The following is a 121,896-nucleotide window of genomic DNA, read 5'->3' as shown; positions in this document are numbered from 1 at the left end:
AGATCTTACACCATAACACACCACGCAAAGATGTCAACCCAGCGTTACGGTTTGAATTTCATAGTATAGATCTTGCAGGATGCATTTAAGTTGTAGAAAATTATGAATTAATCCTCGCAGAGCAAGGAAACCAAATTGCAATGAGAATTCGCACTTGTACAAATTAAATTCCGTTTTTCATAACAAATGCACGTACCAAATGGAGTCCAACAACCCATATGTATTCTACAAGACCCTTTCTATGAAATTTAAATTTTATTCTCAAAGTGAAAAGATGACATTCAGCTTTTCAAAGCAGAGTAACCAAATTTGAATAAAAATACGTACTTTTGTGAATTTAATTCTGTTTTTCAGAACAAATAAACGTGTTAAATAGAGTCCAACAACTTTTGTGAATCATGCAAGATTCATTATATGTAATTCAATTCTCAAAGTTAGAAGCGAAAAAAACTTTACAGGGATACCAAATCTTCATGAAAGTACGTAGTTTTGTTAATACAGTCGCCTCTCCACATCTCGATATTGAAGGGACCATCGAGATAGGGAGAGATCGAGGAATGGGAGGGAAACTTAAATGGATACTAGATCCAAAAAAGCTCGTTGCTATGAAAAACGACAACAAAACAAATGCCATTTCTTGCTGTTGATCTGTTTGTTATTATCCAAAGGTGGTCTAGTAGCTTAAAAATTTGAGCATATCGACATAAGGAGAGTGATTCCAGAACAAAATATGATCAGAACACATCGAGATAGAGAGATATCGAGATAGGGAGGTTATCGAGATGTTGAATACCCAAATGTATGTAGATTGAAGGGACCAACGAAACCATCGACATAGGGAAAGATATCGAGATGTAGAATATCGAGATGTAGAGAGTCGACTGTAAAAACCCGTTTTTCTCAAAAGTGGACGTGTTACAAAAATTCTGTATACATTTCTCTTCAACTTAGTATTCTATTAGCATTTCCTTAGTTTTCAATTGAAAGGTTTTCTATGCCTGTCATTGCATGAATATGTATCTTGCGTGGCAAGTACAATGGATGCACTCCGCCCAGGAAGTCGTGAATGTTTCCCACTTGAAAATATTCTACAACTGACCAAGAATGAAACACGCCATCAGGGTATTGACAATCCTACTCCTTTATTCGCAAGGCTAACTGGAGACCCGTATTAGCTTCCAATGTTTGTTGAGTTATTGATCGTAGAAGCTTGCGAAAAACCTATCTCACGGTATGCCACATATGGAGAGGATAAGCCGGGACCGATTTGCGATTTGGGTTTAACTTATTTTGTAAACAAACATTGGAAGACGAATTCCTGCTAAAATAAGCATTTCCTGAGAAAACCACAGTATGTATCCGACAGAATAAGCTTTCCATTTTCAGATAAGATAATTAGTTTCGGTGAACATGCTTGCATTGTACGGAATCTATAAGACAACGTTTGTTTGCAAAATAAGTTACGCCCAATTGCCAATTCAGGTAGCATGTCTGCTTCCGATTTTGATTTTTTAACTGAACAATTGCATCACATGATTGATGCAATGTTAAAAGCAAATACCATACCTGAAGCTGTTCAGGTTGATATAAAGTACACACAAAAAATTGTTATCGGACCCCGTTTTTAATGGATCCAAATAATTGTGTGAAAGTTCTAAATTGGAATGCCCGCTCTCTAAAAGGTAAGGAAGATGAAATATTCAACTTCCTTTCAGTTCATAATGTGCATATTTTCCATTATAACTGAAACGTATTTAAAACCAGGACTCTCCATTAAAAGAGATCCAAATTATTTTATAAGTTTTATAAAAATTCTTAAAAAACTTTAAAAGCCAATTCCAGCGCTTAAAGAGGGAAATAAAATTTTATTAACAAATGGCGAAAAGGCTCAAAAACTTGCTCAGCAGTTCGAGAGTGCCCAAAATTTTAGTCTAGGTCTCACTAGTCCAATTGAGGATCAGGTTACATGGAGGTTCGAAGACATTCTCAATCAAGATAATGTTTTTGACCCTTCGTTGGGAACTAATTTGGATGAAGAGAGAACTAATTTGGATGAAGTGAGATCTATTCGCCACCGCACCAAATGTGCCATGTACAAGACGCTAATGAAACATGGACAATGCTCGAGAAGGACTTGCAAGCACTCGGAGTATTCGAGAGACGGGTGCTTAGGACCATCTTTGGCGGAGTGCAAGAAGACGGTGTGTGGCGGCGAAGAATGAACCATGAGCTCGCCCAACTCTACGGCGAACCCAGTATCCAGAAGGTAGCAAAAGCCGGAAGGGTACGATGGGCAGGACATGTTGAAAGAATGCCGGACAGCAACCATGCAAAGATGGTATTCGCTTCCGATCCGGCAGGTACGAGACGGCGTGGAGCGCAGCGAGCGAGATGGACAGACCAGGTGCAAAACGACTTGGCGAGTGTGGGGCGTATCCGAGGATGGAGAGATGCGGCCTCGAATCGTGTAGCGTGTGGCGTCAAATTGTTGATTCAGTGTTATCTGTTTAGATGTAAACTAAATAAATGAATGAGATCTATTACTAGAAAATTTAAAAATATGAAAGCCCCGGGTGATGATGGTATTTTCTACATACTTATCAAAAAACTTCCTGAGAGCTCTTTATCCTTTTTGGTTAATTTATTTAACAAAGGTTTTCAATTGGCATACTTCCCAGATAAATGGAAAAACGCCAAAGTTGTTCCAATTTTGAAGCCGGACAAAAATCCAGCTGAGGGTTCTAGTTATCGCCCAATCAGTTTGCTTTCTTCAATAAGCAAACTGTTTGAAAAGATTATTTTAAATAGAATGATGGTTCATATTAATGACAATTCTATTTTTGCTGATGAGCAATTTGGTTTTCGCCATGGGCATTCAACCACTCATCAGTTATTAAGAGTTAAGAACTTAATTCGGCTCAACAAATCTGAAGTATATTCTACTGGAGTAGCTTTTCTTGATATAGAGAAAGCATTTGACATTGTTTGGCATGAAGGTTTGATTGTAAAATTGATGAATATTAATTTTCCTCTGTACATTATTAAACTGATCCAAAATTGTTTATCAAATCGCTCACTGCAGGTAAACTATTAGAATTCTAAATCTGATAGATTACATGTAAGAACTGGTATTCCCCAAGGCAGCATACTGGGGCCCATATTGTATAACATTTTTACTTCTGACTTACCTGATTACCTGTTTGGATATTTTTTCCACTTACTTGCGAAAATGGAAAATTTCCCCAAATGCTTCCAAAACTCAGCTTATAATTTTCCCACATAAGCCAAGAGCTTTTTATTTGAAACCTTCTAGCAGACATATTGTCACTATGAATGGAGTTCCAATTAATTGGTCTAGCGAAGCTAAATATTTAGGACTTCTGCTAGAATAAAAATTAACTTTTTAAAAACCACATTGAAGGCCTTCAAGCCAAATGTAACAAATATATTAAGTGTCTATATCCACTTATAAACAGAAAATCAAAACTTTGTCTTAAGAACAAACTTTTGATTTACAAACAAATTTTTAGACCTGTCATGTTGTATGCTGTGCCAATATGGACTAGTTGCTGCAATACCAGAAAGAAGGCACTTCAGAGGATTCAAAATAAAATTTTGAAAATGATTCTGAAGTTGCCTCCGTGGTATAGTACCAATGAACTTCATAGAATTTCTAATATTGAGACATTGTAACAAATGTCCAACAAAATAATTTCCAATTTTAGACAATAATCGTTGCAATATCTTCTATTACAACGATTAACTCCTTGTACCTTTAGTATAAAATAGGTTAAGTTTATTTTAAGTTGAAAACATTATAATTCCTACATGGTTCAATTCAACCAGAGGAAAAATTCTAACTGCCAGAGGCAATTGAAATGTATAAATAATAACTAAAACTGTAACATAGCAAATAAGGATGATAGTGTTAAGAAAACACAGAACACCTAGTCTAAGAGATGAATGCATGTAATAGATAATTAGCAAATAAAATTAGTTAAAAAAAAGTTACGCCCAATTCACAAATCAGTTCCGAAGTGTGAGATTTTTTCATTTCGCTTTGGATTCAATCCCTGTGTATCACAATAAGGGCGAAGTGTAACGATTGTATCGAGAAAAACATCATCACTGCTAGGTAGATCAATATTGGTTTTTTGATATTTTTGCCGTTAACTTAGAAGCAATTACTGAATTCTATTCCACGTTTGCTCTAGAATTGGAAGGAATAGAATGAACTCGTTTTTCACAACTGTAAAAACAATTAAAATAGAATTTTGCAAATTTGATCATACCATGTAGATTGATTGCATTGAATAATCCTGCCATAGAAACGGACAAATCTGGATGTAGAATATACTCACAAAATTTAGTTTTCAACCAGTTTCGTCTCCACGGTCGATACTGACTTTTTTGAGCCCGAACATGTGCCCAATCAAAATATGTGAACTACTTACATGTAAACCTGCAAAGATTCGTGATGAACCGGCTCAATCTAGCTGTTGATAGCGTGCTCAGTTGGCACCCAGTCAGTTGTTCTCCGATAGTCGAATCGACCGGTACACAAGCGAGGGCTAAAAAATGAGGAAAGCCAACCGCATGAGATCGCGAAATTGACGATATATCGGCGACAGCCTGCACTGACTGCCTCCATGTGATGCGAATCCTTTGGCGCGCGCGATTCTGATTTCGTCCTTGGCAGTTGTTCCTTTTCGGTTCTTCCTGGATTCGCGTCAAGTATATAGTCCTCGACGGGACACCAGAGGAAGCTGTGTGCATCATCATCATCAACATCATCGTCATTGAGTAGCACGACAACTATTGTGCTCGGTGTGTCGTAGATTCCTTGCGAGAAGGATCGACGAGAAAATCCAAGAACAGGAGATACATTCTGACCGTGCTAGTGGGAGGACGCGTTTTTCACGCTCTCTGCTGCGGAAAAGCAGAAAAGTTGCAACTTTGCAAAAGTGCTTTTGTGAAAAGTGCTAACAGTGTGACATGGTGTGTATTCCGTAAACCGATCAGTGCTCTACTGGAGTTTGCATAAATTCAAGGTGGAGAAGTGCTACAAATAGTGAAAAATGATGCTGAAGAAAAATATCCTCTGCTGGCTGCTACTGTCAGCCATATTGGTTAAAACGGGTGAGCCTTTTTTCGTCAATATCGGAAGAGGTGTTTTGGGGGTGGCGAAATCTTCTCGCTGGGTGGTGGGTGGATTGTGTGCCGTTCGTGTCGTTGGTGTGGGATGTTTATGTTCCGTTCGTGCCATCGTCGGTATTCAGGGCCCATGTGATGCGCGTCCGATCTGAACTTCCGTGCGTTTCTGGTTGAACAGAACAGCTGATTCCGAAATATGTTTGTTTTTGTGTGTGAGAGAACTTCTGAAGCATTGCAAACTGGAGCACGATATTACTGTTGAACTTTTATTTTTTGTGACGCTGGGGCAGCACTAGCTGAAAAGTGAGAAATTGAAAGCAACGAGATTTTCGCGAATGAATGTGTAGCTCAACTTGCAACTAACAGAAACCTTGACCTACAAGAATCTACTGGAATAGTTGGAGTAAATAATCTGCGTTAAATTCTCAAGTTGGACATTTTTACTTATTTTCTTTTGTCAATGGGATGCTTTTCAATCTAATTATATGCAAAATGTCAAAGTTTTATTTCATCTCCGGTGTCACACCTTATGAACTTCTCCTTGGGATAAAATTTGACTTGTGTTGACTTGATGAATTACGTAGATTTTTTATGCAACAAGAATAAATGCAGATAAGAAATGAATATCGTTAGGGTTGTTTGTAATAGACAGGCCGCCATTAAAAAATACAAGAAATAGAAAATTATCGTGTTCTTGCACACGTCATCGGCTGACCATTGCCTACAATGTTTTCCCGTAACTTGGTAAAAGCTCTAGCGAACCTTCAATCGGCAAAGACTCTAAAGAGAAAAAGTTATTTCAACTATCTGGATTGAACGCAGGATATGGATTTAGTAGTTTATAGTAGTTTTAGTAGTTTATAGTAAAGTATATGACAAAATGACAACGCAAATCGTAAAATGTTCGACTCGCGGCATCAACGTGATTTTTCACCATTAAAAGCAGACAAATGAAAAGTAGACGTGCATGTTTTATTATATTTTCAGCAGTGCTGGCGGAAAATAGCAAAATACGCACCTTTACTAAACTTTATATGACTTTTATTTTTCTACACGCTGGATATACCAGGCCTTACCCGGAATTGCCGTCTAGATTCGCAGTTTTTTTACAATCGGAAATTGATAAAACCAATTGATCAACAGGGTGATTGCATTTTGTTGTTGAAACTTTATCATTTGATTTAAATTTATTTTTTTGGAAACACTGAATCCGCTGCATAAATTCTTTTTATAATCTAATGATATTTCCGAGAAAAATTTGTTTTCTCTGATATGTTATTTTCGGAAAATACTATTCTCGAGAAAATGTGATCTTCGTGAAAACGTCATTTCAAGGGGTCTGGGTCATAAAGCCATTTGACATAAAGTCATTTGGCATAACGCCATTCGGCATAATTTAGAACCGTGAAAGAGAAAGGGTTATTTGATGTATTTTTTTCACATAGATTAAGTTCCTTTATTAATAACATGCTCCTATATGAAACAAAGCAATTTGCACTTAAAATATTTATTTTTAATTGTTACTTACTAATATGGGTACATGTTATGAATTCTAGGATTACTGCTCTTACTTACTATATTCTGATAAATATTAACTGATGGTAGGCATTTTTCGGAGATACGTACGAACGAAACGGCAGCACTTCTGCCGAGGAAGGGATCACATCCATCGTTAACTTATTCCAGGAAAACGTATACTTTCAAAGGAGACATCATAATTTCCAAAGTAGGAATCACATCAACCGATGTCTTATTCCGGGCAAACTTCTTATTTTAAATGGATTAAACCCACCTTTGCCTTATTCTTGACAAACGCCCACTTCTAAAGAAGGAATCACATCCATCGTTGCCTTATTCCGAGCAAATGTAAGTAGGAATTACATCCACCATCCACCAGAAGGAAACACATCAATCATTGCTTTTCACTGGGCAATCCGCGATTCCGATGAAGGGATAACAAATACCATTGCTTTATACATGCTTTTTACGGAAGGATTATGTCTTTTTAATATTGTGACCGACCGGAATGATTTTCATCGTTGCGGCTTTATTCCAGCAAATAACTATTTTAGTAAAACAAAAAAAAAATGTCAAATGACCATCACTTTTGAAGCAGTATTGTCGAGGATTAGCTATTTTTGAGGAATTCGTGGAATTGTACAATTTCAAAAAATTCCAGAGGTGAGCCAGCCTAGGGCTGCAAGCCTCTTTAATAAAGAAATAAAAAAAATCAAAGAACTTCAGATGAACTAAAGAATGTGGAATTCAAATTATGCCTAACGTGCATTATGCATAACATACGTTATATCTAACTTTATTATGCTTAACATACTCATGCATTACTTTATATTCTATACCACCCAGTTAACCCCCCTTCTAAGGGTGCTTGGTGGCCTTGTGCCACTGCTTCTGCCTCATAAGCAGGAGATTAAGGGTTTGATCCCTGGCCCTTTCCAATTTCCTATTAGATAATTTCATTAATCATATAACTCAATCTCTTTGCAAATCAAATTCTCATTGCTAGCAAGTATGATTCTAAATATAGAATTGTTATAAAAAGCTGCCTGTTACTTAGTAGCAGTAAATAAAACGTAAAAATAGATTGGTATTCATTTGTACCCGCATACGAATGCTATATACGGTCGCTATGCTCGTGCAGGCCTCATACAAGTAAGAATGTGTGAGGTTGATGTGCGGGTAGCGATGGTATGGTAGACGTGTGCGTGGTATTAGAATCCAATAGCATTCAAATTCTAATTGTAATAAATGAATCCCATTAGAATTCACTTTAATACTTTCTCATTACTCTAGTACTTCTAATTCTCATTCATATATTCCTATCCCATAGATCGCATCACTTACCAAAGTGAATCCAGATAATATATCCCTTCATACTAACACAATATCCTATCCTAAGACTATCGTGGAGATGCAGAGGTATACTCGGTCTCTAGTAGCAACGAGAGTTGAACTAATAATCATTCCTTCCCTTGATGACCGTAAGGACGTGGCCGGCGCCGTAATTGACTTAGTAAAATGCATTGAATTTCCGAAATTTGCACATTGAGAATGATAGCTAAAACCCAAGCTCCATTCAATTGGTTCCCTGTGCAATTTCGCAAGTTCTAGTCAATCACGGAGTAGCAACTACGAATTGTACGGTTATCCTGCTCATGCTCATGCTATACCACCCAGTTAACCCCCCTTCTTTTTCAATGACCGCCTCACCCCATCTATAATCGTCTGCTAAGGATAAAGAATATGTGTCCCAATATTGGTGGGAATCGGCTAAGGGGTTCAGAAGTTATACTGAATTGTTCGTTTTCTAAATAATACTCAACCGCAATAACCTCCCGCATTCCGAAAGACCCTCCCAACCACTCTGTACTCGTTTCCATAAGATAGATAATACATGTTCCAAATTTGTTTTAAATCGACCCTAGCATTAAAAACATATTCAAATCTGATCGTTCTGCTTTCTCTCTGTCTACCTATCGTCTCCCCCTATGTGTTCCAAATATGGTGAAAATCGGTCAAGGGACTCAAAAGTTACTTTGAATTGATCGAAGACTAAACAATGTTCATCTTTTACACCGTCCCCCTTTTCCAACGTATTTCTATATACACATTATCAGCAATAAACATGAGAACAATCATGCATTCTTGGAATACTTTATAAAGTTTGGTCAGTCACAAAGTCGACAACTTAAATTAACTGATTGGAACAGCAATTTTGAAGTGATGGAGACGCATGACCATTTCATGTGCAATTAAGCGGAAAAACTGTTTTTTTTTTAATGTTGCTCTAAAACAGGGGTTGCATTGCGCATCTCGATTCGGACGTAATTCTGTCGAGTCGATCATGTTTGGCATTACGACTTTCGATTCGATCTCGAAAACGACTCATCGTTCGAGTATGCTTGAGGAGGAATTATGGATACTCGTTAGCACCTTAGAAAACGACTCAAGTGGAATGAAAAACGCTCGTTACCTTTATAGCTTCCGATTGTTGTTCAAGAGTTATTTGTTGCTGAAAGTTTTTAATTATATTACTAATATTATTTCTTACGTGAAGAAAATAAATGTATTATTATTGTACACCCGCTTCTTTTTTTTACACGGGGGATGTGTTCTGGATATCCGGGGGATATCCGATGAAATAAATGAACTTACTGAAGAGGCGTCAGCAAACTGCTCATCATGGCCAGGCCTGGGAATTGTCGCGTTTGTCAGTGACACCTGACAAGATACATAAAAACATGGTCAGTCAAAAAAAAATTGTCAACTTTCAGTTTTCCGTCGCACGACTGGATCCCCACGACCAGATGACAACTTTTTCCAATCGCGACAATTTGCTTTTGTTGTATGTCGTGTACTGCACACATCTGCGACAAAAGTGTGACAAGGCATACACTTTCGGCTCTGTGCACGACACAACATTGGTCCCGAAAGTAAGTTATGTCGCATCTAGAAATACTAGAATAAGAGATCGGCAAAGACGCCATCTTGTTTCCAATCGAACCGTCAAAAGCGGTTCCAATTCGACTTGTTTACTTTTTGTTCCCATAAGAAGCAAGCAAAAAGTTCAAGTGCTCCCAGTATTATTTTCACGATTTCATGCGTTTTCATACGTTGCCATTTCGACAGTTTTTCACTCCGCCGGTCTCTGGTTATAGGGTTGCTAGTCGCATCTTCTAGTTGTCTTCTCGTGGAGCAGCAATAGCAGCGGACAGCAGGGATGCCAGACATACAGACATGTCTGTATTTATACAGACATTTGGTCTTGCATACAGACATCATACAGATCACAGACATTATACAGACTTTTACAGACATCCAATTTTCGAAAACTTTGAGCTGTCAAACAGAATCCTGTTTGGCTTTCCAATTAAAATATTTTGGGTTCTTAAACAAAACTGTTATGGGGATTTCGTATATAAGGATCTCTATAAGGTTTCCAAACGTTATCATTTTGAAATTCCGAGTGGAGCCTTTTAGGCTTCTGAAAGAAATTGGGTCCTAAAGCCCTACCCCGTTTATGGTTGCAAACGGTAGTGCATCGGTCAAGAATACTTGAACCGATGTTATAAAAAATCTGGTAAAAGTCTAAATCAGTAAAAATAATATTTTTATGTTTAATACATTTTGAGGCAAATATTGGCCTGTGCAACATTTCAGAACGAATCAACCATCAGCCCAAAAGCCCATATATAAACTGTCAAAGGTTGAGTCAAGTGCCCTGCGGTGTTTTGCTAGTGCGTTTGAATCCTTACGTCAAACAAGACCGAAAATGTCGAGGAAGCATTTTACATCTATTTTCAAATTTCAAATTAAACAATGTTCCTTTCAGTTTTTTAGTCAAAAGAAAAACTGACGCGTTCAGGATGAATAACTTCATCGGTCCCTGAAATAAAATCGAATATCGGTTCTTCATGTTAGGACCCAATTCCTTTGGGGTTCCAAAAAGAATCCTTTTAGGTTTCCAAACGGATAGATTCTTTGATTCCTTTCGAAAACCTAAAAAGATTCTATCCACAAATCCAAAATTAATCCTTTATGAAACCAAAAATGATTTCGTTCGAAAGCCCGAAAGGATCCCATTGGGGTTGCCAAAAGATATCCGTTCGTTCGGATTTCAGTACAGAATTATGTGAACTTCCGATCGTAATTCTACTGGGTTTACTAACGGAATCCCTTAGAGTTTCTGAACGAAATTCTTTTGGGCTTTCGAAAAGAATCACTCTAGGCTTCTCAAAGATATCCTTTTGGACTTCAAAAAACGTAATTCTGATGGGATACTGAATATAAACATTCTAAACGTTCTATCCCGAACGGAATATTTTTGGTCTTCCGAACGGAATCTTTTTGGACTTTCCAAAGAAATACTTCTAGACTTTCGAACGAAATTATTTGGGATCCTGGAAGGAATTCATTTATATTTCTGAACCAAATTTTTGTGGGCTTCCCAATCAGAATTCTTTTGGGTTTTCGATCGGAACCTTGTTGGGCTGCTGAACGAAATTATTTTGGACTTCTCTTTCAAACAGATTCCTTTTAGATTTTTGAAAGGAATACTTTTGGAGTTCCTAGTGGGAGGTTTGTTTTCTCATTCTGTACAAGGGATATCTTTTTGGGATTCCGAGGTCTTAAAAGATTCTGTTCCGCCAAAAGTTTTTTCTTCGAAAGCGCAAAAGAAGTTAAGCTCGGAAGCCCAAAAAAGTTTGAAAGACCCAAGGCTCTCCGTTTATAAACCCAAAAGATGTCCGTTCCGTTTTTTGGGTTTCCAAACGGGATAATTCCTTCTGTGCCTCTCCTTCGAACCAAACTCTATTGAACTTCACAACGGATTTTCAATAAGGAAATTGCGTAAATATTATCAATTTATGCTAATGTCACAATATACACATATTGATAAGATTATTATTCAAAGCTTTTTGGTGGGGTATCTTCACTTGTCATAAGATGAGATAGTATTATCTAGAGGCCTGAATAAGAGAAACGCGGATAGGTATGTGCCGCCAATCGAACCGTCAAAAACAGCAACCAATCGAGCAGGAGACCTGTCAAGCAGCCAAAATATTGGCTCAAATACTGAAAACGGCCAAATTCGATTTTATGCAATTTTTAAATAAACAAAATTGAATGTATTTTACATTAGTTTGCAATAATATATGCAAGTCATTTATAGATTATGAAATAAAATTCCATTGTTTATTGGATTCTATTGTTAGGTGGTGTGGACACATAAAATAGCGGATTGTGAGATTTTGTCTACATAAACCATTTCTTCCTTTTCATGTGTTGTTCTTTGATGAAGAAGATTGAATGCAGTGTTGGCAGAGTCATATTTTCTATCCGCGTTTCTCTTATTCAGGCCTCTAGTATTATCCCATTTTAATTCACCACTTGATAGTAAACAGTTGCTTCAAGAATACGTATTTTGACCTCAACAGCAACCTTACTTGTCTTCTGTATCTCGTACTTGACTCGACTTAAGTCTTACACCGACTTTTTGATTATTGAAACCTGGATATTTTACGTTGTCAAGTGTATGGTTTTTGAATAATTTTCTAATTCCTGTACCTTATAAACTCCATACAGACAAATACAGACATTTTGCTGATATTGATACAGACTTATAAAAATTGTATCTGGCATCCCTGGCGGACAGATTTAAAATATCATACCGAAAAGAGCACTTTTTAATTCTCGGGTACTTATTCAAAAGGACGTATGTGATTTTGTAAACAAAGATTCAAACGTCGATTTGTCCAATCTGATGACACTCCCACGCAAACCAATACCACCAACAGGTAGCTGAAGGCTTCCCCTATCTGTCTGTGGTGATAGTTTGCGTGGGAGTGCTACCAGATAGGACAAATCGACGTTTGAATCTTTGTTTACAAAATCACATACGTCCTTTTGAATAAGTACCCGAGAATTAATCATTTCTTTGTTCTCTTGACAGATTTTCTGTTGAGAAATAAGAAAATTTATTCAACTTTTTTTATTTTGCATAGAGAAAGATCCCCCAGTGTCGAATAGCTGAGCCATTTAACGCAACGCAAGTTTGCTCGCTTTTACCGCGGGTTGTGGAATTTTCGCGCTTTCCAAGTTGGTTTTGGATTTATTTGTTCACGCGGTTTTTAAAAGGATTGGAGGATACGTGTAAACGAAACAGGGATTTTGTCGTTTTTACGCGTTTTTTTGTGATTTGCGCGGTTTTGACTTGCACAGTACAATCGTTCGGGTAAATATCGACTTCAGTGGATTATGACTGGTACACCGTTTGTAGCAATTGCCTGGTGGACGTTTTTTTTAACTGCAATACTTTATTTATAAGAGAAATACGGAATTTTGTGTATGACTATGAAACGCTCATGTGGGCTCATTGTTCATGCTATGTATAGACGAATCCAAGTAAAAATAAGAAGAAGACACACGACGGTGTTAACTTTAACAGATCCTACAGCACAGCATAGGAAGATCATTTTAAAATGCTTATAATAAATTCTAGACAAATTGTAATTAAAATCTGATTGATGTACGATACGGAAAAAGTTCTGAATTACATATTCGGAAGCTTATCTCAATTTTTTGAATATTTTCCAAAAATGTATCTATCATACAGTTCGGAACTTTTTCCGTATCATACTTCAATCAGATTTTAATTACTTTTTGTCTAGAATTTATTATAAGCATTTTAAAATGATCTTCCTATGCTGTGCTGTAGGATCTGTCAAAGTTAACACCGTCGTGTGTCTTCTTCTTATTTTTACTTAGATTCGTCTATAGCGAGCTATGTTTTTTAGTTCATGTTGTTCAAAATACAACAGCTTGTGTGCTCGAGTGTCAATGGCCCACTTAGAAGATTTCCTGTTATAGATCATTACAAACCATTCGTGTTTTTTCACTCATGAATTTAAGATATGGTAATTTATTCAGTTACCAAAAAAGACAATTATCTTCAAAATAATTCTTTGCCTTTACAGCTTGATGGTCGCATTTTTTTATATATTCGTAGGCTGAACTACGAGGTTTGACTGCAGGGATGCCAGATACAATTTTTATAAGTCTGTATCAATCTCAGAAAAATGTCTGTATTTGTCTGTATAGAGTTTAGAATGTACAGGAATTAGAAAATTATTCAAAAACCATGCACTTTAAACAACGTACAATATCGAGGTTTCAAAAATTAAAATGTCGGTTTAAAGCTTATAAGCGACTATAGTCGTGTCAAGTACGTATTACTGAAGACAAGTAAGGCTGTTGAGGTCGAAATACGTTATCTTGAAGTTACTGTAAAGTTACAATCAAGTGGTGAAATTAAATGGGATATGACAAGTGAAGATATTCCACTGAAAAGCTTTAAATGATGTTCTTATCAATAGGTGTGTTGTTAATTTAACAAAAATTGATATTATTGCCGATTTCACCAATTTGAAGAGTTATGTGTAGATTGTGATTTGCCCGCTTCTTTTTCTCACACTCACTCTCATTTCGGGTTGATCGATTTTTGTTACTGAAATTTATCCAATTATAACCCATTACGCGTGAGTCTCATGTAAGCGTGTACACTAAATCGATTCCCGCCATGATTTGACGTATGTTTGTTTTCAAATTGAGCACTCACACACAAATATTATACACGGAAAATCAAACTTTTTTGAGTGTATTGAGTTTGAGAAAAAGATGACTGTGAGAAAAAAATCTCGCAAAACTCTTATAAAGTGCAAAAAGCGCAATATTTACGCAATTTTTTTTACTGACAATCCGTTGAAAAGCTTTTGTTCGGAGGAGATTCATAGAAGGAATTTGGAAACCCAAAGAACGTAACTGACGTCTTTTATGTTTACAAACGAAGAATCTTCAGCCCTTTTTCGAGCTTTTTGGGCTTTCGAATCAATACACCCAAAAAACAAATCTGACAATTATTGTATAAAATCTGAGCATATACAATTCTGTAAGCTTTTTATACAAATATTGTATTAAAATAATACACATCTGTATTATTTCAATACAATAATTGTATGAAAATCTTCCGAAATTGTATATGTCCAATTATTATTCAGTTTCTGTAAGGTTTTTATGCAGAAATGTATTAAAATCTGCCATCCGCTGATTGGGTGTACCTTTTGCGCTTTCGAACAAATTTGACTTCGGAATCCTAAAAGGATATAAATTTGGTATCCGTAGTAAAGAAAGAAAAAAAAACCTTTCAGAAGCCCAGATGGATCCATTCTTAATTCCAAAAATCTTTCCTCTGAGAGGCTAAAAGGACTCCGTTTGAAAGAAAAGTCCAAAATAATTTCGGTCAGAAGCCCAAAAGTTTTCTGATATGGAAAGAACGAAACGGACATCTTTTAGGTTTACCAATGAAGAACATTTGATGTTTCGAACTTTTTGGGCTGCGAAACGGAGCTGTTTTTGGGCTTTCGAACCAATACCTTTTGCGCTTTGAAAAAAAATCGGCTTAGGGATCCCAAAAGAATATAGATTTGGTACAAAAAAATCCTTTCAGAAACCCAGACTGATCCACTCTGAATTCCAAAAGTCTTTCCTTCGAGAGTCTAAAAAGATTCCGTTTGAAAGAAAAGTCCAGAATAATTCAGAAGCCCACAAGAATTCTGTTTTGGAAGCCCACAAGAATTTCATTCAGAATCCCAAATAATCTCGTTCAGAAACCCAGAGAAAGGACTTGTTATGGGTTAACGAACCGAGATTTTTTTATTTTCTGAACGTAGCTCTTTTTGGCTTTCGGATGGAACTCTTCTGGATTTTTGAATGGATTCCAAACAATATCATTTTGGGCCTTGCGTGGGAAATCCCATAAGTATTTTAATCGGAATTCCGTTCAGAAACCCAAAACGCTCCAATCGAAAGTCCAAAAGGTTTCCTTTCGAAAATCTAAAAGGATTCTTCTCGGAAGACCAAAAGTGTTCCGTTCGGAACTCTAGAATGATTTTGTTTAGAATCCCATCATAATTCCGTTTGTAAGACCAAAAAGATTTGTTTGGGAAGCCCAGAGTGATTCCTTTCGAAAGCCCAAAAGAATTTCGTTCAGAAGCTCGAAGGGTTTCCGTTAGTAAACCCAGAAGGATTACGTTCGGAAGTTCACATAATTCTGTGCGGAAATTCATACACCCTAATGAAATTCTGAAATTGGGCTTCTGAATGTAATCTTTTTAAGCTTCCGAAAGAAATTACACGGTTAGATGACTTTACCCATTAATGGGTACTATGTTATTGTTGATATTATTCCCACCGTGAAAAATTCACCCATTTTCTTTAAAAAGTGCCACTACCCATTAAAATGAGTAGTGGCACTTTTTCAAGAAAATGGGTGAATTTTTCACGGTGGAATAATATCAACAATAACATAGTACCCATTAATGGGTAAAGTCATCTAACCGTGTAAAGAATCTTAACGTTTGCAATTCCAAAATAATTCTGTTTGGAATTCCAAAATGATACCGTTTGGAGACCTTAACGATTTCGTTAGAAAACCCAAAGTGGTTCAATTGGAAAGCCCTACAATATTTTGTTTGAAAGCCCAAAGTTTTCGAAAACAATAAATGTCTGTAAAAGTCTGTAACTTCAATCAAAAGTCTGTATAATGTCTGTAATCTGTATGGTGTCTGTATGCAAGACCAAATGTCTGTATAAATACAGACATGTCTGTATGTCTGGCATCCCTGGGTTTGAGATAATGTTTATATATTTCAAATATAACAAACTAAATGTTCAAGAGCATTGAATAACGAGTAAAGAGCTGGACTAGGTAAAATCATCAAAATTGAAACATTATTTTTATGCCGTACATATTAGTCGTTTTTATAATGAGCTAGGCTTCCACTGCTGTAAAATCCAGAAACCCCACCATTTCAGCGGTTTCCCAGTATATTGTCGTCAATTCATAATAGTGTTGTCTAATGAGAGCTCGAAGTTTCTCCCTGTCTTGCTTATGCCCATTTATTGACAAAAAGAACGAGCAGGACGGGAACATCTTCGAGCTACTTGAGCTGCTCATTGGACAGCACTAATGACAACATTTTGCTGACAACGACAACAATTTTTGTCGCGACAGAATTCGAAGGTGACATGACGAACTTTTTGTCAATAACCATGGCAACTAGTTTTGTCCGTATGGTATGTGCAAAACTTTGTCGTGGTGCAAAGCGTCACGCGACAAATATATCGTAACAAAATAAGTATGTGACAAGTTTAAAAATGTCTTGTCGGAGAGGGAGACCAGTAGTGTGCTGTATCGCGTGTCGTTGGTTAGGTTGTGTTGTCAAGTTTGAGGTGACTGTTTTTCTTTGGTTTTGTCGCATGGTTTTTCTGTGTGAAGGTGACAAATCCCAGGCCTGATCATGGCTGCAGTTTATTGCAACATTCAAACGTCAAACACGTCTGAGCAATGTGGTGCTACATTTGGTTAGAATCCGTTACAACTTCACTCCAAAGTCTGGTGGATTTCTTATGCACGGCGGAAAATATAGTTGGTCACAAATTCAACAAATTCAACACAAATTCAATTGCATTAGGGTGTGCACGTAAAACAAATAATCATATTTTGATATCAGATAAAATTATTGTATAGGAACATTCGGTTAGAACGTGTGGATTATTTTCAGTGTAGTTTTTTTCACTGACCCCAGTGAAATAAGAAAAGTAGAAAATGAATGTTACCGTCTGTTGACATCAGTGGTGCGAATTCTCAGTCTCAGTGACTGAAATTTGTTGGATATTGATACCATTTCCTCTTCACACTCACTTCCTAGCAGTGAAAACTGAAAATGATTAGCAGCAACAATCAAAGATGAAGTAAACAAAAGACCTCTCTTCTCATTGCACACGCAGCCCGCAGTGACAGTCCATTCAGTTCACTCGCTGCTGCGTGAATGCGACGGTCCTATATAAATGCATGGGTGAATGTGAATACTAGAGGCCTGAATAAGAGAAACGCGGATAGAAAATATGACTCTGCCAACACTGCATTCAATCTTCTTCATCAAAGAACAACACATGAAAAGGAAGAAATGGTTTATGTAGACAAAATCTCACAATCCGCTATTTTATGTGTCCACACCACCTAACAATAGAATCCAATAAACAATGGAATTTTATTTCATAATCTATAAATGACTTGCATATATTATTGCAAACTAATGTAAAATACATTAAATTTTGTTTATTTAAAATTGCATAAAATCGAATTTGGCTGTTTTCAGTATTTGAGCCAATATTTTGGCTGCTTGACAGGTCTCCTGCTCGATTGGTTGCTGTTTTTGACGGTTCGATTGGCGGCACATACCTATCCGCGTTTCTCTTATTCAGGCCTCTAGTGAATACTATCACTTGAAAGACAATGACAGGAAATTTGTGCCGAATGATCATCAGCTTCAGCCCGTTTTTGGCAAACCAAGTTTGCTAAGCTACTCCTGCTTTGCCTTGCTGACTGAAAGGCACCGTCATAGGCAAAGAGGAGCAGAGAAAAATACAAAACAAAAGAATCACACTCAGCAGGCATTGTTGATAAATTGCACCACTGGTTGACATTGTCGTACTAAACAACATTTCGTGCAACATGCATGCGAGATGGTGATAACTGGGCGATGATTTTTCCAATAAATTGTTCTAGCTGTTACGTCTGTTTGTATATGGTTCAAATCTAAAGCAGCGGTTCTCAACCTTTTTCTGGATAGGTACCCCCTCGATCTTCTGCTTTTATTGAGGTACCCCTCATTTTCTCGCTGTAAATGAAAATAAGCGTAACGCATAAGATATATTAAAACGGACGTGAAAACAAATTTCCTGAAAAATAATGAGGTACATTACTCTCCAAAAAGCTGTCAGAAATGTTCGTTATTCCGTGGAACTTTCCTGTTCAAATTCATACAATTTTATACATTCAGCTTCCTGAAAGACTTTGAGGACTTTTGGTGGCTTCCGAGCCTCTTGAACGGAGGCTTCCAAGCCTCCTGAAAGTAGGGTTCTAAGCCTGTTAGTAGAAAGCTTCCGAGTTTCTGGAAAGGAGTCTACCGAGCATCTTAAGACGAGGCTTCTGAGTATATCGAATGGACGCTTCACAACATCTTAAAAGGAGGCATCCGAGCACATTGAAGAAATTCCGAGCTTCTTAAAATAAGACTTCGGATCCTTTTGAAAGGAGGCTTTCGAGCCTCTTGAAAGGTGGCTTATAAGCCTCTTGAAAGGTGACTTCCAAGCCTCTTGAAAGGAGGCTTCCGAGACTGCCGAACCTCTTGAAAGGAGGCTTCCGAGTCTCTTGAAAGGAGGCTTCCGAGCCTCTTGAAAGGAGGCTTCCGAGCCTCTTGATAGGAGGCTTCCGAGCCTCTTGAAAGAAGGCTTCCGAGCCTCTTGAAAGGAGGCTTCCGAACCTCTTGAAAGGAGCCTTCCGAGCCTCTTGAAAGGAGGCTTCCGAGCCTTTTGAAAGGAGGTTTCCGAGCCTTTTGAAAGGAGGCTTCCGAACCTCTTGAAAGGAGGCTTCCGAGCCTCTTGAAAAGAAGGCTTCTGAGCCTCTTGAAAAGAAGGCTTCCGAGCCTCTTGCAAGGAGGCTTCCGAGCCTCTTGAAAAGAAGGCTTCCGAGCCTCTTGCAAGGAGGCTTCCGAGTCTCTTGAAGAAAGGCTTCCGAGCCTCTTGGAAGATGACTTTCAAGCTTCTTGCAACGAAACTACTGAGCTTTTCGGAAAAGGGCCTTCATGTCTCTCAAATAGAGGCTTCCGAACCTTGAGGTTCTAGATTTCTGTACAGAAGAATATTATTTTTCAACATTTTATCTCGCACAAGTAGATGATACATTGATGATTTTTAAATTTTGTTCATTCGACGTTTTGTCCCACAGCCTCTCATACGCTGTACTGATCGTGGATTCGCTGTACTGACAGGATTCGAAGTCTATGATTTACTAATCACCATGCATATTATGTACAATACAAAGTAATAATACAAACAGGAATATCAAAACTTTATTCTTAATTAGTTTTTTTTTTAATTGCAATACATCCGCCATTACGCATTTTGTCCGAGGTACCGCCTGTGGGCAGCAAAGTTACCCCCAGGGGTACATATACCCCAGGTTGAGAACCGCTGATCTTCTGTTCAATCATTTCATTTAATTAACAGAATGGGTCTCCAAAACCCTCTTAACATAGTTAGGGGAGGGCCGTTTCGCCCTTCTCGTACACTAAGTGCACGTGAAGTCTATATGTTCGCCAAAAAAACAAACTTTCCACAGAAGGCCCGGAATCTACAATGTTTCAAACTAATCGACTCAGTTCAATAAATTAAGATGATGTTTGTGTGCGTGTTTGTATGTGCGCAAAACACATAAATACACAATAATTATTATTTATTTTTCAATCATTTATCCTCAATTGATGTGCTTGCAACAAATTGCATTCAACGGAGAAAAAAATTAATGAATTAAAAATTAAATGAATTTGAATAATTGAACCATTTCAGTATTTACCTATCAGAGCTATTTTTTACTTTTCTTATATGCTTTTGTGAATAACTAAAATACGAGACAGACACCAACATCAGTAGGTGAATTAATCAGGCGTTTTCTTATGTATATTAAGGTACCCCGGGGCAAGTGGGACCTAAAAAACGCTAGTTAAGCAAAATCGCCAAAGCATACTTAGAAAACAAGGTATTTCAGGACATTAACCACGGATACAATATTATATGCTTCCGTTGTTGAAGTGTAGACGTGTTGTGAGCAATTTATTCATTAACAAAAATATTGGTAGTGACTTAAATAAATTTACCTGTGGGACCCACTTACCCCTTCAAACGGGGCAAGTGGGACCTATTCTGCTCTACACTGTCGAACGAAACTAATTTGAAAAATGTAGATATAATGCTCATGTAATTTCTGAGTCGTAGTATTTCAGATCATGGATGGAGGTTTATTGCTTGTCAGACTTTTGTTTTTGGCAAAAGAAAGGGATTACAATGTTAGCAGATATAAAATCAAGGCAACAGCCGATTTACCGTTTAATTGTCTGTTGTCTGGCTTTACATTAGCTTACTTTCTTACCAAATGTGTTAGATGGAAGAGATGGACTGCAGAACAATCGCGCTTTGTTCTGCATTGCGCGGCCGGTAATAAAAATCAGTTCAGTGCGAGATTTCTCTTGTTTCGGACTGCAGAACGATAACGCGATCGGCCGAAATATTTGTTCTGCATTGCGCGGCCGGTAATAAGAGTAGCTATCGAACAAGTAAGTGCAGTGCGTGTTTTAGTCGTCGGGAAAGAAATAAAATATCTATCTTGTGTTCGGTGGCTCATGCGCATGTCGCGCGTGGTCGAAAAAAGCGAGTTCTTCAATAGTTTGCTGTAGCCATCGAGCAAGTGAGTACAGAGTGCTACGCTTCCCCGCGGTCGTCCAAAACGCGAATCTCCTTAGCTTTCATATGCTACCGGGCGTGCATGTTTTTTAACTTTTAACTCGTATTAGTGTTATTTCCCATCCCATAGATCGCATCGCTTACCAAAGTGAATCCAGATAAATTATCCTTTGTAACTAAGACGGGGGCCTTCCTTAGCCGTGCGGTAAGACGCGCGGCTACAAAGCAAGACCATGCTGAGGGTGGCTGGGTTCGATTCCCGGTGCCGGTCTAGGCAATTTTCGGATTGGAAATTGTCTCGACTTCCCTGGGCATAAAAGTATCATCGTGTTAGCCTCATGATATACGAATGCAAAAATGGTAACTTGGCTTAGAAACCTCGCAGTTAAAAACTGTGGAAGTGCTTAATGAACACTAAGCTGCGAGGCGGCTCTGTCCCAGTGTGGGGATGTAATGCCAATAAAGAAGAAGAAGAAGAACTAAGACGATATCCTATCCCAAGACAATCGTGGAGATGCAGAGGTATACTCGGTCTCTAGTAGCAACGAGAGTCGGACTAACAATCCTTCCATTCCTATATGACCGTAAGGACGTGGCCGGCGCCGTTATTGACTTTAAATATTTGAGCTCCCAAAACGTGTACATTGAGAATGGGTAGCTAATCCCAAGCCCCATTCATTGTGTTCTCTGTACAATTTCGCAAGTTCAGTCAATCACGGAGTAGCAACTACGAATTGTGCGGTCATAATGCTCATGCTCATTCTCGAATGTTTTAGATGGAAGAGATAAGCAAATCTTTGTTCACTTTTCGAATAAATGTTTCTCTGGTTAACACAAGTTATTACATAAAATAGAACCTCAAAAGGAACGTTTTTATTCAGGCGGTGTTGTAAATTTGTAATAGAACGAAATGGCCAATTCATGTCTTAAGCACTTTATTTATCTTAAAATCTGTTAATCTGATGCGAAGTTTTAAAATGACAAAACACAACAAGAACCTGTTGATCTATTGTATAATAAGTAGATTGTTTGCACTGTAAACGGAAAATTTTGCATAAATATAACCATTGTTCTTTTCCATGAGGGAGATAATTTTCAGAAAGTAAAATACACATTAGGTAAATCAACTGTACACTACTTCTTAACAACTAAACCAACGATATCAACTGCATATGATTCAGATCCATATGACATATGAGTGTCGAAGTTATTTTTCACTAGACAACAATCTAAAAACAGGTAAAATGGCCCTATCGAAAATGTTGTTCAAATATGTCCCACTTGCCCCATGTATGTTAAAAATCAAGGGAAAGTGAAAATTGCAGATTTTGGCTTTAATCAAAACTTTTAAATCGTTTTTGATGTCACACAATTATTTAATTGCTCAAAATATTCACTTTCTACATCAATGATGAATTTAGGAACGACTATTTTGTTAAAAATCCATTGAATTAAAATAAAAGTGATAGATTTTGCCGGTAGTTTAAAGTCATGATTAAACAATACCATTAGTATGGTGCCGCAAATGGTTTTGATTCCAATTTTTTTTTTGTGTCAGGCGAATTCGTTGATAATTCTGCTTCATCTTTCTAGAACATTGTTACCATTAAAAACGTTCACCGATTAATCGGCAGCCATAGTACCCACTTACCCCGTATTTTCACTTGCCCCAGGGTACCTTAGTCCAATTACCATTGGAACCACAATGATAGCAAAGGAGGAACATATTGAGATTCACCGCTTTTGAAACGAATTGTAGAGGAAAATTGCGCGACCAGAACATTATCCACTTCCCTGACAATGTTCGGTACTAGGGGAAAGTGTAAAATCTTTAAATTATTAAATTCTATGGTAAAACCACTATAAATTGAAGGTGACTAGTTTAATTGTTCCATACTGCTTAAATCCAGTTTCCAAAGAACGTTGTTTCTTGTCGAGAAAATTATCGTATTTTCCTAGATTTTCAATTTTCAGTTATAAGTTCGCTTTCATCACAATGATAATCTGTCATTAAACCCCTTTCATTTGTTGTGCTTTACAAGAGAGCGCGATTCAGTTTCACTCCAAATTTTCGACCACTATTCTAGTTTGAATCTGGAGCAAAATAGAACAAACTCGCTGGTTCCCCCAGCAGTGTTCTACTCATGTTTTTCAAATTTTCAATAAATTGAAATTATTATGTTACTGTCAAGAAAGGCGCCGTAATCGCAAAGTGGATTGATCTGTAGATAAAATGACGCTTCCATACACCAAAACAATTGAAAAATATTTGAATCTCGTGATTCAATTGTGGTGCAAATATGCAGAAAATAGAACGGAGCGTTATACCAGTTTTATTTTTTTGACAGTTGACTGGTATAAAAACTGAATCTAGAACAGCTGCTGGGAAAATTTATGTTTCAGATTCATATTTAAACTGACAGCCCTGAACGATTTGAATCACTGCTGATTTTACTCTAAGTAATCTCATATCAGTTATAATCATCCAATGAAAATAGGATATTCCAGAACTCTTTTGCTAGTATTATGAAATGCATGATAATGGTAAAAGGTACAATATCGTAGTCATGGACCAACCATGTTTGACAGCGTAATACAAGCGTAATACGAAATGGTGCAAGATTTAATTTTATTTATTTTCATTTCTATACCAAGTAACTACAGAGAAGATCGATTTACAGGTAGAAAAATTGTTATTCATTTAGATCCCGAGTAAATATAGAACGGAACTGGAATCGAGCACAACATTTTCTGAGGCATAAATAGTGGCCATTAGACAACCTGGTCCGTCCGATCTGGACTTGAATCAACTCTGAACCATGTGATGTAGACAGGTGAAAAAAGTTTCACATTTTCACTGCCATGCCATACCAAGCAAAGAAGAGTACGCCTGATATGCCGGCTACAAGCAGTAATGATGATGATGTCGATGAAAATGATGATGATGATTATGATACCCGGAGGAAGCATGAAACCAAGTACATGTGCGGACATAGTGAGAAAATCATTGCGCTTGTGCACAGTGTGAAAAGGAAAATATTGGGGGCAGCATCTGCAGGAAACAGGAAAGCTCTTTGCAACACTTCAATGTGCAGCTCCAAAAGCATTTGCTGGTTGTTGCTCTTGTTTGCCTGTGCCCTTGCACGTGATTCTCGAGAATGCAACGTGAAAGTGAAAATGTGGGAAATAGTGTTTCTAGTTCATGGATGACGTTGATGAATGATGAATGAGGATACCGGCGGAATGATGAGATACGATGAAATGAGTTTTTTTTGTGATGAATGATATACTTTAATCAAGAAGTGTAGAAACACCTACTGCTTTTCTTGTACATCAAGGTGTAAATAATAATTATGAAGCTTCCATCAGATTAATATTGTAAACGTTCATAAGCTTTTCAAGTTAAACCCTAGCTATACAAACAAAAGTTTATTGATTTCACTTCAAACACAAACTGCGGGAAAATCTATATTACGGAAGGTATATACCATGCGGCAGTTTAAGAATGAAATTTTTGCCGCAGAACACAATATCTCTTTTGTCTTCTACAGGTTATTATACAAATATTCACCATAAAAGATGTCGTTCGTAGCTTAGTAGGGAAAGCACCTGTCTAGCATATTGGGTTAAAACCTCACCGGAGGAAGTGGTAACCTCCAAAACATTCAATATAATTTAGGATCATTTGAAATTATTACACTTAAGCTACATTAAAATTCGTACCGACGTACGAATGTGTTATTTTTCTTGGTGACTGATTTGCTTTCGAAGCTCCCCGATCAGATGATCCTTATTCCGAAAAACCTTCTTCAAAAGTTCTGTATTCCAACTGATACATTGTCTGCTTTTCAATTTAGTATTCAACATATTAGTTATTAAGTGAAAGCTTTTTAATGCCCGTCAATTGCACGATTATGTTTACACAATTTTCATTATTTTCTCGGTAAACCTGAACTATATATATTATATAAACGACCCTCAAAATGCCATCGCCCACGAAGTTCTTGGCAGGAACATAGTTTTCCATCAACAGTCAAAGAGTTCATTAAAATTTTCTCATTCTTTACTGCCACCGCTTTTTATTATTCTTTATTAAGGTTTTCCACAGCGTTCCTGAAAATAGGACTGTTGTTCCCGAAACCGTGACTTGTTAGTTCACTAATTCGTGAACGCTTTTTTTGCGAGAAGGAAACATGCAGGATAAACACCACTTTCCGGATCGATATTGCATCATCATACAATCCATAATGAAGCTACACATCCGTAAACAAGTCGCAGAATGCACAGAATCGATCGTTCTCAGACGTTCCGGCTACTGCTCGTCTGACTGCCTGTCTGTCCTTAGAGGTTGTTCCCACACCATTTGTTAAATTTAAATTTACGGCTTTTCACCGTCTACCGTCTAGTCATCGTGTCTGGGACATTTTTGTTGATTTGCTGTCACGTTGAGCGAGACATCTTTCTAACCTGCGCTTCTCGCGCTACATTTACTCATGCTCGAAAAAGGGAGTACATACAGGAAGGGGTGTTAAAATAATGTGCATAAACCTTTCATATCTAAAAAGGTGGATCGTACACGAACGTAATGAGCAAATTCTATGTGTTAACTTTCGAGTGGTTCGAATAGAAGTTTTTTTTATTTATATACTATTTTTCACGCAGATAAAAACTTAAAAAATGATACCGTTTTCTTATTATTTCTGACCTGATGAAATGTGGTTTTTGAAAAAAATCTTTCAATATTTCTTGGTGTACGAAAAAGCCAGTTTGATACTTTCTAATTCATTTCGAACATATTTTTTAGTTCATCATGTACACGTCTTAAACATTCGTGACCGCAGAATCTAAGCCGAATACAGTGTGGTCTATTTTTGGCAACCGGTGACTGTCCGCCCGTCGCGTCGTTTTTACGGTTTTTGTGCCAAACTGACACGCTACATTCGGCGATCCGGAACCCGATCATCCGACCGACGCACGACGACGTGCATACCCAATCGCGGAGACAGTGCGGCGGTGCAATGCATTGGCTCCATCATGTCTCGTCAAGCCGAGACAGAGAGACTTTGCGTATGGCCGTAAACTGTTAGTAGGAGTAACATTAGACTGCACATACGCAATGTGGGGACTATCAAATCCCAGTTGAACACTAGGAAAAATGTTTACCTAGTGCATATAATTTTCAAGAATGGAATTTCGACAAAAGGCTCATAATTTATGCAGTTCTTAATCTATATACATCTATATACATAAAAATGAATTTCTGTCTGTCTGACCCTTACATACTCGAAAACTACTGAACCGATCGGCGTGAAAATTTGTATGCGTTACCCGGGCAGAACCCATGAACAGCCCTCTTTGGAAAGAGGGCTCCCATACAAATGATACATAAATTTCTGTGAAACTCAAGAACTAATCAGAGAATAAATTAATTATAGGCGAAACAAAGTTCGTCGGGTCTGCTAGTATTTTCATAAATATGATGATTTAGAAATTCGCTTTGGACCAGCAAATACAATCACACATGGCGTTTTTATATGAGTTTATGCTTTCTAAAATACAATGAGAGATTAAAAAGCGCATAAGGCAACATAAGACCAGTGGAAAGTTTTCAAAAAATCACACCAAAATATAAAACGCGGATTTTCCTCAGTGAATGGTTTCTAGCTGATAAACATAAGTGGTTACGAAATGAGGGGCATAGCACTGGCGAGGCAACCACGTGATAGTAACGTAATGTTTGTATCCGTTCGGCCGGGGAAGGCACGATGAAAATCTCGTCTCTCAAGATGCTGACGGTAGACTCGGTGTCTGGGCTCGAGACGACTTTCCGAGGAAACGCATGGACGAACGTATAAACGTTCAGTTACGCTTTTGAGTAGATGGCAGGCTAATGGACTGTGTATTTGTCAACCTTTGCTAGGACGTACGTCGGCAGAGATGATGAAGACAGAAGAGGAAAATATGTTACTCGGCTTCGTGTGGTGACAAGTATTTTTATACCTTCAATTTATTTTCTCGGGTAGTTTAAGTGAAACAAGCCTCATTATCTACCTTTTCGCATTCCGTGCAATCAGGCATGTGTGTAAATTATTTGCTATTTTTTCATCGTTTTAGCACTTCACCTTACTGATGTGGAAATGGTCTTTGAAAAATATAATGGAGTAATAAGGGGCGTGTAGCCGCAGAAGTTTAGTTAATTTTTGTATGTCTCAAGAAGTTAAACGATACCGAACGATAGAGTGTGGGGAAGGGTCGTTTGGCTGAAACCCATTCGACCGAAAGCTATTTGTCCGAATGCCACTAGGCCGAACAAACCGTTAGGCTCAAACCCAGAATTCGGTCATCTAGCCGAATAGGTCATTTGGCCGAAAAGGTCATTTAGCCGAATATGACATTTGACCGAATAGGATATCTAGCCGAATAGGACATTTGGCCGAATAGGACATTTGTACGAATAGGACATTTGGCCGAATAGGACTTTTGGCCGAATAGGACATTTGGCCGAATAGGACATTTGGCCGAATAGGACATTTGGTCGAAAAGGGCATTTGGTCGAACAGGACATTTGACCGAACATTGGCTGAACAGGTCATTTGGCCGTACAGATTGTTTGGCCGAATAGATCATTTGGCCGAATAGGACATTTGACCTATTATGACATTTGGTCTATTACGACATTTGGCCGAATAGGACATTTGGCCGATAAGGACATTTGGCCGAGTAGAACATTTGTCCGAATAGGACATTTGTCCGAATAGGACATTTGGCCGAATAGGACATTTGGCCGAATAGGACTTTTACCCGAATAGGACATTAGGCCAAATAGGACATTAGGTCGAATAGAACATTTGGCCGATAAGGACATTTGGCCGAATAGGACATTTGGTCGAAAAGGGCATTTGGTCGAACAGGACATTTGACCGAACATTGGCTGAACAGGTCATTTGGCCGTACAGATTGTTTGGCCGAATAGATCATTTGGCCGAATAGGACATTTGACCTATTATGGTCTATTACGACATTTGGCCGAATAGGACATTTGGCTAAATAGGACATTAGGTAGAATAGAACATTTGGCCGAATAGGACATTTGGCCGAATAGGACATTTGGCTGAATAGGACATTTGGCCGAATAGGACATTTGGCCGAATAGGACATTTGGGCGAATAGGACATTTGGCCGAATAGGACATTTGGCCGAATAGGACATTTGGCCGAATAGGACATTTGGCCGAATAGGACATTTGGCCGAATAGGACATTTGGCCGAATAGGACATTTGGCCCAATAGGACATTTGGCCGAATAGGACATTTGGCCGAATAGGACATTTGGCCAAATAGGACATTAGGGCGAATAGAACATTTGGACGAATAGGACATTTGGCAGATAAGGACATTTGGCCGAATAGGAAATTTTGTCGATAAGGCCATTTGGCCGAATAGGACATTTGTCCGAATAGGATATTTGACCGAATAGGACAATTGGCCACATAAAACATTTGGCCGAATAAAACATTTGGCTGAATAAGACATTTGGCTGAATAGGACATTTGGCCGAATAGGACATTTGGATGAATAGGACGTTTGGCCGAATAGTACATTTGGCCGAACAGGACATTTTATCGAATAGGACATGTGACCGACATTGGCTGAACAGGTTATATTGGCGAATAGGATATTTGGCCGAATATGACATTTGGCCGAACAGGACATTTGGCCGTCTCACTAATCACTTTTACAGTGAGAAGTCTCACTACCCACTTCGCGCTACTCACTTTTCACAGTGAGAAAATAGAAATGAGTAGTGATACGTCACTCTACTCACTTCTCACTCCTCATTTCTCACATCTCACTGTGAAAAGTGAGAAGTTTGACGTCTCACTTCCTACTTCGCGTTTTTCACTTTTTACAGCGAGGAATGGGAAATAAGGAGTGGGAAGTGAGACGACTCGGCCAAATGATCTATTCGGCCAAATAGCTATTCGGCCAAATAACCTGTAAGGCCAAATGTCCTATCGGTTTTGGATGCTTGTCAACCGCAATCAGAAGGATATCATTGGCGTAGACTTGAATGGATACCAGGAAGAGGGTGACGGCAATAACCGAATCCTGGGGAGCTCCGGTCTTGTCCTTCGCAATTTTGTATGTGTGTGATCTAAGCTGCATTCAGAAGGAGAGGTCGAATAAAAGGTTCTTGATTACTTGAGCTTCCCGGAAATACACAAAATTGTCAGTTTCTTCAGAATTCCTGGACCAACTGACCTTATAGTGGACTTAGTGAACTCTTAATACTAGAGGATATTTTCGGGAAGGGTGCCCGAGAATTACTCACCGTTAATGTTTTCAAGGAGGATGAGTTTTTCGCGCGTTGACAGACGGTTCAGCATAGGGTGGGTATCCGATTTCGACTGATCCCGCAGATTTACCCTTCAATTTACGCAAAGCGAAATCCAGGTAGAAATGCTGTTTTTAGTATTGGCCGGTATTTGGAGCAAGCCGAAAAGCAGTGGGTGGATGGATGGCGGTGTTTTTTTGCGGAAGGTATCAGGATATTTTCTGTATGAGGGCCGGATTACGCTGGACAACGCCATTGATCGACAGTGGGATACCGTTGGAGTGTTTTCTTCCCTACATACAGCCGGTACGCCTCCAGAGCTCTGTGATCGACTGCTAGTTAGAAAGGTCTTTTCCTTCGCCTTACGGATAGTTTGGCGGCAATCATTTCAGGCGATTTGGCACGCCGCCGAGGGAAGGTTAGGCAATTCGGAGATGTTTGGTGTGAGGCGTTTCATCGGTCTTTTCAGGGCGTGGAGCGCCTTGCGCCTACGCTTTATTTACGGTGTCCACCAATGAAGGGCTTCCCGTTCTTGGGATGGGCTGGTCTTAGGGATAGTACTACCCAAATCATAAGGTCCGAGAGCTTAATCACTGTGGCATATCGTCCTGTTTGCGCTCGATTTTGTCTTGAAAGTAACCCTAGTTGGCTTGCTCGTAGAGCCGGGTTCCCTCCGTGGGTTGACTGCCAAGCGCCAAGGATCAGCACGTGAATGATGGCTCTGGGGTCTCCATCCGTAGACCATAGCAGCCAGAACAAGATCGAACTATCAAAACGTCGATGGCTGATTCCACTAGTCCTCTTCGGAATGTGGTTGAGCCATTGTTCTACACGGTAAGGTCGGATTTGGCTGTGGTGAAAAAATGTTTTCTATGGCGTAGTTCGAACGACTTCCCTGGAGTGCTGGTATCCGTTCAACTCATCGAGAATTATCGTCGGTGACGGTAGCTCCGCTCGTTTTGTAGATCGGACAACTTTCCGTTTGCTATTCAAAAAGACACTACGGTAATAGCGAAAGTCCACTGTAGTCTCTCACTGTAGAAAGTCCACAGACTAGTACAGATTGGAGCAGAGTTCGTAGAATGATTTGTATTTCACACGAAGGCCCAATGGCGGAACCTCGGACAAAACCTCATTTTTTTTCGCTCGTTTCACGAAGCCCGTATTTTTTTAATTTCACACTTATATTATACGAGCTGATTCCATAATTTGATGATTGTAGCTTGTAATAAATTTGTATGGCAAAAGAAAATTTGACTACATTTTTTTCGGAAAAGATTCGGTACGATCTGGTATCGTGTATTCAAACCTATTTTTTGTCTACTTTCCGGTGGTTAGTGTGATGATTTGCTCCTAGTTGCTCCAAAGCTGGAAATTGACTGTTTCGATGTTAGAATGAGGACGCTGTTAATGTTTCAGACCTTAAGGCTTGCGCTTCCAGAAGTACTCTAGTAGCATAGTATATGTTAAATAACAATTCTAACCTCAAAAAGAACTTAGCGTCCCAAAATTACTCTTTGGTATAAGATTCGAGCAACATATTAGGTTTTGTCCGGCATTTGTATGGGTGCTCGCCACTGTGCAAGGTTCATGGTGACGATTGTGGTGCGGTGTATCAACGAGCAGCTTCAGGTCGTTGCCCTAGCAGCACACATGTTCTGCACAAATTACTGCAACTTATATGTTGCTGTAACCATCTTTGTCTGACTTGTGCTGCTCGGGTATAGTTATTGTGGAACCCGTCGGGAGTCGAAAAGTGTGCTGCTTGGGAGTATGAGTGGGGTAATATCCGAAGGGTCCGGGAAGAATATCGGTGTGATCACCAGGATTGAGCAAGTAGACTCGAAGTAAGGGGGTTCCGTTGGGGTGTAACTTTCTCATCGACGCCTACCCGGAGACTGCTTCTGTTTCTGATGCATCCCTAGAGATGTCGTCGATGCGTGTGCCCGCGTGCTACTTCACATTGCCAACTTTCTTGCTTGCCTGCTTCATGTTGTTCGGCTGTTTTCCGAACATCACATGCTCTGCCGACTCTAGCTCACCTGCACATTCTGGACACTCCGCAGAATCTACGAAGTCAAACCTGTGTAGGAATTTTTTAAAGCAACCATGTTCAGGCAACACCTGTGTTAGGTGGAAGTTGACCTGATCATGTTTTCTATCGACCCAGTTGGACTCATCCGGAATTAGTCTGTGGGTCCAAAGACCTTTGACTGCGGTGTCCCATGCTCTTTGCCATTTGAGCAGCGAGGCTGCTCTCTTGACACGTCGCACTTGCACCGAGTCCCTTTCGTTGTAGCACTCCACATCTTCCTCTTCCTGCTATAACGCACACCGCCTCTTATGATATGGTGCGATATGCACTCGCGACACGTAGGCACATCAGCCGGCGTACTCTGATCAGTTTCTTTACATTGTACTCGGGCTTTAGTGCTACGGTCCATGCCGGTACGCCATAGCGGATGATAGACAATGCTACGCCCGATATCAACCTACGCACTTGACCATGCACCGCCGATCTGTTTTTTTTTTGTTTTGTCTCTGCCTTTTTGTTCCGTAGAGCTCCATAGCTCTTGCCATCCGGAAGATGCTCCCAGTCGAACCATTCCTCGAGCACGACGACAAGCCACATCGTCCCTGACGCCAATTACCCGGATAAGCAGCTGAAATTCCTTGATCTCAAATTCCAAACCCCGTTCATCCTTAAACATTGCAAACCAACCTCGAGTCACCACGAGTTCGTTGGTTTCTACCCTTCTCTAACTAACTGTATAATAAAATGATATTGATTGTATATGTATATATCACATAGAATCATGGCTCCGTAAAGTGTTATACACGCCTGAGCCTGCCAAATAAACGAAATTGGAAAAAAAAACGGGACCACGTCAACCGACTTATACGGTGTATCAGGCCAGTCTGGTGAATCATGCTTCGGGAACAGCCCTTCAACGAACCTAGCTAACATCTCCTGAGATCTCTCAGGAGGTGTGCTATTTGTTTTAGCCATCACTATCATGTAAGCATCCATGGAGTGTTGTTTGCCATACTGCACAGCCTTTCAAAGCAGGCTCTTTTACTACACCGAGTATGTGTACTGAGTATTTACTACACCTACTGCTTTACCGATTATGATTATGACAGCAATCTGCTACTCGTGCAGATGGTTCCATGCTTTCGCACGGAGTAAAGCCTTTTGCCGATTCCAGAGGATTATTGGGAGTTTGCTTTCATTTCCCTTCGACGGATTTTATCCTCCAGCTTTGCGATGGTCTTCCTACGTTCCTCGATCTTCTGGTCCTTGTCAGTGAAGATTACCTTCGCTTAAGAACTTCTTTGGCCAGCAAAACACAAAATGACGCCAGTACATTATCAGGTTTTCACTTCAATGTCTGGTTGGAAATTAAAGCTTCTCCATTGCCAACAATTGATTTTGGATGGGAGCGGGCCATTTGGCATAAAGTCATTTGGCATAACGCCATTTGGCATAAGGTCATTTGGCATAAAGGCCATTTGGCATAACGGTCATTTGGCATAACGGACATTTGGTATACTTGTGACCAGCGTCAAAAGTAAGGGTCTTTTGGCATAACGGACACTTGGCATAACTTTTTTTTGCGTTAGCTGAATGGTGACTAAGTGGTGCAGGAAACACCCCACAATAGTAAATATATCAGCCGTCGATAACAATATTAAAAAGACATTTTCCTCTCGTGGAAAGAATGCATTTGCAATGCCATGCAAAAGTAGTCGCATGTCCGGATTAGAGCAATGGTGGATGTAATCCCTTCTTTAGAAGTAGGCGTGTGGCCGGATTATGGCAATGGAGGATATGATACCTTCTTTACAAGTAGGCGCTTGCCCGAATTAAGGTCATGGTGGATGCGATCCCTTCTTTAAAATAAGGCGCTTGCATGGATTGTGATTCCTTCTTTAAAAGAAGTCGCTTGCCCGGATTGCGACAATGGTGGATGTGATCCCTTCTTTAAAAGTAGGCGCATGCTCGGATTAAGGCCATGGTGGATGCGATCCCTTCTTTAAAAGTAAAAGCTTGCATGGATTATGGCAATGGAGGATGTGATCCCTTATTTAAAAGTAGGCGCTTGCCTGGATTATGACAATGGTGGATGTGATTCCTTCTTTAAAAGAAGGCGCATGCCCGGATTGAGGCAATGGTGGATGTGATCCCTTCTTTAAAAATAGGCGCTTGAACGGATTATGACGATGGAGGGTTTGATTCGTTCTTTAAAATTAGGCGCTTGCTCGGATTAAAGCAATGGTAGATGTGATCCCTTCTTTAAAAGTAGGCCCTGCCCGGATTATGGCAAATGGTGGATGTGACTCCTTCTTTATAAGTAGGCGCTAACTCGGAATAAATCAATGGTAGATGTGATCACTTCCCGAGTAGCACAATTCAGATTGATTTTGTTGCATTTACTCATTTTATTTTTATTCCTTCCTTTATTTGGTAGGCACTCTGTGTTACTTAGCCGCTACTGTGCCGAGATTTATTTTTTATTTTTTATTCTTTATTATAGTGATTTTTAAGTTTTTTTTTATTCCTTTATTTATTTGGTAGGCACTCTGTGTTAACCGATAGAGTAGAGTGGGGCAAGAGTGCGCGTGGGGTAAGAGTACGTTTTCGATTTTTTGAAGTAATAAAAAAAGATAAACTAGCAGCACTGCATCAGTTTGACAGGTATTCTGGCCAACTATTATTATGTGTAATTGTAAACGATTTGAATAAACGACAAGGAAGATATGGAGTAAGATAACTTTTTGGTCATTTTGCTAAAAATAATTTGATTTCCGCAACTGTTATTTCATTACCATATATACGTTCAATCAGGTGAACATTATACCATTTCAATAACCTATTGTATAGAGTACTTTATGGTACAGAACACCAATCCGATTGGTTTTTCAAGAAGTCAAAACCATTACTTGAATAATTTTTGGGACTGTGGGGTAAAAGTACGCAGGAACCGGTGGGGCAAGAGTACGCATATGAATCTTCAAGTTATGATGTCAAACCCGTATCTCTGGCCGAAATAAGACTTCTTCCAAAGCGTAAAGATCCATAACTAAGAAAAAAGGGACAGAATTCGAAATTATCACAAGTTTTTAGGATAAAATGAAGTAATTCGGTGTTAGAAAGCAAACAAAGCGAACAAAGCACTGAAGCGAAATAATGAATTATATTAGAATTTGTTGTACACCTAAACATAGTACGAAAACACAATTTCATCTAAATGATAATTTCATTTAATCAAAAGAAACATTCATAAATTACGCAACGTTTAGCTGGGAGGGGTTGCGAGATGTGTGACGATCCATATAATTTTTAGATGATTCATAAAAATAGTGTAAGATAGAGAGGGGGGGGGGGTTAGGAATGATGAAATAGCCAAATTTTACTTTACGTGATTGGTGGACTTTCTTTAAAGAAAATGCCTTTGTATACGCCACGTGAAACCTGATATATATTTTTACCTCTGTAGTTTTTTGTATATATAAAAAAACAATGGTTTTTCGTATGAAAGTGCACATTTTTAGGACCCCTCCCCCTTTAAGTGTTACGCAATCTTTAAACATTCCGTAATATATGCTCATTAAACATCAATTAAATGTTAGTAACTCTTATTTGTGTTAATATATACTTAAAACACATGATTGGATAAATGCGTACTCTTACCCCACCAGATGCGCACTTTTACCCCACCGGTGGGGTAAGAGTGCGTTTTTCACTTGTCTTGCAATAAGGGTTCTACTAAAAGGAATCTCAATAATTTCAATATTTTTTCCACTGGGTAACATAAAGGAAGAGTATATGAATCATCGACACTGATTTGATATGCAGAAGCTTGCTTCATAAGGGCCACATGATCGATTGAAAACTAAGTGCGTACTCTTGCCCCACTCTACTCTACTGTGATATTCTGCAGCCAGAATCCACACAGAATCTATTTTAGATTTTCCATTATTCATTGTTGTTGTCGTTGCTGGTCCATCTCGTCGTGAATCCATTGTGTTCGTTTTGTCCATGTCATGTATCCAATGATCGTTGCATTGTCCGGTTGCCATTTATCCGGGTAATGTTTGGAGGAATGCCTCCGAGAAAAACAAGTTGTCAGTCGTCATCAGGCAGCCGTGACGGTGAGGCGTGCACCCCAATACGCCACCGCATAGGCTGCGCATCCGGTGACTGACGAGGGTTTTGATGGATGGGCTGGGAATAGAACCAATGACCATTCGCTTGTAAGGCGAACGTGTAGCCAACTACGCTACGGGACCCCCTCAACAGTTACTCATATGTGACTTGATTGGTTTTAGTAACTCGTCTACGACAAGTGTATTGCTTCAGTTTTTAAAGTTAGGCGCTTGCCCGGATCAAGGCAATGGTGGATTTGATCCGGTCTTAAGGCGCATGCGTGGATTGAAGCAATGGTGGATGTAATCCCTACTTTAAAAATAGGCATGTGGCCGGAATAAGTCAATGATGGAAGCAATTCTGCCGTTTTGTTATTTCATTCTTCCGGAAAATGTCTACCATCATCATCAGTCTAAGATGCATCAGTCTAAATTTATCAGAAAACAGCCTCGACCTACTTCATCTACGCTAAATATTACATGAAATATCTTTTTCGCTTTCACAGTTCAAAATTATGCCAAATGTCCGTTATGCCAAATGACCCACTCTTTTCTTGCAGTTCTAAATTATGCCAAATGTTCGTTATGCCAAATGACCATTATGCCAAATGGTCTTTATGCCAAATGACCTTATGCCAAATGGCGTTATGCCAAATGACTTTATGCCAAATGACCCAGACCCATTTTGGATTACTAATAAAATAAAGATTAATTTGTTACTACTTGATACTTGATGGGCTATAGCTCTTCGATGAACCTACGCCGAATGGAGTATCCTTCTCCACTGGACTCGATCCTGGGCCAATCGCTTCCAGTCGCCCTGAACATTGAGCGCCCTCAGGTCCTCTTCAACTGCAAAAGCCATCGTGTACACGGCCTTCCACGAAGCCTTGTTAATTTTATATAAAAGTCATAAAGTTGGTGGTAATAGCTATTATTTTTAATTAACACCAATGATTAAATTCGGCTGAAAGTCTGTCTAGTATACACAATCAAACAAATCTATACACACAACAGTTGAGCTTTAACCGCGATTTGGGAGAAATGCTCATAATTTGATGCACGATGGCAGCATTCGAGGAACATTTACATTTAGTCAGCCTTTAGTAAATAATCCTGCGTAACTGCAATTATCATCATCTTAATCAATATTGCAGTTAACAAAAAGTGCATATATGTAATTACTACAAAGAATGTTGATCTTTGATAGAAGGTTCATTAATAATAATGCATCCATATTTAGAACCAATAATGGAAGAAGGTATACATATAATATTCTGCTGATTAGAACTAAAGTATTTAACTATAATGGGAGTGCAAATAGTAGTGATTAGCTTGATTGTAAATCTCAAAAATACCTCAACTGGATCTCTTGATTACAATTAAAAATCCTACCTCTCCTATTAACATACTGTACTCATTTCTGTTCTCCCTGGTTAGCCTTTTGTGTACCAACGGCAGCAGTAACCGAGGCGGACGACGATAACGACTCTGAGTGGGACGAGGATGACGAGTCGTCTGAGGCAGATGACGACGGACGGATCTACAAGAATCCGCGGAATTTACCCTCGACCGAGTGTCCACGAGACGAGGAGCAAGCGACGCTGCTGGTGAGTCCTAACCCGATTTTTAATCTGAGTCATGTTGAGCACACGAACTCTGTCAAACGCATTCCAATCTAATCGTGCGATGCTATTTTTTGCTAGGGACAAAAATGTCTGAGAAAATGCTCCTCGGATGAAGACTGCAAAAGTAAGAAGAAGAAATGCCTGTGCGACGGTGCTTGTGGAATGTCGTGCATAAAACCGGATCGAGAATGCCCGCCGGTCGACAAACCAGCTATGGGGGATGTCAATGTGTCGGGCAAGCATTTTGGATCACGTGCCGTGTACACATGTCCGCATGGTTACCACGTGGTGGGGCTACAGAGTCGTCTCTGTCAGGCTGATGGGACGTGGGCCGGAAGTGAACCGATTTGCAAGCAAAACAGTAAGTGTAAAATTATTCGGAAGGTGCATTTCTATTTAATACAAGCTATTCGAATTTCAGTTTACTGTCTTCAACCTCCGATTATTGAGCATGCACGACATTCAGCTCTTCCAGAACAAGCCACGTTTGATTTAGATTCGACGGTGCAGTACCACTGCCACACAGGTTATGCAACGGCAGGGTTCCCTAGAGCGAAATGCTTGGCAGTGGATGGGCAAGCCAGTTGGTACGGACCGGATATTTCCTGCGAACGTGAGTACCGAAATAACTAATTTTAATCGAGACGTGTCAAAAGACTAAGATGATTTACATTTTAGCTCGTTCATGCGGTCAACCATCAGATCCAAACCACGGATGGCATTCGGGGGAGAGTTATACCTTCGGCGGAAAAGTGACCTACCATTGCGGGGAAGGATACGAATTGGTTGGGAAAGCAGAAAGATACTGCCAAGCGGACGGATCATGGACTCCGAAAGAACTGCCCACCTGTGTTTGTGAGTATTATGTGCGAAAGCCTGATTTATGGTTGAAAGTTTAGAGGTTGAATGTTTGGTGGAAATGTCGAAGGAGTTGAAAAAAATGACACGAAAATATGACTTATGTCTCTCATTATTAAAATAGAACGGAATGGCGATGCTAGGAATAGGTACGTTAGGCAAAACAGACGTTAAGCATAGTGAACGGGAGGCATAATTAATCCTTTTTCACGTCATGCCTAACGTACATTATGCCTAACAGGGTATACCCATAAAAAACAATATATGCAATGCACTGATATGTATACAGACTAGACTTTCATACAAAATGGTATATTATGTGAATCTCTCAATCACTGTTTTAATATGACTTGAATTTGCAATCCATGGAAGCTATTTGAATAAATTTCTCCCGAATAGACGATTCTATTTTTATTATAGAGACATCTTCATCCTAAAAATTTGCCTTCAACAAGTGTCATCCAAGAATTCCTTGGAGTCTACACGCGTAACCAAGACCTTAATTTCTACACACATAACCAAAGGGCTGTTATCTCTTTAAAAATCTGATTCATGTCCTATTTGATCCATAAAACAAAACTTGATATGTCTTTAATAACTGTTCAGTTTCAGGTCATCTAAGAATTATCTGGAGTATAGGCCTTAAGGTCTACACGCGTAACCAAAGGGCTGTTATTAATATTAGGATTCAGCAATTCGTACAAATTAATAGGTGGTACAAGCCTGGACTATTGTATGAGAGTAGCATTACTTTCATCTGTTACCTCAGATATTGCTTTGGGACTAATCACTATATCTTAGATGGGAGCAATGAACTCTCCAATAGTCCAGATCTGTCCTGGTCACGTCCTTGCGAATGCTGAGGAAGGGGAAGGATGGTTAGTTGGACATCTACTTTAGAAAGATGCAGACAACTCTATGACCTCTCATAGGTGCCATGGGAGGTTTTTGGAATTGTTAGTGTGGAAGGTTATAACAGCAGGAATCGTTTTAGTAGAACGTGAAACACGTAAAGAACTATGATAGAAATACAAAGTAGGAAAGGGACGAGCCTGGAATTGAACCCTCGAGACCTTCTGCTTATAAGGCAGAAGCGGTAGCTACTAGACCACCGAGCTCGTCTGCACGCGTAACCCAATTGCTGTTATCTCTTTTTTTTAAATAGTTCATGTCCTATTTGATCTAGTGAACCAAATTGGATACGCCTTCAATAGCTGTTCCTTTCCAGTTCCCCCAAGAATTCCCTGGATTATTGGCATTAAGTTCTACACGCGTTACTTGATGGTTTATATTTTTAAATGGCTCCTGCTCTACTTGATCCATGAAATCAATTTGGATACGCCTTCAATAGTAACTAAAGGTTTGTTATCTCTTTTTGAAAATAGTTCATGCTCTATTTGATCTATTAAACCAAATTAAATATGCCTTCAATAGCTATTCCCCTCCAGGTGCTCCAAGAATCACTGGAATATAGGCCTCGGATCTACACGCGTAACTAAAGGTCTGTTTTTTAATGGTTCATGCTCTTTTTAATCCGTATGTCTGAAGCTGCCTTTAATGATCGTTCCGTTCCAAGTCATCCAAGAATGCCATGAAGAGTGGGTCTTACGGTCCAAACGCGTAGCAAAAAAAAACAGTTTTCTCTTTTAATAGTTTATGCTTTTATTGATTCAAAGAGTCACCCAAGAATGACTAAAATAAAATAATTTGAAATTTTCCATTAAAAATAGAAATTTGCCAATGAGGAAATCAGGGTATGAGACATAAATAATTTTTAAATTTCCGCAAATAAAAAAAATATTAAAATTCCCATTGAAAAATAAAATAAGGAATAAAAACGTGCATTTTTCATTAATGACCCCTTCTTTAAAAGTGTTTTAAGTTCATGGAAAATTTGTGTGGAAAAAATGTCCCCAGAGTCGAATTTTGCAAGATGAAAATATTTGCGCCTTAATTGTTAGCTTTAGACATATAGTGTCTTTGAAGAAAAAATCGTATTTTTTGACGATTTCTTCCACGTAGTGAAATTAGGGTGAAACCTTTATTTCAGAAGTTCAGTATATTAGCTTTACAATGTTTAGGTACACTTTTTGAATTGTTCCACAAAGTTATAGATCAATTTATTTTGAGCAACTTTGTAGAAGAAACCATTTTTCTATCACTTATGGTTAACAAGTTATAAGCTTTTCAAAACAATGCGTTAGGCGGACCCTAAAATTGGTTTTCTTCCCATAACTTTTTATACAATCATTTCTTGGTCATGCACTTCTTCTAAAATTCTTGCCCCTAGCTTAGGCTAGTTCGCCGACTGGCTTACTGAGGTCCACTGCTACGTTGTCTCGATCCCTCGGCGGTCGTGCCACAAACTTCCTACCTCGAATCCTCCTGACTCCCCCCGGCGCTGAGGGTAGTCCACCAGTTCCGGTGAAGCAAACTTCCGCACTGATGTTGCCCCGACTACCGGCGGCTTTCGCAGGGGACGCTTTCGAGCATTGCGCCTACTTCGTCTTCGGGTTGCAGAGGTGGTCTGACAGTTCCGGTGGTGAATGACGTCCGCGCTGGCGATGCCCTACATACCAGAAGCGTTTTTTTCTTCAGCAGGTTGGCGGCTCGAGTGCCGAGGTCCGAGACCGAACACTGCTCACTGTGCTGGATTTCCCTCCAAACCGACGCTGTTTTGCTGGTCCCTTCTCCATCGACGCTGCAGCTCTAACAGTATTTGCGTCACGACTTGACTTACCGCATTCCACGTGTCTTCTTCGTTACACATTTACTTTGCGATGTTGTCCGCCCGTAGGGCAGGCGTACTTCCGCAAACCTTTGGCAATCGAATACCACGTGTTCTGGAGTTTCCTCTATGTTGATACACGCCGGGCAGAATGGCGATGACGCATGACCACACCGATGCAGATAGTGGCGGAAATAGTCATGTCCGGACAGGAACTGTGTGAGGTTAAAATTCACCTCACCATGCTACCTATTCACCCACGTCGACACATTGGGGATGAGCCGGTGGGTCCACCTTCCATTATCCGCATTGTCCCACACCTGCTGCCACTTCACCATAGAGTCCAGTCTCACCGTCTTCCTTACATTTCTAGTATCTCTCCGTTGGCGACCCTCGATATCCTCTGCTAGGGTTATGCAGATTGGAATCATCCCTGGGATAACGCAAACTGCCTCCGACGAAATGGTTCGGTACGCACTCGCGACTCGAACGGCCATGAGGCGAAACACGCTGTTTAACTTTCTGCGGTTACGTTTTGTCTTGGGCGCAGCTCCCCGCAGCTTCTCGGCCGCCCTCTCTTTAACTTTAATGATTGTCCTGATTGCATCCACCGTCGATCTGCCTTTTCGGAATACGAACTGCTTTTTCGATAAGCCGGTCTCGCCCACCGTGAACTGCGTCAGCCGATTAAGGATAATCTTTCCCAGAAGCTTCCCAAAGTATCCAGCAGGCATATGGGCCTATACGATGCATGATTCCCCGGTGGTTTCCCTGGTTTAAGCAGTAGCACTATGTTTTTGGATCTTCCCCCTATCCGGAATGTTACCATCTGCTAGGCATTTGTGCAGCACCATCCTGAACACATGTGGAAACGCCAGTATCGCAGTTTTGGAGCCACACCCGGAGCTTTCTTCATCTTCACACCTTTCGCCACTGACGGCAGCTCGTCGTTGGAGACTTGCATACCTGAAATGGTGACTCGGTCTTCATCTTCGTACGGTGTTGGCGGCTACGTCGTAGATTCATGCTGCGGGAAAAGACCGTTCACGATGATCTCAAGAAATGTACTAACGGTACCTTGATTGCCCATTCTGACTTCCAGCTTTGCAAGCGCCTCCAGCAAACTGTAACTTCTGGCGTTGGTCAGCATGCTTCCCCATTACGCTGCCCAAGTCGCCTCCGATGATTACGGGTCTTAAGCCGAACAGCTTCTCCGTGAGTGCATTCAGCATCCGGTTATACTGCTCTAAAATCCACCTTGGGGGTGCGTTGCAGCTACACACGATGATCCCGTTGATTTTGACGACATCAAAACCTTCGCTAGAGCTGTCTACCTCTTCTTAAATAGGGAATTTGCCCATCACTTGGATAGCCGCAATCCCCGATGAGTCCGCCACCCATTTGCCGTTATTTGAAAGGATTCGATAAGGCTCAGGAACAATTGCCACGTCGCACATTGCTTCTGTTGTTGACTGCCACAACTGTTGCTGTGCGGTGTCGCAATGATTGAGATTTAACTGAATGATCTCCATTAATCCCGCCCCGTCATCGCCTTCTTATGTGCAGGAAATTGGAAGCCACCCGTCGTATGGTCGTTTTCAACTTCCGATTCGCAGAGCAGGTATCTCGGTTGCTTCGTACAGTTCCTAGCAACTTGTCCTTCTTCGCCACATTTTCTACATAGACCGGATCTGTCCAGACCTTTGCAGTTTCGCGCCTGGTGTCCAAACGCCATGTATTTAAGCATCGCTCCATATCACACCGACAATCCTACTTTCACATTGCTCACCTCCACTATTTTGTTGGCAGCAACTGCTGGTAATCGTATCGCTTCTACTTGTGTACCACTATACGCTTTCCTCAGTCGGATCGTCATCTGCAGCTCACTCAACATACATTGCAAGACTAGAGCTTCCCTTAGTTCGTCTTCCGACGTAATCTCGTCCAGGTCTCTGCACTCGACTACTGCCTCCTGTGTTAGAGTTTTACGTTTGCTTCACTGCCCAAGGAATTGCCAACGAGCTCCCGGAAGGCCGAGTTTTTAATCTTAGGATTCTTCTTCAGCTCGAACAGCAACTCTCCCTTCTGGGTACGCCTAGTCCTCACTACCTTCTCACTCAAGTCCTTGAGCTCCGGATTTTCTCTCACTTTCCTTTCTTCTTTTGTTCCTTCTTCTCTTCCACAGTCACATTCTGCTTCTTTCTCTTCTCTCGTTGGCTTTCCACGGTTTGCCAATCACCGTTCTTGACGCCATCCTTTAGTATGCTAGCACAGTCGTGCACGTTCCGCTGCTTTTTCGGGACTTCCTGCTCTCCTGGTGAGTCCCTGCTTCGCTTCTCCGTGAGAGTATTTCGGATGTTCATGGGTGTCTGCTATGTGTCTTCTGTATGCTCCGCTCCCTCACTCAGCGGCTCAGTGGCGGATTTGATGCTCGTCACTAGAACCTTTATCTTCGTGTGGACATTGTGTTTGTCCTTCACGAAGTCATAAATCTCGTTGTCCTGCTTCCGCACCTCCATCAGGTTGGACCTCCCAAGTTGTATAGTTCCTCCTGAATAACACTATTTGCCGATTTAGGGGTGGACACCCTATTTTATAATCCTAGTTCCTGTTGGTCTGCCTGGTTCTCAGAAGTCTTGGCCATACTGCTTGTATACTTGCTAGTGCTGCCTGCGCCATCACTGGGGATCGCTGCAGCTTTCCACTTTTTGCGAAAACATTCGCTCCGCGAAAACATGCATAATGATCGAAAAAAAGTGATTTATTCCCCTAAAGTGCTTTTTTGAACTTTCTGATGTGATTTTTTGAATACATTTTACGATGCACGAAAAAGGCATCATTGCCGCTAGGTGGATTAATCTGGGCTTTTCTTTTATCGGAAACGGATTTTAGTTGATAAATAAAAGAGATAGGTCTATGGGTCTTCATCAAAAAGATGTGCCTTTTAAAAGTTCCTAATGTGGCCCAATACAAATACAGTTTCAAATGAAAACGATCGATCAAAGTAGTCTGATCTATAGTGCTTTTGTTTTTTTAACGTTACAGGGCTCATTTTAAAATTACGTAACACCGAAATAGATGATTTTCAGCCCTCACTCACTCCTTTTTTACAAATTTGATCTCGTGCTTGAGGAAAACTTCAACCTTTTCGAAGCTTTCCGTACCAGAAGTTCTGTTAACGTTTAAAACTTACTCAGCCAAAATTTGTTGCGTCCAAAGAAATGCTCGTTTCTCCTATTACTTGACTTCCATAACCGTTTGAGCTTTAAGGTGAAGGTGGGTTGAGTACCAAAACAAAGCTTTGAAAGTATTGGTACAATAAAAACTGTCATATACTGTAGTAGTATTGGTGTAGAATTTATAAAAAAGCTAAGAATATTAGTAGGGTGGTTCAAAAAACGACCCAGCTCTACCACGCTAAATCGATTCTGTCCCATGTTCCGAGTGTATTCCAAAAGCTAATTTGAACAAAAACTGATTGGGCACAAGCCGGTTCGAATTTGTATGAAAGCTAGTATGAGAAACTAAACCTTTCATTACACTGACTACAGTGCCTCTCCTCCAAACGCTGGCGAAAAGAGAACCCACATAGCTGAAACCGCACCTTGGGAAAGATCCATTGATTACGTAACGCAAAAAATAGCATTTTATACCCCGCTCACTGCTTGGCTCACTCCCATGTCACACTTTTTGTATGAAGTATCTGCTCCTGGTGCGATAGATATAACAGACAAATTCTGGCTATTTTGTTGAATTACACGTTTCACTGATGCTTTCTGAGAAGCCTAATTATCAGGCTAAGGACTGGCAGCCTCGAATAAAATCGACTCACAACTATCGGAACGACAATTCAATATGCATTGTCTATGGAGCTTTTGAATATTTCATCCAATCATATGGTCTCCCCCCTCGCCATGGCCCAATGACGAAGCGCCACAATCAGAATAATGTAAAATTCAACCTCGCCATATCAACTGCCATACAAACCTGAAACGACCTGTGCACGGTAAGCCCCTATTCAAACCAGCCCAAACCATCAACACCCAGAATATGAAACATATTCGACTGAGCGTGGCGGAGCAAAATAATTTTGAGCCACCCTAAATATCAGTTTGCTGCTGCCGCTGCCGGTGTTTACATTCGCTCCGCGATCAGTTTTTAGTGGTTTTTTTTTTATCAAAAATAGCAGTTTTTATTAAGTTTTTACTTCAAACAAGTGACTAATTTCAAAAAGAGATGTTTAATTGGCATTCCATCAACATTTCGGGCTGCTCATGTGCGGAGAAGTGTGTGAAAACTTGATTTTTTCAATGCCCTTTGAGAGGAAGTGAAGTGCAGTGATAAGCCCACCAAATCGCGAACGGCTATTAAATTGGCACGAAGTTGCTGATTTATTCTATAATTCGAGCCGAAATGCATAGGACTCTTTAAAGAAACATGTTAATTATTACGGGAAGTAAATAAATATGCTGTGAGCAGGTTAGTAATTTGAATATTAAACTTTTGTTCGATGCTGTTCGATGCATTCTAATGTTGGTGGGAGAGGAGTGCGGGGGGTGTGGTAACGACCCGTGGAAGGTCCGGTGTCATATTGACGGTCATCGTGGGACTCTTCCAACTATGTCCTTAAAGAAATTCATTGAGATTTTCACACTTGATGGGAATTTGCATGTAACGTAATGGTAATAAGATCATTTCTCGCTTAACTTTTCAAAAGGACCTAAGTAACATTTTTTTCATGAATTAATTTGAATAGAGCCATCAACAGAACAACATGAAAGGTTTTGATTGCAATACTCAAATTAATTCATGAAAAAAATGTTACTTAGGTCCTTTTGAAAAGTTAAGCGAGATTTCCGTAACTTACCACCGGCTATCTACGCTTTCTTTTACTGACGATACCGAAAAAATGAAAGTAATCAAAGCAATGTAGGCTTGTAAGAGGCTACACTTCAAAAGTGACGTTTGCTTACTCCTTACGGAATCCAAGTTTCAAAGTGCTCGCGTTTTCGGGGGCACACCACTCGATACGGAAGCAAAGCACAACTGTCATTTTTATTATTTCACGCATGCGATGCAGCAAAGCTAAATCAACAAAAATGACATTTGTGCGCCGCCTCTGTATCGAAGCATAATTTTTCCAAGATCAAGTAAAACACTTCAAACAAAAAACGCTCTCTTAGTTTTTAAGTGTGAAAATATGTAGAACAGGCGGGTGCTGAGCTGTCAAATTTTTGTTGCCACCAATCGAGCGAATGCCGACGGCACTAACACCAAGCCATAGTCTATGAAAAATAAACACTGCAGTGAGTGAGAATGTTCTGAAACGCACAAAGTTTGGATAATGCAAGAAACAACTGTTTCTGCTCAGCACAGATTTTCTTCTACCAACATAATTATTTATCTGCATATTTCGCGTAAGGAATAAAGTGAAAACACTACATATTTACGGATTTGGGGTATTTTTGTTCTTGCGATTTTTAATTTAATATGTGCTTTCGACACCACTCTCTCTTGTAAAAACTGTAAACAATACAAATTTTTACAAATACCATCACAATTTATGATAGTATATGAGCATTTTGACATTGGAGTATAAATTTATGCGCCAAATAAGAGGGTACTGTCATACTTGCCAAACTCCATATGAAAAAAATCCGTTGTCCCCCCTCTGATGTAGAACCATTTGATTGAAAATCGGTTTGCTCCATGGTTCCTAGACAAAAATGTGCGTCTTCAAAAGTTCCAAAAGTGCTCGGTACTAAGTTTTTGCGAGAAATGAATGTATAAAAAGTTATGGGAAGAAAATTGATTCTTAGGGACCGCCCTAACAAAGACTAGTTGAAAAGCACATAACTTGTACACCATATTTTTTTTTGTTATCCCGACATTATATAGCTTCATTTTGTTAATTCAGTTATATGTATGAGCGATGATGTTAATTTATTCTTCAAGCGTCTTGATCCATCTTCCAAACATTCAGCCTCAAAATTTTAAAATGAATTCTCTAACATCCCATTCTCTCTACCTGAAGTACAACCAGTTGCCGAGTAAAAATACCCAAAGGTTCTAAGCGAAAGCCCCAGCAGAGTGGTTTTCAGTTAACAAAGCGATCGTGATCACACTGGCCAGCAAAGAGTCAATCCTATATTTACCTTAGGGGCTTCTAATGCATTCTAACTGTGGCGCTTTATTGCTTAGATAGACAACACCCATGTTCAGGAAACCTATTTCTGTTTCCGTGAACAGTCAGTGAAATATCGTAATGTAGTGAACGTTTTTATCTGTACATTCCAGATTATTTTTCAAAATGATAAATAGTGACTGACAATGTATGTAGCTTACAAAAAAAAAAAAAGTCAACATAGAACAAATTGCATCACAAAATAGCTTATGACTGTGTAATTCATATGTTGGAAAACGAAGTATAATGTTTTATGTTCATAATAACATCTAAGAAGAGTAGTTCAGTGGAACGAGTAATCTGAGTTAATTAGTAGAAGGGTGGCACAATTAACATTTCATCGTTTTAATTTAAAAAGCAAAAATAAATTGAATTCAGTTGTGTTTTTTTCTGAAGTCGATTCAAGAAAATAACAAATGAGGTATAATATTTTTAATATTTTATGGGAAAAATTTTACAGCCTAGGTCATATGTTACAACGAAGCGTCTGTTTGAAGGGGGTCAGTTGTTTCCTACTGGTCGAAGTGTTTTAGAACGAGTAGAGGAGGGATTCGAATATTGTATGCATGTGTGACATTATTTCCTGAATAAAAATCATTGCCGCAATCTCTAATACTTGTTTCATTTTCATTTTGTTTTCCTTCGGCTCGAATACTATTGGCACACTGATTTCAACTGCGGAAAATGTTGTAATAAACAAAAATAAAAAAACACACAAACAAAACCATATACACCATGAGAAGAAGAATGCAAAATGAATAAGGGCAGCGAGTATTAGTGATTGGCGGTGGTGCAAGTGGTTGATTGAACGTGACAATCATTCTAACATCGATTCATATGATTTTTCAAAAGGGTTTATTAAATATCAAGCGCAGACATCTAAGGAATATTTTAACAATTATTGTTGTACATTTTGCAATCTTCTTCTCTGTCTTGACTATGTTTATCGTATCACAGCTCCTTATGTTTTGAACTTTTTTATCCGAAACAAAATAATATGCTGTTTGAAGTTATTTGAACCAGTTTGGTACAGTCACTGTGGAAATTGAGATCTGAGAAATTGATAAAATCTACCACGAAAAAAGCCTGAAATGGTAAAGATAAACTAGTAAAGGTTGCCTTTCATCTTGGTAGCTGATCATGGATTTTGTTGCGTTTCCAGCACGGATGATGGGGCCCATTCCATTGGTAGGTATGCGGCGCTGTGCAACCAAACAACTGGGAAAATAACCCAGGCAGAATGGAAGTAGACAATTTATAGTAAATCATAACTTTTGATGGGAGGTTCTGGCATGTCGAAGGTGAACAGATTAAACATCAGGGGCCCGAGGATATTGCACTGGGGGACACCTGCGACGATGTCCCGCACATTGGAACTCGCTCCGCTGATTGAGACCCGGAATGTCCTTGCCAACAGATAACTGTTGATGATTTTCACCAGGTAGCTGGGAAGATTATAGCGTTGTAGTTTGTACACCAGGTTATCAAACCATACATTTTCGAATGTCTTCACAACATCGAGTACGGCCATGGCGGATGTTTTTGAAACAAATTTGTTCCGTCTGAGTACGTTGGTAACTCGGGTCAATTGGTACATGGTTGATCGACGGCGTCGGAAATCAAACTGTTCCTCGGGCAAGTTGCTATGGTTTTCGGCAGACTCAAATCACCAGCTGTGAATTGTCTTTTCCTATTTCGGCGACCTTCTCTGCAGGAGTCGTCAAGCAATCCATGAAGCCATCCCAACAAACATTGGAAGCTGAAGAAGAGCTTGTTTCGCGGCAAATACTGACCTTGCTTCCGATTGAGCCTGACGATGTCCCTCTGCAGGGTGACCGATGATCCATCGCCGGCTTTGGCTTGAGTTGGGTAGTACGCCACGATGAGCGTGATTGTGCCGATAGAAGTAGTAACTTTGACACCAATGCACAATGGTCGGATAGTATAAAGTAGTGAAAGTTTCGTGAGTGCCAATTCATAAACAAAGAATTGGCGTAATTCAAAAGTATGGAGTTTTCTTTAGAAAAATACACTATTTTTCAATAAGATGCGTATAGGGGATAGGGTGGCACACCGGGACACAATGTCAGGCACATTTTAGAAAGTTCTCATTCTATAGTTTAAAGGTGTGAAGGTTTGGTGAGTGCCAATTCACACATACATAACTAGAATTGTAACAATAGTGTTTTGCCTTTGACAACTTGTGCTTATTCTGCGTCTCGTATGAGGTGAAGCGTTTCGGATGAAATGACAATGGATCAATCAAGGTAACTCATTTTGCACTCACCGCATCAAAACAACGGCGACACTGTATACGCATATTTCTATTCGTGTGTGTTTGACAGAACATGTCTACGGTGGCGCAATCTGCCCATTTCATAGCGGCAGTTTTTGCTTATTGATTGGTTCATTGTCGATACCTCCCATCTGAAATACACGGTCGTTTTACGTGAGACGTGTCGAAATCGACAATTCTCGGGTCAGTCGAGACGCAGAACAAGCAAATCTACATCGTTAATTTTATATGCGTATATGCGTATATGGAAGAAGTTATGACCTTTCTCGACCTATAGTGGTTAGATGTTTGACTGCAATGTCGATATGACTGGAATCATTTGTCGGTCTGGTTAAATAAATTTTCTTATGGCAAGAGTACTATCAAGCTAGTTTATTGGATATACAAATGCATAAATAGTAGTTTAGTATAGAATCCTGGAAATTGGTAACTATGAAATTACTTAATTAACATTGAATAAGTAGTTATGTGTAGTGGCGGATGTCACAGATGAAGACAGGGAGAGAGATTTCAAACATTGTCGAAGAGTTATGTGATAGCTTGTTCTGCATTGAATAGTAGTGATAGATATTTCGTGGGCGCTAATTAAGTGAATAATTATGTTAAATATTTATAAATTTTTAAGCCACATTTAATATTTTTTAAATTGTCCATAGGAAGACAGATGGCACTTCAACTTTCTTGGGAAAATAATATTAATATCATTGATTTTTTAGCCGATGCCTGGAATGGGATATCTTCCAGCAAAACAACTTCGTACCTTATTGGGTGGCTTCTTAAAATTGGTAATTATTATATTTTTGCTAGGTCCACAACTTCCACTAGATCAACAACATCTTGCCGAAAGATGGCTAAGAATGGTCCCATCTCTTACATATATGCATATAAAATTACGCAGAAGGGTATAATAATGTCCTGTGGGTGAGAAACAGGTTTAAAAAAATTGCGTGTCAAGCTTAGCCGAGATCTAGCTGACAGTGCAAGACAAAAACAATGCAAGCCAATTCTCTAAGGCAACATAACAACGCAGAACAAAATTCAGGTGGAGCACGCTTTGGTTGTTATTTTCTTGTTTTAAATTTATTTATATTTTGTATTTTGTCTGACGACAGTATTTATTTAATTTGATACGTAGTTTCGAGGGCTCCCTCTCGGGTACTGTGGAAGCCGACCCTAGTTGTTTGTGTGTGAATTGGCACTCACTGAAGAATCGCACTTTCAAACCATAAAGCAAAAACTTTCTAAAATGTGCCTGACATTGTGTCCCGGTGTGCCACACTCTCTCCTATACGCATATAATTGAAAAATAGTGTTATTTTCTATAGAAAATTCCACACTTGTGAGCTACGCCAATTCTTCGATAATAAATTGGCACTCACTAAACTTTCACTACTTCATAGTATGAAGTCTGAACTTTCAGTAGAGTACCTGACCTTGTGATTCGGTTTGCCACCTTCTCCCCTATACGTAATTGAAATCAGTGTGAAATTGACTTTAAAAGTTTCATAATTTTTTATATAATTGTCGTTGCAAAGTTGAATATATATCAAAACGCCTTTTTTAGTGCTCACATTTTTGTAGAACATCGCGAATCTGAGTTTTGTTTAGAAAAAAAGTTACACCAAAAATACTAAATTTAAGGGAGTTTCCATAAAAAACGTTCATAACTCCAAAAGTATTCATCGTAGGAAAAAAAGTTTCTATAGCAAAATGTCACATTTTTGCTAGATCTACAACTTTGTCGAAGAAACTTTTTTTTATCACGTTTGTAAAAAAAGTTAAATTTTCAACTTTTTCAATAGTAGGTACTATTGAAAAATAAAACCCACTCAAATATGGGCACTATTTTTGTGATTTTTTTCTCTGAAGACACTATTTAGATCATTTCAGCCGTTTGGGCACAACATAATTAAGTTCATCAAATCACGGGTTCCGACCATTGTGCAATGGCCTTGATGACACCCAGCTGGAAGTTTGGCAGCAGGCAACAGTTGATGTTATGTCGAAAGGCGATGGCCACACCACCTCTCCTGGACGGCCATTCGAGTCGCACGGTGCGAAAGTCCGAGATGTTGACGTTCACCTCTGGTTTAAGGTGCTTTTGGGTGATGAACGCCACGTCTATTTCCTTTTGCTCAAGGAAATCCTTCAGCTCGATGGTTTTGTTCTTGAGCGAGCAAGCGTTCCAGTTAGCCACATACCAAAAGTGAAGACCTGGACAAAACGGATTTTACTTCCTCGCAGCCGAGTGGCGAGCTATGCGAATATCGGCATCGGTTGCTCCGGGATGTTTTGTTCTCCAGGAGGAGAAAGCGGGGGCCATTAGCTAGAAGATGGAGCCGGCGATGCTGGAGCTTGAACCGACGCAGCTGTCGCTGCCAGTCACTTGTACGGTTGTAACGGTGGGAGGATTGGAGTCGCTCAACGGGGAACCGTGAGAGCCGGATAGTTCACCTAGTACAGGAACACGGTTCTTCTTCGGTAGGGTCATAGTTGGCACACTCTGGATCGGCCACCTCCATATTATCGTACTCTTCGGTCAAATGGGGCTCGCCACATTTGTTGTAGCGTGGCAGTTGAGCACTGCGTGACGTTGCGGTTTAATGGCCGATATTGCTCCCAGTCAACAATGGTGTAGTTTATGACGTCGATCAGCCTCAGATCCTTCCAAGTGGTGGAGCCGTGCTCTAGATGGACCAGGTAAAGCTGGTCGCGATACTTCTTCACCTTGTCACCAGTTGGCGAATTTTCGGGTGCATATCCGGGGGATCACCCTTCACAAACACAGGCGGGCATTTCTTTTTCCGCTCTGATTGTACCTGCAGCAGCTGCAGTTGCTGCTTTTTGCGCTTCTTCGGCGGATTGCCAGCGTTGTCAAGTGACAACGACGAGAACACGTCGTTTGCCAGAAAACTCTTTGAAGGGTTTTCCGCGCCTCCATTTGTGGTACGTTTTGAAACCTTGTCAGCGACCGAGTTGGCCACCGAGTCACCCATGACGGGTCCGGGAGAAAATAACGGAAAAATAAAGCGAAAACGTAAATACAGCAAACGAACGAGAAAAAGCACTTGGAAAAAATGCGCGAGCAAAAATCTGGGAGGAGACGCTCTTCTTTGGTGTTAGGATGATGTGAATGAGCCGCCACTCGTCTGGAGAGGTTTGGTCCGTCTAGGATTGATTGACTAAATCGGATACCGCCAAATAAGGTTACTTGCAACAGTCTTACTTGATCTTATTTGAAAGCATTTATCAAGGCTGTCCGTTATTTATTCAATTTGAACATTGAGACTATTAAACTTTAGAATGTGATAGCACGTTATGACGTTCAGAATAGAACATAATTCCGCATTGTTTTCAAGCTACATGCTTAAAAAGTTCTAAGTTAATTTTAGCATAAAAAATAACGCTGAAAAACTATTTTACCGAGGTGGCTACCGAGAACTCAGCTGTTGGTAAATTGGTAATCTGATAACCAAACCCGGTAAATAAGATTAAGTATGTAAGTCTCGTCGTCCAGTGTCATTAACGCACAGTATCGAATACTTCGCCCTTTCCGTAGGATCGCTATCTCAGCGGCCTTTGATAGTGTCCAAAGTTGCCTGTTCGTACCCTCTGAGGCACAGGCCGTCCGTACCCTCTGAGTACGGGGTCAGCCTGTTATGGATGATCCTCTACATCAACTTTCCGGTCATGTCAATTAGACAGATTACGCCACGTAGTTGCCCAGCGGCTTCCTGGCCTTCGGTAACCGAGCCAACTTTTGCTTTTCCATACATCGGGAAAAACACACTCATCGAGGCATCTCTGCAGAGCTACCCTGAACATTTTCGGGTTCGCTATGATTGCTGCCTTGAGAGCGGTGTTCGGAACTCCATCAGACCCTGGAAATTTGTTCGTTGTCAGGGAATTAGCCACCACGAGTACCTCTTCGTTCGTCACCTAAGCCACCATTTCGGCCGCACTCAAAACGCCGTACGGGGCATTAGGCAAGGGACGTGTGGTATGGCACGCAAAGGGTACCTTGGTAATCCTCGCCAACCTATCTGGGGACTGCTCGGGGGTTGAAGAGTCTCCTTTGGTCTTAGCTTTGATCAGGCGTCACCTCACGGATTCGCGTCTGCTCCCTCGCACAGGTTGTCGAAATACGTTCTCTTGCTGCTCTTAATGGTTTTAGGTAGGCTGATCGAAGATCTGCAATCTCGGCACTCCACCAATATAGCGGGCGTCTGTCATCTCGGATTAGGGCCTCCTTGACATGGTGGCGTTGCACGCGCGTGATAGGACAGCTACCAGCGCATCCCCGTTTAGACTGTTAGTGTTGGTTGCCAGCTCCAGGGCCGCGGGGCTTCGCTGTCGAAGTGATTTGTCTTCCACCCACGGGCCTGTCAGGGATCCCCCGCCCTCGGATGCTGCACACCAAGGTTGATCCCAAAGCGAATTGCTAAATTACTATGGGTGTAGCCCTCATCCACCCTCCAGTCCATGTCTATTGCCAGACCAGGACTGACAAACGTTACGTCAATACACGACTCGACCCCATTCCTACGGAATGTGCTAGTGGAACCATCATTGACTAGCACTGCGTCGAGCTTCGCAAGCGCCTCAAGTAACGCTTGACCCCTGTGATTGGTGCAGCGGCTGCCTACGCCACTGCCGAAGCGTTAAAATCTCCCACTATAACGAACGGTTTCCGACCCAATAGGTCGGACGATAGCCTGTCGATCATCTGGTTGAACTGTTCCAATGGACACCTTGGTGGGGCATAGCAGCCAAAGTAGAACTCATTACTGATCTCCCTCAGCGGATTCTTGGACCGGGTACCGTACCGTTATGCAAATAGTCGCCATTCTGGATCCGTTCGCCACCCAATTGCATTTATCGGCAGGGACGTTGTACGAGTCGGACAGGAGGGCGACATTGGTCCTCGACTACGAGACCGATTGCCACAGCAGCTGCCACAGTGGTTGATATTCAGCTGTGTTACTTGCACGGCTCCTTCTTGTTTGTATTTCCTAAGGGACACGAAGGTCCACCCATAACGTGGTTACAGGCTTGTTTGTTGCTGGCGCTGGCAGGTGAGGCACTCGCATTCCTGCACCTTGTGCCCTTTCTCACCACACCGACGACACAGGTTGCCACGGTCTGGGCGGTTACAGTCGTAGGACTTGGGCCCCGACTCTAAGCAGAAAACCTTGAGAATGCTACACAGCATCATAATGTTTCGCCAGTTATCACATAAAGTGCGGTGTCCCAGATATTACGAAACAAACGATGACGTGGTGTCCGCTTTTGGCATCTCGGCTGACATAGATTGACTATATATGGGTTTTGTTCGATTTCATGCTTTGGATGGCCGTTTGTATATTTATTGGCGATGGAGCTTCGGTATTGACGCGTCCGCTCAAATAAAGTTAATTGTCTATTGATATCAACTAAATACACCATATGGACATTATTTACAATGTTAGAAAATTCGATGTCCGTACGTACAGTATGTGAAAGATTTAGTTGACGCGTGTTATACTCTAGACCAGCGGTTCTTAACCTTTTTCTTTAGTGGTACCCCTTCGAGCTCTTCCATTTATTGAGGTACCCCCTATATTTTTTCGTAAATAAAAATAAGCGTAACACTCCAGATATATGCAAAATGGACTTGAAAACTAACGGGATATATGGTTCTCCAAAAAGTTGTCTGAAACGATCGTTATCTCGAACCTCTTAAAAGGAGGCTTCTACGCATGTTGAAAGGACGCTTCTCAGCCTCTTGAAAGGAGATTTTCAAGCCACTTGATAGAATAATTCCAAAACTCTTGAAAGAAGGCAGCCGAACCTTTTGAAAGTAGGTGTTCGAGCCTCCTGAAAAGAGGCTTCCGTGCCTTTTAAAAGAAGGTTTCCGAGCTTCTTGGAACAAAGTTTCTAAGCCTCTTGACAGAAGGTTTTTGAGCCTCTTGAAAATAACTCTCCGATCAGCTTAAAAGCCGACTTTCAAGCCTCTTGAAAGAAGTCTTTCGAGCCTCTTAAATGGTGGCGTCTGAGCATCTTTAAAGGAGGCTTCCAAGTCTGTTGTAGGGAAACTCCCAAGCCTCTTAAAGAGAGCATCTTGAAAGTAGGCTTCGGAGGTTTTTGAAAGGAGGCTTACGAGCCTCTTGAAGATAGGTTTAAGAGCCTCTTGAAAGGAGGCTTCCGAGCATCTTTAAAAGAGGCTTCAAAGTCTCTTGAGGGGATATTCCCAAGCCTCTTAAAGAGAGCCTCTTTAAAGGAGGCTTCCGGGCTTTTTTATAGTAGGCTTCCGAGCTTTTTGAAAGGAGGCTTGCGAGCCTCTTGAAACGAGACTTCCAAGCCTCTAGAAAAAATAATTCTAAGCCTCTTGAAGCGAGACTTCCGAGCCACTTGAAAGTATGCTTGCGAGCCTTTGGAAAGTAGGTTTACGAGCCCCTTGAAGGGCGGCTTCCAAGCCTCTTGAAAGAAAAATTCTAAGCCTCTTAGGCTTTCCCAAGCCTTCTTAAGCCTACCCAAGTCTATTGAAAGGAGACTCTCAAGCCTAGAGCCTCTTGAAAGGAAATTTTCAAGCCTCTTGAAAGTAGGCTTCCTAGGTTTACTAACGTCTTGAAAGCAGGCTTCCGATCCTATTGAAACAAGGCTTCCAAGCATCTTGAAAGTAGGCATCTAAGCCTCTTGCAAGGAGGCTTCCGAGCCCCCTGAAGAGAGGCTTCCGAGCTTTTTGAAAAGATGCTTCCGAGCCTCTTGCAAGGAGGCTTCCGAGCTCCTTGAAGAGAGGCTTCCGAGCCTTTTGAAAAGAGGCTTCTGAGTCTCTTGAAAGGAGGATCCCAAGCCTTTTGAAAGGGAGGCTCCTAAGCCTCGTGAAAGGAGGCTTCCATGTCTTCCATGCCAGAAGTCTTCCAAATTTCTTGCAATGAAGCTACTGAGCTTTCCAGAAGAAAAGCCTTCATGTCTCTCAAATGGAGGCTTTCGTCTTAAGATTCTTGATTTTAATTCAGAAGTATATTTTTAACATATTATTCTACATTTTGTCTCGATCAAGTAGATTGCATTAGGGATTTTTTAAATTTGTTTATTCGACGATTTGTGGCCTTTGATCTATTATCCCACAGCTCTTTGTACACTGTCGCTTGAAAAAAGCGGGATAAAGAAATTTTTGATTTACTGAACGTCATACATATTACGTTCAATACAGTCTTAGAATCAAAAATTATCAGAACTATATCAGAAAGTTTTTATTGAAATTTCCAGGGGTACATGTACCCCAGGTTGAGAACCGCTGCTCTAGACAATATAGAGTATGTACCAAAACCGACCTGTTTTACATTTTTGGGTACATGATGGAGTCCAAAAAAATGTCGGACCCATTAGGCCTCCTTCCGGCCAAGTCCGGCCCTGCACTGGATCCACATAGGTTACTGCAACTCATATGAGCTTGTAAAGCAGTCGATGGGGGAAGAGCCCTAGCAGCACAATTCAATCTGATTTGGTTGTAGCGACTCAAATATGACCAAAATAAGCGGACCGTTTGGTTTGGAAATCCGGTTACTGTCACCAGTATAACAATTGTATAAAAAAGGTTTTCAACAGATTTGATGGCTCTGTCTCTATCCATATCTAAAAATTTGTACATCTTTTAAAATAACCTCTTATTCGGCTTCAGTGGTCACATCGGTGCAGTGCCCATCGCCGGAGAACCCGAAGAATGGCAAAGCTATCTATACCAGCACATCGTACAACTCAGTTGTGAGCTATGAGTGCCGTTACGGCTACACATTGGTGGGCGAAAGCTCTCGGCGTTGTGGGGCAGACAAACGGTGGACTGGAACGCTACCTGCATGTAAAGGTATATTTATCACATAGTATTGGATGTGTGATGGATGGATGCCATAAATAATTTTATAATTTCAGAAATCAACTGTGGTCACCCGGGAACTTTGTACAACGGATGGTTGGAAAACATCGAAAGTGGAACGGGGCTTGGGGCCAGCATAATTTTTCGATGCCATCCGGAAATGTTGCTGGTGGGAAACACTTCGTCCGTGTGCCAGATAGATGGTAGATGGCGATATCCGTTGCCTCAGTGCTTGGCTCCCTGTGTGGTGCCCTCGATATCGCAGGGTCAAGTGATACCGATTGAATTCGAAGTGGATGTCAATCTGACTACGATAGTGCCAACCAGTGGAAGCAGTTCCAAAGTCAAGCATGGTACCGTATTGGAAGTCATTTGCGACGAACATTACGAATTTCCATTTTCATCTCTTTCGCCACCCACATGCAACAATGGTACATGGAGTGTAATACCACGTTGCGCGCCTGCCAGATGCAAGATAATGCCGAAGCCTCCTAAATTTGGAATGGTCTTGGCCCCGAAAACCGAGCATGGGATGCGTGCTAGATTTAAATGCAAGGACGGCTATACCTTGATAGCTCCGGGAGGAAAAGAATTGGCCAATCCCAATGATTACGTTCTCATTTGCTCCTTTGGAAATTGGACAGGAGAAACTCCCCAGTGTCAGGAGGTGTACTGCGCGTTCCCAGGTTATATTCCGAATGGAAAGGTATTGCTGGTAGGTAATATGGGTCTCTACGATTATAGGCCTTATGTGAGAAAAGTCATTAATAACAAACAAATTATGTACGAGTGTGATAAAGGATATGTAATTGACACCGGTCCACCCGGAGCAACCTGCATCGGTGGCAAATGGAGCCCCAGAGAGCTACCCTCTTGCATTCCAGGCCAGCATCCTCGATTAAGGTGGACCCGACGCCGCCGTTCAATCGATCTTAAATTACGATTTCACAGATCTAATCACCTTAAACAGCACTACCGGTTTTTGAAACGAAAGCTCGAAGAACACGACTCATATCACCGTCTCTATCCCATAGCAGCTCATGAGATTGCGAAGCGTAGTGCTTTGGCCTACAGAGGGCAGCTGCCTCACAAAAGACATTATAATTTTGATGACTTTCAGCGGTTCAGAGCAAAACGAAGCGTCGAAGAAAATCGCAATGCATTTTTGAGAAACTCAATTCAAGCATCTTCGATACGTGAACGACGCCAGTTGTCAGATGTCGAGCATGCCTACAATAAATATTACGAAAGGATTAGAGCTAAATATCGTAACTATGTGCAAAATTTACTTGGATACAACAAGATGCGTCCATTGCAAGATATTCAAGTTCAAGACGGTAGATGGCAAACAACGGATCCAGATTCAATTTCCAGAAACAGGGTAGCACAAAAATCTCGATCGCCCGGAAATGACTTTGATGATGAACTCACAACGAAGTCTCCACGATTGCCAAAAAATAAAGTAAATAAATCACGAATCAAGTCAAAGATGCAACCGCCTATTGTTATCCCAAATATCAATGAAGAATCCACGTATAAATACGACTTTCATGATGTTCCAGACGCCAACATATCAAACCACGTTGGAGATAATGACATTTACTCCAACTACTTTCCTCCGCCATTGACCGGAAGATCTCACACAAGCTGGCAGTTTGCGTCAGAACTAAACCCAAAAGTACAAAGACGATCAGATCCCTACAGCCTCTATGCCACTTTGTCTCGAAACATCAGCTATAACGACAAAAAATCTCTATCAACTCCGGCAATGATGCAGCACCTGCACTCGCAAATTATTCGGCGAAAGCGAGATACTATAGAAGTATCGGCATCGTCTGCTGAAGAGACTCGAAGAGCGCAGAAAAATAATCGCAAGAATGCCGGAGCCGTTGTTAACCAGACTGACCCAAGCGGAGCGGATGGTGATCCAGCAAAGAAAATCAAATTCAAGGGACCCTGCGAGCCGTTGGTCAGTGAGTCCCATGCACTGCTGGAAATCGTTAGACCCGGTAAGGACCCGAACGAAGCATTCGGTCCTGGCACAATTGTACGAATGGTGTGCAGCAAAGGATATATTTCCAACATGGTCAGTCCGAATGCAACGTCCAAGTGCGTAAGAGGCCGCTGGAAGCCCATTAGGCCGACTTGTAGCATGAGTAAGACAAAATCAAAATAATTCATTGTCAACCATTTTTATTTCGTCCTTCTTCTATTGTAGAACCCTGTTTTGCACCATCGACCGAGCACGGAAAATATTACTCCAGTCAAATCGATATGGTTACGATGGACGCTGCCAAGCTGTCCACGACGGCAGCTTTAACCCCGATGGAGACCATCGAGAATGCGCAGCAGATTACGTTTCAGTGTGACCAGGGCTACAATACCCAAGGCCCATCCAGTTTGCGCTGTTGGAATGGGGAATGGGCAGTGACTTCTATGCCGGAGTGTCTTCCGGCACCATGCGTTCTTCCACCGATTATGCATGCTATGTACCAAGGCGGTTACCGGGCAGGCCTCACAATCGCTCATGGAAGTTCGGTGATGATACAGTGCGAAAGCGGTATGGGAAGCGCAGCACCTGTACAGATGGGTATGTTGTATTTGAACGAATACCTGAATAATAACCCATAAGTTCCTGTGATTTGTAGATTGTGCGCTTGGATCGCTTACACCGGAAACTTTAAATTGTGGATATATTGCATCCGCATCTGCTTCACGTAAATCCCGGGATGACGACAGTAGTTCTATAATTGTGCTGGATGGCAGTAATGTAACGTCTTTGGAGGATGAAAATGACGGCAGGGAGTGTGGACCTCCGGGCAAGATTCATGGTTCATTGGTGTACAAAAATGGCGAACAGATTGATGACAGCGAAGAGGGTTTCCCATCGGGAACGGAGATTACTTTCGATTGCATTGTGAGCATTACCGGAGAACAAACTACCTGGAAGATAATCTGTGAAGATGGTCAATGGATAGGTCGATCCATGAATTGCGGTATGTCGGACTGATTTCAAAGGGAGTCTGTTTTATTTATAACATTTCTAATAATTTTTCAGATGATGATGACCCACTGTACCATCGGATTCCTTCTGCCAATGGTTCCTGTATGTTCCGCAACAATGAGCCCCATGTGGTGAGCTTCTACAACGACCTTGAGATAAGAGAAGACATCGTTGAGTTTCCACCAGCGACCACCATCATATCCAGGTAAGTATGCGTTTAGTCGTATTCTGCACCGACAGTTATACTGATTTCTCCGGAAAGAACATTGGTTTTGTGATACCACTTGTTGGTATCGAGAACAACTGTAATACAATTATTGGGAAATTATTAGAATTAATATCATAGGGCATAGTTAAATGGTTTACTTGTTTCTCCAGTTTGAACCACTACTGACAAAGATGCACAACTGTAGTAGCACTCTGGCGGTGGGGCTAGGATCCATTCCTTAGATCCTCTAAGTTGCGATTGCCATGATGGTAAACGAACATTATCAACCTAAAAATAAAATAAAGGTCTTAAATATGGACTTACGATTCGGAGAAACAAAAATGTTTCTTCTCATACTAATTGCTGACGATAACCACTGCCCATTCGTATATTTGGAACATCTGCAAAAAATAAGTTACTGTCTCCTTATCCCAGACATGCAAGATAATGTCAACTTTTATCACATTACGATAATGAACTGATTCGGGGGGCTACAACCCATACAATTTTTTTTATTACGCCCCAATTGCGGGGGGCACCGATTCTGATTATGCATTTCAACTTGTTTTACACAGCTGTGCGAAAAAAATATGGTCCCCAACATAAAATGAGCGAGAACAAGGCGTTTTATCAAACCCCATCGGTGGAGGCCGCCTATCCGAATCAGTTTTTTTTTCAACTTGTATACAAGTGCGATAGTTTTGTTCTCATAGCTTGTTATGATCCGAAAAGGTTTTTGCCTCTCTTTTATCGTTGCTCGTTATCTATTGAGAGCGATTCCTGCAAACCCTGCTCATAGTACTATATTTAAACTTCAACAGTTATGTATTAACAGGCAATAGACACTTCAACAGATCATAAAAGATGTTTGTCACTTAACTCCGCGGTTCGTGGGTTGAGAAGGCGCAATAGTTCAATGTTTCATCAAACTGGTTAAGGTCAAAACGATAGTCCATCAACTCATAAGTTTGTCCATGCAATAAACCTAGATGTTATTATCACACAGTTTAGTTCACATCCAATAGAAGAGTTTTCACAAACTAATTGCAAAAGGCACCACACTTTCTTCCGTGAATAATACTGCACCGTTTGGCTAGATAAAAACACTACTTTTATTTAACTAATCATCACACGTATGTTTTATCTTTAGCGAACGCGACGATTCAAAACCAGTTCTTTATTGAACTCAGATCGTTTGGCTACTGAGGGTCCGGCTGTGTACCTTTAAGCTATGTACTTCTATCGGCTCGTGTTGTTTCTATGTGTTGTGTGTTATCTAATTATCTATCTGTATCATCCGTACTAGTTTAGTGTCTGTTACAGGGTTGTTGAGTGTTCAATGTTTTTGCATGATGTGTATAACAGTTTAAATTTTAGCCTATTTATTTCTAGATTTAAGTTTTCATTATTTAACTTTCTACCTTAGTAATTAATTCCAACTGATTAGCAATCATTACTACTTTCAAAGTTCAACATTGCCGGCCCCCTTGAACTAGCTTCAAATACATTATAAAACATTAACAATTAAATTTTAAGTGAAATTAGACATTCTTGATTGATGTGAGCGCAGTGTCCTGGAGGCCTGTTGATCATCACCATCGATTGGCAAGGGACAGATGCGGTTGACTGCCCGCTTGTACACACCAGTCGCCGTCTTCACCGTTACAACTCGCACGACTCCATCGGAACCAGGATGCAGGCAGATAATTCGAGCTAGAGGCCAGCTAAGAGGTGGCACGTTGTCCTCTCGTAACACGACGATGCTTCCAATACGAAGGAGGTCTATCGGCAAATTCTTCGATGTCACCTGCAGCTGCGTGAGATACTGCTTGCTCCAGCGTTGCCAATAGCGTTGGAACATTTGCTGGATTCGCTGGTAGTGGTCAAGGCGGTTTGTGGGAATTTCTAATAAATTGGGCTCTGGGAGGGCTTTCATTGCTGAGCCTATTAAAAAGTGCGCTGGGGTTAGAGCTTCGAATTCCGTAGGATCGTCTGATAGTGGAGACAGAGGACGAGAATTCAGGATGGCGGAGATCTGCACTAGAAGTGTGATGAACTCATCGTGACTTAGTTGCTGAAGGCCTATCTCTTTTTTCAAAGCAGTTTTCACGGATTTCACGGCTGCCTCCCATAAACCTCCAAAGTTAGGAGCTCGTGGTGGGATAAACATCCAAGCGATGCCTTGTTGAGCAAGTTCATTGCGAATAACTGAGAGGCTGAGTTGATTTTTCAACAGTTCGTGGAGCGCTTTAAGTTCATTGTGCGCACCGGAAAAGTTCGTAGCGTTGTCCGAATGTATTTCGGCCGGTATTCCTCGGTAGCCGATAAATCTTCGTAGAACAGAGAGAAAGCCAGCCGTAGATAAATCGTTAGCCATCTCAAGATGCATCGCTTTCGTAGAGAAGCAAACAAAACCGCTATATAAACTTTCAGGGGCGCCGCATTACGTCTAGGTGGTTTCAAATAAAACGGCCCACAATAATCCACACCGGTTATCAGAAATGGCCGCCCAGGGCGTACGCGTCCGGCTGGTAGTTGTCCTGTAGGCTGATCAATAGGTGTCGGGTTAGTGCGGAAACAGCGAACACATTTACGAAGCACGGTGTTGACGACACGCTTCCCATTTATCGGCCAAAACTCTTGCCGTATCTCGGATAGGGTTAATTGGGGTCCGCCATGAAAACTGCGATGATGAAAGTACTGTACAACCAATTGTGTAAATGGATGTTGACTCGGCAAAACGGCTGGATGCTTGACAGAGTACCCTTCGTTCGAGAAATGTAGCCGTCCTCCTACTCGGATGATTCCCTGATTATCAAGAAACGGAGACAGTCTCTTCAGGTTGGATTTGCGATCGACACATTTCCGCTGCTGCAACGCCTTTAGTTCGACAGAAAATCGTTCAGCTTGTGCAATTCGGGTTAGTGTTATTTTAGCTGAATATATTTCTTCATGGGAAAGGGCGAGTGTGTCCTTCCTATCGTCCCGGTTGCGACAGTTGTACGCAAAGCGACGACAATATGCAACAATCCGCAGCAGAGGACAACGATGAGTGCAAGCTGAACATTTCGTTGGGTGAATCTTCTACTACAACGGTATGAACAACTTTTCGAACTTCCAGCTGTTCGTCAGGAGGTCCTTCGTGCTCAGTCCGTTTCGGCCATTCATCTTCAGTGTTGCTCAGCCATAGTGGTCCTCGTTTCCACAAATTGCTGCACAGAAAATCGTTTATTGTCATCCCACGGGACACCAAGTCAGCCGGGTTTTCCTTTCCTGATATGTGACGCCAGGAGTGTGCGAAGGTAGCAGTTTGTATCAACGATACTCTATTAGCTACAAAAGTTTGCCACGAGTTTGGAGGTGCTCGTAGCCAGTGTAGCACAATCGTACTGTCGGACCAGAAAACTGTACGAACATTTCCCATCGACAAAGCCTTTGTTACTTTTGAGTGCAAGGCAGCGGCTTCTTTGGCGGCGGATAGCTCAAGTCGCGGTAACGTCAAGCGTTTGAGCGGAGCGACGCGCGACTTTGATGCAAGCAGCTCAATCCTTACATTTCCAGCTTCATCCAACGTCCGCACGTACATGCAAGCCCCGTATGCCAAGGTAGACGCATCAGAAAAGCAGTGAAATTGAATATCCACCCATTTTGAAGCAAAAACGAACCGACTTATTTCTAGTTCGGAAATATTATTCATCTGAGAGTGGAATTCCTTCCATTTGCGCTCAACGTGAACTGGAACAGACGTATCCCAACCAGTTTTCAGTAGGGCGAGCTCTTGCATCGGCATTTTGGCCACCACAATCACGGGAGATATCAACCCAAGTGGATCAAAAAGTTTAGCGATGGCCGACAGAATACTTCTCCTTGTCCACGATTGTTCGCTTAGGGTGACATCGTAATAGAATCGTAATTGGTCTGTTCCTGGCTCCCAGGTGATTCCCAAAGTTTTCACCTTCTCTTCGGGGCTAATTTGAAAAGTAATTGAGAAACTTGTTCCCAGTTGGTCGGCCGGAATATCGGCCAAAACTTCAGGACGATTGGAACACCATTTGCGTAGCGCAAATCCTCCCTTTTTCATTAAGGTGTCGAGTTCAGTTTGCAGTGCGATGGCCTCTTTCACGCTGGATGCTCCACCGATATAATCGTCCACATAAAAGTCCTTCACTATAGCATCGGCAGCTACCTTGTATTGAGTACCTTCGTCCATAGCAAGTTGATGCAGCGCTCGGATTGCAAGAAATGACGAAGGTGTTAATCCGTACGTTACTGTCAATAATTCGAAAACCTGTATAGGTTCTTCTGAAGAAAACCTAAAGAAGATGCGTTGTAATCCGGTATCCTCCTCATGTACCCGAACTTGTCTGTACATTTTCTCCACATCTCCAACTAAGCGCCACCTCATGTTTCCGAAATCGCAGAAGAAGACTTAGAAGTTCGTCTTGAATGACAGGACCTTTCAGTAGAGCATCGTTTAACGAGTAACCAGTATCCGTGCAAGCTGAACCATCGAAAACCACTCGAACCTTAGTCGTAGTACTAGATTCCTTCAGCACAGCGTGATGTGGCAGGTAATAATTCTTCCTCACAGTTACCCTTGACGTTTCTTTCCGAAGTTCTTCTGCGCTAACCTTCCTCATGTACCCGAGATCGAGAAATTCCTGCATGAAAGCATTGTACTGCAAACGCATCTCCGGGTTACGCTCTAGTTGTTTTTCCAGTTTCCTGAACCGTGCTAATGCCATCTCATATGACTCTCCGAGCATCTGCTCAAAGTTTACGTGCTTCGGTAGTCTTACGACGTACCGTCCACCGCATGTACGGCTGAATGTTTTCAGGAAATGTTCTTCACTGTCTTGCTCCTCTTTCGACCAGGCCGGACGATCCTCATTACTCTCGATCTCCCAAAACTTCTGCAACTGTGCTTCCAAATTTTCCGGAGTTGCTGCATAACAACAGCTAACCGCTTCCGTTTGCGCCCCCGAAACCTTCCCAGTAACAATCCAGCCGAACACTGAGTTAATCAGTACCGGTAGACCTGGTCCCAACGTAATCTGTTTGGATTGTCTCTCGAACAGGAATCGATAGAAATGTTCCGCTCCAATTAGTAAATCGATTCGATTACTGGTGTTGAATGTCGGATCAGCCAGCCGAATATTCTCCGGAATTTTCCAATGCGCCACCGGTAAGCTGGTAGATGGCAACTCTGAGGTAATCTTCTGGAGAACAAGAAAATCCATCCTAACCGAGAAATCCTGAACACGCGAACTGACTGTAGCATTCACCATGAATCTCGCTCGTGCTTCAGATTGTCCGACTCCGCTGATAGGAACGTTGATCGAACGCCGCTTCAGACTGAGTATCTGACATAACCGCTCGCTAATAATGTTCGCCTGTGAACCGTTGTCGAGTAATGCTCGAGCCAACTGTTTTCCTCCGTGCTGGTCTCGTATCACCAATACGACTGAAGATAACAGCACACTTGCTATTCTTCTGTCCTTAGCTGCTACGTTGTATGATCCAACCGCGCCTTGATATTCGCTTCCCGCATTTTCGTTCTCCGCTTCCACCTTCTTTGTAGCTAAGTTTGTTGCTACTGACTTCGTGTTCCCTTAAGTCTCCACCTTCCCCACTCGCTGGCCAATGTTCCCGGAACTGCTTCCACTAGGAGGGAATCCTGGATGGATCAGCGAATTGTGTTTTTTACCGCAATCACGACAGCTGAATTTTGAATTGCAATCACGCACCCAGTGGCCCGACTTCAAACAATTACTGCACAACCTTTTATTGTTGACGAACTGCAACTTTTCCTTCAGAGTGAAGCTCAAAAACTTGCTACACCGACCCAAAAAATGCGAATCCCCGCAACAACAACAGATCGAAACGGTCTTATCGCTCTCAGTAGCACCTACCACCTTTTGACGTCTAACCTCCACCTTCTGTGTGCTGCTTTTCAGCTCGATGTTCGACGAAACTGCTTCCAACACCCTCGTCCGTTTTTCCAGGAAATTCACTAGAGTTGTAAATGTTGGATCTTTAGTTGATGCTGCGTGGTCTTCCCAGAGTTGAAGCGTCTGCATGTCCAGTTTGGAGCACATCCAGTGAACTATCATGGCACCCCAGTGCTCGGTCTTCTCTCCTAACTGCTTCAAAATCTTCAGTCGTTGCTCAAATTCGTCCACCAGCGCGTGAATAGCCGACGACGACTCCTTGTCCACCTTCGGGTACTCCATCAGAGCTTGCAGATGCCTTTTCTTCAGAAGATACTCATTTGAATACCGCTTTGTGATCGTATCCCACGCGATGATGTAATTTTCGTTGGTTAACGTGAGCGATTCGATAAGTTTGGCTGCTTCCCCTCTAAGTGCTGACTTAAGATAGTGGAACTTCTGTACATCACTCAGCTCCACCGACTCATGGATCAGCGACACGTATGTTGATTTGAACGACAGCCATCCTTTATAGTCGCCATCGAATTCCGGCAGTGAAATCTGAGGTAGACGAACTCCAGTATGCACTCCTAATGCTTGACCATTCCGCGTGTTGTTTAACTCTGCAACTGCAGGCTCTGGTGTGAGTTTTGACAACAGTGCAGCCCGTAGACGATAGTAAAGTTTCTCGAACTCCTTATATGACTCGTTGCATTCCTCCTCGTAGTTACCCTCAGCGTCCAGCTCAGCAATTTCTTCCTGCACTTCCTCAAACTCTTCAAACTTTGCCTCAATTTTATCCAGCCTCGATTGAACTTCTCCCAAAAATGGCTCATGTCGCTTTAATGATGCGATAATGCGCTCCCGCCTTTTACCTTTTCCTTAATTTTCTTCTCAGACATTCCCACAACCACTACCAGCACAGCAACTCGAAGTACGAACGATGACGATCGAGAAAAAGAAAGAAAGCCAACCAAGTAGCACTGCAATTCACCAAGTGGGGGTGTTGGACAGGTACTCACCTGAGGCCTGTCTCAACAAGGCCTTGTATAAAATTAAAATCAGTTTCCGCCAACCCCCAAGCAGCAATCCACCGTGAAATGATCGTCGTCGTACTTCGATTTGTGGCCTATCCCAAAGATGCAAAAATGTGCAACCAGCAATGCGACTGTATTGCAGCAAACTGTTCCGTACTGCAGGAAACTCCAACGGCCCAGCAAATATCCGAGAAAGGTAAAGAATATCCAAAGTAGCACTAGCTAATGGATTGATAAGGTTGGACAGGTACTAACCTTGCACCTGTCTTAAACAGGCCTTGTATTTTTATGAAATGTTTCAAACAGCAATTTGCCAGCAAAAACTACAGCAACCCAGCAATTCCTATTGGTTCGATAGCACTAACCTCGTATGTGCGGACCAAACCTCTAGCGTCGACCGCCTAAGCTCACAGACGTGATGAAAGTTCTGCATGCGGCAGGACAAACTGCTTCCCAGTAACCGTTGCTGCTTTCAAGACCCGTAATCCAGGTACCGTCGCGATTATGCTCCTTATTCCGCAAGCCGCCCACGAAGTTGCTCCAACCGTAGCCAACGATCACACGTACCGAGAAATGATACAAAACGGTACCATATAGCACCACCCAAAACAAGTAAAATAATTGGACAGGCACTCACCTGAGGCCTGTCAACAATAGGCCCTGTAATATAAATTCCAACTGCGACTAGTGAACAGGTTCACCTCTGTTGACAATATGCGATCTTCGATCCGATACTGGTTTATTGCATCAAATTGGTTCAATCGTGTGGCGTAGTTCCAAAATCCCGAGCAGCGCGATTTCACAGTCAGCACATGGAATCAAAACAAATCTAACAAGCACCAGCAAGCTAGTAATGGATTCTTGGAAAGCCACTCACCTGTGGCCTGTGCAATATAGGCCTTGTATTTTTATCAATGACTGCTACTGAAACAATCCCATCAGTCGCACGGCTGTGTTTTCACCGCACGGTAAAACGTACCATGGAAATTGCGCGCTTTCGATATCGAGAGAGTGAGATCTCCGCCTTGCACTACAGCAGAAATAATGCCTCAAAGATGTCCGCGTAGTTTCTATTATCACTCCCTATCACTCCGAACAATAAACTTCCACAGAAATGGCCTTCTAGAACCGCCAATCCTGGTCACGGCACCAAATGTTTGTCACTTAACTCCGCGGTTCGTGGGTTGAGAAGGCGCAATAGTTCAATGTTTCATCAAACTGGTTAAGGTCAAAACGATAGTCCATCAACTCATAAGTTTGTCCATGCAATAAACCTAGATGTTATTATCACACAGTTTAGTTCACATCCAATAGAAGAGTTTTCACAAACTAATTGCAAAAGGCACCACACTTTCTTCCGTGAATAATACTGCACCGTTTGGCTAGATAAAAACATTACTTTTATTTAACTAATCATCACACGTATGTTTTAACTTTAGCGAACGCGACGATTTGGCTACTGAGGGTCCGGCTGTGTACCTTTAAGCTATGTACTTCTATCGGCTCGTGTTGTTTCTATGTGTTGTGTGTTATCTAATTATCTATCTGTATCATCCGTACTAGTTTAGTGTCTGTTACAGGGTTGTTGAGTGTTCAGTGTTTTTGCATGATGTGTATAACAGTTTAAATTTTAGCCTATTTATTTCTAGATTTAAGTTTTCATTATTTAACTTTCTACCTTAGTAATTAATTCTAACTGATTAGCAATCATTACTACTTTCAAAGTTCAACAAAAGATATTCAATAGCTTTTAAATTATGAATGCATTTTTACCCTTAAAGTAATAATTCCAACGCACCAGAAATCGAATTCGTTATTACTTAGGGATATGAGGACTACACGATCAATTATTATAATATAATATAATTATTATAATGCATAACAAAATTATAACAATTTAGTTAGTTAGTTATGGAGACGATGGAGTTCGTTGTTTAAGATCCAGTTGTAAAGCCACCAGGTCCGAATGATGTATCGTATGCATCTGTTGATGAACACCTGCAGCCGTTGAGTGTTCTCGACTGATACACACCATGTTTCGCTAGTGTATAACAGCACATATATCACGTTGGAGTTGAAAATGAGTATTGTGGCCTGTTTTTCCAGATGTTTCTTAAACTCGCAAAGGCAACTCTTGCTTTTTCGATCCGTGCGCCTTTGTCAATCTTGGTACCGCCATCTGACGCTATTTTGGCTCCCAAGATATTGGAAGCTTTCAGCATTCTCCACTGATTGCCCGGCTGCTGTGAAGGGTCGCCTGGTTTCCATCCAACGATTTTTGTTGACGTTGATAACTAAATCTGCCAGAGAGAAGCGCTCGGCAAGGTCGTTGAGCTAGGAGTGCAACGTCATCAGCCAACTCGAAGTTTTTCAGGTGCTCCATGGCCATAACAGCACACGGTCTGGTTCACGGTTAATCGCACCTACCAGAATCTCGTCGATTGATGAGGAATAGTAACGGTGATAGAATACATCCTTCAATTGCGCTAGTTATAATATGTTTCCACTACAGCATTAATAACATGTTATTCAAATTATCGACAAAAGAAAGCTCATGATAGCCGAATAACATGTTACAAGGCCCTAGTGCGAACATAATATATAAGACTAAAATCGCGGACTCGTTACTACGCGGGCTTCGTGACCGTGCGGTTAGCGACGGCATTCGTCTATACGCATGTGTTATGGCGTGTGGGTTCGATTTCCGCCCCGGTAAGAAGGAAACTTTTCGGGATCGAAAAATTCTCCACTGGTCCACAGACATCATGTACGCGTACAAAACAAGATGAGATTGAGCAACGACTGCTACGCGCACATAAAATTTAGCGCACGCGAGTCTCACGAAGCTTGTGTACCTCACATTGACATTGGTGAGTCGCATTGAGACATCTCAATGTGATCAGCTCATGCGCTGTTTGCCATGGCAAACCTTTGCAAACAACAGCGGAGGTGTGTAAAACAGCTTGGGCGGGAAAATTTTCATTCAATTATATCGTTGCCTATGTAACGCCAACTATGCATTCCTAGCGCATGAGATGAGTCTCATGAGACGTACATTGAGACACGCTCACTTAGTTATTTTATGCGCGCGCTTGCTTCTCTCGTCGCACTGAATCGGTGCTACGTGAGCTTTTGTAGCTCATGGCACACTATCTCATCCATGCATACACGAGAATTAAGATACTCTGCTGGTCCACTAGGTGGTATGTGTTCTGTCCGTTGTCTCTTGCTAGGTGTTAAGTTTTCAGTCTGTACTACCTCTGGTCGAAGACGGTGTTCCTGTTTATTTTTTAAGATCCAGTGAACCTACGTCCAGAACCGAGCTCTGCTAGATGAGGCAGATGGAGACATGTGCAGCGCGCCCTATCACGGAGATCCACTGGAAACCATCCTGGATCCGCCCTTTTTTACACAAAGCGGAATACCTTTACGCACTGACTTTTTCTGACAATAAAAATCCTGTCGGGAAATAGCCACTAATGAAGCACCTTGGGTTTCAGCCTAGGCAGCTTAGAACCTCCTTTTGGTACTACTTCGGAGATTAAATTTTTTGGTTTTATAACACTCTTGGAAAGTTAATTTTGATTTTTAAGAGGATTATAAAACTTAAAATTTTATTTGGGACTTCGTGCATTCAGCACTTTTCCAAAGTTTGCGCACTTTGTTTGTGCCTTCGACTTTCTGGCTGGCTATTCTTTTTCGACGAAAAGCTCTCTGGCGTTCTCACATCTCTCACATAGCATTCAACCCGCCTCAATTGGTGACCAGTCAAGTGCCGAAGTCGACCCAAAGATTCGGGCTGGTCAACCCGAAGACCCGAATCGGTGCGTTCATGCATGACGAACTACAGTTCAGCTCTCCATGGGGTCTTTTAATCCAAGACACGCTTGGAACAAGGCGACGAGTCCATCTTTTCTTGGTTGAGTTCTCCCACTACCTCTGCTATTTGGTTACTGGCATTACCGGTGCTACTGACAACCGCAATTTGTTTGCTATGTGTGCTCAATATCAAACCAAATAGACATCTTAACTTAATTTTAACGAAAAATGTGTTTACTAGAAAAGCAACACGAGAGTTTTGACGTAGGACTACGTCTGTCTATTCTTTATCGGGTACACTTTAAGATAGCTTAAATCGGAGACCATAAAGAAAATATGATAGACTTTGAACGGTAATATATCCGTTTCTCTATTATATTAATATTTTTGGACTAATCGATCAAGGATAAGTCAAAGATTCATTGTTTTGTTCTAAAAATACAAATGATCAACTATTTATTATTGGAAATTGGTAAACCATTTAGAAATAGTGAAACAGCCAATCCCGTGCATGCATCGCAAGCACAGACATCAAAATCAAGCAACTTGCAGGTTTGTATTCAGTCCTCAGTTTGAACAAGATTTCATGCAGAGCGGACGCAGCAAAGCGGAAACAGCAACACGATGCCGTCGGCGTTGGTGGTCATCATTCAACCTCAACGAATCAGCATTTTATGTGAAGAAAGGGTTGATTACAAAAATGTCGTCTGTTGCGATCCCACGTGATGCAGTGGCGATGCTATTCCGAAAACCGACCGATAGGCCATCGAGTTCGGTTGAAGTTAGTTGTTGGCCTGCAAAAATAGGTGTCATCGCCGTAGTAGCTTGTTTGCTGTTAGTGATTTCATCCATTCAAACAAATTAATTGCCTCGTTTCGCTCCGATGCGTGCTTGTGATTTTGCTACCAAAGGGCAACTTTCTGTCGTCGGCAAACGATTAAGTTAGGCACTTTTAAGAAAATTAATCTCGCATAAATCTTCTTTTGTATTAAATCGGGACTTATTTGCGATTTGGGCGTCACTTATTTTGTAAACAAACATTGGAGGGCGATTTCCTGTTAAAGTAAGCATTTCCTGAGAAAAAACCAGGAAGTTGAGGAAAGCTAGTTAGGGCGGCCAACGTGATCCGTAATAAAACGCCAATTGTAATGATTTTCCCAAATAAAATGTGTATCTTCTGTTGTTGTTAATCATTGTTAAAAGTTAGTTACAGATGTGATTGATAAAGTCCGAGGGGCATTTCACGTTTCGCGTTAGTTTTTGTCCTGTCCGCGTATATTGATCCGATTTGCTCGTCTTTCGAAGTGAGAAGGAAAGATGGGGCGCGAAGATTGTTACCCGTGATGATATCTTTATACTGTGGCCACGTGATAGGATTTGAGAGTGTGCTGGGTTTCGTTGGTCAGGTTTGTGAGAGTGTGACTGTCAGTATTGTGGGTTAGACAAATCGATTGTGGGTGGTCTGTTAAGCGTGTTCGTGGTGTGTTGAACAATTTCCGGACTGGTTCAGTAACCAGTCTTGGGGTGGTGGTGGGTGGTCCTTCTCGGAGGTGGCGCGTAAGCCATCCGTTGCAAAATCCTCCAGGAACAGCCGCGGCACTGCGACCACTACACCTTGGGCTTAAATATATCATTGTGTTAGCCGTAACTCGGCTTAAAAACCTCGCAGTTATCATCTGTGTAGGTGCTAAATGCTTACTAAGCTGCGAGGCGGCAATGTCACATTGGGGGATGTAATGCCAATAAGAAGAAGAAAAAGATGTGGGACAAAGTGGATGGAACGATTCGGTCAACGAAGAGTTCGGACGGATTCTGGAGAAAAAAGACGCAGTGCATGAGGTTCTCCAGAATCCTGGCATAACGAAGAACGCTATAGACGGAAACGCAGATATGCAGGGATAAGTATAGAAGCATTTTGTTGGATGAACTTGTGGTGATTGAAATGTGGTGGCAGCACCACGAGGAACACTTAAATGGAACAGATAGTACAGGCAGTGAGGGTTTAAACAGCGGAGGAGACGACTACATTACTCCAGTGGACGAGGAAACCAACTAACGCCCATCTTGAGGGAAGTTAAGGATACCATTTAACAAGTGAAGACCAACAAAGGAAGGGATCAAATGCCCCATCTACAAACAAGGCGATAAGTTGGAGTGGGAGAAATTTCGAGAGATCACCATCCTTAAGACTGCTTACAAAAGTGTTTTCTCAGATAATCCACAGTCGTCAGTCACCAATAGTGAATGAGAAAAAGGTGGAGGAAGGAAAAAGGAAGAAGGAAGAAGGAAGAAGGAAGAAGGAAGAAGGAAGAAGGAAGAAGGAAGAAGGAAGAAGGAAGAAGGAAGAAGGAAGAAGGAAGAAGGAAGAAGGAAGAAGGAAGAAGGAAGAAGGAAGAAGGAAGAAGGACGAAAGAAGAAAGAAGAAGGAAGAAGGAAGAATGAAGAAAGGCGAAAGAAGAAAGAAGAAGGAAGAAGGAAGAGGGAAGATAGAATAATGGCGAAGGAAGAACGAAGAAGGAAGAAGGGAGAGAAGGAAGGAAGAAGGAAGAAGGAAGAAGAAAAAAAAGTAGAAGGAAGAAGGAATAAAATAAGGAAGAAGAATGAAGGAAGGAGAAAGAAAGAAGAAGGAAGAATGAAGAAGGAAGAAGGAAGAATGAAGAAGAAGTAAGAAAAAAGAAAAAAAGAAATAAGAAAGTATAAAGAAGTAAAAAGAAAGAAGAAAAACCCTGATTAATCCACCTAGCGGTGATGATGCCTTTCTCGCTCGTTCAAATGGGTTGACAAACATATTAGAAAAGTCTAATATAACACTAAATAGATCTTATTTTTCAAATTTGTTTATGGCAGCCCTTACTTTGTACCGTTAAATGCACAAAAACGATCCATAAATAACACCAGAATGTTCCATAAAACGCTACCTCAAATCCAAAAAATAGCTCAGGCTTATCCATAAAGAATAATTTTAAGATCCATAACGAAGCATAACTATGTTAAAAAAAACTATATCAATTAATTGTAAAGTATGTATGTACCTTTAAACATGATCAAGAAAAACAATATCATTCCTGCTATTTTCCCATGAGCGTATGACAAATGATCCATACATGTTTGGAAAATTATCCATAGAAAACTACATTTAATAAAAAATACAATTTTGCGCAATTTTTATCGTGATTATGATCCATAACTTCGGTGATATGATCCATAATTTTGGTCAATTGACAAACTTTTTCTGTTTTGAAGTCAGAATCCAGCTTAGGCTTCTGGCACCTTCTGAAATAGTATGATTCTTCATCATATAGATAAGAATTCATTTTTTGCTGATGAGCAGTTCCGTTTTTGTCAATGCCATTTAACCACTTTTCAATTAAGATTTACGATTTTGATCCGACTTAATAAAGTCTTAGAAGAATTCTACTAGGGTTGCTTTTCTTCATATAGAGAGCATTTCGGCATTTCTCAGCTTCTCCCACATAATCCGAGTGCTATTTGAAATCTTCAAACAGATATGTTGTCGCTATGAATGGGTTTCCAATTAATTGGTCTCGTGAAGTCCAAGATTTAGGATTCATGTATAGCATGAATTAATTAACTATCAAAAACACAGAAGGTATGCAAACGAAAAGGTACGATTATAGTTAGTTAAAATTTATAGAACATCAAAACCATTTACTAAAATAAATTGTTTTATTTTCAAACTAATTGTTAGCCCAGCCATGTTTTACATATACTGTGCCAATATGAATTATTTGCTGCAACGCCAGGAAGAATGCATTACAGTGAATTCAAATCAAATGTTGAAATTGATTCTGAAGTTGCTTCCATGCACACCAAAACATTATGAATTTAGGTAACATATCTGACATCTGACATTATGACACAAAAGCACATGACGTAAACTCAATCGTATATGTTTTTCAACGTCAGATGATTTAAATATGCCACGGAACCTAAACACAGCACAGGTGCGTTGCCGCACGAATGTTACAAGCAACCGATGATCAGTGCAAATTGAGTATAACCGGTTATACTTCGATCATCACATATCCAAGAAGCGGAGAGAGCCGAGGGGTAACGCTTTAGGCTGTCACTCAGCGGGTCTATGTTCGATGCTCATCCTGACTCTCTTTTGTTTAATGTTAAATTTAAACATTTTTTAGTTAATACCAATAAATTTTATTCATTTTTTTCCATAGCTCAATACCAAATTTTTAAAACGACTTATCTGCATTTTTTAAACAAAGATTAAAACATCGATTTGTCAAGTCTGAGAGACGAGAGCACTCCCATGCAATCCAACACCACCAACAGCTAGCCGAAGTATTTACCTATATGTTAGACACACAAGGATGTTATCGATCATTTAGTAATCTGCGTTCGATCATTTAGTAGTTTGTCTATAACTCATTCCAGAGGCTGAATTCCAAAATGTGTTATACGGTGGACTTCTGATGCGAAGGTTTTTCTATATATCTGCCTAATATATCGATGTTTCAATTCCACCATTGAAGGAGTTACAGTGACTTATACCAAATGATAACAAAATTCCAATCATTCAGTATAAGCTACTGCTACTAGCTCTATAAATCTATTACCAGTATAATTGAAACATCGAACTGTTAGGCAGAGTTGTAGATAAACCTTTGAATTAGCAGTCCACCATACTACACATTTTGAAATCTAGCCTCTGGAATGTGTTATTGACAAACTACTAAATGATTGAACGCAGATTACTAAATGATCGAAAACATCCTTGTAGTGTAGATATGTAGCCTACATGGCTTTTAATCGAAATAATGAAACTTTCATGTTACCAATCTAAGAGAAAATTAAATTTCGAACCCGAAAAATCAAACTATTTTCGGCTAAAATGTGTTTTAACGTTTTAATTATCATTTTAAAATTGACGCCCTATATCCCTTGCCGGGTGAAATTAAAAGCATCATCCGGCCCCCATTTTGTTTACTTATACTGACTAATAATAACCAATAAAAAATAATGTTATTAACAGTATAAGTTATTACAAGCTAGTGTTTCATCTCTGTTATTAATTAAATTAATACAATAAACTGTAGGACAGAGCTGTCGAAAATATTCGCACCAGAAGTCCACCATAAAACACGTTTTGAAATTTAACCTCTGGAATGAGTCATCGAGAAACTAAATGATCGAATTTAGATTACTACATGATCCAAAACATGTTTGGATTGTAAAAAGTTTGGATACATTTTCATTGACTTGCAAGAATGAAAAATTTTCTCCGAATCACTCCGAAACTCAGATTCTCCCACATAATCCCAGTGCTATTTGAAATCTTCAAACAGATATGTTGTCACTATATGAATGTTACAATTAATTGGTCTAGCGAAGTCCAAGATTTAGGACTCATGTATAGCATGAATTAATTAACTTTCAAAAACCACACAGAAGGTATGCAAGCGAAAAGGTAGGAATAATACTAAATTAATATTTATAGAAAATCAAAACCATTTACTATAAAAAATTGTTTTATTTACAAACTAATTGTTAGACCATCCATGTTTTACATATACTGTGCCAATATGGATTGGATTGGTGGATTCAAATTAAATATTGAAATTGATGTTGCTTCCTGCACACCAAAAACACTATGAATATTAGGTGACTTATCTGAATGAATTGACACAAAAGCACATGACGTAAACTCAATCGTATATGTTTTTCAACGTCAGATGATTTAAATATGCCACGGAACCTAAACACAGCAGCCGGTGCGTTGCCGCACGAATGCACAAGCAGCAGATGATCAGTGCAAATTGCGTATAACCTGTTATACTTCGATCACCAATCTTTCAAGAAGTAAAGATAGCTGAGGGGTAACGTTCTAGGCTCTCACTCAGAGAGTCCTGTGATCAACGCTCGTTCGGCTCTATTCTTTTTTTTTTTCAAAAACATATTTTCTAGTATAATACCAATGAACTTGAAACAATTTTTATTTTAACTCAATACCAAATTTTTAAAACGAATTCTCTGCGTTTGTAAACAAAGATTAGAACATCGATTCGTCAAATCTAAGAGGCGAGAGCACTCCCACGCAATCCAACACCACCAACAGATAGCCGAAGTCTACACCTTTATATCAGGCTACATATCTACACATGTTGTTTAATCGAAATAATTAGACTTTCGTGTTGCCAATCTAAAAGTGGCAGTGCGAGTTGGCTCTTGTTTCGGATGGCGGGACGATCGCGCGATTTGCCGAAATTTTGTGTTTTGCATTGCGCGGCCGGTAATAAAGTTAACCAGTTCAGTGCGTGTTGGCTCTTGTTTCGGACGGCAGAACAATCGCGCGATTTGCCGAAATTTTGTGTTTTGCATTGCGCGGCCGGTAATAAAGTTAATTAGTGCAGTGCGTGTTGGCTCTTGTTTCGGACGGCGGAACGATCGCGCGGTTTGCCGAAATTTTGTGTTTTGCATTGCGCGGCCGGTAATAAAGTTAATTAGTTCAGTGCGAGTTGGCTCTTGTTTCGGACGGCAGAACGATCACGCGATTTGCCGAAATTTTGTGTTTTGCATTGCGCGGTCGGTAATAAAGTTAATTAGTGCAGTGCGAGTTGGCTCTTGTTTCGGACGGCGGAACGATCGCGCGATTTGCCGAAATTTTGTGTTTTGTTTTGTTTTTCCTTAGGACGGTTCGTAAGTAAATTGATGAATATATTTTATTATTTTTACAGCATATACTGTTATTGACAAACGCTCTATATTGTCGAATAGAGCTCCCTATTATTCACCTTTCCCACTAACACAAATTTTCCTTCCCGAGACATCTATGAAGGTAGTATGGGTTCCCTGCATCTTCACTAGTAGATGTTGAACTAACATTCCTTCCCTTCCTTCCGTGATTGTAAGGACGTGGCCAGGTATACACTCAGCCAACAAAACTAGTGATAATCATACGAATGTCTTATGTTTTTTGCTATAAGAATTACGTATAAAATTTGTACGATTTTCTTATGAACTGTGTGTTATTTGACCAAGAATGATTTTTATAAGTTTGTCTTATGAAAATATAAAGATTTGTCGATGATGGAATTCATAAGAGAATCTTATAAACATCAATCATTCTTGCATATGAGGGTCATAATGTTATCTACACGGTTTTTGTATATGCTGTGCATTCTTATATTTAAAGCATTAGAGTAGACAAATGCAAAAAATCCACAACTCATTGTACAACATGATGTTTTATTTTTCTCTAAATAATAATCACATTCTTCGTTGTCGTCGAGTCAAGTACGAGACACTGAAGACGACCACACAGTTGTGGTCGAAATACGTATCTGCAAAGATATCGAAATAATTGGTGGAATTAAATGGAGTTACTTAATTCGTCTTAGACGGTTGAATACATTCCACTAAAAAGAGCTTAAAATATTTTTTCTGAATCACATTCTCTTAATTCATTCGATTTATGTTTCGTCGAGATGCATCGCACCAAGTAGGAGACTCGAGAATAGTCTCATTGTCGGTATTCCTCTCATTCGCTTCTTGCCTCAACAAAGTTCTGAAAAATATGAAATATTATTTTAAAAGTGAATATAAACGCCTAACATTTACTTACATTTCTGATCCAAACAACCAACTGCTATCGAAAGCGATATTAAAAAAATTCCCAGTTGATGAACGATAAAACGCAGTTTACAAGCGCGAATGTCGATAAATATGTCGAGAATAAATCTGCGATGAGAATTAGTTCGTCCACAACATACTCTGCCATGTTAACTTCTTATTTCATAAGATTCGTCACATTTCACATCAGAAGTAGTGATAAAAATCATAAGACAACTCTTATGTTTTATTTTATCTATATATCACTCCCATGAACTTTATAAGATACAAGAATGAGTTTCATGAAGAATAAGTCATTATCATAAGAAGCTCTATGAAAATGAAATTCGCTTATTTTTCCATGCTTCATAAGATTAGGCTTATGATGTTTAAGAGATAGTTTAGTTGAGTGTACAACTGCTACTGTATAGGAAAAGGTACTAATCCCAAGTACCAATTTGCGACAATATACAGTAGATTGCTCAATTGAGCATTGTATAGCCACCCACGATTTGTACAATCACATATGTTATGCTATGCTTTCGTGTTGCCAATCTAAAAGTAAATTAAATTTCGAACCTGAAAAATCCAACTATTTTCGGTTAAAATGTGTTTTAACGTTTTAACAACCATTTTAAAATTGACGTCCTATATCCCTTGCCGGGTGAAATAAAAAGGCATCATCCGGCCCCCATTTTGTTTACTCGCTTTCGTCAGGGCCATGCGGTGTGTTGGTGATGCTTCCTTCTGCGATATTCATCCGACGGCAAGCGAATGAAGCGAATGCAGTGCCGTTCGCTCCCGCCGAAGTGTGCTTGCATAGCGTCCTCACGCACATCAGCTGCGCTCCCATACGCTGATTGAACGCCGCTGATCGAACTCGTATGTAGGGTATGCGAGCGCATGATAGCAAAATAATATAAAAATGGGCCTGATTACGTTTAGTAAAGAGAAACGTTATTAATTATTGAACACATTTCTTTTCGTTAAAGGTTACCCAAATAAACACTTATAAGGCGATCATGGCCTCAGTGGAGACAATGGGGTCTTAATAATATTGTTCATCATTGCATTACTTAACGTTTGCTTTACTTGAAGCGACACGTTGTAATTGTGCCATTATGAATATTAATTGAAAACAATAATTTCTCCAACAAATTGGCTTTCCTACCTATATACTGCCGCCGCAAGCGTAACTGTTTCATATTTTCTTCCATGCAAAATCAATATTGGACGATTATGCTTGCGACGGCAGTATAGTGGAGCTCATTTTAACTCCAAGAAATTTAGATTAATTATTAAGACGAAATGAATCCAATTTCATTTCTAGCAAATTCAAAGTTTGTCTATTTGTTAATGCATTAAAACTATCAATTTCGAATTATCAAATATATATTTTCTTTCATTGATTCAATAATACTTCCAATCTTGGCACTGTTACCCTAGCAGAGTGAACTCTGTGGATTTGAAAAGAAATGCACACATACTAATTTGATAAATACTGTACGACTTCGGTTTACTCATACCATGTGTGTTCCGATAGTTTTGTGGTATGGCAAGCGCCTTCCACCCCAGAGGTCAGAAGTTCGAATCTAGGTGTATTCAGTTGAGAACATTTTGCTATTTTTTTATTCGCAAAAACCATTTGGCCATAACTCCAGATTGCGATGAGCTATTGATCTAATTTTCAATAGCAAACAATGGGACTGAATTCCGCGTCGTCTGCAACTTGTTGCGAGCAAATCGGACAATGGGAAGTTCAAAAAAGTGTGTCTACAAAATTTGTACACATACACACATACACACACACACACATACATACATACACACATACAGACATCACCTCAATTCGTCGAGCTGAGTCGATCGGTATATAAAAATCGGCCTCCTATCAAAAATTTATTTTTGAAGCAATATTATAGCCTTTATAAAGGCCATGTTTTTGCCTTTCTCGTACACTAAGTGTACGTATACGTACACTTAGTGTACGAGAAAGGCAAAAACACGAACCATGAGAATTCTAAAGATTTATTCTTTGAAAATTCAAAGAATTTGTTGAAGATAATCCATAGACTCTTCCGTGGAAATTCTAAATAATGACTCGAATAAAAGAAAAAATTAAAAAAAAGTGATAGAATTCACAAAGAGCGTAAAAAAGTATTCCGAAAAATTTTCATTTCAAAATTCCAAAATTGAAAAAAAAAAATCAACGGAAATATCGAAGTGTTTCATGTGGCATTGGCTCCATATTCCAACTGGAAGTTGGTCTGCTTTTCAACTTAGTATATTCTATTAGCATTTCCTCAGTTATAAATTGAAAACTTGTATATGCCAGCAATTGCACGATTATATATCTTGTGTAGCAAGTACGGTGGATATACTATATCTAGTGTGTCGAGAATGTTTTCCACCCGAAAACATCCTAGACAGGAACGAGAATCGAACTCGTCATCTCCGGATTGGCATCCTCGCAAGGCCAACTGGAGACTGAACATTTTGATGTGCACTCCTTAAAATGTTCGAAAAACTTCTTTTGTAAATGAAGAAGAATTTCTGGTGAAGATTCGGAAGATCTTGTCAAAGAAATTCATTCGAATGTTTTTCCACCGAAAATTATATGTATTTCCCACGGGACTGTTTTTAATTTTCAGACAGAATTCACATGGAATTTTTATCGGAGTTTCAAGGAAAATTTTTCGGAATTTACACTGGAGATGTTTTGTTTTTTTTTTCATTATCAATTTGTAGCAAAATTTCCAAGCAAAGTTTTTCAGAGAGAATTGTTCAAAAAAAATTCTGAATACCAGCACTTTATCAGGATTGTATGAAGTAATGTCAAAGTTTTTACAGGAAATTTCTATACTTGATCACGGCGGCGTGATGCCAAAAGCCATCTCACGCGAAATTTTTTAAAAATATTTTTCCATTTTTCGTTTTTAATTTTTTTTGTGGAAATTAAGACTGAATGGCAACTTGTTTTTTCGTTTATTTTTGTATGGATATAGGATTTCAGGCTAAGATGGTCAAATAACGACCGACGCTGCGTTATCGATTTTTCTCGAAGCACAACTACGTCTTTTTAACGCTGAGTTGAAAAGACGCTACGTGGGCATCGGCCCTTAGATGCGCTTTGCGTTTAATGATTAAATCATTGAATTTTAATGATTTGTATCTTTTACACCGCTGTTGTTATTCATCAAAAGTTTTCCGTGTAAAAAAACCACGTGGTTCGAGAGCAACACCCCCCTCCCCCCATGTGGCTTATCGTGGTCATTTTCCAACCCCCCCTCCCCCCATATATGACCACGTGGTTTCTGGACGGCCCCTAACTCAATTTGTTCCAAATCCACGTGCAAGCTAAAATGTTTTCAGCTACAAATTTCCGCGATTGAATTAAAATCTTATCAGTATTTATTTTGCTAGATATTACAAACAATCGCGGGATCTCCCGCGACAAGCGGTACTTTTTACCCTGAAACACAGTACAAGAAAAATTGATTCTCTAGTATAAAAATACGTAAAAATCACATCAAGGCAAAAAACCATAGCGGCAGAAATAGAAATAGCGACCAAGCTGTTCAATTTAATCAAAACAAGAACATTCAAAAAAATTCATACCAACACACCCTGAAGTAGTGTTTCCCCTTCACTTACATGCATGTGTGCTCCTAGCCCTGGGCCGCCCATAAACACCCAATCCACTGCGTTGTTTTCCGATGCACGTGGCAAGAAGTAGGGCCGCCCATAGTGTTCCCTCAAAATTTTCAATATCGCTGGATCACAGTTACTCCACCCAAAGTACCACGGCTCCGTGCCTGGTTCGTAGTTCACGCGTGCTGCGTCCAAATTGAACGCATCGTGGATGTTACGAAATCCCGTTTGATAGGGGAAAAACTGGCATCTGGCAGCTTTCTTCCGCTTGCCATATGTTCGGTAGATATCTTTGAAAAACCAATAATCGAAGTATTCCGTTGCCGTCCAATTTGCTGTTGCATCCGTTACGATAACCGGACCTCCTGTGTATGCATGGATCCGCTCAAACTCATCCGGGTTCACATTTGCAAGTCGAGGCACATTCCGCACTTCCCTGCAAAAGTCGCAACTTTCCGGTGGGCGAAATGCTTTCTGCAGCTGTTGTGGCATTCCAACGATGCACTGAACAATAGTCGAAACGATAGAACGGGGGAGAGAAATTGAAATTCATCAAAAGTGGGATTTTTGCTCAAGTGGCTCATTTACATCTTCATTTGCAAACAACTCGCTGAAATAATGTTTTCCGATCGCAAAAATTAGGAATGCAAGGATAAGCTGATACTTTCCCGCCCTGGCCTCGTAATGTAAATAATAGCGCTGCAACTCCTGACGGTTCCGGCGAAACGAGGCCAAACTATCCAACTCGACACCACTCGAACTGAATGTAATTAAAAAATTCTTCAACTTTTCATTGACTTCTTCCATTTTGGCTCCGCGCTTTGTGTCCCGCCAACGCGTCAGCATCCGATTGCGGTGGGCACCACTCGTGTGAACTGAGGAATTTTCCGCTTCAAAACAGCATGGAAATAGCGGCGATGCAACTATGGTCGAAAGTGTACCCCGCTGGTTGGCTTCGAAATCACCGACAACAGATTGATCCATAAACGTCCGCACTGAAGAAAGTTTCATTTGAACTGATTCAACCAGCTCTCGTTTGCCGCCTTGGTCTTTATCTGCTCGTAGTTCACTGGTTGCACAGTGGGAGATTAATTCAGATCAAATTCAGAAGCGGCGGTGCCGTGCATCGCCGAAGCCGAAAGAATGAAAATATTGTTTTTCGCCCTGTTTGCATAATTTGTTTACATATATTATGAGATTTATGTGGTTTTTGCGATCGATTTTTTTTAAACAGCAGATACGTGAAATCGTATTATTCATACAACGTTAACTGTATGCTTAAGGATTTGTTTTTCAGATTTTAACGGAAATCAGCAGCTTAATATAGGTATTTCGGACATTTTTTCGCAAACCGTGTTCAATGTTTTTCCGACATTTCGGAAAGGTTCATGTGACGGTGTTAAATGTTGATAAAATCTTATACAAAGCTTTGGAAAAATATTCTCCATAAAGTTGAAAATCGGAATGGACTGGCTATTTTGATTATTCTCACAATCTGTTACATGTCCGTCCATGGATTTCATACCAGTATGGAACAGTTATGCTTGCGACGGCAATGTACGTTGAACCCAACTTCAGATTTGATGCGCTTCGCCAAATTTGATTAGCGCACCAATTGAGAAGAAAGGTTTATTATGAGATAAATTCAATTCCTTTCTTTATGAATCTTTTATCTTGTATCTCCTCCCTTCCTGCTTCTTCTCTTTATCTTGCTGTTTCTTATTTTCCTTTCTTCGTCTTTTTTCTTCTTCCATCTTCATTCTTATTTCCTTCTGTCTTACTTCTCCCCATTAATTTCACATTTCTCCAATCTCGCTTATCACCTTCTTCTTCTCACTTCCCAATTATCATCTATCTTCTCTTATCACTTGCTTTATTTCTCTCGCCACTTACTTACTTCTCACTCCTCACTTCTCGTTTCTCACTTTTCATTACTTACTTTTCGCTTCTTTTAAAATCTTCTCACCTAAACATCTCATTTCCCACATCTCACTACTCATTTCTCGCTTTTCACTATTCACTTCTTACATCTCACTTTATACATGCCACTTCGAACATATCGCTTCTCACCACTCACTACTCATTTCTTATGCTCAGCACTCATATCTCATTTTGCACTACTCATTACTTACTAATCACCTGGAATACCTCATTACTCCTTTTTGACTTTTTATTACCCGGTAAAAATCGTTTACTCATTAATGGATACTTTACCTCAGCTATCTCTTTCTCTCTGCTAAAAAAATACTCATTTTGGGAGAATAAGTGAATTTACTCATTTAAATGATGTATTTAGATATAATGCAAAATAACGGGATGAAAAGTTAGGAACAAAATTGTCTTCTTTTTTGTTGCTGACAAAATTTGTCGGATCTTTATCATTATTACGTCCGACAAAAACAAAGCTACATTTTTGCAGCCTTTCCCTCCGACGCACTTTTAGCAACAGTCGTTTCGGCTTAAACTTCATTTGTATAGAATTCAGGTCCTGATAAGGACAGATTAATTTCCAATAATTCATCTTTCGAATCCCTAACAGCAAATACTCAATACTCTTTCCATACAAAAGAAAGCTGATCCGAGAAGAAATTTTTTCAAAATATAAAACACAATCGCTTAGTGACGGTTAATCGCAACGATGGTTTTACGTTGTCCAACGTTTACCTTGCGGTCGTGTTTTGTACACAACCCTTCTGATTTTTTTCTGATTGGGAACATCTTTCACCCTTCACTCTTTTCTCTGGAAAAAGCCTGGTAAAATAAACAAAAAAACAATAAATTTGATAGTGCTCCAATCTGCTACATTCCATCTAAGGTCCCAAACGAGGTTGACACTTCGCCTGCAATCCTAATACACTGGAGTCGGTTTTTACGCGGGGGTACGTTTCGCGTAAATCAAAACCGCGTAAAATGACTTCACTAAAAATCGATTTTTTGTGATTTTCACGTGTTTCCTAACCTTTTTGAAAAACCGCTTAAAAAAAACTTTTGAAAAAATCCGCGTAAATCCCGAAAATCGCGTTAAAACGTAAATTTAATAAAAAATCGGGTTTTCGCTATTTTCACGCGTAACTAAAATTCTATCGACCTGTTTCAAATATGGTGCATGCTTCTTGTGCTACATAGTATAGAATGTGTACACTGTATAAAGATTAACTTCTTGGTCATCCAAGAAAATCCTAGAGTAAGGCCTTTTGATCTACACGCGTAACCAAAGGTCTGTCGACCTATTTCAAACATGGTGCATGCTCTTTGTGCTAAATAGAATAGAAATGATAAGAAGCATAACTTTTTGGCCATCCAAAAAATTCCAGGAGTAAGGCCTTTAGATCTACACGCGTAACCAAAGGTCTGTCAACCTGTTTCATACATGGTGCATGCTCCTTGTAGTACATAGAATAGAATGTATACACAGCATAACTTCTTGGCTATCAATAAAAAAATCCTAGAGTAAGGCCTTTAGATCTACACGCGTAACCAAAGATCTGTCACCCTGTTCCAAATATGGTACAATGTACCATTGGTACATGCTCCCTATTGTAGATAGAATATGATGTGTACACAGCATAGTTTCTTGTCTATCCAAGAAATTCTTGCAGCTACCTTTCGATCTACAAGCGTAAGCAAAGGTCTGTTGACCTGTTTCAAATATATTGCGTGCTCTTTGTGGTACATAATTTCCGAGATGCGCGTGAAAATAGTCACGTAAATGACGACCCGAATCAGGGACGTTGTACGGGTCGGACAGGAGAGCGACATCGGTCCTCGACTCCGAAACCGACTGCTCCAACAGCTGCTGGGCAGATGCACAGTGATTAAGATTCAACTGTGTTGCTTGCATGGTTTCTTCTTGTTTTCCTCTCTGAAGGGACACGGAGGTCCACCCTTAACGTGATTACATGCTTGCTTTTTGCAAGCGCAGATGAACACTTTGGTGCCTTATCGCATTCCTGCGCCTTGTGCCCTTCCTAACCACAATGACGACACAGGTTGCTACGCACGGTCTGGGCCTTTACAGTCGTAGGACTTATGCCCCGACTCTAAGCACCAATAGTATCTGTTCACAGAAGTCTGGTTTGCTTATTGGGCATACTGACCAGCCGATTTCAACATCCCTCGCTCCATGACCTAGGGCAGGCTAGTTGCGTGCCAAAGGGACGACCTTTGTACCACACTGCTCTCTAACGGCAGAGACGACGTCGTCCGCGTTCGTGACCTCGTCCAGTTGCTTGCACTGGAAGGTCACTTCCATCCCCAACTACCTCACCTCGGCGGTGTTACCCAAGATCTATTGGGTCAGCTGTCCCGCAAGCTTGCGCTCCACGTTTCAGTACCAAGATCATTGCACCGGTCTTGGCGCATCTGACGTTTGGCGCGTCCTGTCCCAGCGCCTAAAGCTTTTCGGTCGCCCGCATCGACGTCGGCGTACTTATCCTTATCAGTTTTTACAAACATGACCTCTACTTTGTCCCTAACTTTCATTGTGGGTTGAGATGCGCTCGACTTCCGCTTAGAGCTACTGACCAGCTTCCATGGATTTTCGGTCCCTTGTGCCGATGGCACTGACCGGCTGATACCCTCTTGCGGCCCGGCGACTTGCGTCTGGTTGGTGCCTTTTGATTTTTTGGGCCCAGAAGTGGGGGTCTGTGTGGTACTAGCTTATATACTAGCAAACATTATGATGTTCACTGAACATGTAGAATGAATAACTTGACTATGTACATTCATCGTGAGACCAAATAAGCATCCAAGTAGTCGATGTTGTATCTTGCCTCATTCAGTTTCCCAAACGTCAAGTAAACAGGACGCGCATCAATAGTGTTTGCCCGGAGTGATTCATTTCCACTGGTATTTGGGTTTTCATAGGGTCAACGCCCTTCAGGCTCCACTACTCCCCGATCTGCTCCGTCAAGACGACGTTTGGCCTTTATGATCGCCTAGTGTTTGGTTTTGCTCTGAGCACCTTCGTCGGTTTGCTGCCTGAGTTGTATTTGGTTAGGCGCAGTCTTTTCCTCTTGGCCGACAAGGCAAAATCAATTGCCTCTTGGGCCAAAGTCGCTCTTCCAAGCAGTGTTGTGCTGAATCATTATCAGACTATAATGATTGCAATTTTCATGAGAAAACATTATAGTCTGATAATGATTCAGTACAACACTGCTTGAAGGAGAACTTTTGAACATAAACACAGATTTTTTATCACTTGATTAAAGTAAGATCGCGGGTGAGTTTTATCACCCTCGATTTTTTAAAATTTTGATTTTTCCCATCCCTGCTTCCAAGGAAGGAAAATGCCTTGGTTGTGGCACCTTTGTCAGCCTTGTCGCTTCCCCAGGGTGGCTGATAAATGAGGCGAAGACGAGTGTAGCCAAACGAACTCTCAATTAGTGTAGCCAAACGAGCATGACGTCACGATTGCAAATCAAGCAATGGAATGTGTGACGTAAAATTCACGTGGTACACTTCTCACTTCTTACATCTCACATCTTTATCTCATTCTACACTTTTTTCAACTCATTTCTCACTATTGACTTCTCGCCTCTCACTTCTCACTTCTCAACCCTTTGTTTCTCACTTATAACATCTCACATTACACACTTCACTTCTTTCTTCTAACTTCTCTCTTTTTGCTTCTCACTTCTCACATCTCACATGTTGCTTTTTAATTCTCACTCCTCACTTCTCACTTCTCGCTTTTCACGTCTCACATCTTTATCTCATTTCTCACTTCTCACTATTCACTTATTGCCTCTCACTTCTTACTTCTCGCTTCTCCCTTCTCACTTCTTGATTCTCACTTTTCTCTTCACACTCCTCTCTTCTCCCTTCTAAACTTTACCCTTCTTGCCTTCACTTCTCACATCTTACTGCTTTCCATTTCTCGCTTCTCACTTCTTACATTTCACATCTTACAACTCATTTATCTCCATTCACTTCTCGTTTCTCACTTCTAACTTTTCACTTCTTGTTTTCTCACTTCTAATTTCCCGCTTCTAACTTCTTACTTCTTTCTTCTCTCTTCTCGCTTCCCACTTCTTACTTCTCACTTCTCACTTCTTACAGGGTGTTCTTCTTCTTCTTCTTCTTCTTATTGGCATTACAACCCCACACTGAGACAGAGCCGCCTCGCAGCTTAGTGTTCATTAAGCACTTCCACAGTTATTAACTGCGAGGTTTCTAAGCCAGGTTACCATTTTTGCATTCGTATATCTAGGCTAGCACGATGATACTTTTATGCCCAGGGAAGTCGAGATAATTTCCAATCCGAAAATTGGCTAGACCGGCACCGGGAATTGAACCCAGCCACCCTCAGCATGGTCTTGCTTTGTAGCCGCGCGTCTTACCGCACGACTAAAGATTATCTGTCACTGCAAATTTCTTTTCACTGAACCGTACTTGCTGCTTTGAAATCAATAAACAAATGGTGAGTCTGCAAGTCGATGCCCGGTCGGGTCATGGAAATTCTCGGATAAGAAATTTTTGGTCTTCCCTGGGCATAAAAGTATCCTTGTTTTAGCCTCATGATATACGAGTGCAAAAAAAAGAAAACTTGGCTTAGAAACCTTGCAGTTAATAACTGTGGAAGAGCTGAATGAACACTAAGCTGCAAGGCAATGTCCTAGTGAGTGATGTAATGCCAATGAGATGAAGAAGAAGCTTTAAAACAAAATAATCTAAAAAACGTAACATTTTAGCATAGTCAAGTTTTGCTGCATTTTATCCTACTGTTCAGCTTCTACCACGCAAAAGCCAACATGTAACAGCAATTTCCCCCACTGTCAATAAGTGCTTTTAAACCAATATCCCGCTTTTCTCCTTTTTCCAGTACATTATGAGGGGATGCTTTGTAAAGCATATCTTCTCCCTCACCATTTCAATTTCATCACACACTTTTCCATCATCTACCCCCGCCACCAATGTTTCCGTTATCAAATGTTGCCATTCTCGAAATAGAAGAGTGATGCTAGCAGCATAGCTAAAGTGAGAAGTCTCATTTCTAAGCTGTTGATGATTTCCGGTTTATTTTCAAACAGGCCTCCCATTCTAAAATGAATTGAATTATGTATCAGAATGTTTCATTGAACGATGATTTATCACTTGCAGGTGTGAGTATGTATTATGTTTCATGGATAATGACATTCGCGTAAAAATGTTGGAAAATTTAATTGACCATACACATGCGCTCAAGTTAGGATATTTCCTGTTAGGGGGGACCCCCTTCATTTTTCTAATCATTGTTTTTCTTTGTAATATATCGCTGTCATATTCATATGTATCCCATGTTTGCTGGGATTCCTCTTTACATGGGACAGTCATGCGTAAAACGGAAGTATAGTACTGTTAAAAATGTTCTCCACCCTTTGAATTCTGGCGAAAAACATTTTCGATTATTCTTCAAAAACGAATATTCGAAACACGTTCGGGATCAGAACAGTACGCGACTATTTCGAATATTTATTTAATTCCGTTTGAAAAGATATACCATCCGGCATGACACGCCGAGTATAATTAATGTCTTGATAATTATCGCAGCAAAACACGTTGTACCAAAATCAGTTGATTGATTATTCAAGCATTAATGACATTTTCTTTCTTTTCAGGTGCATAGACATTGGAAAATATGCAATGATCGGAACCAGCGTTAGGACATGTGTTCGATCTGAATGGACAGGTCAAAAGCCATCATGCTTTGGATTAAATCAGGAAAATGATTATGCAAGTAGGTGTCAATAATTTTATTTTTATTATCAGCGAATACATGTGGTCAAAAAGAGCACGGATAATACAAATTTCATCTATCTCGAATTCTTCACATTTTTTCAAGGATTATCTTTTGAATACTTAAAAATAACATTTAACTGTTTATTTTACTGTATTGGACTAACATGTGAAGTCATTTTTACCTTAAAGTCAACTGGATTTCACGTCGTTTTATATTACACACAACTGCCAGTTATAAAATGACCAAAATTCCACGTCTAACATTTTCACAGTGGAAAAACCGCCAACGATTTTGATTCGTCACCAAAATGGGCCAATTGCGCAAAGTAACGACGGCAAGCTCATTGTGTACCCGGGAACGACCGTCCACCTGGAGTGTCTTTGGATGAGACGCTTTGGCAATCCGAAATGGAATGTCAGCCATGACTACAGGAAATATCCGGAAGGTTGGAGCTCGGACGAGGGACGCGATCCGCAGCTGGAGTACCGAATCAGCATCATGCATGCGGTGAAGGATGATTCTGGAATTTTCACCTGTGTAACACCGGCTCGGCACACACACGCTGTGGAAGTGATTGTTAAGGTGAGCAAGATTTTTCCATTAGGTTCACTCGCTGGTACGAGATGACGGTGTCTTCCGTTGTGGTTGCTTGAACGGGCAGTAAAATGGACTAAAATTGTAAAACTTTCTGACATACCTACCCCGAAAACCATTTATCAATGTGACCTGATTTAATTCCTAGCCTGTAATTTATTATTTGAAATTGCCTTTGAATGAATTTATATTCCATATGGTACGATATCAGCCAAATAACAAAAATCTTGTTATGATATCTGATTGGTTTTCTGACATTTGTTCAATGATGAATTTCAGACAGATTTAGGTATAACGAATTCATGTTTCATTTTTACACGAGTCGAGTGTGATTAGCTCTCCATTACAACAATTTAGTTTTACAAAAAAAAAATCAATAATTCATATTTCCCGCATTTGATGTGCCGCTTATATTTCTGCTATTCTTTTCTTTTTCTCCAATCCACAGCCAGTTCACTGCAACGAAATTCAAGTGCGACGTGGACTTTCCGCCAGCACATCGGAGACGATGATGGGCATCCGGGTGCTGTTTTCGTGTACGAATGGAAACGCACTGATCGGTACACCGGAAATTACTTGTCTGCCAAGTGGCAATTGGAGCGCTCCTCTTCCCGTATGCGAGAGTGTCGAATGCGGCGAGGTGCCAATCCAAGCCAACAGTAATGGGTCGGCACCGAGAGTGGCTATACTTTCGCGTGAGGTCGGAGGCCGGTCAGCATTCTCCTGTCCGCCTGGGTACGGGCTACGAGGGCCCAGCGAAGCAATTTGTTTGCCATCTGGAGAGTGGGGTGGCCCGTTCCCGACGTGCGTCGGTAGGTTATTGGAGTGGAGTATGAGACGTGACTGGGTTTTACACTACAAGATGACTATTTTATTCAGAGGTTCAGTGTTTCCACCCCGGAGCTCCACAGAATGGTTACGCGCAGGGAACGCCTCCATACAGAGCTGGAGACGTTGTGCAGTTCAATTGCAACCCGGAATACATGATGCAAGGTCAGCCTATAATTGCCTGTCAGGATAATGGACGATGGTCAGGAGGTCTACCCAAATGTAAGTATGGGCTGTAACTAATTTACTTGCTTATTTATCGCTTTTCTGAATTCAATAAAGCGATTTCCGTTATTTGTTGTGCACGGATTTTTTTGTATTATTAATCACGTTACAAACATTTCTGGAAAAATAAAAATCAGTTGCCTTCCTTATCTTAGATAAATAATACGAAATTGTTGAATCCAGCAATGAATTTTCCTGAAGGCAGTTACATTTTTGCTCTCTACAATGTTGTGTGACCTAAAATAAAGGTATCTTCATACATTACATATTTTCAATATGTGTTTTAGGGTGGCTCAAGTTAATATGAAAAAAAAACTTATGTTCATGTTTTTGATGGGCTGCTCTCTTATTTCATTCAAAATTTTATCCAAATCTGTAAATTTTTGGGAAATGATAAACTCATTCGAAATTTGTATGGAAACTGTAAGAAGAAATATCGGAAATATGTATTCTGTAGTTAACTGGCGTTATTTACGAAGAATAACTACAAAACTATGACATACACAATTTTCAAACTATTACGAAGGGGCTTCCGAAAATCGCCAGTAAATTAAAAAAAATGTATATTATTGATGGTTAGAGTAGACCTGTACGCTGATCCACTTTGAACCGACGGCGGCGTGAACGTATTTTTCTTAAAGGCGGCGGCTTAGCCGGTGCCACGCCGCAGTTGCTCTCAGTGGCGGCTCGGATCGGCGCGATTCGAAATAATCAGTTCGTCAGTTTGGAAATCGAGAGCGTTACGCTGAAAGGGAAGATTTCGAACGTTATTAGCGCTTTTATCTTTCGAAAAAAATTTAAGATTTATATTTCAATCGACTCGGACACTCTCCAGCAATTTGTCAATTTCATTGAAGCTTAAGAATATTAACGATACTATTGAAAATGTCAATTTTTGCAAAGCCAGCAAAAATTTCATATGGTACCAATCCCGTGCATTCCTAACACGGACATCAGAATGCGGTATGTCACGGGCCTTCGGGTCCACCGCAAGATTTTTTTTGTGTATAAAAGAAGCAGTGCCTGCCGTGTGCGAGTCATTACGTCCTTTTTGCTCGCGCATTTTTCGTTTCGTTCGTTTGTTAACCTACACAGCATGCAGTCGCCAGTAAGGGTATGCGATAACACACTTTTTCCTAACGAAACGAAACGAAACGAAATTTAAAATGTATGTGTTGATTCGGATCGAAACGAAACGAAATATAGATTTCTTTCGAGAATTCGGAACGATACGAAATCAAGGTTCATTTAATTCGAAATTTTTCGAAACGAAACGAAATATTTTTTTTTCCGCGGAATTTTTATTAAATTGGTTTTGTACGCAATTCTGATTTCACTTTTTCGAAGTCGAATAACTGTTTTGCGACCAAAAGAGTTATAATAACAGAAGAGGCAATCTGTGATAAATCGCCACATTCTCGCCGCATATACCATTATTGGCGATAAGGCAATACCCCAACATTTGTGCCGCTTTCAAAGGAATTCATCGTGGAGCGTGTGCTCCCGAATCTGATCAATTTTATATCAGATTTATATCAGTGTTCTTGGGCTCACTGGTGACTGCCGAAAATGATACCAGCAGAGAAATTCGGAGACGCATAGTGGCTGGAAATCGTACATACTTTGGACTCCGCAAGACGCTCCGATCGAATAGAGTTCGCCGCCGTACCAAACTGACAATCTACAAAACGATGCTCGTGGAGGACCAACGCGCACTTGGAGTTTTCGAAAGGAAAGTGCTGCGTACCATCTATGGTGGGGTGCAGATGGCGGACGGTACGTGGAGGAGGCGAATGAACCACGAGTTGCATCAGCTGTTGGGAGAACCATCCATCGTTCACACCGCGAAAATCGGACGACTGCGATGGGCCGGGCACGTAGCCAGAATGTTGGACAATAACCCGGTGAAAATGGTTCTCGACAACGATCCGACGGGCACAAGAAGGCGAGGTGCGCAGCGGACAAGGTGGATCGATCAGGTGGAAGATGACTTGCGGACCCTCTGTAGACTGCGTGGTTGGCGACGTGTAGCCATGGACCGAGCCGAATGGAGAAGACTCTTATATACCGCACAGGCCACTTCGGCCTTAGTCTGAATAAATAATGATAAAATAATTATATCAGTAAGTATATAAAAATAAAGAAATTGTGAGATTTTTCATATACGGATTCAAATTTCGCTTAGTGAACACTTAGTTCACTTAAGAATTAGCGTGGTTTTACAGTATTGACTTAATCAAAATTAGAAAATGAATGTCTAGATTTTTTTTTATTTAGTGGGATACTCAATTACGTATCATCTGCCAGGCTTATAAGCAGATAGAGAATTGATATTACTGGATCAACATTTGAAAAGGACGTATCAGCCAAAATTTAATCCTTCTTATCCCTTGTCTACATATATGGCATACATTTGCTCACTAGAAGAATCCTGTGCACCGTTCTAAAATGCACAAAGATATGTATTTCAGATTGAATTTCACAGACCCATAGTCTTATATACAATCAGCTCGACAAACTAAGCTATTGTCTGTGTGTCCTTGGCATATGAGAATAGCTGTTATGGTCAGTATGAGCTAAAAGCAATCAAAAGTACCTAAAGAACTTTCAGAAATTTATTTTATTTTTTTGTATTTTTTTCAAATTCCATGCGAAGATCTTGAAATGCCCACAAATCTGCAATGTTCCTTACATATTGTACAAATAGTCAAATAAGAGCTTATTTGCTTGATTAATTATACTACACATCGTAGTTGCTAATCATGATTGGCCAAGAAAAAACAAATATGCACAGCACATTAATTAAATAATATTCTTGGGATACCAAAAAGTTATTTTTATTGTATACTAGCAGACCCGACGAACTTTGTTTCGCCTTAAATTGATTTATTCTCTGTCTAGTGCTCATGTTGTGTAGAAATTTCTGTTTCATTTGTATGGGAGCCCCCCTTTCCAAAGGAGGGATGGGTCTCGAAACATCTTAAGAGCCAGTTCGCGAGAAGCGCAACCCCCTCTTGTATCGATATTCTTCTATTTGGATGAAATTTTCAGGGTTTGTTCATATATGTAAGAGAAAACATTTAGCAAATTTTCAGATTTTTTCATTGAGAGGAAGTGGAGTAAAACGGCCCTTCAAAAATTATTGTTCAAAAATCGCCAAAACCAAAAAAATGCAATAACTTTGGCAATGAGTTACCGATTTTGTTTAAATTTTGCACGCTTTTTTTACTCAATTAGTACTTTATACCAAGTGATTAATATGGTTATAAAGTTGTTTACTTTAGGAGAAAATTGACTTTTTCGATAAAAAATGGTCGTTTTTCCAAAGGGAATATTTTTCACCAACAGATCTAGGATTAAAAACTAAACCCGTAAGGCAATTAAGGAACTAAAGAGCTTTCATCTCATATATAATGTAGAAGCGCCAACTCAAGAATTTCTAAGAAAATCGCAATTTTCTGCAACACTGTTTATTCAAAAGAAAGTTCGCACAAATTTTGACCCTACTTATGTTGATGTTTTCCGATCTGGTTAAAACTGTCCAAACTTTTTTGTCTAAGTTAAAATTAAAACATCATTTTCCATTAGGGGAGTGTAGGGTAAAATAGACCTTTAAAAATAAATGTAAAAAAAATTTTTTTTTTGTGAGTTCTAGAAGAAAATTCATAAGTTTAAAAACACTATTTATTCTTCCTTTCAATTCAATTATATTTTTCGTCTCAATAGATCGCTTAATCAATTAATTTTAAAGATTACCAAGCAAAACTGTTTTATTCTCGGCCTAATTTACACCACCTGAAAGTGCTTGAGTACCTCAACAAGACTGTATAGTTGATTGTAAAAAGGATGCCTTAAATATCAGCCTTTTTCTCTTGAAATCTTTACTAACCTTATATGAACATATTTCCAACCAACCATAAGGTCTGGTTTGCTAGGAAGTAGTACTTGGGTAGTAACAGCTTGCAATACTTTTTGAGAAGTCTATCTATTGCTTTTTTCACCGAGGAATAGACTACCGTGTTGAAGTACCAAAACAAATGTTCTCACTTCCGAATGGATGGAAACTAGCTAAAGCATTGGATCTTGCTTTACGTCGTTCTTGAACCATGCATCGTTCTTGCAATTAAGACGTCACCATGGAGGAACTGGTGGGAATATATTTTGGTGGAACAATATTTTTAAACGGGAGTTTAAGACGGCGCTAAGTTTACAATACCTCCGCCGGAATATTATAGAAATGACATGGCTAGTTGACTAGTTCACGTTATTTTTTGAGATTGAGAGATTGTGAAGGATTTAATTGTTGACAGATAAAAAATCATAAAAATACTAAGCTTGGAAGAATTTCGAAGCAAACTAGCAAAATCACTAGATTAGTTGCCAGTTGGGTCGGAATAATCAAATCTAAGAAGTGTGGTTACGATTATCTTGTTTCGTAACATTATTTATATTTGGAGATCTATTTTACCCCTCTCTCTCCATCCCAATATTTTGCCAAATAGTTTCATCTACATATAGAAATAAACCTTGTAAGTTTCAGCCAGATGCTGAAACATCGATAAAATGGAGTTGCGATTCTCACAAACTGGCTTGCAAACAAACAGTGCAATGTGCAGAAACTCATAATTTGATTGATTGTTCTTAAGTCGGCGCACTGAAATCAGTTTCAATAAGTTTGATGTATATTCTGCTTGAGCTCACATATAAAAATTTATGACATGACAATTTTGACATTTTATTTTTACAAGTACCCACATTAATTGTAGCTTATTCAAAAAAATATCAACAAGCACGTTCGCCGAATTCGTTCATTTTTGTTTCAGTTTGCGAAAGACGTGCTAATGTTTAAGGCACTTATTTTGGTCCTATTTTACTTCTGTTGAAAATTGTTCTGCAAATAGTTTGCTGTCTAATATACATCAGCGAAAGATATTCGTATCTATTGAGACGAAAAATATAGATGAATTGAAAGGAAGAACGGGCAGCAGGGACTATGTCCAAGGGCTTGACGATCCCTCCCCAGGCCATCTGCGAGTTGTGGCGCCTGCCTAGGATGTGGTGGGGTTCGACAGTGGGCCCTGTTAAACCTCTATAAAAAGCTGCATGTATCCGCAAGTAGGCTCCGCCAAAGCGACCGTGTGCCGCTCAAAGCGCACAAGCCCAAGTCCTGGTGTTAGGTGGGACGCTAAACAGCCCTGACACGACGGCCCTCCGACGAGACAGGAGGTTTGCGCAGGCCCAATAAGCCGCCTTTAAAAACAACTATTACGAACGACATAGAAGATAATACGACTCGATACAATCGGCAACGACCCAGGCGACGAATAAAGGATCACGATTGGAAGCTTGGAACATGGAACTGCAAGTCGCTAGGCTTCGCAGGTTGCGATAGGATAATCTACGATGAATTACATCCCCGCAACTTCGATGTCGTAGCGCTGCAGGAAATCTGCTGGACAGGACAGAAAGTGTGGAAAAGCGGGCATCGGGCGGCTACCTTCTACCAAAGCTGTGGCACCACCAACGAGCTGGGAACCGGCTTCATAGTGCTAGGAAAGATGCGCCGATTGGGTGGCAGCCAATCAACGCAAGGATGTGCAAGCTGAGGATAAAAGGCCGTTTCTTCAACTATAGCATCATCAACGTGCACTGCCCACACGAAGGGAGATCCGACGACGAGAAAGAAGCGGTCTATGCGCAGCTGGAGCAGACATACGATGGATGCCCACTGCGGGACGTCAAAATCGTCATCGGTGACATGAACGCTCAGGTAGGAAGGGAGGAAATGTATAGACCGGTCATCGGACCGGATAGTCTGCATACCGTATCGAACGACAACGGCCAACGATGCATAAACTTTGCAGCCTCCCGCGGAATGGTAGTCCGAAGCACTTTCTTCCCCCGTAAGAATATCCACAAGGCCACATGGAAATCACCTAATCAAGTAACGGAAAACCAAATCGACCACGTTCTAATCGACGGTAAATTCTTCTCCGACATCACAAACGTACGCACTTACCGCAGTGCGAATATTGAATCCGACCACTACCTCGTCGCAGTATGTCTGCGCTCAAAACTCTCGACGGTGATCAACACGCGTCGGAGTCGTCCGCCGCGGCTTAACATTGGGCGGCTACAAGACGGTAGACTAGCCCAAGACTACGCGCAGCAGCTGGAAGTGGCACTCCCAACGGAAGAGCAGCTAGGCGCAGCATCTCTTGAAGATGGCTGGAGAGATATTCGATCCGCCATTGGAAGCACCGCAACCGCTGCACTAGGCACGGTGGCTCCGGATCAGAGAAACGACTGGTATGACGGCGAATGTGAGCAGTTAGTTGAGGAGAAGAATGCAGCATGGGCGAGATTGCTGCAACACCGCACGAGGGCGAACGAGGCACGATACAAACGGGCGCGGAACAGACAAAACTCGATTTTCCGGAGGAAAAAGCGCCAGCAGGAAGATCGTGACCGTGAAGAGACGGAGGAACTGTACCGCGCTAATAACGCACGAAAGTTCTATGAGAAGTTGAACCGTTCACGTAAGGGCCACGTGCCACAGCCCGATATGTGTAAGGACATAAACGGAAACCTTCTTACGAACGAGCGTGAGGTGATCCAAAGGTGGCGGCAGCACTACGAAGAGCACCTGATATGGCAGACAACGGTGGCGGTATGGTAATGAACCTAGGAGCACGCGCGCAGGACATGCGACTTCCGGCTCCGAATCTCCAGGAAATCCAGGAGGAGATCGGCCGGCTGAAAAACAACAAAGCCCCTGGAGTTGACCAACTACCAGGAGAGCTGTTTAAACACGGTGGTGAAGCACTGGCTAGAGCGCTGCACTGGGTGATTACCAAGGCTTGGGAGGATGAGGTTCTGCCGCAGGAGTGGATGGAAGGTGTCATGTGTCCCATCTGCAAAAAGGGCGATAAGCTGGATTGTAGCAACTACCGCGCAATCACATTGCTGAACGCCGCCTACAAGGTACTCTCCCAAATTTTATGCCGTCGACTAACACCAATTGCAAGAGAGTTCGTGGGGCAGTACCAGGCGGGATTTATGGGTGAACGCTCTACCACAGACCAGGTGTTCGCCATACGTCAGGTATTGCAGAAATGCCGCGAATACAACGTGCCCACACATCATCTATTTATCGACTTCAAAGCCGCATATGATACAATCGATCGGGACCAGCTATGGCAGCTAATGCACGAAAACGGATTTCCGGATAAACTGATACGGTTGATCAAGGCGACGATGGATCGGGTGATGCGCGTAGTTCGAGTTTCAGGGGCATTCTCGAGTCCCTTCGAAACCCGTAGAGGGTTACGGCAAGGTAATGGTCTTTCGTGTCTGCTATTCAACATCGCTTTGGAGGGAGTAATACGAAGGGCAGGGATTGACACGAGTGGTACGATTTTCACGAAGTCCGTCCAGTTATTTGGTTTCGCCGACGACATTGATATCATGGCACGTAACTTTGAGAGGATGGAGGAAGCCTACATCAGACTGAAAAGCGAAGCTAACATATTGGACTAGTCATCAACACGTCGAAGACGAAGTACATGATAGGAAGAGGCTCAAGAGAGGTCAATGTAAGCCACCTACCACGAGTTTGTATTGGTGGTGACGAAATCGAGGTGGTTGAAGAATTTGTGTACTTGGGCTCACTGGTGACCGCCGATAACGATACCAGCAGAGAAATTCGGAGACGCATAGTGGCTGGAAATCGTACGTACTTTGGACTCCGCAAGACGCTCCGATCGAATAGAGTTCGCCGCCGTACCAAACTGACTGACTGACAAAACGCTTATAAGACCGGTAGTTCTCTACGGACACGAGGACCTGTAGCCAGAATGTCGGACAATAATCCGGTGAAAATGGTTCTCGACAACGATCCGACGGGAACAAGAAGGCGAGGTGCACAGCGGGCAAGGTGGATCGATCAGGTGGAGGACGACTTGCGGACCCTCCGCAGACTGCGTGGTTGGCGAAGTGCAGCCATGAACCGAACTGAATGAAGAAGTCTTTTATGTGCAGCACAGGCCACTCCGGCCTTAGTCTGATGATAAACTGAAAGGAAGAAGAAATAGTGTTTTTAAACTTATGTATTTTCTGCTAGAACTCACATAAAAAGTTGATGAATTTTTTGACATTTATTTTAAAATGACTATTTTACCCTACACTCCCCTAATAAAAAAATCTGATTTTTAATTTCAACTTAGACAAAAAAGTTTGGACAGTTTTCACCACATCGGAAAACATCAACATAATTAGGGTCGAAATTTGTGCGAACTTAAGAATTCTTACTTATAAACAGTGTTGCAGAAAATTGCGATTTTCTTAGAAATTCTTAAGTTGGCGCTTCTGAATTATATATGAGATGAAAGCTCTTTAGTTCCTTAATTGCCTTTCGGGTTTAATTTTTAATCCTAGATCTGTTGGTGAAAAATATTGACTTTGGAAAACGACCATTTTTTATCGAAAAAGTCAATTTTCTCCTAAAGTAAACAACTTTATAACCCTATTAACCACTTGGTATAAAGTACTAATTGAGTAGTAATAGCGTGCAAAATTTAAACAAAATCGGTCACTCATTGCCAAAGTTATTGCATTTTTTTTGTTTTTGGCAATATTTGAACAATATTTTTTGAAGGGCCGTTTTACCCCACTTCCTCTCAATAAAAAAATCCTAAAATTTGCTAAATGCCTTCTCTTACATATATGAACTGGAAATTTCATCCAAATCGGAGAACATCGTTGCAACCTCCCTTGGAAAGGAGGTCGCGCTTCTCGCGAACTGGCTCTTAAGAACCTTCCCCGGCTCCGAAAACCTCTGCATACAAATTTTCACGTCGATCGGTCCAGTAGTTCCTATCTAGTAGTCTATAAGGTTCAGACAGAAAGAAATTCATGTTTATGTATATAGATTCTCGTGTTGTGTAGAAATTTCTGTTTCATTTGTATGGGAGCCCCCCTTTCCAAAGGAGGGATGGGTCTCGAAACATCTTAAGAACATTCCCTGGTCCCAAAAACCTCTGCATACAAATTTTCACGCCGATCGGTTCAGTAGTTTCGGAGTCTATAAGGTTCAGACAGACAGAAATTCATTTTTATGTATATAGAAGAAGAAGAAGATTGCTTCGGAGTTTCCAATTCATGGCCAATAACGATGCTGGTCACGTGCTTATAGTCAATTTAGAATTAGGAGAGGAAAATTAGTTTAATACTCATTGTTATAAGAGACCGAGGAATGCTCTGCATCTGCGTGAGCGTTACGGGAAAGGAATCATTGGTTAGTTGAGAAGGTAATTCATTTGAAACCTCGTGGTAAGCGACAAAATATTTATTGTATACGAAGTTATTTTGAAAACAAGAAAACGAAAACTGTGTTTCAAATCAATCCAACGCAAGATCAATGTGCTTCGTTTAATAATCTACGATAAACACGATCGATTCCGCACTAAATAATTTTGAGCTCTTCGATGCAGACATTAGTTTTATCACTTTTCCCACACTAGCTGGCGTGATTAGCATCAACACGATCGATTGCATACTGGTTGAACAAATGTCTGCTACGCGACGCAGAGTTCTCCTGGACTAGCTGCCGTCTCATAACCAGCAGCAACACGATCGATTCCGCATTCATATTGTGCAAATGCAAACAAATATCACAAAATTTAAATTTGGATCAAGGAAACACTGAAGACGTTTTATAGAAGAAAATTACATACGTCTTTGACGATTAAGAATGGAATTATGTAGTAAGCGTTAATAGAAAAATTGTATAACCAAAAGTTTTGAAAAAAGTTTTATGATTTAATTCAGCGCTGCAGCCAAAATTTTGATAATATAAAGTATGGTCAAGTTTAAATTTGTTTCGAAATTCAGCGAAATTCCGTTAAATTTCGTTAGAAGCTAGTTTTTTCTAGTGAAATTTTTGTAATTTTACGAAACGAAACGAAATCAAGAAGTCAGATTTCGCCATGCTCAAATTCCGCGAAACCTGAAACGAAATTTTTTGAAATACCGCATATGCTTAGTCGCCAGCGTTAGAACTGCCGGTGGGTCTGCTAATGTGCATGAAAAAAGTGGGCGCATTTTTTGTCGTTCTGTGCTTGATGATGGTCGGATGCAGTGGTGTTGGTTGCTATGGATGCAATTAATTGCATATTATTCGGCAACTCGGCCGTACGAAAACCATTTTTTTGTTAAATATCTTGGCTGTGCATATGCACAGCATATGTTTCGAAATGGACAAATTGATATGAAATTTGCAGAATATGCAATTAATTGTAATCAAGTGTCGGTCTTTCACCGTCATTAGTCGTCTGAGTACACGCGACCGCTTACGTTAAGGCAATCAAACTCATCAAATGCTTTCGCCAAGCAAGCCTTTGGCACAGCAGAGTGCGATTGAATTCGCATTCTATACCGTCCCGCCCAGACAGTTACTGGGGGCAATGAGTGCGATCCTCTCGTTTAATAAACAATGTGTACTCGCTTGACTGTGGATATACAACAGTAAAGCACATGTGAGATTGGACAAATCAAGCATCCGAAAGATATTCAATTTGCAAAAAAGAGCTAACCGCGGTGGAGGTTGGTACTCGGATTCTGATGGCTTTTCCGCAAACATGACCTTTAAGTGGTCTTGTTGTGTAGGGGTTATCACGCCTATCTAGAGAGTAGGAGGTTGAGGGTTCGAGTCCCTCCAAGACACGTGGATTCTTTTTCGCAAATTTCATATCAATTTGTCCATTTCGAAACATATGCTGTGCATATGCACAGCCAAGATATTTAACAGATTAATCCACCTAGCGGTGATGGTGCCTTTCTCGTTTTTTTTCGAGTGAGTAATTTCTACGCACTTTTGGTATGAAAAAAATATTTTGGGCATATCTACCGAGCCCATAGTCCGATCTGGCCAATTTTCAATAGGAAACAATGGGACAGGATTCTGCGTCGAATGCAACTTGTTGCGAGCAAATCGGTTAAGGGTAAGTGCCTGAAAAATGGGCTAGACTTTTCCACTCGTTGTTGCCTAAAAAAAAAGTATTTTGACCATAACTTCTGAGCCCATAGTCCGATCCGGCCAATTTTCAATAGGAAACAATGGGACAGGATTCTGCGTCGAATGCAACTTGTTGCGAGCAAATCGGTTAGGGCTAAGTGCCTGAAAAGTTGGCTAGACTTTTTGCGCACATACACACACATACACACACACAGACATCACCTAGAGGTGGGAGCTCGGGACTTGTTCCCGAGCGCCAATGAAAAACCACAAATCGGCGTTTCCCTCGGGAGATGACCGGGCCCTGGTACCAATTCACTGATTCCCAGCCAGCCCGAGCGAAATCTGCCTAGGGGATGCGGCGGAGGTTTGACAGTGGGCTCTGTTGAATCTCTACAAAAAGCGACAGATCTATAAGTAGTTCTGTACAAACGACCCGTGCTACTTGCCACCAATGCACTTCAGCCCCATCATCAGGAGTGCCAACCGGCCCATTAGGATCGATATCAGTAAGATCCTAATTATGATCCTAATCAGTAAGATCCTAATTATGGTCACGGCTTACGATAACGGACAAAATCTCAATAGTGGATTGGAAACGACGATTTTGGGCTGACGATCATGCTGTTCTACTCCCTGAGTAAGGAAGGGTGACACCGGCTTGAAATGGCGAGTGGGCTAACAGTACGGCCGCCTCCGTCCCGGCAAAAAAAAATTAGCAACCCTCCGAATACGTGCAATACTCGTTCACCAATTTTTCTTGGTGAGTACTAGGCTCGGTTGAGATTTTCCCGAGTGCACGATCGGCTCTGAAAACGGCCATATAAGTGCGTCCGTGTCAACCCTCGCATGGACTTAACTGCTTGCGAAGACAATCCATGGAGCAAGAGCGGCTACGGACGATGGGTGGAGATAACGGTTTGGAGGGGACCCTATAGAATGAGTAATTCAACAAATCACACAGAAGCAGGAGCGGCGAATCCGTTCGCCAGTAGTGGGTTGGTGAGATCACCGCCACCAGTAGCAGTGCTACAACAGCAGCAGGAGCAACGGCCAGGAACAGGAATATATTGGCACAACTGCTCCGTTATATCCTAAGAAGCAGAGGAAAGAGAAGCTGGCTGAGGTGGAGAGTACATCAGTCTCCATGACTCCCAAAAGGGCTAGAACATCACCGGGAGACGGGAGACCAGGTGGCCTGAAGAAGCAAACGCGGGAGGACGCTGCCGCCGTCGTAGTGACAGACGCTACTTCACAGGGAGCAGGATGGAGTACTGTAGTTGGCCAGAAGGAGAAAAGAAACAGACAGCAGAAACGGAAAGAGGCAAGAAAAATGGAGCAGAACAAGAAAGAAAAACCTCCGCCTCGTCAGAAGCCACCAAAGGGGGAAGCCGTACTCGTCAAGGCGAATGATGCTACGACGTATGCAGCGCTCCTCAGGAAGGTTAGAGAAGAGCCGGAGCTGAGGGACTTGGGCGAGAATGTAGTTAGGACCAGGCGCACACAAACTGGAGAGATGCTCTTCGAGTTAAGGAAGGACCCTGCGATTGATTGCTCGACTATGCAGGAGCGCATTGCAAAATCGCTGGGCGCAGAGGTGGAAGTTAAATCTCTGACCCCAGAGATGATGATTATGTGCAGGGATCTAGACGAGATCACGTCGGTAGATGAGCTCAAGGATGCTCTGAAGTCACAGTGCAACCTGGGCGAGGTTCAAATGGCAATCCGAATAAGGAAAACATTCGTAGGAACACAAACAGCGATATTTCGTCTGCCAGTAACCGCTGCTAACAAGGCTCTAGCGGTAGGCAAACTGACTGTTGGATGGTCTAAATGCCCAATGAAAGTTGCCCCGCCAGTGAATAAACAAGCGGAGAGATGCTTCAAATGTTTGGACTTCGGACACCGGGCAGGGGCTTGTAAAGGTCCGGGCAGAACCAACATGTGTTGGAAATGCGGGGAAACAGGTCATTCTGCGAAAGACTGCACGCAAAGACCCAAGTGCATGCTTTGCACTCCAGAGGATGGAATGACCATCAGACGGGTGGCTACAAATGCCCTGCCTACAAGAGGGCGATCGCAGGTCAACAGTAGTGGAGATAATCCAAATTAATCTGAATCACTGCGAAACCGCACAGCAACTGTTGTGGCAGTCAACAACGGAAAATAGGTGCGATGTCGCGATAATTGCAGAGCCGTATCGAGTTCCTACTGATAACGGCAACTGGTTGACAGATAGTTCGGGAATGGCTGCGATACATGTTATGGGCAACTTCCCAATTCAAGAAGTGGTGGAGAGTTCATGTGAAGGCTTCGTGATTGCCAAAATCAATGGCATCTTTGTATGCAGCTGCTATGCACCTCCACGATGGACCGTGGAACGGTTCAGCCATATAATGGATCAGTTAACCGACAAGCTGATTGGACGAAGGCCAGTAGTCATAGCAGGTGACTTTAATGCCTGGGCTGTGGAGTGGGGCAGTAGGGTGACCAACACAAGAGGATATGTCCTGCAGGAAGCTCTAGCGAAGCTAGACGTACGATTGTGCAATGAAGGCTCCGTGAGCACATTTCGGAGAGACGGGAGGGAGTCTATAATTGACATCACGTTCTGTAGCCCTTCACTGACGACAAACATGGACTGGAAAGTAAGTGAAGACTACACCCATAGCGACCATCAGGCGATACGTTACCGTATCGGCCAACGAAACAATGGTGAAACGCGGGGAAGGATGACCAGCGAGAGGAAGTGGAAGACGAAAGCCTTCAATAAAGACCTCTTCGTCGAGGCACTTCGATCGGACAGTGGTACCGAGATCGTAAATGCAGTCGAGCTAACAAGGAGAATGGTAACGGCTTGTGATGCAGCAATGCCACGTAAACTGGAGCCGAGGAGCAATCGGCGTCCAGCTTACTGGTGGAACGAGGGACTCAGTACACTTCGTGCTGCTCGTCTCAGAGCCAGGAGGCGGGCACAGAGAGCGAGGACGGAACTAGAGAAAGAGGAGCGCAATGCGGCGTTCCGGGTTGCTAGGACCGCTTTAAAAAAGGCCATCAAAGTTAGCAAGTCAGACTGCTACAAGGAGTTGTGTCGAGAAGCAGACGCCAACCCATGGGGGGATGCTTATAGAGTCGTGATGGCGAAGATGAAGGGTCCGTCGACGCCGGCCGAAAAGTGTCCGATCAAGTTGAAGGAGATTTTAGAGGGTCTTTTCCCGCAACACGACCCGAGCCCGACCATGTGGTGGTCACCGATACCGTACGGTGAAGAAGTAAAAACAAACGCTGAGTACCAACAAGTGTCCAATGAGGAGCTTGCAGAAGCGGCGAAGCGCCTGCAGGCGAAGAAAGCCCCCGGTCCAAATGGAATACCGAACGTGGCGCTGAAAGCTGCGCTCGTGGCATGTCCAGATATGTTCAGAACAGTGCTACAAAAGTGTGGAAGATTCAGAAGCTGGTGTTGCTGCCGTAGCCAGGAAAGTCTCTGGGTAATCCGGCTTCGTACAGACCTATATGTCTGTTGGACACACTCGGGAAGCTCCTGGAGAGGATTATCCTGAATAGGCTTGCGAAATGTACGGAGGGCGAGCGCGGACTGTCGAAGATGCAGTTTGGGTTCCGCAAAGGAGTATCGACGGTGGATGCTATTCGGACAGTACTCGAGAGCGCTGAGAAAGCGTCCAAACAGAAGCGAAGAGGAGATCGATATTGTGCAGTGGTAACAATAGACGTAAAAAATGCGTTCAATAGTGCCAGCTTCGAAGCCATCGCATCAGCGCTGCATAGAATGCGGGTCCCTGGTTACCTGTGCCATATCCTGAAGAGCTACTTTCAGTGCAGAGTGTTGGTGTACGACACTAACGAAGGGCGTAAGTCGATGCGGGTTACAGCGGGCGTTCCTCAAGGCTCCATTCTTGGTCCAACTCTTTGGAACGGGATGTACGATGGAGTCTCGTGTCTGCGGTTGCCTAGAAAAGTTAAAATCGTGGGTTTTGCGGACGACGTGTCACTAACGGTGATGGGCGAGACACTTGAAGAAGTAGAGGTGTTGGCGACGGAGGCGATAGCAATGATCGAGAGCTGGATGAACGGAGTGAAGCTGCAGATAGCTCACCATAAGACGGAGGTGCTACTAGTCAGCAACTGTAAGGCGATTCAGCGGATGGAGATCGTCGTTGGTGATCATACGATTGCATCGAAGCGATCACTGAAACATCTGGGAGTGATGATCGATGACCGGCTAAACTTCAATAGCCACGTCGATTACGTCTGCGAAAAGTCGGCGAAGGCTATGAGCGCAATAGCAAGAATCATGCCAAACGTTGGCGGTCCAAGAAGTAGCACCAGGCGTCTACTAGCTAGTGTCTCGTCATCGATACTGCGGTATGGAGTCCCCGCTTGGGGTAATGCGCTGGAAACCAAGCGGAACCGTAGAAGGCTACAAAGTGCGTTCCGGCTGATGGCTATACGAGTCGCGAGCGCCTACAGAACGATCTCGTCGGAGGCAGTATGCGTTATCGCCGGGATGGTCCCTATCTGCATCAGCCTAGCGGAAGATATTGAGTGCTATCATCGGAAAGACACGAGAAATGTGAGAAAGATGGAGAGAATCCGTTCAATGGAGAGGTGGCAGCATGAATGGGACAGTACAGACAATGGGAGGTGGACCCACCGACTCATTCCAAACCTGTCAACGTGGATGAACAGGAAGCATGGCGAAGTAAACTTCCACCTGACACAGTTCCTGTCAGGCCACGGCTGCTTCAGGAAGTATTTACATCGGTTTGGGGCATGCTGCTTCGCCATTTTGCCCGCAGTGTGAGAACATCGAGGAGACGGTGGAGCACGTGATTTTGAATGCCCCAGGTTTGAGGCAGTTCGAAGGGAAATACACGGTTTAAACCAAGAGAGCGTGATAGAAAAATGTGCCGAGAGGAAAGCACGTGGAATGCAGTCAACAGGGTAGCTACACGGATTTTATCCGAGTTGCAGAAGAAATGGCGTATCGACCAAAGAGCATCGGTATCGGGAGAACTTCCTTCGTCGGGGAACTCTCCGTCGGCGTAGGCTAGATCCGCCGCCGGGGACTAGACCGAGTAGTTCGCGATGAAATACAACCAGTTACGGGTCGTCAGGGCACCAGTGAACCGGACGCCCTGCTCCCCCGGAATCGCTGGACTGACCTTGGCACTCGGCTGGTTGGCGTCGGTATCGGAAAAACCTCCTTCGCCGGGGCTCTGTTAGATTCCCCGTTGGCACGAGGCCGAGTAGATTGTGAAGAATGAGCTGCTAAAGTCGCCGAGACACCAGTCACTTCAAGGTGAAGGCTGGGTACACCGGCGATAGTATGAAGGAGTGGTGCTGAACAGCACAACAGGCCGACTTTTCCGAAGTAAAGCATATTGGTAGTACCGGAGAAGTTTAGGCATAGACACGAATAGGATGGAAAGATGGAAAATTCGAATGGTAGAATCCATGAAGTAGATAGTTTATCTTGCGGTCCGAGGGGAAGCAAGGTAACAAAACAAGTAAAGGAGGTTTTTCCCTCAGTCGAGGGTTTTTCCTCCCACCACCTAATTGTGGAAGGTAACTTAGCAGGCGTGATCCCCAGAGCCCAATCCCCCTAGCAGGCCGCAAGGGGAGATGGTGGGAGTTTTGCGAGGAAGTGCAGACGAAAGTGTCATAACTCAATAAAAAAAAACATATACACAGACATCACCTCAATTCGTCGAACTGAGTCGATCGGTATAAAACACTATGGGTCTCCGAGCCTCCTATAAAAAGTTTGTTTTTGGAGCGAACATATAGCCTTTACGTATACGAGAAAGGCAAAAATCAACTATACTGATGAGAATGAAAATTTGGTTAAAATAATTACTTTCATTAATTCGCAGAAGGCATTAGCATGCATAATCGGCAATAGCGTTAATATCCATTTTAGATTAGAAAATTTGTATTACATGTGAATGTTTTAAAAAAGTCCGGAAAAATAATTTACAGAAAAATGTTTAAATAAACAATATCTTATTCTTTGTTTTTCATTTTCTGAGAAATTATATTATTAAATATGACGTAGACTCGGAGGAAGTAAAACGCTCAAACGCTCATGTCGACGTGACAAGCGAGCATGGGCAGACCCTCTGGCCGACGAACGAGAGAGAGCCGCAGCAACCGGGGACATTCGCCTCCTCTACGATATCTCGCGACGCTTAAATGCAACGATGCCTGTGAAAGATGCGAATGACCAGTTATTGAACGACCCAACTGATCAGCTGGAACGCTGGTTCGAGCACTTCAAACAACTTTTTCAAATGCCAGCCAGGCCACCACCACCTCGTCATGATTTGCCTAGGATCCGACGTATACCACGCGTCAATACCGAAGCTTCATCACTGCTAGAGATTCAAACAGCCATGCAAAGCATGAAATCGAATAAAGCCCCAGGGGTCGATCGCATACCAGCCGAGATGCTCAAAGCTGACCCCATGACATCCGCGCAACTACTGCATCGTTTATTTCGTAATATCTGGGACACCGCAACTTTCCCGGTTGACTGGATGCAAGGTATCTTAGTTAAGGTACCCAAAAGGGTGACCTGACTGAATGCGATAACTGGCGAGGCATTATTTTTCTGTGTACCGTTCTTAAAGTTCTATGCAAAGTTATCCTAGCTCGGGTTCAGGAGAAGATCGATGCGACTCTCCGGCGGCAGCAGGCCGGATTCCGTGCTGAAAAATTCTGTCCGGACCATATTGTCACGCTCCGTATCATTCTGGAGCAGGTCAAAGAATCCCAAGAGTCCCTTTACTTGGTAATCATTGACTACGAAAAAGCTTTCGACCGTCTCAATCACGAGAATATGTCAGGCGTCCTGAGACGCAAGGGTGGTTCTGAAAAAACTATCGGCCTCTTCGAGGCACAGTACGAGGCCTTTACGTGTAGAGTGCTGCATAATGGGGTCTTGTCCGGTCCTATCCGGGTCGTAGCTGGTGTGAGGCAAGGATGTTTTCTATCACTGTTACTGTTCCTCATCGTTATCGACAATATTCTAGGTGCGATTGACCGTGAACCAAACCGCGGGCTGTTATGGCAGTCTATACCCAGACAACCAGAATGCATGCATAATAGAATTGTTTTTCTGTTATGCGATGCCTATGCGCACAAATTTCATCGCTTACCAGTCGCGAAAACACTTTTTACGTACAAAAGTGGAAGCGATATATGTGTATTTTTTATCCGACGTTGCACGGAAATGTATACGATGTGCACGATTTTTATGCGAGTTTGTTCGTTATGCATTGCGATGTAGTTTGTGATAACAAACTCTATTTGACAGATAATCCGATTTCATGTGAGTTTGATTGCAGGAATATGCGATGTCAACAAATGAAGCTGGAATAAACTCGTAAAATAGCCTACTGTGCGGGAAAATTAATAAATAAACTGATGAGCTTTGCACAACAATGCGAATCTGATGAAACTTGGATCGGTAAACGATTTTGATCGTGCATTCTTATGCGATGTGTGGTTGTCTGGGTAACCATGGAGCACCTAAACGACTTCGACTTAGCTGATGACGTTGTACTCCTCGCTCTGATATACAAAGTAAGCTCAACGACCTTGCCGAGCGCTCCTCTTCGGCAGGCTTAGTAATCAACGTCATTAAAACCAAATCGTTGGATGTAAACACGGTGACCCCTTCCAGTTTTACAGTAGCCGGGAACCCAGTGGAGAATGTTGAAAGCTTCCAATATCTTGGTAGCCAAATGGCGTCAGACGGCGGTACCAAGATCGACATAAGCGCACGGATCAAGAAAGCAAGGGCTGCCTTTGCGAGTTTAAGAAATATCTGGAAAACAGGTAGATGCACCAAAATACGAATTTTCAACTCTAACGTGAAATCTGTGCTGTTATACGCTAGCGAAACATAGTGTGTATCAGTGGAGAACACTCAACGGCTGCAGATGTTCATCAACATAATTCGGGCCTGGTGTCCTCACAACTAATTCTCAAACAACGAGCTCCATCGTCGCTGTAACCAAAGGCCGATAGCAACTAAAATTCGGGAACGAAAGTGGGGCTGGGTCGGCCACACCTTTACGTAGAGGTGGAAACGAAATCTGTAAACAAGCACTGACTGAAACCCAGCTGGACATCGCATCAGAGGCAGACCCAGATGTTCATGGCGGCGAAGCCTCAATAAAGAAATAAAATAAGTAGACCGAAATCTAACCTGGCAACAGGTTAAAGCAATAACTGCACAACGCACAGGATAGAGATCTGTCAAGTCAGCCCTTTGCACCACCGAAGATGTGCAGGATCCATAAGTAAGTAAGTAGACTCGAGTTTGGAATCTAAACATTAAATATTTTTTCGTTGACGTATTAGCAGTAGCTCCTCTATTTTAGTAGGGTTACTGTTCCTTGACTTGTTTCTTATTGTTGTGATTTTTTTCATCAGTAATCACGCATGTTGGCAAAACGAAGCAACGAAATTGGTGCTGTATTTCTTTGTTTGGAAAACGGGACAGTTCCCCTGAAATAGCACATTTTGCCCGAGTAAAATACTATCATCAATCAGAAATCTATAAATGCCCTACATTTTCTTGAGTAAATAAGGGCTTAATAGTTAGAAACAAAGCAATTCTAATTATGTACTTAATTATTAGATTTATTTCCAGAAGTTTTGAATAAACAAATTGCTAATAATTCTACTCAGCAACGAAGTTGTCGTTTCCAATATCAATACCTATGATCAAACTCCATAGATCCAAAAGTTAGAAGTTAAATGTAAATACGTTACTTTTATACTAGTCCTACGTCTATACTCGCGGTTATGTTAAAAACATTACCCATTGATCGTTTTTTACTTTTTACTTCTTACTTTCACTTCTTACTTCTCACTCTCTTCTTCTCTTTTTACGCTTCGAAATTCTCATTTCTTATTTCTCACTGCTCGCTACTCAGTTCTAACTTAGCACTTCTCATTTCTTAATTCTCAATTCCCAATTCTCACTTCTTACTTTTCACTTCTCTCTTCATGCTTTTTACTTTCTACTTCTCACTTTCCTTTTCACACTTTTCACTTTGAATTTATCACTTCAACTTCTCGCTCCTCATTACTCACTTTTCATGACTCACAATCTAAGTTAATTCTCAACGACACCGTGTACATCGTGTATGTGAATCTTTTTTGACAACATCGAGTTAGCAGGTTGAAAATGCATTGAGAAATTATTTCGACTTAGAGAAAATCAAGTAAGGAAGGTATCGACTTACGGAGGGTACGCAGTATGCTAGATTCAAGGGACTTTGAATGTCATCGAGTAAGGGAAATTATCGAGTTACGAAACATCGAGATAGAGAGAGAGTTCACTGTAATGTCATGATTATGGGTCACCAGAAAACAGTTTCAGTTCATTATATTGATATCAATATTGGTTTTCATCCTAAACATCATTGAAATACAAGAAAAACACGAAGCACCTGTTTAACGTACTGGTTCCGTGGGATGAAACCTCACCGAAGGAAGTGGTTACCCTCCAATACATTTTTCGAACTTAATTTATCACATGTTGTGAATATGCATGAATAGAGTTTCAGACATAGTCATTAAGACCAGTTGATTTTTTAACCATAAATACTTATCTTATACCAAAGACTGACTTGAACATGTAGAAAAATAGTTATTTTTCAATAACAAATATCTGACGAGGATACAACGAGATACAAATACAACCACTTGTAATAGAAAGCTTTGAAGTTTATCTTTTGAATATGCATTGATTTGGCTGCCACTTTTTGCAACCTTGTGAGATATTTTGGTGTGAAAAATGTATAATTTTGTTCGTAGATTTCGAATTTCCCTCTAACAATTGAAACTATTGTTATGATTTAGTAGATGAATGCTGTATTTTTATGTGGTGAATAAGTTGCTAGAACATTATTGACCTCAAAAATTCGATCATACAAAGTTATTCATTGAATACTATTTTCTATAGAGTTAAATGATCTATTATCTAAAATTGAATCATATTTTGTTCGTTTCAATAGATAGACCCGTAGTGTCTTTGACAAAGTTTTTTTTTGTATATTAATTCTGACAAGTTTCCCAAAGAAGCTATTTTGTTTCAACAAATTTTGAAAAAAATAAAATTTTATCTCACTTTTAGGTGAATTAATAAAAAATCAAATTTTCTCAAATGATACCCCTTGATGTATGCAACACACTTGCTAAACATACTATGCCATTTAAAACACGATTTCATACCGGAAAAGCTGACTATCAAGTTTTCGGGATTTTAACCACTGTGCGCTCTATCGTTATTTTCTTGATAAACAAGTAGATCTGATAAGTACATTTTAAAATTCAATCCACTCCTGCCCATGGTATCCAATCAAATTTAGCAATTTCTCACCTTCGTCGAATTGTTTCAACAACAAAAAGCAATATTTAACACATCCGATAGATTGCAAATATGTACATATAGGCTAGCATATAGGCAATCAATTTTAAATACAAATAGTTAAACTGTTGAAAACGAATAAGTAGCTGCTATTGGTTTACAATCAAAAACTTTTTTTTTAATTTTCCACTAACTTTAGCTAAGTCAAATAACTTTTGTTTTCTAACATTTTTCTCAAAGGTGATTCCTTCCTATTGAAATCTTTGAAAAAAAATCATGGGCGAGAAAGGGTTAAAGTATCCAATTGTCAAAACCGAAAAATACATAGAAAGGGAAAATGGAGAATGGTAAAGGAAGAAAGGAAAAATAACAATTTAACAGTGCGACAAAAACTCGTACTGTAAATTTCTTCCTACTAACAATACAAAGAGAAGCAGTACCTACATCATAAAACGATTTGATTAACTATCTCCGTCGTTGAGGGTTTCGCACGGGAAGATAGTCAAAGCGCAATCACAACCAACCTATGTACATATTTCTCCGGTTTAATAGCTGACTCACAACATTACTTTTTATCTCGTTACAGGTGTGCAGGCGTGCTCGTACCCTGGCACGGCAATCAGCGGCCGAATGTCTTCCGTCAAGTTCTACTACTCAATAGGCGAGAGCATTACATTCACGTGTGATAACGGCCTGGAACTGCGGGGTGCCAAGATGCTCAAGTGTTTGAAAAATGGCAAATGGTCCAACGCCATTCCCACCTGTGTCAATCCGGATGCGGTGAACGTGCGAAGCGATGCCAAAGGCATCTTCAAGCGGGAAAATTAACTCACGCCGGTAGGCGGTGTTTGCAATCCTTGGCACGGATCTCTGGATCTGGAGTGGTTTCTATTTCCCTGAATGCTACCCTGGGGAGACATACATATATCAATGAAACAAACCGACTTATACTTAGATGATAATCGTAGACGTTCCACGTAGGCTGGATCAATCAAATTTTAATGAAGACATCCATTATACACGTTGACTGTTTTAAGTTTACTGCGGAGACACCAAGGAAGTTAGGATTAATAAGCAATTCCGATTCGTGCACTATGGCTTGGAACGAGGAAATGGCAATTCTAATAAAATAAAATTAGGCAACACGTTTTCATGTTTGTGTTGATTGTTTAACGTGTTGACTTAATATTCAACACAATCGAAAATCAGCTATCCACGTGCATCCACGTGCATTTTTTGTATTTTTTTCAAGAACATGAGTAGAATGGAGGTCAGGTTCTAGCTCAAAACAGTATGCCGAAAATAAAATGATGGTATCTGTATTTCGCTTGGGAACAACGTTCGACGATCGAGAGCTTTTATAAACCAGTGGACTTTTCTAATTTTAACATTGTAAAAGAAATTGATTTTCCATTCTGCGGCACGACAATTCCTTAGTCGGTTGACGCCGATAACCGCACCGAGACGCACAGACCACAAACCGAAGCATCGAAAGCCTTTATTGTTTTATAATTGTTATTAGCCTTGTGATGTATATCGCTACTTTGTACGATTTGCAACATTATAATACAGTCTGCTTTATTTCCTGCGCCAAAGTGAACATTGGGAATGAACAGAGTTGGTCAAAATTATCCACCTGATACGAGTCAATAAGGTCAATGATAACATTTGCCAAATTTCACAGTAAAATCATTATCAGCTGCTTGGAAATGCAGAACTGTGGCCCTTTATTAGCCAATTTACATGTTCTAACCCATAGTGCCGATAAAATGGAAAAAGACATAAAACAACTGAAATAAAATTTAATTCGCTCCCAGCACGTTACTCGTTTATTTGCTTGTTGGGTCGCGCTTTCTCTCTCTGTGCCAAACGACGATGATAATCGCTGGGCGGAGAAATCAATTTAACCGCGACGATGTTAAATTCGTAGGTACGGATAATGGCAATCAGATTATTAACGGCACACAAAACGGATGATAAAGACAATGACAACGTTGTAAATGTGAATCGGTTTTGTTGGTGGGCTATATCTGTATAGGAATAGGTTTTCTCCCATTCTGTATTGCCGCACATTTGCTATCAAATGGAAATCACTGAATACTCATCCCACCCAAACCAAAAACATTTACAGTAGCACGATGCATATCTATAGAGTTATATTTTTCATAATTTTCCATGCATATAAATTGGATGGCACTGCAAATTTGAATATTAATATTAATTGGAACGGGACATGCGAAAGTAAAAAAAAATACAACAAGTGATAGCAATGTTTACGGACTAGTGTTTATTTCGGTGCCATTTTTCTGTGTAGACTAATTGTTATTTCACGCTGATGTTGTAAATAGAGGATTGAGTGTAATTTATTTATTTATGTATTCATTAATCCACTATCGGTGTCCGAACTGAGGCATATTGGAAATTATGAATTCCTGAATTATGGATGCTTCTTGATGTATGGTTTTAGTGTTGTCAGCAATGAATGCTGTGTAATTGTTTTACCTACAAATACTGACATCCATAAAATGGAAGAATAGATGATATTTCACAAATAAATCTTAATTGATTGAAAATTTAACTTGAATATTTGTTTTCGGCTTATCACATCCATTATATTAATCCATAGAGCGCTATATTTGTCTTTATGAAGATAAACATCTCAACAATCATTCTCCTTCTTCTTTCCATATATTGGCCCAATGGGACATTGCCGCCTCGCAGTTTAGTATTCGTTAAACATTTTTACAGTTATTCACTGCGAGGTTTCTAAGCTAGGTTAGGGTCTGTTCACAAATTACGTAACGCAAAATTCGAGTTTTGACCCCCTCCCCCTTGTAACAAAAAGTAACATTTTTGGTACCCCCTCCCCCATGTAACGCGTAACTGTGAAAATTTTAAAGGCAGATTTGTTTTCCTTCACTGAAACATGTGGGTTTTGCTATTTTTAACAGGTTTTAAGTGGTTGAGCTAAAATGCAACTGCTTAGAATGAAAACTCTCTGGGTTTCCTCTGTTAACTTTGGCTTAGTTTGGAAGATCTAATCATGAAACACAATACCAATCAAAGCGACGTTCCCGAGGTCGTTCCATCAAATAATATAATCTGTAAAAATCATGAATATTCTTTGTGAGACAAAAAATCCTCGAAATGTAGCAACAATTTTTCGAACAAAAGTGGATGTCTTTTAGAATTAAAAAACCCAGATTAATCCACCTACAGTGAGATTTTGACCCTTCTTTAGTTATAAGGATTTTTTTCCAGACTCCGAGATAAAACTACTCAGCTTCCCACCACGATTTAGGGGAACTGGGGGTAGGACGCCCACGTTAAGGAAAATGCCATTTTTATCAATGAAAACCACCATTTCAGCCAGTTTTCACCAGCGCATACTAAAGAACAGCATATCTGCGACTGACTACCGATGACAGATATCTAATTGTACATTTTATTGCACAGAAATTTGATTTTTAAAAAGCACCCGAAAAATATTGATTTTGAAACCATGCGGGGTGAGATGCGCCAGTGGATGGGTTAAAACGCGCATGTGTTTATCGTACTGATTTTCATTTTAATTGCCTACATTAAGGCAATTAACCGAATGTTTCAGCTGTTTCGGTCATACGAAATGAGCATGGGGGAATTGCCCCACACTGACCTCAGAAGTTTGAGGTGCCCATAAAATCGTATCAAGACCAATTTTGACGACAATTTCGTGTGGAACATAAAGAACACGAGTAAGCAGCATGGCTCATGGCTCAATTTTCAATTTACCAATGAATAACAGCGATAGAAAGACTAAATTTCACCGAGCTAGAATTGCATCAAAACACGCAAAAATCATGTTTTCGAGTTTTTTATGTGTAACTAGAGAAAAATCATGAAATATATGTATCCAATGGCAATATTTTTCATTGATTCATCGTATAGACTATTTTAAATAATCACAATGGGGATATTTAACCTTATTCAGGGGTGGCGCGTTTTAACCCCTATGGGCGTGTTACCCCCACTTCCCCTTCCGTGAAAGTGACAAAATAATTGCCTACCCAAAGGCGGATGTCTTGGGTTGAGTGACAACTTAACGAATTATAACGTACTGTACTTCATGCTGCCTATCTATAAGGCGCTCGTCGGATTGAATAACTATTGTTACATGGTTACTAATCATTGGTTAGCAACTATCGTAACGCTGGTTGCATATATTGTACTCGTAATTTCCAGAGACCTCGATATTAATTAATCCAGAACTAACTAAATCAGTCATTGATCTGAGCGAAACTCAATAGCGTTCAATAATAACATATATTTTACCTTATGGATGCCTAATTTTGTAAAACTAATCTTGTTTAATACCTTAAAAATGAGCGAGATTTTTATTGTACCGTCGTTCGGGGTGACATTGGGCCTAGGGGGTAAGATTGGGCCAAAAACGAAAAATGTTTCAACTTCTAATATCTCCGAAACTGTTACGAATTTTGATGAAAACTTCAAACGGTTCGAAATTATATTAAAATTCACGTCTAGGAAATCACAAAACAAATTCCGAGGATTAATTGTGCTCGTACCATATTGCTTGGAATTTGAATGTAAGACTATTGATCGAATGAACCCGTATTAAAATAGTGTCAGTAATGCCCCACAAATCTATTATTCTAAATTTTAGATCGATGGATACCTGATGATCATGTTACGATAATCTGTTTGTTGTTTTATCCAATTTTATGAATATTTATTTAGCGGTCTTGTTTTTTCGTAGCAACGAGCAATGCATGCTAAAAAGGGGTGAGATTGGGCCAAGCCTTTGGTTGATTTGCCATACATAGTTGGTAAAAGCCGTAATGTAGGCAATTATTGTTAACGAACGATTGAATCGTTGCATCGTCACCGCTGAACTTTATTGGAGAATCTACGTTGATTTCACTATCAGATGGCGCTACGAGCAAAATGTCATCGGTTATTTTTGTTTCTGTCGCCGTGCGTTGATTTTTTAAGAACAAGAATCAAAATTGTGATTTATTAAATAAATAACCAGTAGTTCGTTAAAGTTTGGCAAAAATAGGAAAGGAAAAACACTGTTCGTTAACATGGTGAGTAACCAGCTTTTGAAGATCATGCATAAATGACTTATTTTCTTGTTTTTTTTAAGAGCTATAAACAGCGGATCGGGAAGCTCAAATGTATTGTTCCGGACTGCGAAGCTTGGAGTTGCGGCACAACCACGTCGTTTTTTCCAGTTCCTCCCAGATCCAGCAGTGCATTTAGAAAATGGAGCAAATACATGAAACTGTCAGAAATGCGACAGGAAAGGATTTGTCAGGCTCACTTTAAAACGCGTGACTTCGCTGTAAGTAAGTAGATCTCAAATTGAAGTTCAATTGATCTACGAAAATAATCTATTATAGACTCGAATCGAAAACTGAAACGCTGGGCGGTTCCTTCTGTCAACATTCCCAAAACCAAAGTGAAATTAATTGCTAAAGCCAGCTGCTGCATATCGGGGTGCCGCACAAGAAGGCAGCGCAATCTGTTCCCTTTCCCTACATCAACGAAGCCAAAACTACTCGATCTTTGGAGGGGAGTATTGCTGACCACTGATGACGTATTTGCCCCCGGTTTGAGAATTGCGAGGAACATTTTAAAACCAGCGATTTTCTATCAGGTAACTTCATTGCACATACATATTTATAGGTAACGTGCCTTGATTGATTTTTGTTATTATTTTGTAGTGCACTCTCTGTATTTACGACCGTGTGCCGTTCCGTCGATTGGAGTGAAGCGATTTGTCAGGAAACCTCATAAGACAGACCACATCAACGTGCTTCAGGATCACACATATTGTCGAAGTCTAGCTAAGTCAGGAGGATGTCGTGTGTGCAAAGTGAAAGACTGTAAATCACGCGCTAATGACACTGTGACCTTGCACAGCTTTCCAAAAACTCATGAACGTTTCATCGAGTGGAAACACATTCTCAAGATGAAAAATGTCAGGAAGAGTTCTAAAGTTTGCAGTCTACACTTCTCAAAGTCTGTCTATATACCAGGTAAATAATAAATAATTATAATAATTTAAACACATGGGTTTATGCTTGGGTTTATGGCATCTTGGGATGGCGACGGAAACGGCAGATATGACAAGAAATATATGTGTGGGATAACTAATCAAATCCTGCCGTTTACAATGGCGCTTCCCTGCATTGCATAGGGGGTTTAACGACTCATTGCGGGATTCATTATAAAAAATACTTTTGTCTGAGTTTTAAATTAAATGATATTCTACTATCTTTTCTTACAGGAGGAAAACATTTGAAGAAAAATGCGATTCCATCCAGAAATCTGCCTGAGGACAACGATTTTTTTAAGCATAATCCGTACGACATATCTCGAGTTTCATATCGTCAAGAGAAATTAATAGCAGATTCTAGTTTTAAATCATGCACTCTTGACAGCGATGGAAACGCAAGAGTGACTTTGTGCGAACCATGCCCAACTATTTCACCCACTGGAACAGCTGAAACAATGATGTCAAATCCCCGACGACCCAGAATATCATTGACGAAGATGATATTCATTCATGTGGTTCCAAGAACACTGAATTAGGAGAGAATGTTGTTGATTCAGAAAAATTATACGATGGATTATCCGATGCGACATGTGCTACTAACGCGACAATAGCCGTTCAAAATGTCGTGGATACTTCTAATTAATTTAATTTTCTCACTTGATGAATCCATAGTTTTGATGATATTTAAAAGGTTTTTGATTGAAATCGAGTTTTTTTCACGCCAGCGACGTATATCCGTGTGAAGGTAGAAAACAGCAACAATTTGACAGTTCAAAATTCCAAACATATATGTCGCATAACCTCTCCTCCAAAACGCCAATTGTATGTGGCCCAATGTCACCCCCTGTGAGGGGTGAGAATGGGCCAATTTTAAACAACATTTAACCACAGACAAACAGACGTAACAGCTTGCACAGTTTTCTGAAAAATCCATCGTTCAACTCCTCTATCACCATCTTGCGAGCATGTTACACGAAACAATGTTTCGTATGACATTGTCACCAGAAGGCGCTGGAGTGAAATGTCAAACTCGAAGGATTACGACGCAAGCGCCTCTAGTTGTGAAACGCGCAATTAATCAAATTCAAATTGATCGTTGAAGTCATGGTCGATGGTAATTTTTCTAGTGTTACGTCTGTTTGTCTGTGATTTAACTTTGAAGAATTTCTCTCATTTATTATTTTTTCCCCACACAGTGGTAAATTTATTGTTCAAGCTTGTGCCTAACTAATTACAACTTGATTCCAATATTAACTACTAGAGCTTTGTAACCTTTACTTGGAGCATACCACATTTTAGCCCAATGACACCCCCGTAGACGGTAGTAAATTTCAGCATTTGCACACATACGCACACATACATGCATACAAGTGATCTATTAGTGTCTCAAAACATGCTCACATTTGCTATCTAGCTTCTACTGAAGAAATTTTGAAATCCCTTTCAATTTTTACGTTTTGCTTTTCTGAGAAGATTTTTTTGTACATGCTTCTATATGTTCCTCAATGAAAATCATTTGTTTCTTTGAAACAAATCAGAAAAATAGGCATAATTCCATATCATATCATTTCCCTTGTCATAAGACGAGTTAGTACAATCCCATTGAATTCCACCACTTAATTGTATCTTGAAAGATACGTATTTCGACCTCAAATGTAAGGCCATCTTCAGTGTCTCGTACTTGACTCGTAAGTCGAGTCAAGTACGAGACACTGAAGACGGCCTTACATTTGAGGTCGAAATACGTATCTGTCAAGATACAATTAAGTGGTGGAATTCAATGGGATTGTACTAACTCGTCTTATGACAAGTTAAGACATTCCACTAAAAAGCTCAAAATAATTTTCTTATCATATCATTTGTTATAATTATATTTTCAATGTCAAAGTGAATTTGTTTCAAATACAATACATTTTATTTAATAATTAACGAGATTTCTTGATGGATTAATACGTAACACACCTGCGTAACGCATACAAAGTGAAATTATAGACACTTCCGAAGGAAGGGTCAAAAAAACATCAAAATAGCCAGCTCTGAGATAAAAAGTGAAAAACTACAAAGACTAACATGGGACATTTATGGTTAGTATGGTTTTGAAGAGGATAGGTTGATGCGTATTTATCGTCTTGATCATGACATGTCAGCAATTACTTCAATCAGTGTTACAAACATTTAAAATATTTTGTATTCGCGTTATGCGTAACATTTGGTAGTACCCACCCCCTCCCCCACCTTTAAGTGTAACAAAGTATAACACAAGTTAGACCTCCCCCCTCCCCCCAAAAGCGTTACGTAATTTGTGAACAAACCCTTACCATTCCCGCATTCGTGTATCATGAGGCTAACACAAAAATACTTTTATACACAGCATCGTTACATTCACCTTCGCCCCGCTTAAGCGTCGTGAGATATCGTAGCGGAGGCGAATGCCCACGGTTGCTGTGGCTCTCGCTCCTTTGTCGGGCAGAGAGTCCATCCACGCTCGATTGTACCAGAGCCAAGTATCGTTGACGGGCTAAGACTCTGGCTCCTCTGGTTTTTGTTCGCTCTTGGCGAACGTTGGCTTCTCTTCGAACTATCTTCCTCCAGGTCTCATCGGTGATCAATTATTTTATCTGGGTGCGCAGTTCACCTAGATTATTCTCGCTGGTGACGATGAAGGCATTCTTGATAGCGGTCTTCCACGCTGCCACCTTCCGGAATATCTGCAGTACGTGTCTCCAGTTTTTCGATGAAGGACCATTTCA

The 121,896-nt window shown here is 40.9% G+C and overlaps 2 protein-coding genes across 2 annotated transcripts; one reads left to right on the top strand and one right to left on the bottom strand.

Annotated features, from left to right (window-relative positions):
- Window positions 1-4,548: 4,548 nt before the first annotated feature.
- On the top strand, window positions 4,549-115,663 carry LOC134212177 (uncharacterized). The gene is made up of 15 exons (XM_062689798.1): window positions 4,549-5,139; window positions 36,955-37,124; window positions 37,221-37,503; window positions 37,564-37,755; window positions 37,821-37,997; window positions 56,872-57,054; window positions 57,120-59,219; window positions 59,282-59,653; window positions 59,712-60,059; window positions 60,122-60,272; window positions 89,898-90,016; window positions 90,291-90,601; window positions 91,062-91,425; window positions 91,493-91,663; window positions 113,672-115,663. The coding sequence occupies exons 1-15, from the start codon at window positions 5,079-5,081 to the stop codon at window positions 113,911-113,913; spliced, it is 5,244 nt and encodes a 1,747-aa protein (XP_062545782.1). The 5' UTR covers window positions 4,549-5,078; the 3' UTR covers window positions 113,914-115,663.
- Window positions 60,071-83,294, bottom strand: LOC134212178 (uncharacterized). The gene is made up of 4 exons (XM_062689799.1): window positions 82,888-83,294; window positions 82,303-82,803; window positions 60,434-60,563; window positions 60,071-60,370 (listed from the first exon to the last, which is right to left on the bottom strand). The coding sequence occupies exons 1-4, from the start codon at window positions 83,281-83,283 to the stop codon at window positions 60,285-60,287; spliced, it is 1,113 nt and encodes a 370-aa protein (XP_062545783.1). The 5' UTR covers window positions 83,284-83,294; the 3' UTR covers window positions 60,071-60,284.
- Window positions 115,664-121,896: the final 6,233 nt, after the last annotated feature.

This window comes from Armigeres subalbatus, chromosome 2 (assembly GCF_024139115.2).
Source record: "Armigeres subalbatus isolate Guangzhou_Male chromosome 2, GZ_Asu_2, whole genome shotgun sequence".
NCBI classification, from domain to species: Eukaryota; Metazoa; Arthropoda; class Insecta; order Diptera; family Culicidae; genus Armigeres; species Armigeres subalbatus.
This window is presented reverse-complemented; position numbering and strand designations above follow the sequence as displayed.

What these genes read in the sequence shown, in the direction of transcription:
- LOC134212177 (XM_062689798.1), top strand. Translation starts at nt 5,079, where the DNA reads ATGATGCTGAAGAAAAATATCCTCTGCTGGCTGCTACTGTCAGCCATA. An exon ending in AGGAGCAAGCGACGCTGCTG is followed by an intron (nt 37,125 to 37,220) that starts GTGAGTCCTAAC and finishes ATTTTTTGCTAG; the next exon opens with GGACAAAAATGTCTGAGAAA. An exon ending in CTGTGGAAGTGATTGTTAAG is followed by an intron (nt 90,602 to 91,061) that starts GTGAGCAAGATT and finishes TCCAATCCACAG; the next exon opens with CCAGTTCACTGCAACGAAAT.
- LOC134212178 (XM_062689799.1), bottom strand. Translation starts at nt 83,283, where the DNA reads ATGGATCAATCTGTTGTCGGTGATTTCGAAGCCAACCAGCGGGGTACA. An exon ending in GGCTAGGAGCACACATGCAT is followed by an intron (nt 60,564 to 82,302) that starts GTAAGTGAAGGG and finishes TTTTATTTTTAG; the next exon opens with GTTGATAATGTTCGTTTACC. An exon ending in GGTTCAAACTGGAGAAACAA is followed by an intron (nt 60,371 to 60,433) that starts GTAAACCATTTA and finishes ATTGTATTACAG; the next exon opens with TTGTTCTCGATACCAACAAG.